The sequence below is a fragment of the Gambusia affinis genome, linkage group LG01 (assembly GCF_019740435.1).
Source record: "Gambusia affinis linkage group LG01, SWU_Gaff_1.0, whole genome shotgun sequence".
Taxonomy (NCBI): Eukaryota; Metazoa; Chordata; class Actinopteri; order Cyprinodontiformes; family Poeciliidae; genus Gambusia; species Gambusia affinis.
Genome location: NC_057868.1, coordinates 7955020 through 8093581, shown reverse-complemented (window position 1 = coordinate 8093581; position 138562 = coordinate 7955020). Strand labels below are relative to the sequence as shown.

General features: G+C 39.7%; 13 protein-coding genes and 1 long non-coding RNA gene across 19 annotated transcripts in view; 6 read left to right on the top strand and 8 right to left on the bottom strand.

Moving 5' to 3' along the window:
- Positions 1-3511, top strand: part of slc25a33 (solute carrier family 25 member 33) — a 9325-nt gene extending 5814 nt beyond the window's left edge. Inside the window, exons 4-7 of the mRNA XM_044122268.1 lie at positions 396-496; positions 716-782; positions 2441-2721; positions 2804-3511. Of these exons, the coding sequence (XP_043978203.1) occupies positions 396-496; positions 716-782; positions 2441-2721; positions 2804-3003 (649 nt within the window). The 3' untranslated portion in view covers positions 3004-3511. The remainder of the gene's footprint in view (positions 1-395; positions 497-715; positions 783-2440; positions 2722-2803) is intronic.
- Positions 3512-6286: 2775 nt separating this feature from the next.
- si:ch211-150o23.3 (deleted in malignant brain tumors 1 protein) lies at positions 6287-12365 on the top strand. Its single transcript, XM_044122242.1, has 8 exons — positions 6287-6732; positions 7422-7475; positions 7553-7861; positions 9068-9376; positions 10237-10551; positions 10617-10766; positions 10851-10913; positions 11840-12365. The coding sequence occupies exons 1-7, from the start codon at positions 6702-6704 to the stop codon at positions 10892-10894; spliced, it is 1212 nt and encodes a 403-aa protein (XP_043978177.1). The 5' UTR covers positions 6287-6701; the 3' UTR covers positions 10895-10913; positions 11840-12365.
- A 5257-nt stretch (positions 12366-17622) lies between these two features.
- On the bottom strand, positions 17623-21847 carry si:dkey-183p4.10 (spore wall protein 2). 3 transcript variants are annotated; one of them, XM_044122218.1, is made up of 8 exons: positions 21796-21847; positions 21436-21651; positions 21175-21214; positions 19463-21091; positions 19317-19383; positions 18842-19223; positions 18015-18134; positions 17661-17934 (listed from the first exon to the last, which is right to left on the bottom strand). In XM_044122218.1, the coding sequence occupies exons 2-8, from the start codon at positions 21436-21438 to the stop codon at positions 17818-17820; spliced, it is 2358 nt and encodes a 785-aa protein (XP_043978153.1). In that variant the 5' UTR covers positions 21439-21651; positions 21796-21847; the 3' UTR covers positions 17661-17817. The 3 variants fall into 3 exon arrangements, with proteins under 3 accessions (XP_043978144.1, XP_043978153.1, XP_043978161.1); XM_044122209.1 differs by lacking the exon at positions 21796-21847 and having other exon boundaries at positions 17623-17934; positions 21436-21699; XM_044122226.1 differs by lacking the exon at positions 21796-21847 and having other exon boundaries at positions 18842-19220; positions 21436-21700.
- Positions 21848-24055: 2208 nt separating this feature from the next.
- On the bottom strand, positions 24056-25848 carry dnase1l1l (deoxyribonuclease I-like 1-like). The gene is made up of 3 exons (XM_044128978.1): positions 25734-25848; positions 24358-24470; positions 24056-24217 (listed from the first exon to the last, which is right to left on the bottom strand). The coding sequence occupies exons 1-3, from the start codon at positions 25846-25848 to the stop codon at positions 24056-24058; spliced, it is 390 nt and encodes a 129-aa protein (XP_043984913.1).
- Positions 25849-25970: 122 nt separating this feature from the next.
- LOC122834106 lies at positions 25971-26449 on the top strand. Its single transcript, XR_006371130.1, has 3 exons — positions 25971-26060; positions 26148-26240; positions 26359-26449. It is a non-coding gene; the product is annotated as an uncharacterized LOC122834106 (long non-coding RNA).
- A 2044-nt stretch (positions 26450-28493) lies between these two features.
- On the bottom strand, positions 28494-36597 carry LOC122834072 (TRAF3-interacting JNK-activating modulator). 2 transcript variants are annotated; one of them, XM_044122189.1, is made up of 14 exons: positions 36450-36597; positions 35592-36041; positions 35393-35498; positions 35194-35299; positions 35066-35093; positions 34626-34655; positions 34390-34485; positions 33719-33790; positions 33402-33542; positions 33148-33285; positions 32897-33032; positions 32659-32804; positions 29704-29820; positions 28494-29546 (listed from the first exon to the last, which is right to left on the bottom strand). In XM_044122189.1, the coding sequence occupies exons 2-14, from the start codon at positions 36006-36008 to the stop codon at positions 29346-29348; spliced, it is 1734 nt and encodes a 577-aa protein (XP_043978124.1). In that variant the 5' UTR covers positions 36009-36041; positions 36450-36597; the 3' UTR covers positions 28494-29345. The 2 variants fall into 2 exon arrangements, with proteins under 2 accessions (XP_043978124.1, XP_043978133.1); XM_044122198.1 differs by having other exon boundaries at positions 28500-29546; positions 33402-33539.
- Positions 36598-38251: 1654 nt separating this feature from the next.
- On the top strand, positions 38252-44184 carry atp5pb (ATP synthase peripheral stalk-membrane subunit b). Of its 2 annotated transcripts, none has more exons than XM_044122142.1 (7): positions 38252-38401; positions 38986-39022; positions 39443-39588; positions 39764-39927; positions 40875-41000; positions 42568-42747; positions 43930-44184. In XM_044122142.1, the coding sequence occupies exons 1-7, from the start codon at positions 38374-38376 to the stop codon at positions 44005-44007; spliced, it is 759 nt and encodes a 252-aa protein (XP_043978077.1). In that variant the 5' UTR covers positions 38252-38373; the 3' UTR covers positions 44008-44184. The 2 variants fall into 2 exon arrangements, with proteins under 2 accessions (XP_043978077.1, XP_043978086.1); XM_044122151.1 differs by having other exon boundaries at positions 38265-38401; positions 38989-39022.
- An 87-nt stretch (positions 44185-44271) lies between these two features.
- Positions 44272-55800, top strand: eps8l3b (EPS8-like 3b). The gene is made up of 20 exons (XM_044122129.1): positions 44272-44585; positions 46078-46192; positions 47000-47112; positions 47196-47260; positions 47346-47504; positions 48564-48713; positions 48841-48926; positions 49008-49117; positions 49995-50104; positions 50208-50340; positions 50421-50491; positions 50587-50661; positions 50742-50887; positions 52386-52581; positions 52938-52978; positions 53101-53194; positions 54385-54501; positions 54580-54668; positions 54769-54901; positions 55421-55800. The coding sequence occupies exons 2-20, from the start codon at positions 46155-46157 to the stop codon at positions 55460-55462; spliced, it is 1968 nt and encodes a 655-aa protein (XP_043978064.1). The 5' UTR covers positions 44272-44585; positions 46078-46154; the 3' UTR covers positions 55463-55800.
- A 37-nt stretch (positions 55801-55837) lies between these two features.
- LOC122834066 (glutathione S-transferase Mu 3-like) lies at positions 55838-62548 on the bottom strand. The gene is made up of 8 exons (XM_044122176.1): positions 62391-62548; positions 58528-58603; positions 58378-58442; positions 58211-58292; positions 58003-58100; positions 57830-57925; positions 56341-56451; positions 55838-56159 (listed from the first exon to the last, which is right to left on the bottom strand). Exons 1-8 carry the CDS (start codon positions 62424-62426, stop codon positions 56064-56066), a joined length of 660 nt encoding a protein of 219 aa, XP_043978111.1. The 5' UTR covers positions 62427-62548; the 3' UTR covers positions 55838-56063.
- Positions 62549-65236: 2688 nt separating this feature from the next.
- LOC122834058 (glutathione S-transferase Mu 1-like) lies at positions 65237-68648 on the bottom strand. Its single transcript, XM_044122162.1, has 8 exons — positions 68491-68648; positions 67380-67455; positions 67227-67291; positions 67055-67136; positions 66832-66929; positions 66643-66738; positions 65791-65901; positions 65237-65578 (listed from the first exon to the last, which is right to left on the bottom strand). The coding sequence occupies exons 1-8, from the start codon at positions 68524-68526 to the stop codon at positions 65480-65482; spliced, it is 663 nt and encodes a 220-aa protein (XP_043978097.1). The 5' UTR covers positions 68527-68648; the 3' UTR covers positions 65237-65479.
- A 91-nt stretch (positions 68649-68739) lies between these two features.
- ampd2b (adenosine monophosphate deaminase 2b) lies at positions 68740-92530 on the bottom strand. Its single transcript, XM_044128965.1, has 14 exons — positions 92110-92530; positions 80280-80376; positions 79321-79512; positions 79106-79195; positions 78771-78900; positions 76025-76219; positions 75814-75945; positions 75537-75700; positions 74942-75068; positions 74679-74842; positions 74344-74464; positions 73974-74147; positions 73220-73330; positions 68740-73118 (listed from the first exon to the last, which is right to left on the bottom strand). The coding sequence occupies exons 1-14, from the start codon at positions 92216-92218 to the stop codon at positions 72903-72905; spliced, it is 2022 nt and encodes a 673-aa protein (XP_043984900.1). The 5' UTR covers positions 92219-92530; the 3' UTR covers positions 68740-72902.
- A 6182-nt stretch (positions 92531-98712) lies between these two features.
- Positions 98713-107620, top strand: gnat2 (guanine nucleotide binding protein (G protein), alpha transducing activity polypeptide 2). Its single transcript, XM_044116558.1, has 9 exons — positions 98713-99056; positions 101481-101523; positions 101790-101931; positions 102048-102205; positions 102306-102434; positions 102705-102834; positions 102917-103070; positions 104925-105140; positions 105429-107620. The coding sequence occupies exons 1-8, from the start codon at positions 98951-98953 to the stop codon at positions 105113-105115; spliced, it is 1053 nt and encodes a 350-aa protein (XP_043972493.1). The 5' UTR covers positions 98713-98950; the 3' UTR covers positions 105116-105140; positions 105429-107620.
- Positions 107621-107736: 116 nt separating this feature from the next.
- Positions 107737-127633, bottom strand: gnai3 (guanine nucleotide binding protein (G protein), alpha inhibiting activity polypeptide 3). 2 transcript variants are annotated; one of them, XM_044116543.1, is made up of 9 exons: positions 127008-127633; positions 116773-116815; positions 116139-116280; positions 115892-116049; positions 114089-114217; positions 112278-112407; positions 110306-110459; positions 109837-110046; positions 107737-108436 (listed from the first exon to the last, which is right to left on the bottom strand). In XM_044116543.1, exons 1-8 carry the CDS (start codon positions 127123-127125, stop codon positions 109856-109858), a joined length of 1065 nt encoding a protein of 354 aa, XP_043972478.1. In that variant the 5' UTR covers positions 127126-127633; the 3' UTR covers positions 107737-108436; positions 109837-109855. The 2 variants fall into 2 exon arrangements, with proteins under 2 accessions (XP_043972478.1, XP_043972485.1); XM_044116550.1 differs by having other exon boundaries at positions 127027-127632.
- Positions 127634-131207: 3574 nt separating this feature from the next.
- Positions 131208-137229, bottom strand: gpr61 (G protein-coupled receptor 61). Its single transcript, XM_044120693.1, has 2 exons — positions 136830-137229; positions 131208-134407 (listed from the first exon to the last, which is right to left on the bottom strand). Exon 2 carries the CDS (start codon positions 134191-134193, stop codon positions 132778-132780), a length of 1416 nt encoding a protein of 471 aa, XP_043976628.1. The 5' UTR covers positions 134194-134407; positions 136830-137229; the 3' UTR covers positions 131208-132777.
- Positions 137230-138562: the final 1333 nt, after the last annotated feature.

Sequence of the window (138562 nt, the reverse complement as noted above, 5' to 3'; positions counted from 1 at the left end):
GGACTTTAACACTGAAAGGGAGTTATGCGTTACTTATAAGCTTCGTCTGTGGTAGAATAGTAGCCACAGCATTATTATGCGCTGCTGCTGTTAAGCTGGCGAGCTTCAACAGATTTCAATGCAGAGCGTCCCAGTGGGCATCTCTGGCTTGGCTGGTGCTTATTCAGCGTGTTCTCGTGCAGTGACAGTCTGTTCCAGAAGCAGAACAGAGAGAACTGGCGCTAGGAAAGAGATTCCTCTAGGCACACCATGAAAACTTCACACAGTCCTGTTCTGCTTTCACATTCGCATTGAGTGGACGAAAGCACTTTTATTGTAAAGCGGTGAGGTAATCTGCAGCTGCTTCCAATTAGAGTCCTTATCAGCATCTCTCGCTCTCTCTCTGTCTCTTTCAGGGCCATTTATTTTGCTGCATATTCAAAATCAAAGGAGCTGTTCAATGGGCTGTTTGTCCCCAACAGTGGACTGGTGCACATGTCCTCAGCTGGTACTGCAGGTGAGCAGCCCGGTGTCTCCAATCAATAAACGAAACAAAAATGTTGTGCATTTTGGTGCCATATAAACTAGTTATTAAACCTGATAACATGAACTATTAATTAACCTAATCATCTCTTAACTTCATTGTCTTTAAATCCCTTTTTGCTTTTCCAACATTATTATGACATGGTTGAATCTTATACTTTAAGATTAAAAGTTAAATGTTAATTGTTTTCAGCTTTTGTTACCAATTCTCTGATGAACCCCATCTGGATGGTCAAGACAAGGATGCAGCTGGAGAAAAAGTATGTTCTGCTCCCTGTTGGTATTTTCTATATTTGTTTATATTCTTAGGCACATAGTGTGAAAAACCTATATTAGGGGGTCGACAGGTGCTAAAGTATAATTGACCTTCAAGTGAAGCCATTTACGGGGGCCTGAGTTCACCGTCCCACTGCTCTGTAGTGCGTGAGGCTGAGCGTGTGACCTGCTTTTATAAATACGCACCACTGACGCACTGTCCTTCATCCAGTTGGCCATATTTACGTTGCCAAGTTTGGAGCAGTAGTAAGGTCACAGAAAACAAGTCTGTTCTTTCCTGTAGCGCAAGCAGGTGAATTTGGAACATTTTTCTAAAAGTAGGTTATATATTTATCACTTCTTAGGAGCATAAATAACTATATGAACAACAGAAGAAGCTGAGTTAGACTGGTTAATAATTGACCAAAATAAGGAAAACATAGAATTGATCTTTCTTCCTTTATGTAGGATAAAGGTGACAAATCACTTAGAGTGAATGTCTTCTGTCCGGGGCTTTTTGCTTGGACTCTGGTCTTTTAAACTAAATTGTCAAGTTCCACTGAAATTTGAAAATAATCTATCTAAAATATTGGACACACCAAACAGAAGCAGAAATACCATAGATGTCCAAAAGCAGCTTAAAGGCTTCATGTCAAGAGTAGAAGAACTGTGAAAAGATTATTTCACTAGATGATTTCAAGTCAGTCTTTGAAGAGAGATATTGGTAGTAAATATTGGATGGTTTCATTTTTTTTTGTATTGAACTTAAATTGGGGAAAAAATATCTTGATAGGTAAAGATGCAGCGACCAGGTTTTTCCCAAGAAGACACCAAAATCCTTTGTATCTGACAGTCGGTTCCAGTTTGACCATTTGGGATTTTATATCTTTTTTTTATTATTATAAGAGCAACATAACAGAACTACCAACTTTTTGTGGAATAAAAAGACAGAATATGACTTCTTAATCCGTTATACATCAAACTCAAAAAGGAAAGAAAAAAAAGCATGTTTGTGCTGTTGGTTATCTGCTTATAGACAAAATATTTAGTTAGTTTTGGTGCTTTTATTGAAAGCAAAACAATCTATCTTTTATGTTTGACCTGCCAGTTGCTACAACCAATGGCACATCTCTAGATTTCTTTTGAGGGACTTTTGTTGTCTTTATTGGGTGGGTTGTTGACAATGAGAAAGATAAATCTTTTACAACAGACCTTTATTATGATGCATATTCAAAATGACCCACTAAATAGAAATGGTTTGGATCTTTGTACCAATCAAAGCACTTTAAACTACAACCACAATTGATAGGCAATGCATTTATTAACCACTTTGTGGATTGGAAACACATGCCTTGCCCTTGTGACAGAGGAGGAAACTGGAGTCTAACCCACAACTTTCAATATTGCGTAGACTACCATACCTTTCCCAGTGAGCCATAGTCAGCCCAATTAATCAATAAAAGCAAGATGATGTGGCCTTTTATTCCCTGAACGTTTGAAAGCCGACCTACTTACAACAACCACAAATTGCTCGTTTTCCTTAAACGTCTATCTTTAATTGGTTGTCATTGCCTGTGGCGTCTTTGACCTCATGGAAAATATGACCATTAAAACGCACACGTGCCCTCTTGTCACTAACAATCCGTATCGGTTTTACTTTTAGAGCCAGAGGAGAGAAGAAGATGAATGCGCTGCAGTGCGCTCGCTACGTTTACAGGACGGAGGGAATACGAGGTTTCTACCGCGGCCTGACTGCGTCCTACGCTGGAATCTCTGAAACCATGATCTGCTTCCTCATCTACGAAACGCTGAAGAAGCACCTCGCCAAGAGCCAGTTTGCCTCGCCAAACGGAGACAACGAGAAAGGAGTATCAGACTTCCTGCGGCTGATGATGGCAGCAGCTTTTTCGAAGGGCTGCGCTTCCTGCATAGCTTACCCACATGGTAAATTTGCTGCATATACAACTCAAACAGAGTCCTGATGCGTTTCTGTTTGTCTAACTGTTTATTTATTGTGTCCAAACAGAGGTCATCAGGACCAGGCTCAGAGAAGAGGGTAGCAAGTACAAGTACTTCTTCCAGACGGGGAGGTTGATAGCTGTGGAAGAAGGCTACGCAGCTTTTTACAGAGGACTCGTTCCGCAGCTAATCAGACAAATCCCCAACACAGCCATTGTCCTGTCCACCTACGAACTCATTGTCCACCTGCTGGGAGATTCCAAGTGACGTCGTGTTTGAAAGCTGGGACTTTCCTCACACACAATGTATTCCAGAGTAATCCCAAGAGACTGAAGGAAACGTAGCATATACATACATGCATACATACTTACTTTTCAAAGTGGTCCTGCACAGAGCGCTGTGAAGAAACGGTAGCAGCTTGTACTGTCATCCAAAGAGTTCGACACATTTAATTCAGAGCTTGTTAGTTTATCAACACAAAGCCTCGGTACTGAAACTGCATACCTGTGGAAGGTCATGTTTGTAGATGACTAGTTTTAAGTTAACTAAATTATTTTTGTTTTGTAATGTTGAAGATATTTGTTTATCACTGTATCATAACGAATGATGTGGGGAGGTTGACGCGATTTGCTAACAATATCATTCAGGAGAAGTTGTAATACTAGAGCTGTTCTTTTAGTCGTAACATGGGCTAAGATTTCTGTTTTACAATGTGTCTGAGGTGGTTTGAGCTGCAAAGAGATTTATCGTATTTTTCCATAAATGCACAACTCTACAGAGGTATGTGTGTTTTCTTCGTGAAGACGTTCATTCTTTGCCAAAAAAAAAAAAATCGAATTGGAGGTTCACTTGATCACTGTGAATTAAAAACTATCACTTTGCATTTAGATGTTTCACGTTAAGATACCATTTAATTTTTTCAAGACCCATAGCCACATAAACCATTTAGAAGACATGAAGGCAGTTGCAGCCAAAATAAATAAATTTAGATTTGAGTCCCTGAAGTCAGCCAAGGCTGTTTTATAGAGAACAAATGGCTTAGTAAACAACCCAACACCCAAGGTGTCATTGTTGGCTCTATTGTTTATATTTTGCCTTGTCTACATCAGTAAGTTCATGGGAAACGGCAGAGGGGAAACAGGACTTCCTGGAGCAGTGTTTTTTTTGTTTTTTATTTGTCATGCCATGTGAAACCCCCATGATGACTCAGCCATGAATCAGCAGAACACGTCCTCTTCCTTCTGTTTTTGGTTGATTTTTAGCTACAGCGTCCGTCTCCTCCAGCCGGTTGGAACCGACTCATGAGCAAGTGGGAGGACTGAGGTAGGAGCTGTCATGAGGAGCCGAGTGAAACTGCCTGTTCACACAGTATGACTGATAGGTCAACCTAAATGAGGGGTTTTCACATTTTTACTAATGTCGCTTAACTTTTTTTATCACCTCTCAAATCTTATATTTTATTAGGTGACACAGAGGTTAGAAAAACATTTGAATAAATGAATCTTCTGCTGCAAAACTTGATTGCATACTGAGGAAGTGATGCACCGGAATGTTGCAGGACATCGGCCCTTGACGTCTGGATTTGAGCAACCCTGTTCTATTGAGTCTGACTGAAAATGTAGTAAAATTAGATCAAATTAATATACAGAGTAATTATCTGTATATAATTATACCACATTAAAAATTAATTTTTAATAACAGCATTGGTGGTAGCCTTTAAAAAAATAGCATTTTTTTCCCCTCAACTTTTTTCTTTTTTTTCTTTTTTTTTTTCTTTAAGATTGATCAGTTTCAGGAACCTCTAATCCATAATTTATGTTTCTCTGGGGTATAAATATGGTGTGACAACCCCTCTCCAGTGGAAATATGCCTAATAATGGGTTGATTGCCATGATACCACAATTAAAAAAGGGATAAATAATTTTTGACAAAACATGAAAACTGTTCTATACACGCATGTCTTCTTAATCTCTCCATGGAACACAAAATGTTCGAAAAAATCTGCTAAATGTATGTAAAGGTGAACAAATACACTAAGTATGTTGATGAGCAGCAGCACTGATCAAAAACAAGGACGCCTTCATGTAAGAGTTTGACTTTTTACATAACAGAGTAGTGAGACGGGTATGCTTATAATAACACATCTCTGGTGGTGTGCCAGGGGCCTAACAACAGTCCTTTATGTGCTTATTCCTCTCAACGGGGCGTTGCAGTTCGAGAATAACAAGTTTGAGCACAACTGAACGGATGCCGAGGTACAAACATGCATTAAGAGAAAGCAGGTTCATCTCCATGGCAGCCGTTAGAAGAACACACCCTGTTTTATCTGGCGGCTTCATGAGAACAAATGGTTCCGTTTTTGTCTGTGCTGAATGATTTGTATGTTTTGATCGTTTTTGCAAGAGATGTCCAAAAATGTACATACACTTTCGAACATTTAGTTACGTTATAAGCAGACGTGACTAAATTAGTGCATTTGAATGGGATTTCAGGTGTTGGACCAGCACAAAGCGGTGAATGATTGTGAAATGAAGGAAATAAAAGATTCCCTAAGTTTTAAAAAGTAAAATATGAAAGATTCAGCATGCAGCTACTAATCTTTTGAGGCATGTCTCCACTTCAGTACACTTTGTAGGCTAATTTAGCTAAATCAATTTGGAAGGAGACTGTCTATGACAATCAGTATTCAGGTCTTGCCACGTTTTCTTAATGCAATCTAAGTCCAGACTTTGACTGGTCCAATCTCATAGCTGAACAAACCGATGTAAACCACTCCTCTGTAGCTGTGTGCTTAGAGGTGAACCTCCCCTCCAATCTCAAATCTTTTTTTAGTCAGACCTAATTTAAGCTCTCCTGCACAGGTCTAAGATGACTTTATTCATTTTATTGACCATATGTTTTCATTTGTGTTGAATTTGCATTTTAATGATTCGTTCCTTTTTTGTGATCCTAAGTGTTATACTCTTATCTTGTAATGGGATTGTGATATGATTGCATGCAAAAGCATCTCAAATGCTCAAATAATACCTGATTTATGACCAGACAGAGACTTAAAGAGGAATAGCAAAACCAACTGAAGTGGATTAGCAGTGGTTTCAAATTGATGATGTTATCAAAATTATGTTACTCTGAAACATGTTCTCTACTTCCTGGTTGCTGAAACATAAGCATGACAGTCATGAGACAGCAGCCGTGTCTTCAGTCAGAGGCTTCTTCACAGTTGTTGCAAATTTGACCGCTACCAGAGATCCTTCCTCACAGCATTGGCAATGATTTTTAAAAAATTCTTAAATGATATTGGTTACAATATTTAAATCAATATTTAAAAACAAGTTTTTAAGTTTAATTGAATTCCAAGTCACCAGCTTTACTATCTTTTCGCAGACTTTATGCAAGTGCTTTGTACTAGTAGGCTACCTGATTTAGTCTTAAGATCCAATAACATTATGTTTCCATATGCAAATTGCTCATATCTTGAAAGGTTACGTCTTATTACATATTTTATGAGAACATTGTTATTTTAATCACTTGGAATTTGAAGCCACGCCTCTTTGCGTGCCGAGCCTCCGGAAGCGGGAGCTAGCAAGCTGCGGCTTCTGCGAGGAGGGAATCATTGTGGTGTGCTTGGCTTGTGCTGACCTCTGTCTGCCGCAGGGAAAAGGGCTCCCTTCGGCTCGGAGCTAACTCAGCTGGAGAAGTGTGAAAGCCACCCGGGTTCACTAGAAAAGTCCTCCAACTCCACTTTAGCGCAGTGTTTAAATGTGAATAAAATCTATTAATTAGCCGGATAATGTCTCCAAGCTTGCTCGCGCTTCGTGTGTATCCGTTGGTCACCGTTGGTTAGCCGTTAGCTCCTCACCCCGCTCTGTCCTTTGTTGCTCGGGTTAGCGGATGTTTCCCAGCATCTGTCAGCGGCTCTGTCACCAGGACAACACCTGGACGTCTAATGGGAGGCTGAGGGAACAATGTTGAGATTCCTCCGTGTCATTTTAACAGGTACAGAACCAGCAATCAGCTAAGCTTGTTGGCTAGTTAGCGCAGTGTCGCTTTTTTTTTCTACGTGATTATGCAACGTAATTACCAGCGAACATTTGAGCTTTGTTGTTAAACAAACCGAGAGGGAGGCTTACGTGCGTGTTTTCTTTTTAAAATGTATTTAATAAATATTTTATTGGTAGATGTTGTCAACCACTAAGTTAGTTAGTACTTAATTAACTCGAGTTTTTGGGAAATTACTGTAGCTGAAATGAAGGATTATTATTTATATGATTATTATTATTGGTATTGTACTGCCAATTTTATTATTATTGTCATTTAAAAAAAAAAATCAAACTTAATTTTATTTCTTGTTTCATCACTCATCTATGATTGTTGTGAAGGACTTGGTCGGTTAAGATTGTTGTAAATGTGGTATTATATAAATAAACTTCCACTTGAGTTCAGGTATTGTTTGATGACATCACAGTTGGTAACCAAGGTAGCCAATTAAATTAAGTCAGAAGATTGACTTATTGAAATGATTAGTGTCAAGTCATTTGCTTTGCATCAATCCTTCATACTGAGTATGCATATGGCAACAGTGGAAAGGAATATCAAAAGTTAACCATGTTAATGTAAATAAATATTTTCTATGGCGTTACAAAGACATGGATCTGTAATTCTGATTACTTTCTCTTCCTTCATAGGCCTGTTGGGTTTTCTGTTCGATGGAGTTGGAGCTTTTGGTGTCGGGACGTATGGTGAGTCTGGGATTACTGCTACGAATCTGCATTTATTGTAGCTCATGTCTCCTAAGTGAATTTTCTCCGGTCCGCAGGTGGGGTGAGAGTAGTGAACGGGGATCACCACTGTTCCGGTAGAGTCGAAGTAAACCTTCACGAGAAGTGGGGGACGATTTGCGACCATGACTGGGATATGCAGGCAGCTAGTGTGGTGTGCTCGGAGCTGGGTTGCGGCTTCGCTGAATCCGCTTCCCGTGGCGGCGAATTTGGCCCGGGCGGTGGACTGATTGCTTTGCGCTCCGTCCATTGCAAAGGGCATGAGTCCAGCTTGATCCACTGTGATGCCTTCATTAACAGGAACTCCTTTTGCACCCATCAGAATGATGCTGGTGTGAAATGCTCAGGTGAGATCTTGATCTGTTGACATAGTGTTGACCTGGTTGCCAGTTACATTTTAGGATTCATATTAAAATCCTTTTATTTGTTTTTAAAGCTCTTAATGGCCTCGCCCCTCCCCATCTGTCTGAGCTGTTACATTCTTACACACCCTCCCGTTCCCTCAGGTCAGCTGGTCAGTTGCTTCTAAAGGTGCCAAAGACAAAGTACAAGCTCAGAGGGGAACATGCTTTTTCCGTGGCAGCTCCCAAGCTATGGAACGATCTTCCTTTGGGCATAAGACAGGCCTCTTCACTCGCTGTTTTTAAGTCCCGTCTTAAGACCCATCTTTTTCTTTGGCTTTTGTCACAATCTGAGAGGTTTCACTTTGTTTTATTGTGTCTGTATGCATTTTATATTCTATCTTTTCTATTTTATAATTGCATTGTATTTTATGATTGTGTATAGCACTTTGGTCCTGTCGGTGTATAAAGTGCTTCATAAACATCTGCAGTTGAAACCAGATGTTTACACATGCTGTGTGAAAAGACTTGTAATCTTGTTTCCCCTCACTGTCGGATAGTAAATCAGACTAAATTTTCCCTGCTTTAGGTTGGTTATGATGACCAAAGTTATTTCTATTTGCCGAACATCAGAAAAAAGGGAGAGTGAATTTATTTTACTTCCTTCAAATTCCGAAGTATACAAACATTTTTATTTTTATTTTGTTGACTTACCCTTTAAGCGACATAAGTTGGGTCTTTTAGAGTTGCAAACCATGCAGAAGCTCCTCACAACAGTTTCCTGGAATATTGGCCCCTTCCTCCTAACAGAGTCTGGTTTGTAAGCTGCCTGGCTCACACACACTTTTTATCTTTGCCAACAAATTTCTTGAGAATGAGATCAGGGTTTTGGGATGCCCATGGCAAACCCCCAACCCCGCAGTACAGTCTGTTATCTTTTTTGCCACTTTCTAACTAATTTTTATGTAGCTTTAGCAGAATTTTCCCCAGAAAACCTGCGAAGCCCGGTGGTCGAGGCGCTAGGGCAGAAATTTGTCCGTGTTTCTGAGCTACGTTTTTCAAAGTTGTCAGGAAATTTGAAAATATCACTTGATAATTATGTGTTATTGGAAGACTAAAACCTAAACACCAACTCTAAAGTCAAACGTAAAAAAAAAAAAAAAATTGGGTTTAATCTGCAATCAGTAATGTATGTTGTTGTTTTTCTCACAGGTACTCTAATGGAGCCCAGGCTCTCTGTGCTGTCACCTCACTATGTGTTTTCTGCTGGGGAGTCTGTTCACTTCTACTGCAACATTCAACCACGTGACCGCGTCAGCAACGTCCACCTGTACAAGCACGGAGTCGAGACGCCGCTGGTCACACAGAGCGCAGACCCGACCCAGATCGGAGTCAGCCTGGTTCTGTCTGATGTGGAAACTTTTCAGCAAGGCAGCTACAGCTGCCAGTACAACATTAACGGCGGTTTCCCTCCCCACCGGATCACATCTCCAACCAGCCATCCTGTTAATATTACTGTGGGTGAGTTTTAATCTCTGTCTTACTTATACAAATATTTTAATCCTCATTTTTGTCTTTTCTATGATGAAAGTTTTTTCCAGTTTATGTTCCAACTGCAAATTTCTTTGCATTTTTAGGATTTTAGGTGATTGGACAAAGTCAGATTTATAACATAGAAGGAAACAATGTACGTTTTCAGACGTTAAAAACTAGAAATCTGACAAAAAGCATACATTTGCAGTGAAACACATTGACAATAACGTCCTTGAATAAAATCTAACGCGGTTATGTTTTGCTTCTGAAGTTGCACAATTAGGAAATGAGGTCAGACTTTGTTAAATTTAATGTCAGTATAAAATACTGATGTTTTCTTAAAGGCAACATCATCTTGTGTTTTATTAAGTTTATATTCTAAGCTGTTCAAAAGTAGTTCAATTTGTTTATCTGTCCACACAAATGAATCTTCTGGCGCAATGTTTAACTCCTAAAAGGAACTCCCGGCTGTTTTGACGCAATCTGATTGGACGACATAGGTTTCAGTTTTGTGCAAGGCTGCCCCCTATGTGTTTATCATGTTTAAAACAACGCTACAGGGCGGATTTGTGTTGTTGTTTGCATTTTCTTTACACAATATGGCGGAGATATTTATTTTTATAAAGACTCAACTGCGTGTGTACAAGGCCTTGGCATGCTAAGCCATTAGCGTTTGTTTTCGTTCAGCTGAGATGAATACTTTTACAGAATATTGTTTGGTATTTTATTGTGCAGTTTAACGCATTGTTTGTACGAGAAGCAATTTACCAGTTTGTAATGCCAACTACTCATATACTCAAAAAAGTTTGTGCCTTATCTGTGATTCATTTTCCTTGTTTTACTGGCAGTTGACCTCTTGACTCCCCATCACTGGTACAACACGTCCTCTGAGGCCCCGACAGGCTCCGTCATCAAAGGCGAGGGTTTTAACATCACCTGCTCCACCCTGCGCCAGTACCCCGGCGCCTCCTTCCAGCTCCGCCTGGTCCGCTCCAACGGCACGGTGCGCCAGTCGCTCCCGGCCGTCTCCCAGTCTGTTACTTTCACCTTCCCCAACGCCCAGAACTCCAACGAGGGATACTACTACTGCCTGTATCGGGTGCAGCTGGGCGGACGCACGTTCGTCTCCAGAGAAAGCCAGCCGCTACCTATAGCCATTAAAGGTAAGGCGGCGATGAATGCAAAAATGGGGAATCTTGAGTTTTGAGAAATGACTGCCCACTTTCAGATCCTGACCCGCTTCTGAGCCCCATGGTGATCAGCTGGCTGGTGTCCGGGGTGACATTCGTCATAGCTGTCATCATTATTTTTACTGTGGCGAAGGTGATGTGTAACAAGGAGAAGAAGCCCTCTGAATTAGAGCGGGAGACCAGAACCTGTGAGTCAACTTCACCATCAAAAGACTAAATATATCTATAAATCCTCGCTTGATTTAGAGTGAAAGATGTTCTTCTCTTCGCAGGTGTGGACAACACATATGTTGCCTTATCAGTCAACAAGCTATGATGGAGTCTGCAGATAACAGGTGCTTGTGCGCAAAATTTAGCATGTTTTAGAAACGTTTACCACTTGGAAATTTGTAAATGTCTGGATTTTACCTCATTATGTTTAAATAAATTAAAATTATTACAACTTATACCTGAAAAATTGAACCTAGAACATGTTAACCACACTACCTGGCTGCTTCATTCTTTCATTTTAACCCAAGCCCTTTAACATGCTGCCGCTTTAAGTTAAACAATTAGCTAATGATAGCCATCAGGCAGCTCTGTGCTGGATAATCCCAAGAGCTGGACTTCATGTGACTGTAGGGGCTGGTCGTTCAGTGTGACCTTTGACATGTGTTCCCATTTTAAACAAGCTGTTGTTCTGATCCTCGCTTCCTGTGATTGTGGTATGAGCAGGAGCTCCATGTTTCTGATTATTTAACTACAGCTCAGCTTCTGCTCCTAATAATCATGAGTTGCAAGGACTACCTTTGAATCTAGTAATAATTTCCTGGTATTTTAATTAAAGGGAGGAAAATATAGGTAAATATATTTAAAAACTGTCATAATATGGTCTTTTATTTGATTTTAACATGGATTCTGCTTAATGAGGACCAAAAACTGTTGACGTATTCTTTGATTTAATGCAGTTTAACTAGTTTAGCTCTTATTGTGTCTCTTATGGAACATAAAATTGAGTGGGGAAAAAAAAAAGTTCAACTTAAACCTAAAGTCATTTGTAAAGAATAATTTTCAAAATGTCTTTAGATGTGAAAGGCGAGTAGAAACGTAACAAAAATAATCACAGCGATAGTTTCAGTAAAAGGTGATTCTAGAAATGATTAATCTAGCTGACAAAATGTGAGCTTGTTGAACAAATACGAATACATTTTCAGAGCAGTTGGTAATTATTATTTTTTGCTTATTAAATGACGTGTTTACATTTCTGTCCTTCTTTTATCAGGTTTAGCGTTTGGACATCCAGAAGGCTCAAATCGTCTTCAAGCAGATCCAACTGCAGAAGAGGCAGACGGCAGCAACTGGATACGTGCTGCTCGCCACCTGCTGGTGACTCCTGGAACCAGTTTACAACCGAGACTTCTATTCAGCACTTCCATTGGGACGCAGTTCGAGACTGCACTGGCTTTTTTACTCTTACTGGAAAACAATGGACAAGATTAACGTTCAGCACCATGTTGTTGTAATATGCAGGCCGGCAGCCATGTTGGAGCAGCAGTAGCATGTGTGTTCCTACGGTCCTGTTAAAGCCATGTGTAAAGTAAGCTCAGAGCTGGAGGCGGTCACTATCTCCGACGTACCTTAAATCTGTGAAATGAGCGAATACGTTTCTGTGTTCTATACAGAGTTCAGCAGCTTTGTTCCAGATAACACTAATAGACTGCTTAATGATTAAATTCCTGCCGTCAGAACAATGATCCTCAAAGGATTATTTATACAATGTAATGTACATAAAGACTAACTCTACTATGCATTTTCATCAGTTTTTTTTTTTCCCAATAATGCACTTGTTTTTGTAAATAGTAGCTGTAGTTGGTTAAAATGCTGAATTTTTGTGTTACGAACTGTTAGGCAATCTAAACATGTTGCTGATGGTACTTTTCTTTAGAGCAAACTGCAAAATAGAAAGCCTTTTTTTTTTTTTTAAGACACCTTGCGGTATGTGGTTCATTTATTTTTGTATGCATTATTTATCTTGACACATTTGTTCCTGAATAAACAACGTGAAACTCTAAAATGCTTACATATGCAAGCTCTTTATTATATTATGAAAACCAATTACAAAACAAATTACAAACTCTGGGTAGATGGACGATGTGGCACAAAAGTGCTGCACATTTGAGCAAAGCATATTGTATTGAGCAATTTTACACTTTGACTTTGGAAATTCTGCATGTACTTATTGAATGCAATTTACAGTTTTATCAGAATTGGTAGTAAAACACAGGCACTTGAATTTAAGTCTGTCCAAAATATTCATGGCTGCGAGCAAAATGGAAGCATCAGTAAATGTTTGACATTATTAAATTTACTGAAAAATGAATTAAATCAAAATTATGTACAATCAACAAAAGTGTGTTATCGTCAAAAGCCTTTGAGTAATATTTGCTCTGCAGCGTTTAAATATGCAGACATTAAACCGGGAACTTCAGCGGTTACTCAGGTGGACGTTTCTGATTTTTTTTTATTACAAAACTGATTTTTTTATTTATTTAAAAAGGAGAGCTGAAATGACAATTTAGATCGCCTAACTACACTTTAAAAACCCAATATTTACCCTATTCTCCCCAAATCCATAAGATTGGTAAAAATATTTCATTACTATGCTCTACCTTTAGACCAAAATGATCAACAAAATAGCAGCAGGAGCTTTGAAGGATCATACAACCCAGCAATTACAGGATCAACAGAGAACCGCCACCACCGTATTTGACAAAAATCTGGTTTGTTCTGCAGTTCGACTCAAAGAGGTGTTGTAGTGAAACTTGGTGAACAAGAATGCATTTTACCCTTGCCTGTAAAGTCATGCAAAAAAAAAAAAGAAAAAGACATTCCTTTTAAATCCAAAGGGTAACGGGGTCTAGCTCACATTTTTTCCCCCACTTTGGTGTCAGTTTTCGCTTAAGAATAATAAAACGGCGCCGCTTGTGGTTTATCATGCAGTTTTCAACTCTTCGGTTTAGATTTAAGTTGTTTTAGAAGAAGTTTAAGGGAGAACCAGAAGGTACAAGCGCTTTTTTTTTTTGTTAGCCACAGCAGCAGCAGGTGCAAACAAATTTTAGCTTAAAAAAAAAAAAAGCACAAATATTGCATCAACCACAAAGACAGCAAAGTCTAAAATCCCCAAAATACATCCATCAACTGTAGATGTAAAATAAAGCATCTCATCCCTCGACATCAAATCAATTAGAATAAAAAAATCACACTATTCCTTTGATAGGCTCGTTGGTCTCCATGTTGGAGATGACCAAGTAGAGGAAGGCTGCCAGAGCCAGGAAGAAGACGAACTGGAGCCACAGGGGGATCAGGCGGGACGATTTCTGTGCCTTTGGTTTCTCTGGTTCCGACTTCATGGACGTCGGTCTGGCGTACGAGTTGCTGCTGTAGGTGGACGGAGTGTCGTACATGCAGGGCCTGAAAACAACAAGTCAGGATGCGGCTGAGAATTCGTCATGCGTTGAATTAAATCTCCAGAGCTGCCGTGAAATTACCTCATAAAAAGCTGGTTCATGACACGGTTAGACTAATTCAGTTTACAATTTAGTTTCTGTGCGCTGATCAGTTAAATGAAGTTAAGTAATTCATAAATGTGAAATCTGGGTTGGAGCTGAGAGTCACAAAAACACAAACTTTGGCAATGAATACAATTTAGAAATGGTTTGCACTTGCAAAATAAAAATCAGTTTTAGTCCAGGAGATAAAGACGCTGAAATGAAGCTGATTCAAATAAAACTTGCGTAAAGAAATGCATCCAAATGGCACAAAGTATAAAATGACTAGACATTTTTTCCTAACATTTTTTTTATCATATCAGAATAACTGAACGGCATTGAAAGAATGCAACTGAGGTTTTGCAGAAGAAGAAAATGCTACATTACAACAACTGAAGTCAGGGTAGGATATTTCACAGATGTACTTACTCATCAACCAAATCCCTTCCTCTGTATTCAGGCCTGGAGCTTGAGTAGCTCGAGTAGGAAGTGCTGCAGAAAGTCATATAAAAGTAGAAGATTCAAAGGGCTTTTGAGAAAAACAAACAAAACAAAAACAATAAATAAATTCCAATTTCAGGAATCGCTGATTCTGACTTACTCATGTCCATATTCCCCCTCTGCCCATTCTCGTCTGGATCTCATATACGACCCCCTATAGCAACAAGACAGACTGGTTTGTAATTGCTAGCCCGATTTAGCGAAGTAAATGCAGTTCAAGAAAGAAAACAGAGAAACTGACCCGTCTCCAGAGGTCTCACTTTTGGTCTGAAAGAAGATGGAAACAAACTGTAAGCACTGAAGTTGAACACAAGTGTTGGTGTGAAGGCAGCACATCTACGCTATAAGCAGCTTCCACTGTTAAGCTACATGCAGAGCTGTTGTTCAGGGTGCTTGGCTCCAATTTTCAAAAATAATCACATCGCTGACTTTTATTTGGGAAAAAATTTTTTTAAAAATTTGTTTGGAAGTGCACATGGCACCTTGTAAATAGGCAGTTCCACAAACACCTCAGCAGAGATACTTACTGGTGTCCTGTAAACATAAGTGACTTCCTCCTCTGTAAGAAAACACAAATATCACGTTTAATGTAAGGTTTTTCCACAAACATGCAGTACAGAAGTATCAGAGACTTCACGGTCTTCAATTTTCTAATGGATAATCATGTAGTAATGCTTAATATATGCTGTAGTTTTTACATTGATAGGTAGGTAGGTATAAACACAACACTTTTGTTTTTGCACCCATTGTGCATGAGCCCAAAGACTTCTTCCATGTACACAAAAGGCCTCGTTCTTTCAAATATGGTTCCCCGATGTGTCTTAATCTGGGTTAGTGAGCTGTAAAGTTCTTGGATATTTGCAGGACCTGGAACATATTTGTTGCATACGCAGATCCAGAGCATGGTGACAAATCTGGCGAGTCTGCTGGTTGTAGAAGAACTGGGATGTTTACAGGGATTGTGTACAGAACCTTGCAAAATGGGATCATCAATTACCATCTCCAACATGAGGTTGTGGATGCATGGTACAACAACTGGATCTTGGTACTGTATCTGTTATTGTAGCAATAAAATGTAACCAACCCATACCATAACCCCACCATCACGATGGGCCACTCCATCAAACCAGCTCCAAAGATCTCTTCCACTGATCATAATAGGCATGTTTCAGATTCCCGACTCTAATAGCTCTCTAAATGGCCAGCCAAAGATTTAAAGAGGAGTGGCAAAAGCAAATGGGGTGGATTAGCAGTTGTTGCCAACAACCTAAAGTGTTTTCTAGGACATGTTGCTATGAAATATCAGTACATTATATTTCCTTTTCGGGGTTAATACAGTAATTTTAATTTAACTGAACTTTTTGAGAGAGATCGTTTTACTCTCAATCGCAATACTGTGTGGATACATTGTGCAACCCTAAAAAGTACCAAGAAAAACCTGCGATAAGAGAATTCAACTTTTACTACGTCAACCTTATGAAGCCAGCGTATAAAACTGAATGAGTCTATAAAGGACTGTTTACCCTCCTCTCTGTAATAGGTTTTATCAGATGATGATTTAGCTTTCTTCCCCTTGGCCATGGCTTCCTTCAGCTTCTTCACGTACAGATTCCTGGTAGTTCCTGAGAACGAACAGACATCACACACAAACCAACGTTAACAATGATGAACAGCCTGCAAATCACACCAAACACTTCACGGGTAGAAACTTCACACAGCCAGACGGACGGACGGACGGACAGGGGGCCCGCCGAGGTCCACTGACGGTGATTCACTCACCAACCACAGGTCCATGTTTGATCCCGTACTCATCCAGCAGATCGCTGATTTCCTGCGGAGACTTGTTATCCAGCGAAGCCATTTCAATCTATTTTATACGGTTTCTGTCTTTGGTTAAAATTGGCTATTTTTTCGAATTTATTGGCGGTTAAGAGTAGTTTAGTTTCTTTTGGCGTCAAAAGGAAACCAAATCGACTCCTCCTACACATGGGAGCTCGATTTCTTTGCCGGCGAGCCGCGGTGAAGTCGTGTGCGTTCGGAGCCCTTATCCCGCCCTTTCGGAGTTGATTTCAGACACAAAACAAACGCTCTCCCAGACAAATTGCGCACAACTTCCGTTTCTCCTGGATTTTTCTTTGTTGGAATTGTTTTCAGTGTCTTACGGAAGCAGCGCCACCACCAGGCAAGTATGAGTATTTTACCCTTTATACCGTAAAACCAGAGAGGCGGTTTGACTGAATTTGATGAGTATTTGTAAGAGGTGAATGGTTGTTTGTCCTGTCTGTCTCTGTGTTGCCCTGCGACAGACTGGCGACCTGTCCAGGGTGAACCCCGCCTCTCGCCCGGAACGTTAGCTGAAGATAAACACCAGTAACCCTCCTGACCCCACGGGTGTTAGAAAATGGATGGATGGATTTTTAAGACTGTAAGGCCATAAAACCAGTATTATATGTAAAATTCTGATTTTACCAATAACCATACTCGACAGACTTTTCTGGAAAAGCGGTAAATTTAACTTTGGCTATAGTTTATCACCTATGACATGTAGCCTATTTAAATTTTTTTTTAATTATTACATTTTACATATACCCCCACACAAAAACCTTTTCATTCAGTGTTTGGTTTAGTTAGATTATTCTCACACAAGAATGCAGTGCAGTGCCAGAAGCAATAGGTGTGGTTACATTGTCTTCAGGTAGAGAGGTTTGATTAGTGAGCTTTTCTTTGCCTCTGTTTGCTCAATGTGTGGCTGGAAACCACAGAGATGCTTGTGTTATGTAAGATTAAATTACTTTTTTTGTTGTTGTTATTTAACAAGAGAAATGTACTGGTATTTTTTACCAGTCTTCTTCCTGACATTCTGTCTTTTAAATGAGGTCTGCTGGCCCAAGCATGTATCCAAACGTTGGAGGACACCGCCCCTCAACCCCTTCTAGTTTGTTTTGAGCTTTTGAATCACATTTGTATTTGGTTTAAAATGTTCAGCTCTGTAAATGAGATTCATAACTTTGGTTAACATTTGAGCATTTTAATTCACAAAATCATTACCACACAATTCATTAAAAAAAACTTTTTTTAGTTGTATTTTACATTTATATATTTCCAAAGTAAAGGTCACTATTGTAAACAAAAAATAGCATTAAAGGTAGAAATGCATATGATACAAAGCTTTTTTTGTCTTCATTCTTTATAACCACAATGAGCTGCAGCTCTAAAAGAAGAAAAACTGTCTGAGCCAGTCGGGTTGGTCTGTGGTCAGGCAGAACATCATCAGCCCCGTCGCCGTCAGCACTCCCAGCGTCACAATCATCTTCAATGTGCCGAAAGACTGGGAGAGCAGAGGACAGTCACTTAGAAAATAAGCTTAAAAGGAAACACTCTGGGTAAAGGCCTTGAGTAAATACACACCTTGCGTGTTGCTGTGCAGGTTTGTGTGTTAACGACGCCCGCCAGGCTCTGATGCTGCTGAACGACTGGGGGATCAAACACAGGTTTTATGTCCAGGTCTTCTTCAGGCTCCCGCGGTTCCTGGTTACGGACAAATCAGTCCAGTTATATATTTATCACCTAATATGGCCTTGCTACATTTGGTCACGTCACAGCCAGAAAGTAAATATGTGGGGATGAGTAGTATAACTGAAAAGTGGAAGAACGACACATTGTGAGTCTGCTAGCAAACAGCTGATTAATGCAGCACTGTAGATGAAACATGACTGGATGTGTGAGATGTCTTATTCATAGACAGTGGATTTTATAGAATACAATAGAAAAATGTTTTGCTTTGGTTGTTTTGGTAAGGATGAATGCAGCTCTATGGATATATTACAGGAGACTGTAAATAGCATTACTGCACAATAATAAATGAATTGCACGTATTTCATTTTGAAAGAGTAGAAATTGAGACATGAAGCAGAAATTGGGTATGTAAATATGCACATGGAAGATTTTTGAGTGAGACAGTTGGAGGAACTGGATATAAGTTTAGATTTTTTATGTTTGATTATTATGAGGTCTTTTTGTTTGTTTTCTTCTTATTTGCTTATTTCAAACATTTATTTCACATGTTTGAAATGAATATAGATTTAATTCCATCTTATATTAAATCCCACTTAAATCTAAGTTTGTGGTTGTAACAGATATTATGAAGCAGTTCAAGGTCTATGAAGGATTTTGCAAGGCGTTGTTTGCTCCGTCCTTCTGTGGTGTGCCGTGTAAGTGAATTAAGATCTTCTTACATCAGATTGTTCTGCATAGCTCGAGTCTTCCTCCGTGTCTTCAAATTGTTCCCCAGAGTTCAGGTCCTCCTCATTTTCTTCAGATTGTTCTGCAGGATTCAGGTCCTCCTCATTTTCTTCAGATTGTTCTGCAGGATTCAGGTCCTCCTCATTTTCTTCAGATTGTTCTGCAGGATTCAGGTCCTCCTCATTTTCTTCAGATTGTTCTGCAGGATTCAGGTCTTCCTCTTTGTCTTCAGATTGTTCTGCAGGATTCAGGTCTTCCTCTTTGTCTTCAGATTGTTCTGCAGGATTCAGGTCTTCCTCTTTGTCATCAGATTGTTCTGCAGAGCTCAGGTCTTCCTCCCTGTCTGAGGAGCTGCTGACTGAGTCTCTGTCACTGCTGAGAAGCAAAGAATCAAGCAGAAACCGTTTTTGTTTCTTCTACCATGCTTTGCTTTACAGTACACTTTAGCACTGACAGAATTTTACCCACCTGTCCGTTTCATAATAATTCACTTGAGATAAGGGGTCTGCACAAAACTGGACTTTTTTCTGCCTCTCTGAAAAACACAAACATTTGGAAACTGATCAGTTGTTTATCACACAAGGAAAGACTGACTCTGTGTTCTGGACACTGACCTTCTCGCTCGTTCTCGTTGTCGCTGTTGTCGTAAAATCTTTTGAAAGCTTCGATTCTCTGCTTCATCTGTTCAAAGTTTCTCCTTTCTTCGTACTCCTCCTCCTCCTCCTCCTCCTCTTCCTCCTCCTTCTGTCCATCATCAGTGAAGTCATTGGGTTCAGTATTGAAGAAGAAGCTGTCGTCGATGGATCCTTGGACAAACTGACTTGCTGGTATCGAGTCTTTCTTCTGCACCACAGAATAGCTGTTGACATCTTGATCCGGACACTGATTTCTCCCTGAATTAGGTGATTCTGTCCCATCTGTGTCCTCTCCACTCAGGAAGAATTCATACAGAAAGGTTTTGGTTTCCAACGCGCCTAACCCTGAGCCGAGGAACTCAGCAGGATCGAATCTGCTGTCGTCAGAGCCGCTGGCACCAAGAGACTTAATGTTCTCCAGGTTTGTGTCGTCTTCAAGGAATCGGGTTCTGGACTTATCTGAAAATACATCACTGGATCTTCTCAGCGGCTCTTCATCATCACTGGAGCTGTAGGAGTCGCTCTCGCTTGTCTTCTCTTCATCATCGAAGCTCGTCCCTCTCAACAGAGGCTCTGTTTTCCCTTCAACTTCATCGCCAGCTGCTTCATCCAGGCTCATCATCATCTTCTCAACATTTATTTCTATATCTCTGCTGAACAGGAACTCTTCCTCCTTCCCAGAACCCGCCTCCTCAGACCCGTGGCTCCACACGCTTTCGGTCGCGGCTCTTTCCAAGGCTTCTTCCTCCTTCGGACGAGGCGAGGCGCTCCGCGCAGTGGCAGCATTTCTGCCGTATTCACCAGAGGAAAAGTCTGAGGGGTAATCTGCAAAGCTCTCGCCTGCCTCCTGGTGCTCCTCGCCAGTGAAGTCTGACATTTTCTCTTCGTAAACCTCACCATCCACTGCAGAGATGAGATCCTGCAGATTCTGGAGAGATATGCAGGAGAACTCCAAACCAGAATCTGCTGGATCGACGGTGCCGCGTTCTTCTTTCTCTTCCTCTTCAGTTTTCACGCCTTCGTAGTCGGATTCAGAGGAGTCCGGTTCGACTCCTTGCTCCTCCTCACTCTCAGGACGTTCTACAATGTTCTCATTTCTACATCCGTCCTCCTCTTCATCACTGTGCACCTCTTCTTGCAGCTTGTTACTAACTTGAAGCTCATCAACATCTTCCAGGATCTCAGAGTCTTCATCCTCCAGGATCCCATCCACTGTTTTATAAATTGACTTCAGTGTATCTTCTTCCTCCTCTGGGCCTTCGGCCTCCTCCTCTCCATCTCTTCCAGAGCAGAAATTGCTCCGTTCTTCTTCTCCGTCAGAGCTTGGGCATTCATCGTCCTCTGGGGTTTCACTGCTAAAACGGACCCCGTTAAGCCCCTCTTCATCATTTTTCTCATCAGTCTGCTCTTTGTAAGCGTCCTCATCTGAGTTCAGTGCATCTGCATTGGGGCCCTGCGACCAAGCTGCACCTTCTGCAGATGCTTCCTGAAGCCGAGCCTCGTCGTTCTCTGTCATTGGGTTTTCGTTCTGCTCTTTCTCGCTCGTCTCATCAAAACACAAGCTCTCAAAGTCCAAATCTCCCGTGGAAAACGAGGGAACTGAACCCTCTGCAATCAGAGAAAAAAACCCATCTGAAGTGAAATCCTACAACACAAAAATAATAATATTGCTACAAAAATATGATTTATACCTGAAAATGCATCAGTGAGAAGATCAGCAAAGCCCTCCATCTTAACAAACACAAATCAATGTTAAAGCAGGATTCATATGAAGACTACTTTAAATCTGTTCTAACAGTCAGACTGTCTCTCTAAAAAAAAAAACAAAAAAAACAAAGACAGCTCGAACTCCTCTGCTTTGGCTGCAAGTGACTTCCTGTCGAACAGATCGAGCACAAATTCACACACAGCCACTGAAATATTTAGCTGAAAAGCAACTAAAATGGACTCACCATAAAAGATGAAGACGGAAGAAAATCTTTTTTTGCTTTGTCTGAAAAGTAGAAGTCTTAAGACTCAAGTTGTTTGTGTTTGTCTCTTGCTGCTCTAGCGCACCTTCATGAGCTCATGAAATGATGTCGGCTTTGATGTGGGTTTGGTTTCAGAAGCGCAACACAAACTCCAGCAGACGAAAACGCTTCATGCAGAAACGCCGTTCGCTGGTGCCGCTGTGACGAGGAGCGAGACTGAAAGCACCAAAACTGTTTCTCTTGATTGTTTTATTTAATTTTTTAAAATTAAAAATAAGAAAAACAAAATTACATTTCAAGTTTTAAAAAAAGTCTTGTTAGAGGTGATGCGCTGTGACCTACAGCTCGTTCCTCAGGAGGTAGCGGTGAGTTGGCCTCAGATCAACTTCAACAGGAAAATGGTCGCTCACCTCAAGAGCCTGAAGGGACAAAGTGACACCAATATTATCACACTACATGCAGAGATGAACTAAAATCAGGTATTTCACATGTTTACCTCCTGCTCTGTGAGGTGGAAGTTTTCCTTGAAGTTAAACGCTTGAGCTGAACCAGGAACTACGCCAGAAATAATCTCCCGACCGTGAACAATGATCCTGTGTTTAAAAAAAAGAGGCAACATTGACCATCAGAAAAAGAAACATGGAAACATGCACACCTCTCCCTCTGACCAAGACTGTTGCAGAATGCCTTCATTATGACTTTAATGGGACTAATTCATTGCTTTATTCTACAGATGATAAATGAATTAGCACAGCTGCTTCAAGCCAGAAATACGTTAGCTTGTGACTTTAAACCATTGGTCACAAAAATCCTAAAAAACCCCCCATTTGCTTTCATTGTGTAATGTGCCACGTAATGTGTTTTTTGTAATCAGTGTTTAATCACACGACACTGAGTCTGACTACACTGGTAATGTTTTTATCCAGTGTAGCGTCTTAACATCTAATGTTCTCTAAAGTTCTTGCACAATTTGTTTTGTTCTGCCAAAACCCTCAGTGGGAACAATTCCTGACGTCACCACCTGGTTCTGGACTCAAAAGAGAGGAACCACCAAACATCCAGGTCCTGCGCCAGATGAAAACAGCTGGAGTGTGAGGACCCAGGCGCCAGGTTGAACACATATTCTGCCCTGAATGTCAGTGTCAAATTTATTTCTATAGCACTTTGGTGCAGTTCTAAACCTGTTTTTAAAGTGGCGTGCAAAAATGATAATAAAATAAGTTGATAAAAAGAAAAGGGAAATAATACAAGAAAAAGAGTGAGAAGAGTGATGATAAGTAAACAAAAGAAAAAACATCACACCAGAAGAGCTACAGTATCAGACCTCAATTTTAAATGCCAAAGAATAAAAATGAGTAGTTTTTTTTTTATCCCTCCAGGGGGTCTCTTGTGGGCTCTAGTGTCCCTTATATGAAGGTAGGGAACACATGCGGCAAATATCGCCGGTTCCGGGAGTCGAACCCGCGACAGCCGCGTCGAGGACTCAGACATGGGTGACCCTTTCCCCTACTCCACCTCGGCACGCCGAAAATGAGATTTAAGAAGCGATTTAAAACGATCCCGGCTGTGGGCAGATATAATCTGGAAAGGCAGATGATTCCATAGAACAGGAGCAGCAGCGGAGAAAGCCCGATCTCCTTTTCGCTTTTCTCTCAAGTCGAGTCGGAGGAACATTCAGTAGCAGCTGATAAATTGGATTTTAAAGTTCTGGACACAGAATGAAGCTTCAAAAGATCCTGAAGATAAGGAGTAAAATTAATTGCAGGCTGACTCTTTCTCTTTTCCAAATGTCCTCTAGGAGTTGAACATCAAAAAAGCGAATAATGGCGATGATGACATACATTTTTGCTTGTATGGAAATATCTATTGAGAATGCACAACCAATTAAAATGTACAATTTGTGAACAACTGTACATTCTACTTTTGAGTGAGAAAAAAAAGCAATAAATATTAAACACCCCCTACTTTCTATGCAACAATGCATAAGGTAAAAATTTAATTTCAGCTCTTACATTTGACACAGATACTTAGGCCAGAAATTAGAAGATATATAAAAAAAATGAAATTATTAAAATAAATGTGACAAACTAGTAAAGATTCATACAAATCAGTCCTTCAAGTGACAATATTGACTTTGATCAAACCATATCTTTCTTTGCTCCTTTCTTTTCCCATCAGCGTTTGTGAATTTATTTTGGTACATTAAGCCTGAGCATCAATGTTAGTGAAGCTGATCAAAAGTGTAGCATTAAAACACATGTCTTTTAAAATCTAACAAGCTACCACATATTGCACCCAAGCAAACACAGCTGAGATTGGATATATAGCCTATTCCTTAAACTGAGAAAGAGAGAGGTTGACCTTTTGAAAAGGTCGGCTCTTTGTTTGGTTTTATCTTTTTATAGTTGTGAAGTGTGCAATTAGAAATCACCGCTGAAGAGGAAGCCACACTTCAGACTGATTACCGATGAAACTGAAATGATGAGATTCTCCATGCATGCCAGTAGTAGCGTGGCCAATCTCCAGTGACAGGACAGTTAAAGGCCTCTGGGTGTGTGTGTGTGTGTGTGTGTGTGTGTGTGTGTGTGTGTGTGACGCGGCCTCACCTGTCGTAGGCGCACCGGGTCTTCTCTCTGACCGTCGTGTCCTGCTCGTCTCCAATTAGCCAGTGAAATCTGGGATCGTTCCTGAGGCGCACGGCCTTCCACCCTTTGACGGTGACGTAGCTGCAGGCAGCGTTTAGGTCCCCCAGGATGATCACATTCTGGAAAAGAGGAAGTGAGGCATTACTCATGAAGCGTATGTCTAGAGAAGAGAAACCAGCCCGGATCGAGGTGTTTTGGCTAAAAACGGAACCAAGATGGAGCAAACTGATGCTGATGATAACGGCGAGGTTTCCCCTACCTCAGTTTTCCATTTCTTGTGAATCTGCTTGACAACACCGTACAGCTCATCGATCTCCTGCATGGCTGTTTTTGGACATGTGTGTTGCCCAACAAGGACAAAATCCTTCACCACTAGAAAAGAAACACGTTTAGTAAATGATTTACTTCAGATCTTCAAGATCAGCATGTTTATGTTCAGAAGGCCCCACATCTTTGAAGAGACAAGTCACTTCATTTTGAATTTTGCGTAAATCAATGTGCCTTTTCATCTGAACGTCATTTTAGATGAGTTTTATCTTTATGCCGTACATTATTATATAGCAGGTCTGGGAGCCTTGAGCAACAACTTCCTGATTAAGGAAGGATGGACTATCTTGAACTTTTTCACATTTAGTCAAAATACAAATTAGCTGCAACATATTTTATCAGGATTTTATATAACAAACCAACACAAAAACTCACTCACTGAATAACCGCAGACTGGATCTTTACATGTTTTCAGAGTGATATTACATTACAGCATAAATTATGAATTTCTCATGGCTTTTTAAACTGCATCCCGAATGACCCTGAATATAACTCAAGTCATCTCTGATGATTACAAGGAAACATCTGTGCTTAGCAGGAGTCAAAACCTTCTGAAAACTGTTTTTATCATTCCAGAAGATGTTTGAACAAATTGTTTTTGTCCTGTTGTGGTTTATGTAAACTCTGTGATAAACCATCTGATGACCAGGTAGTCCATACATCAGATATATTTGTACAGCTGCTTTTTGTCATATTACTAGGCTTCATTTCATCAGACAAACCTTAATGAGCAAATACAAGGTGCTGTTTAATAAGGATTAGAGTTAAGCTAACTTGGGTTTCGCACCAGGTTAGTGATCCTAATCACACCAGCAGATTCACCTCTGATTGGCTCCAAAACACACAATATCAAAATCAAGGTTTTAGAGCGATTTGGTGAATCCGACTGCGATAACTGGACGGGCTGTTCATGCTCAGATATAGAACATCTTCGATGTGAAGCCTTGGTGACTAATATTAGTAAATATTGCAATAGTAATAAGGTAATTCTCGCTGTGACCTATAGCATTGTTTTTGTATCAGCTGTGATCATTTCCTGCTGTTTTAGATAAAGCCGGGTTGCTTTGGGAAGCTTTCTGTCCTTTAATGAGTGAAATCAACATGTGAAAACTGCTTTTGTGTGTTAACACATTCTGATGATCTGAAACGTCGACATCAGACTTTTATGGAGCTTTTCTGGACTCAAAAGATGTTTTACAATGAAAAAAAAAAGCAAAAACAGAAGAAACCCACAAGGGGGCAAAAAACGTTTTCTTGACATTGTGTATGTGATGTTTGAGTAGGATCTTGCTTTGCTGTGTTTCTTACATGTAGTGGAGGAGTGAACACGGATGACAAAAGGCTCTCTGGAGAAAACGTCCGTCTCATTGGTTCCCTTTGCCTCCAGTTTAGGATGCTGGAAGCGCTCCTTGACCTTTAGCATATTATTCCTGCAGATGATCATAGAAGAGAGATCTGTGAGCACATTTCTGGTCCAGAAGCTAATTCTAAGAATCAGATCCGGTTCACTGAATTACTTGTAAATGTAGACGTATTGCTCTTTGTAGCTCTTCCTGCCCAGCCGTTCACTTTCCTCAGAGGAATAGGAGTTGGATTTGTCGAATCTGATGACAACAACATCACGATATAATAAATGTACGGACTTTCTCACTTCAGACATCTAATCTTCCAGTTTGTACCTGTTAAGATCCTTGACCAAAGCTTGTATTGCTTCCCCTTTAGAGTCCCGGACCTCCTGAATGAGGCTCAAGTCGCACCGAGAGAGGATCTTGAGGACAAAAGCAAAAGAAGAACACAGGTGGATCTGTCAGACAGGTAGTTTTTCCTCATGTAGTTTGTTTTAAACTCCCAGCAGTGTACCTTCAGCAGAACTCCCATCACCCTCTTGTTGTTTGCCTTGGATTCACCAAAACTCTGAACATTGAAAGCGCAGATTTTCAGAGAAGACGTTGAGGAGCTGAACGCGCACAACCCGACGACGAGCAGCAGCCCGGCGGCCTTCATCTTACAGACGTGAGTCGTTCTGTGAGTCAACGTGGCGTTGACGACGCTGCAGAGCTTCACAGCGAACTCTGCTGACCTTCAGAGAGCGGATGAGCAGCAGACTGATTTCAAGGACCCTTCTCTTCACTGGTGCATTTGGGGAACATACAGGTAAATGTGGCGGTGAGAGACGGGAGGTGGCTGTGCGCTGTGGATGTGCTGCGTCAGTGGATTTTGAGAATGGAGCTTCATCTGGAACAGCTAAAACAACTAGAACACAATAAACAATGGGAGAGGAGCTTTGTCTCTAAAGTTTGAGTGTTATCAGACAATAGATGATGCTGGAGGCTACACCTCTGGGCTTCAGGAACGATTACATGGAAAGAGCTGCAGCATAATGCAGCCACAGTTGGTAATAAAGATACATTTTGTGTTTTAGAATGATTTTACTGCTGCCTAAACAGAGGAAAATAAACAAAAATCATAAATAAACCAGAAGAGTAATTCAAAAAAATCTACATAGACACAACACTGAAGGATAATTGATGCTTCTGCTAAATAAACTGAGTTTATTTCTTGTTTTTAACGAGTAAACTGAGGGATGATAACCCAATTTAAGCAGCTATTTGGAAACATTCAGAAACATTTGCCCACTTACCTTTTTCAAGCCTTAGAAAGCGGAAACATGAACCAAAATCGGGGTCATTTAAAGAGAGAAGTGTGTGTGGTTTTGTTCATCCGTTCTGTGTGTCAGTTCCAGTAAGAACCAGTTCACCACCACTCTTATCTCACTGACACGACAGCATCTTCCTGAATGGACCGTTTGGACGTTTTGTCCTGATGTCAAAATGCTAATGTTGGGGTTTCTAAAGTCGCAATCTTTACCCGATCTTAAGAAATCTGAATACATTTGAAAATATTTGCAAGCAACATTTTTAATGTAGAACATTAATTTATCTAATATGTCAAAAACAACAACAACTGCTTTTCATTTGAATCTCAAGTTTTTGCAACCTGTGCCGGTTTTGTGTGAGGATTTGTTTGCAGTTGGATTTCTAAAAGCTTACAAGAATCTCATTTTTACCTGCTGTGGCGTGACTAATATTAGTCCAAGAGATTTTCTTTCATGAGCAGCGGATGTGTGCAGCTCCTCCAGAGTTACAGGGTTCTTCTTGGCCTCTTCCTCCTGGGCTGTCATGTTAATTTAGATGGACGGCAATGTCTTGTTCTCAGAAAGAAGAAGAAGCTCGATGAGACGCTCAACGTTGTTGACTCACGGCTTGTTTAGAGCAGAAAACTTTCTCTCTGTGTTTCTTGGTTTTCAAGATTTTGTTTCAATAATTATCTCTGGGGATTTCACTAAGAAACAGTTTTAAACACACAGATGGAGCCTACTGTCTGAAATTTGGTTGAAATCGAGTTCATTTAGGGGCGTCAGACTAAAAGCTGCTGAAAATGTCCGACTTTTTACATTTTAATTTATTAGAAACTTTGAAAATCCAGCATCCTTTTTGCTCAACTTCACAATTGAATTTGTGGTTTTTCACATAAAATCTCAATAAAGTACGTTGAAGTTTGTGGTTCCATGGGGAAGGAAAACATTTGCAAAGCACTGCATATATGTGGAATTTAATAATGTAAAATGTTAATATTTCTGCTCTTAAGACAAATTCAGATTGAAATAACCTGCAGTGAGGCAGTTAATTTCACCTTTATGAGAGGTTTTGATTTGACTGAGTGATTGATCAGTTCTTGTATATTTTTTTCCTCCGGTGTTTGGATGTGATTGGTCAGATACTCAGAACCATTTCCTCAACTCCAGCAGCTGCACTCAGAGATTTTAATCTTTAGTCATCATGAGTTTGCCTGATGAATCCCTGCGACTGAAACATTACTCTGCAAAAATTACAGGTTAGGGAGAGTTTTGTTTTATTCCAGGAAAAGTAAAAATAACCCTGAAATGATCTAAACACAACCCGGGCAGATTTAGATTTAATAAGAGTTGCATTCACCCAAGAAGTCTGTTTCTGAAAGGAAATGTGGAAAAACAAGGTGAAAAAAAAGATCAATAAAAGAAAACAAATCTTGTATCTCCATTTTATTAAAACATATTGACAATTATTTATTTTCTTCTGAAAACAGTGAATATATTTCACTGTTTGTTCTTTTTTTTGTGATGATTTATGGTGATGAGCTCCACGTTTTTGGTTGAAAAGCCTCCTTGCCATCACCACAAATTCTCAAGTCAGGACTCTGGCTGGTCTGCTACAAAATGCCAACATTACTAACAGTCAGATGAAACATGTCAGGAAATTAAAAGATCACTTTTTTTTCCATTTTAAGCTGGGCTGCATGCAGAAGTAATGATGTATTTCTACTTCATCTGCTGCAGACCTTTCACAGCTGTGTGGTTCCTCTTTCCTTTTAATGCCCTTTCAAACAATTATTCAAATGAATAACCACAAAAACCAAAAAAACAAACCAACAACAACTGATTTGATTGTTTAAGTTTTACTTTAATAGATCCAGGAGATTTCTAGGTTTGAGAAAAAGGAAGGCAACAGGGTCAGCCTTTCTTCACGTTGTTAATGACAAAATATTTAAATGAATGAATTTAATCTTAATTAAGGCTTTAATTCTGGCCACACAGTCCCTTTACAGTACAAAAGATCATCCCTGTTCTTGCACAAACCTGATGTTTAGACTCAGTTTCTGAAAAGTCGTTGCTGTGTGCTGTAAACAACTTTAAGTCACTTTCAACATTTTATCGTTCTGCACAAACGTACAGTACACCCGCCACATTTTCAACACGTCGCAACAAGCTCATGAGTTCCAAGTCTGAAAACTAACACACGTACATTCATACTAAAAGTTTTAAAACTAAAAATGGAATCTACAACGGTAGGAAACGACAGCCAATTTTAAAACGCCAAACTGTCATATTGGCCTAAAACAGCCAGAGTTTTGAGGAGAGGCCATTTCCATGAGATAGTCTTCTATTCTTGTCTCTATGTCTGTGCACAGGACCTCCACTTGCTCCCTGAAAGGGGGATGCCATGACCACAACATGGCAACCCCTGCCACAGCGAGGAGCAGGAGGAAGAAGAGACAAAACCTCCACCAAGAGTTGCACAGCATCTGAGCAGAGAGAGGCAAAAAGCATCACATAAGACCATTAAAATCAGTTTCTGCCCTGAGGGAACAATGACTTTCTGCTTTTCGGTGAGAAAAAAGAGCTTTGTGAAGAAACACACACACACACACACACGCACGCACACGCACACAGAGGACTGACCGGTCTCCTGCGGCGGTGGCTGAGCTGCCGGAGCTCGTCTCTGCACTGCGACAGTCGAGCCTGGCTGGACTGACACTCCTGCTCCATGGCGTGCAGCTCCGTCTGCAGCTCCTCACACTGCACACACACATGCCATATGGAAGGAGACCATGCAGACTAAATTTAGCCACAGACCACATTTACACTTCAGAATTATAGCTAAAGGAAAATCTGCCAAATGTGCTTTGACTATTTGTAAAATGCTTCACCAAAATGGAACCTGGAAAAATGTTGTTTAAAAATTAAAGATGTGCTGGATGTACATTTACACTTAACTACCAAATAAACTTACTTCTTTTGTTTCTGCTATACAGATGGAAAATGATTTGTCTAAATGATGGGGCCCCTGGCTGAGTTTTAGGTTATATATATATATATATATATATATATATATATATATATATATATCTATATCTATATATATATATATATATATAGATATAGATATATATATATATAGATATATATATTTGTATGTGTTTGTTTTGTTTTAGAGGATGAACAGAAAATGACCGAACAGTAAGTTTTGACAACTTACAACTTTAATAAGCCAGTTGTCACAAACTACAAACAACTCTGAACTCTTTTCTAGAAAGACTAAACCACATGTTGGGGTTGAAACTAGAATATGATGCTTGCATCACAAAATAAAATCACTGAATAGTTATTGTTGCCTGGACTTCAACACAAACTATAAAACAGATTGAGTGCAAGAAATGCAATGCTCAAATATTTTTTACAAAGCAAAGCGAGTAAAACAATATTTATACAAATATCCCCAGCATTTACAAGTCCATATAAGTACAAGTGGAATATATCAAAACTCAAACTTTTCATTGGTTTTAAAGTTCTTGGTAAATAGTGGAGGAAATAAATGTCAAAAAAGTGCTTCTCTGCCAGTCAGACAGAACATGGATATAAACAATATCTTCTGGAAAAAAGAGATCAGGCATACTGTAGTTTTCAGAAAATATCCTGACCCAGGTAAGTCCAAAGTGCTGCCCTCTGAAGGATTTTTTAAAGTTTAGGCATTTGCGTTCAGTTGCGTGCTTCCAGTCACTGAAACCAGTTTCAAAGTTTGACTGAGTATTAGCATTGCTGAAAATGCGGCATGCAAAACAAAATGCAGCTCTGTGGATGGAAAGTAGAGCAGCCACGGTCTTTCGAACTCACCATTTAACATCTTGCTTAAAGTGAGATTTGGAGAAGTGACGCTTTTGATGCTTGTACACCCGTTCTGATGCTTGAAAGCCAACATTCATATTTTGACAGCTCTCCGGTCCTCGCTCTGCCCAGTAAGCTCGCACGGACTCGTCAATTTCCCCCCAATGCGCCGGATCGGTACTGTACGGATCCACAGTCGTCTTTCCATCTGCGGAAGAAGATCCCGCTTCCACCAACTCTGACTCCACAGACGCCAGTCCAGCCACCGACTCAGTCACGGTTAAAGGTTCTGGCGGGATCTTAGTGCCGGTGTTAGCATAGCTAAGGGTTTGAGGAGCGGGGATAATAATGTTTCTGCTTCATCTCCGCTAACAGGTTTAAAAAAGCCTGTCAATTTAGGCATTTTGTTTGTCGCCTCTTTGGCGCGATGCTCTTTTTCTTTTCTCTTCCTTCTTTTCTGCGCTCCGCTGTCATATTTCCTGTTGTCCGCCATTGTAAAATAATATTCCCTTGACGCTCATCCTCCCCAATGCGTAAGATGCGTCAAAAGTGGACCAATAACAAGCAAGCATTCAAGATGGACGTTTGCCAGAACAAATTGGAACATTTTTCATCGGTGCTGTCAAAATCATGGTAGTCATTGATTAAATTCTGACACTATCCATTCACAAAAATATAAAACATCCTTCGGGGCCCCCGAAATGCCGGGGCCCCGGGCTGCAGCCCCGGTAAGCCCCTGCTAAAATCCGGCCCAGGTTCCAACACAGAACGTCCACCAGCAGCAGAGCAGGAAATCCTATTGTGGTTGGTGTGCTGTTTCTTCTTTTCTGATAAAATTCATGCTCCAGGAAAAGCCGCAAGACAAATAGTTTCCCTTGGAACGTAAACAAACCACCTGCACTGCTTTCTGATAGAAAAACATCACCAAAAGATGGAGCTATAGTTCAGGTCCAGATGTTTGTCAAAAGCCTCATTTGTATGAAATCTTTGGATGAACCTTTTTGGTCAAATGGCAAAAATACAAAACCTCCTAATAAAATCTTGACATATTGCTTAAACTACACTAATGCCACTATTAATTTTCAAATGTCAGACTTTCTCATCTGAGAATACTTTGAAACTTTCATGACAATTTCAGAATCCCAAATACAGTTTTAAAAAGAAAAGAAATTTGACATTTCAGTTGTAGGAAAGGATCAAGGGTGTGTTTGTCTAAGAAGAGCATCAGCTTGAAATTGTTCAGATTTTTTTCTTTTTAAGGGGGTAAATAAAAAGTTGTTAAAGACTGCAGCAGGTTTAACACTGGGGATCGTTAAAGACAAATTTATCAAAACAATAAAAACTTGATATAAAGCACAGGAACAATTTTCCCAAGAAATGCCTTTTTATTTTCCTTTGTCATCATTGAACATTTCTTAACATTGCTGAGTCCACAAGCCTAAAATATAGTTTCACCATATCTAAGGTTGAGAAACGTGTGTTTTTCTGTCCAGTGACCAATCGAATCCACCTGGGAGGGATGTGTGCAAAGACCTTTCATCCAGTTCTAGTTTACCGTAATGACCTGATGATGTTGTACCCTGTATGGAGAATTATTTATCCATGTCGATAAATGATTTTTTTTTTTAAAGCCCTGGAATTATTTTTACAGAGTACATAGCCGTAGCATTTCTCGTCTGTTGCTTCGGAAACCACCAGCACACAAACTGTGTGAATGTATTTTAGCTTGCCGTGAACTCTTCCAAAGGTTACCTCCTTCTCCTTAAGCTCCAGTTTCTCCTGAGTGAGTCGGAGCTCCTCTTCCACCTGCGAGTCCCTCCTGACGGTCAGTTTTGGCTCCACATGGCCCGACTCGAGACGCTCCTGAACGAAGAAGCTCTGGGCCTCGTCGCCGCCATCTTTTTGGGGACAGGGAGGATTTCTAAACATCTGCAGGTTGTCGAAAGTGCAAAGATAATTTCTCTGAGCAAACAGGTCTGAAACGTTTTACCTTGAAGGTTCTGGATTTCGTCTCTTAGAGCCTGGTTATCCTCCTCCAGGAGGCAGATGTTGTACTGAAGCTCCTGCTTTTCCTGCCTCAGCGATGCCACCTCCCCCCTCAGCTCGGCCTCTCTGGCTCTGGACAGCTGCACAGCGCGCGCACACACACACACACACACACACACACACACACACACATTCAGGTTTGTATTTATTCATTTGGTTTGCATCCAAAGCTCTAACTCTCCTTGTGCACCATACCTGGACTTCAGTGTGCAGCTGCTGCAGCTGGTCATTGCTGAGGTGGTGATTCTCCCTGAGCTGTCCAGAGCTCAGCATCAGCTCTTTGTAAAGGCTCTGCCACCTCAGTGCCTCTGCTTGCGCCGTAACGAGTGCTTCCTGTGCGCAAAACGTAATGTCCTAAACAAATCCGCTCCGGAACCGAAGGACCAATTAAGTCTGGCTGCCCACTGAGAAAGTGGAGGGGAAAAAGCGAACTTTGATGTGAATTTCACCTGCAGCGTCCCAGCCTGGCAGAGAGCGTCAGCTTTCTCCTGAGTGGCTTTCTGCAGAGCAACCAAGGCCTTCTCCTCATACGTTCCCCTCTGCTTCTCCATCTGTAGCATCAGTTTCTTCACTCCATCTTTAGGAAACTTCTGCAAGGACACAACACTAGATTGCCACGCCTCATAAAATATCACAAAGAGAAAATCTGAGTGGTGTAGAGCAAGAAAATTACATTTTTCACAGAAATCATGAAGAGACAACCTGCTCTGACTTTTTTTTTTTGCATGTTTGGTTTCTGCTTCAGTTTCCATCTGCTGCTGCTTACCTGCCGACAGACTTGCAGCTGCGCCTCCAGAACCTTGATCTTGCTTCTCAGCAGATCCTCACTGCAGCGAGACTGTGTGGGTTAGAGAGGAAACCAGAGACTGTCACGCTTTAAACCTGCAGATGCAAAATTAATGGTTCGTGTAGCAACAGCTGTGACAGCAAGCAAGTTGGTTCATGGACTCATCTAACAGGTGCAGACACACACATAGCGAAATATCACAACGTGTGCTTGCCCTGAAAGACAAAAATTATAACATACCTTTGCTAGACACTAATTTAAAATGTCAATAACTTTTAACTTAACTCACTTAACTTGTTCAACTAATTTTTAAGAAAACCGTTTAGTATTTCCCTCTCATGCATTGCAACCAGAGGAGCCAGAAGAAATGCTCAGGAGGACGCGTTGCACCTATAGCAGTGACAGAGAGCTACACCCTTCCTGTGTAACAGTGACAGCTTGCGCTCGTCCTATAGACGAAAAACGGAAGCAGGAAGTTTGAAACCACAAGCTGCACAGGCCTTCTGTAGCCGCCAAACGCTGCTGCTGCTGCTCGGTACGAGACTGTGACACATTTCACCGTGAAAGACACCAAAACGACCGAAAACAAGAGGACCGTACGAGAAAGAATAATCACATCTAAAACCCCAGAAACAGAAAAAGCATCTTACCGTCCATAGCACATCTGATGAGTTCACGAGGTTTGTGGAGATCTCCGTTAGGACGGCCAGCTTCTTCTTGACTCTCTCCTCTCTCCACAGGGCTTCCTGATTAGAGAGAAAACAAAAATGCACACTGAGCACATTCATATGACCTTTTGGAAGATCTATGTAGACCAAAAGGTCTACATAGATCTGCCTTAAATGAAGATAGAACAAAAAACAGCTGAGGATGTGGTTCCATTTACCTGCAAGTAGTCTGATAATCTCTGAACTTCCTGTTGTGACAGAGAGGAGATATATTTAAAACAATTCAAACTACTTAATAGAAAAAGAAACTTCACTTCACACCTGACAGGAGATTCTCTGTAAGTGGTAGACACTGAAGTCCGACCTTAACCCCCAACTAATCCCAAATTTGCAAATCTTGTGCTAAACAGGCCCCAACTATTCACCAAGGGTGACAGGCAACAATCTAACATAGCAGATGTCATCCAACTTGCACCAATCATGTTTACATACAAAAAACGTGGAAGTGCCTGACAAATAAAGTTACACGTGTCCAAACGTGTCCAAGCACGGCTAAATATGCCCAAACATCACCAAATTCAAACAAACATCATTAAAACGTGACCAAACATGCTCAAAGCATGAACACACATGTAAACAGTCGCGTTTTGAAACTTACTGATTCTTTGACCGTGACGAACCCGGACCTGCGAAGGTAAATATCTCATTACTGAAGATCCACAATGCTCCTCCTTATAATAGATTATTTAAAGATTATATTTCATGGAAAATGTGAACCAAGCTCACTCTGTTTGCACACTGATTTCTTTCTGTATCTTTCTTTCAGTTTGTACAGATGATTTCTGGTGAATCGTTGCGATCTTATTCACTGTTTTGGTGCTTGTGTTCTGAGCTGTAAGAAAGAGGAAACCCAGATATTATTAGTGGAACCAGTCAGACGTAGCCTGCTGGAAAACCGAAGGCAAAATGTTCCTGTTTGTTTTACTTTTTCTCCTGTGTTGGCTGGTTTCTGTGGTGGAGGTAGATGTCTGTTTCCTCGCCTGACCTTTCTCCTCTTTAGTTACCGGTGCTGATTCTGACCACAGCAAAGCCTGAGGGAAAAGAATGGATGAGAGAAGGGCATAAATATTCACATTTAGCCTGAAAGAGCACAAGAGACTAAAACAACCTGAGGAAACATTTACCCATTTGTTGGTGCTTGGACAATCACTTCTGCTCTCTGGTGTCAGAATCATCTCTTGATGCCCATCTGCAGAGGAAAAGCTTTGCGTTTTTGTGACCAGTTTCTCAGATTTGCTCCTTGATCTGTTGAGTCTGTACAGATGTGACTCTGAAAGCGAGGACAGATCCGTGGAGCAGATGATGCACTTTGAGCTCTGAGGCTCCGGACTCAGCGACCTCCGGTTCAAAAACTCCCACTGCCTCTTTTGCTTTAGCTGCTTCTTGATCTGTCTCGTGTCGAGCTCTCTGGTGGGACTTCGACACGAAGTCACGTTGTTGCGTCCCCGTAAATACTCGCGTCTCTCTGCTCGGTAATCGACTTTCCTGTCAAACTCTCTCTCTTGGAGGTGTCGTGTCGCCCTGAAGTCCAGGTGTTCCATGGCAGCTCCTCGGACTCTCACGCAGCCCCAGTGCTAGAGGGAAATTACATCATGACACAGGGCATACAGAAAGTTAACATTTAGCAGTTTGAGAGTAGTGAAGTCAAAGTTATGAGCTGTAAGCTTTATAATCTAAAGATTTATACACTTTTTGTTGTGGACATCGTTTAAAGTGAAAGCCATCATACACTCTAAACAACTTGGACCCATTTTCTCTGTGAAGCATGCAGGATGACCCGAGGTTAGAGGCATCTCTCTCTAAAAAAAAAAAATGCTACTCAGAAAGCTTCTTTAAAATCTATTTCCACAGTTGTCAACAAGGGACTCCTGCATGCCCTGCCAAGAGTTGATTACAGCCGTGCAGGTGCAAGATAATTTAAAGAAAAAAGAGGAAGAAAAAAAAACACAGGATGAACATAAAAGCGTGAAGATGAGGCTCACCTTTTAGGCCACGCCATTCATTGAAGAAACTTCTTCTAGTGAGGCCGAGAAGTCGTCCATTTTCTCCCTCTCCTCTCCGACAGCGCCCGGGTTTTTGTCTGCGTTTCACATGTAGCTGTTTCTGTTGAGCATAATTTTACAGGAAGTGAAGAGAACCACAGCGTCATATGTTCCTCTATCTCAGCAGCCAGTCGCACCACGCTGATGCCACACACGGGTGGGCCCCAAGATTACAGACAGACCCAGACAGGCCAGACCGCCCCCCACTCGCTCCAATGCAGGCCAGCCAACTGGGATAAAACACACCATTTGGACAGAGAGCAGTGCTGTGTGAGCACACGTGTTTTTTTTTTAATAGCTGAAGCTTTTTTCAAGTACGCTCAGATCTGGTGATGACATAGTCAACCTATTGCCCCGTTTGTGGCAACTACAGGCTGACAGTCTGACATTCACTACTTTAACGTTAACTTTAGAACAAACTTTCATACACAGATTTTCCTCTACAGACGTCTGTATTATGCAGCATTGTACATAATATAAAATGTAGTAATACATTTATACTACTTTAAAGATATAGTATGCTGACACATAAAAAAATGATATAAATGTCAAATATCATTTATATTATGATATTATGATGTAATAGCATAACAAAAGAAAAAACCCAAAAAAACAATTCAACTTACTTGCAGGTACTTATACCAGTACAGCATAGTTTTATTTCTACATTTTTATGTTTATTTATTATTTCTTTCTTTTTTTTTTTTGTGGTGTTAGATCTAAGACTCCCACAGGGATTTCTGACTTTTTATCTCCAGCTCCAGAATCCTCATCATTAACATAATTTTGTTTTCTTTTCAGTCATTCAAACCAATGACACTGCACATTTTGCCATTTTTTTCCATGTTTGTCTGGCTTTTTATTTCCTTTAAAGTTTTATTTATTTTTTGTTATACCTCTTACCTTATTACCTCCAGTTTCTACCTTATCTAAGGCACTTTGTCCTGCTTTAGTTGCATGTAAACAGTGTCTGTGTTTTATAATTTGACCCTGTGTGGGTTAAAAATAACAGTAAAGTTAAATTTGTCAACCAAACTCTTGATTTAAAAAAAATTTAATTAAAGTTGCATGACTGGAGAGTATATTTCTTGTGTTTTATTGAGCAATGTTAATTTTGCGCTACTGATTTTTGGTTGTGACTTGTTTATGTCAATTAAATTTACACTGAAGTGAATAAATGCATAAAACTGTCGTAAATCAACAGATCCAGACCTAGAGTTACGGACAGAAATCAGACAGTGACTGACAATGTTCAACATGTTTTTTTCTTCTGAAATTAATGTGGATGTTCCTGACAGGTAAAAAATTAATCACAACTTATTAAAACATTAGTAACCAATTATTAATAATTATTTTTTCAAATCGTGAGATTATGATAGGCCTGTTTTTTAAACTGAAAATAAAACGTTTGTTATTGGGTTTCGTCATAATGTCAATTTATATATACTAGTTTTTGGCGTTACACAACTCTTACCTGACTTTGTGTGTCTTGTGTATTTATTCATCTAATAATGTTTTGTTTTAAACCTTCGTGTCAATGGCGCCTATTTTGTCTGACGTTCACAGACCTTGCTCCCACCGCTGTGGTTTAAGACTGAGTAAATCTCTTTTATTTATGCATCGAAACTTTGGAGCGCATTTGTAAATTTTCTTCTCTCAAAAAAAGTCTTGAAGGTGTGTCTTTGCGAACACCGCCATCTGGTGGTTTCTGAATTTGGTGCTTTTAGAAAAAATAAACAAGGCTGTCTCTGTAGTCTCGCGTTGTTTCTCGAGTCTCCGTCATCCTTGTGGCTCTGCAGAAGGGCACGGAGAGGCCGAAACAAGGTGCCCGGCGAAGTACAAATCGGCACTTCACTCTTCAAACATGTTGTCCAGACTCGTTTTTCTCTCAGGTTTGTGATGAGCACGTTTTGTCATTTCACGTCCGTGAATTGTTATTTGATTTTAGACACTCTCCAGTTAGAGAAATTACATTTCAAATGACTATGTGAAGGGTAAACTGTAGGCCGCGCACTGAATGAGACAGGCCAATGCTAACATGCTAATATTGAAGATAATAATATTTGTGCATTTGAAGTTATTGCTGATAATTCATTGAATGCTTTATTGTTTTAATTACCCTAAAATGTAAATAGCGTAATTATTTTAAATCTCCACATTAATTTCCTTTTGGTGTAATAATCTGAAGCTACATTAGCTAACGGTAACTACACGCCAGCTAATGTCATGTTATTAACGTCTCTAGTTTAAGGATTTCAGACTTTAAAGCTCATTTTAAAGCTTATTTCTATTTGTTCACAATCTTTTAATATGAAATTCATCAGATATTCTTCTTGCATTGTTTTATGTTGTGCAGAAAAACCTACAAGTGGCTTCTTTTCGTGCCATTTAATGACATTTTGTCTCTGTTGGGGTAAAACCATTGTTAGCATTAGTTCTGACTTTGCTCTAAATCACATTTTCCCTCTGTTTGCAGCAGGCTCTCTAAAAAGCAGCGGCCCCATTGGAGCTGGGTTTGTATCTTTTAATACTGATCCTTACCTTTTATGTGTTGCCTCAACAATTATCTTAGAAACAGACGTTTGGATTTGAAAGTGTATGGTGATTTAAAAAAAATAGTAGTAATTAAAATCAAAGAGACTTCATTCTAACTATGAATTTTTTAAAGTAAGTTTGAAGAAATTTCACTTTATTTCCTCGAGCATTCCTGACAAAATGAATTCATTTGACGGTGTTTTACTCTGTGTCTTTGTTGCTGAAACCGGTGTTAAATTGGTGATAATTGTCACCAATTGTCGGCCATACAAAATAAAATACAGATGTTTTTGGATCTTATAACTTGATGATGTGTTACAAGCAGGTTGTACAGTAGCTGCAAGAAGTATGAAGCAGACAATATCTGTTAAGGTCACTGATCTTTTTGTCTATCTCAGTCTGGTTCAGGCGTCTCGCTCCCTCCAAACATCCTCCCAGAGTTTGGCCCCCGTACCTCCTTTGCCAGAGCATGGAGGGAAAGTCCGCCATGGCCTCATCCCAGAAGAGCTTTTCCAGCTCCTATATCCTAAAACTGGAGTCACGGGTGAGTGGTGTTGCTACGCCATCTGGACTTTCCTAAAGTAACGTCATCCCCTTTTCTTGCAAAAGGATACAGTGAGGAAAACAAAAGTAATTTCTAAACTGTTTCACAAAAACACTGCAGCTTGGACGTCGTTCTACTAGTTTAACTTATTAAAAATATTTTCGTCTTTCTCCAGGACCATACATGCTAGGCACTGGGCTTCTCGTCTACTTGCTTTCCAAGGAAATCTACATCCTCAACCATGAGACCATAGCCGCCATCTCCATTGGCTCAGTCATCGTCTATGGTGTCAAGAATTTTGGTCCAAGTGTTGCAGCTTTTGCTGACAAACTAAATGAGGTGCCTACATATTTGACTTTTTGCTGATAAGTAATTCCATATGCATTTGTAATGTTGATGCAAACTGGTGTCAGGTTGTATGTACAATAACGTAATAACTTACAGTCAAGAGGGTTTGGTGCCCTTGTTGTTTCAGAGAGTTTCTGCTCCATCCAACCTGGTCTATAGATTTTTTTTTCTCCATCTAATCTGATGAAGACGTGACACAACAGTTTCTACGGTTCTCAGAGAAAACCAGAACAGAATTTTTTAATGTTTTCTGTACATCATAGAGGAGGGTATTTAGACACCTCTGCTTTGGACATGTTTGATTTAAGAGCTCAAAATAAACCATTTAAATTAAGACTGCAAAATATATATTATGTCTATGGTGCAAAGTTGGTGTGCAAGATATCAGTATTGCAAGGAATTGTTTTAAGTTTCACTAAGTCATTCTTTGCTCATCAGAAATCCAGTCAGTCTGTTGGGTTTCGTGCCGCTACATTTAGTTCCCACATCTGACTCAGATGGTGGAGCCCAGCAGATTAAAATCACAGAAGTTTTGAAAGAAGGAAGAAGGCGAGAGGAAAATGTGGATTTATTGGATTGTGATATTTAACAATATATTTTCTAAAATCATACAACAATTTAAGTATCTATCACAGCAAATTTGCTTAAAACGTCGACAGAAAAGTGTGACTGACAAACCGGCCGACCAGGTCATGTCTGCACATTTACAGTTAACAAGTTTCCCCATTTTTGCCAATTCATCAACTTTCTTGATATATTGAGCAACATTTCAGACAAAAAAAAAAAATGGTATCAGCCAAAATCGAAATCGGTAAGTTAGGCTTTAAAAAAAAATCTGTAATCAGAACACTGCAATCGGTGCACCCCTAGTTCACAATGTTCTGAATGTTCTTCTCTCTCAAGCTTGAAAATCTTTTCTTTAATCTTTCTTCTCTCAGGACAAAGTGGCCAAGGCCCAGGAGGTGAAGGACGTGGCCATGTCCAGCCTGACTCAGGCGATTGAGGATGAGAAGAAGGAACAGTGGAGAGCTGAGGGACGGGCGATGCTGTTCGACGCCAAGAGGGTAAGCACCTCGACTTTACCTGCGTTTCCATTGCAAATGTGAGCAAAACGTTGTTATTCCACTAATGTTGAAAAGACAGTTTCCTAATTGTGGCTTTTCCATCAAATAACGTGAATACGTTTGTTTACTCGATACGTCTTAAAAAACACGCCATGCCATCTTCCTCCTACCGTTTTCTGTCTTCTTTGTTTTTTTTTTTCCAGCAGCAGTAACATCTGGCTGTTGATCACAAGCGCTTTGCGAAATGTACATATTTTGATACGGCTGAAAAACCACCAAGCGCAAAAAAACCTTTTATTGAATAACGCAATTTTTTATTATATTTTTATTATTTTTTTTGTTAATTGCCGTTTTCATTAAGCAAATTTGTTTTCGTAATTCTGATTTGCAATGATCAACGGAAGAGCAGCTACTGTCACACTTGTATTTTATGGAAATTAATTCCAAAATAAATACGCAAATACCGTTAAATAATTAATGCACACTAACCCATCATTAAATGTCTCCATGAAACAAACAAACAAACAAAAAAAACCTAAAATAAAAACAACTTTTTAATAGGGTGTTTATTTTGTCACTCAGTTCTATTTATTCAATATTTATATATTTCATTGTTTCATGAAGGTGCTTTATTGAAATGAGGGGTCACAGTTTTCTTTGTGGGACTCGTCTGTAAAATGTGAGATAAAGGAGCTTGAACTGATATAACAGGGCATTGAAAGAGGTCAGGAGGACTTATCTCCATTTAATCAAACGTTCTTCTCAGTCCGCTCAAATCAACCCCGTCGGAGCGATGGCGACCTCCGGAGTTGTCTACGTTTCAAAATAAGAGCCCATGAACAGCAGACCTCCTCTGCTGACGAGGGAAAGCCAGGCCTGCGGCGCAGGGGAAACAAATTCTCCCAGGGAGATCGGCAAATCATCATGGAGTCCTCCAGTTTCCTCCATATTGCCATCTAAGCAAAATGTAAAGTAGCTGAAAAAACAAATGTCAGAATAAAGCACCATTATGAAATAAATAATTGAATAATTACATGAATTAAACCTGAAAATAAGCAATACAGTCTAGGAATAACTAAAACCTTGAGACAAAATAAGCTCCCCATTAAAAGTGTATATTTTTTTTGGTCTAGTTATGATCTTATTTCATGGGGACATGTACTTATTGAATAGAGTAATAGTTGATAACAGTGTTCATCTATTTACGGTTTAATGGGAGCTGTAGGAATTAAAAGGAGATTTTACTGACCTCTTCTGGTTACAAATAAAAACTGCAGCAACATTTTCATTGTGCCTGACCAAAGAAATGAATGTCCACTAGTTTGAGGAGTTCTGAATTTAAAAAAATACTTTTACACAAGTATGTGTATTAAACTAACAAGTCATAAGCTGCATCCAGATGTTGACTCTGCTCTGCAGTGATGAACGTTGCTTCTTAAAAGTAACAACTCTGATTACTGTCAGACTGCACTATACACTCTTTGTCTTACATGTAGATGTTATCCAGAATTATGTCCAAGTTCTGACTCGACATATTCGCCTTTTTGCTGTTCCTCTTCTGCTTCAGAACAACGTGGCCATGCTGTTGGAGACCAACTACAGGGAGAGGCTACACATGGTGACCAACGAGGTAAAGAGGCGCCTGGACTATCAGATTGCCCTTCAGCACCTGAACCGCCGCATGCAGCAGGAACATATGATCAACTGGGTGGAGAAGAACGTCATCAGCAGCATCACTCCTCAGCAGGTCAGTCCTTCCCCCTTTTTTTTGTTTTATGAAAAAGCCATAGCTTAATGAGATCTTGAAGCTTTGCGGTTGTGCAGAGAGGAAAATTATTTAGCGCAATAAAGATAAGTGCCTCTTTATGGCTGAGCTGTTTGTGTGTCATTTATTTAAAGCATTGACTTCGATGCAATATAATGGAATTAAAACATAATCAGCTGCATTTTTAAAAAAAATGGGTTTTGAGTAAATATTAGATGTTTGTTTTTGAAATGCTACAAATTGTTCATGTTGCTTTTATTTGGTTATTTGTTATCAAAAGCACATTTTACACTGATATTTCCGTTGCTGCCTCAATAGGAAGCCAGAGAGTGACACACAAATGTTTTTCTGATTATTTAAGCAATGATTAATTTGTGTGAGATATTTAAGAATGACCAGTTTGCCAAGTTTTGCAGAGGTCTGTCTTTAAACGATGGTGAGGGGGAAAAAAAACATCACTGACAGGATGTTAAAGTTTCCCACATTTTACTCCTCATTTTATTAACTAATTGATAAAAATGTGATTTTACGACATCCTCAGATTAAATTGGGTTATCATATTTAGATTATGTTCTTTTAGTCTTAAACTTCTTGGATAACAACTTAAATTTTTGTCCAACTAACTGATTTTTTTGAGTTATTTACAAGGAAGTCAACCCTGGATATTTACAATGTTGACCCCAAAGTACATCATAAAAATACCGAGATATGAAATTTAATATCTGAACACAGTGAAACGTTTTTTACTTTAGTTTTTATAATCAAAAGGTTAACCAAATACAAACTTTTCCTCACATAATCTGCATTTAATCCAGGAAACTCCCGTTCTGAGAATAGACAACCAGCATTTTGTTACGGTTTGTTGAACATGCAGATCATTAAACGCAACAGGGGAAATGTTCTTCTCAGGTGTCCAGAATGTTGCAGAAACCGCTGAATAAGAAATCATAAAGTCTGGAAAATAACTTTTAAAAAAAGAAGATTTTTTTTTAGGAAAACAAAAACAACCAGGTTTTGTGCAGCTGGTATGTCAAAGTCCACATGTCAAAGTTTATTACAGGACAATGAGGAAAAGATTGGTAAGGTTGCCTGGGGAACGTTTTTTTTTTTATTTTTATTTTTTTAGATTACGTATCTTCATCTTTTATTTTCTTCCTTTTCCAGGAGAAGGAGAGCATTGCCAAGTGCATTGCAGATCTAAAGGTGCTGGCTAAAACCACCCAGGCCAAAGCCGCAGCGTAATCCTCCCTGAAGAAGACTAATCGGACCCTCGGCTCAAAGTTTCTGGATGAGACGTTATGTTTATTTTACAGAGTGAACTATTTCTCTTCAACAGTTGTCTGTGTCAACATTATGGGTGTGTACAGTATTTACACGTCAAGAGACGGTAAAATAAATGGTTCTCTTATTCAACCTAAACTGTGTGCTCTGGGTTTTTGTTTTGTCCAATATTGTGATCAAACATTATTGGTTTGCTGTATTGCCTATTGAGATATAATGGAACCTTCTCGAGCTGCTTTGTTGCATAAATACAGAACAATCCTTGAGACCTAAGATAAATCTGAAGAAGGCTACACCTACCCTTTGGAGTCATAATGAGTCACAGCGTTTCTGTCCTTCAGATGGCAAATCAGGCCGCCCCTCTCGATCCGTCGCTCCCGTCAGAACGCTGCACTTTGATCCTTGAGCTTACAGGCGGAAGTCCAGGACGTTTTCTAGGCGATGGTCTTGAGTTTCAGATGTTTTCTGCCATCAGACGCGTCGGAGGGAAGTTAATTTTGACTGGAGCGATGACTCTGGAGCGGAGCTGATTCTCAGAGGTGAGTCCTGAACGATCTGCCGTGCTTTATATGAGTAGAGGTTGGACAAATGAGTCTTTATTGGTGACGACTTTGGTTCCTATTTTTAAGATTGAAAATGTGTTTACTTTTACAGAAAGTGGCTTGCTGTTCGTAGTGAAACTTACTTTTTGTCTTGCATTAAATCCAGGAGGTAAATGTTAAATTTGGGGCTAAAATACAGAGCTGTAGTTTAATTTTGGTCAAACTTATTCAGCTAAAAAGCTTTAAATTGACATCTTAATATTGAAGCGTAAATCAGTGGTGAACACAACGACCAAACCACAAAGCTGATGCACCACTGTGGTTCTTTCAGCCATGAGATAAAGTCTGCAGAACAGTTTGATTATTACTCCATTTTTTGTTAATTTAAACCCTGAATTTATCACAGGTTCTGTAACTGATTAACTCAGCATTGCCCTGTTAGTGCCAACAGTCTCTGAATTTCATTTTCATGCCTTCTTTTAGGGTACCAAGGACGGTATTGGATAATAATCAGTGCTCGGTTGTAGAAAGCAAACACTTTTTAGTTCTTTGCTGAACAGGCTCACATTGGCAATTAAAATTCCCTGAAGATCTTTATTCAAACTAAAGCAGCATTATTACATTTGAAATATTAATCTGCTCAGGTCAGATCAGAGACGGAAAACATACTGAAGTTAACTGGGTAAGCCAACTACAATGGTCCTTTGTTTCAAATCATTGTTTGGTGTGAGTTTATAGGAATAGCTTGGAAATAAAATCTTTTGAAACTTAATTGACAAAGATATCCATAGCTATGTAAAAACTGTAAAACTAGTTACAACTAAGGACAAAATGGCTACGAAGAATCACCTCAAACTGGTCAAAAGGCTACAAGGGGACATGCATAGACAATAGTGCAAAATGAGTAATGTTTGTATAACCAGCTTCTGTCTTTACCGTTGGATGACATAAACACTTTTATATTGAACTTTTTCAACTAGTGAAAGTCATTAAAAAGTATTTTAAGTTTGTTTGTTTGTCATCCTTCATTATCAGGTCTGCTAAAAGAATAAACTAAACTGCTAAAGAAAAAAACTCAGATTGAGCTTTTTCAACGGCATTTGAGTTCGAGATGTAAACGAAAGAAAAGCCAGATATTCAGAAAGAGACTAATTTAATCTGCAAAGCTTAAAAACTATCTTAAAACTCAGCTTAGGGCTTAAACATTTGGTTGTACTGTGCAAAAAGCCATTTGCAGCTGAGTGAAACTTAGGTTGACTGTGGATGTTGAGCTTCATAAAACTGTAACATCGGCGTAAAAATATAAAAATATGACGGGATGTTAACTATAAGGGGTCCTAATACTGAACCCTGAGGGATACCATTTGCTAAATGAAGTGGATTTGAGATAAAACTATCTGCCTGTCCGCAGAGAAAAGCAGGTGACCAGCTAGAAGATGGTTGTCTGGCGCCGGAGAAAGTCCTGACTTGTTTGTTGTTGTCCTGACAGACGTTCTCTTTATGCTGGTTGGAGTAAATTCCAGATTATCCCCGCCGCCCTGAAGTGTGGACCCCAGTAGATCCATAATGCTTGGAAACAGCCGACCTTTCTCCTACTCCCCGAGGTATGTTTAACAGACAGTCGTGTTTGAATTCACTAATTGTGACTTAAAAGCTCTCCAACTCTTAATAAGTCTCACCCTCGCTGGTAACAGCACCAACTCACATTTCTTTATTCTTTCTTCCCCAGAAGCCAGACTTCCAAAGTCAATATTAATTCAGACTGGACGAAAGTTGGAGTTTTATTTGGACTCTAGATGTCCAGTCTTGACCACGTTCAGAGAAATATATTTTTCAGATGTGAAACGACTCCTGAACTTTGTAAACAAACCAGTGTTGGGTTGTTCTAACTTGCAGTCTGTCTCACAGAAATGTATTGTCCTCACCAATGATGCTGTAGTTTTAGCAGTGTTTTAGCATCACCAATGTTACTTATGAACAACCACTGCTTGAAAAACATTTTATACCTTCGATAAAACTTGTGCGCCTATTTGCTGGATTTAAAAAAAGATTTCTAAATGTACGGCTTTGAGACATTGCTCACTGGGTGTGCTTAGTGTGTTTGTCCAGGAAACGTGTCTCTCCTTAACCTTTGTACTCTCTTCAGTCTGCACAGTGGCGCAATTAACACATACAATAATTGGGCAGAAAAAGAGTAAAAAAGTCAAAACAAATTGATGAAACCTTTGATGAAAACAACTTTGTAGAAAAAAAAGGTCTGGCTCCTTGGCAGTAAAATATAAAGAGACTATCAATGCCTCTTTGTACGTTTTGAAACTGAGCACATTAAGGTTTTTGAATTGGCACAAGCTGTCCAGGTGCCTCAAAAACACCATTTCATCTTTCTGTGTTTTCGTCTTATTATTATTAAGGGGTTACTCTCAGGAGGACTTCCCTCCGAGAGGAGCGTTTCACCAAGATGAGCCCAAAGAATCCCTGCTGCAGAGAGACAGCATGTCCAGACCCAGTGGAAGATCCATCTACAGTATGTCCAGACATCAAATCACACCTCCTTAATTAGGTATAATTATGTTTTCTGGGGGAAAAAAAATATGTCTTTTTCATCAGTGCAGAGGAAAGAGTATGCAGAGACTCTCACCAAAAACCCAGACAGTTTTCAAGTCAGAGTGGAGGTAGGAAATCTGCTCTTGCGTGACGATGTACTTATTATTTTGAATTTAGTCTCAACGTCTCTTCACAAACCCGCTCCTCCCACAGCATCTGTTCATCTGTGAGCTGGACGGCCAGGAGCTGAGGACAGAGGACGACTGTGTGACCAAGCTCAAGGAGCTGGACGGCAAAGGTCGTCTGTGGCCCCAAGAGATGATCTTAGAGATAAAGGGAGCCTATGTCGTGCTCTGTGACATTGAGACCAAGGTTGGTATTGATTATCTAAATAATGACCTGACTAATTTGGCAAACAGAAATGAAATAATTAGGTGAATGCATTCGAGGTAAAAAGATGTAACATGAGGAATATACGGTATATCCACAGTTATTAGTTTTGAAATAACAAATTTTGCTGGATGATAAATTGTCCCAGAACGATAAACGATAATATTGTTGTTTTGAGACAATTTCCAATCTCATAGTAATAGTAATAATGGGATAGAAATGGCAAAAACACACTCTCACAGATAAATAAACTTTAAATTGTAATTAACGTTTAAACAGACATTTTAAATATCCAAAATAAATACAGAAAACAACAAATAAAATGATCGATGAAGTCTGTGTAAACAAAATTATCTTTCAAAAAAAGGATAGATGAGACCAAAGCACCACACTAAAGATTTTTAGCATTCAGTTTTTGGTAAAAAGAAAAGAGAAAAACGATAAACCAAGCAAATGAAAACGACCGAGTTTCTTTTAATTTATCATGCAATTAACTGATTTATTGTTTATTGTGACAGGCCTATTTGAAAATCAGTTCAGATCAAGTCTCTTCTGTATATTGATGGTGAGGATTGACACAGACTGGGTTCTGTTCAGGTAGAAGATCATCTTTGCATAAACACTATTGAGTTAAACCTGGGATAATCTGGTGCTGCTAATCCACCAGATTAATTTATAAACGTCAGGTTTGACCAATCTTTATAAAAGCAGAACTTTTGTGAGTTTCTGAGAAAATAAACCAGCAGCGACCTCGGAAAACCAACTGTTGCCTCCCGGCTGCATGCGGTTATGAGGCTTGATTTTCAAACAATCTGAAGTTCAAGACATGCAAATAAACAAAAGGAAATGATTTCAGTATAACAATCTGATTCCTGGAGTTCGTTTATAGGCACCCTGAGCAAAAAGCCACTTGGTCTTGTTCACTTGTTACTGTAATCTATGCAGTATGCCTGAAACTGCTTTAGTAAGCAGAGTATGATGGCTTTATGAGTTTAGAAATATTGTTTGTTGATTAATTTGTAGCGACTCCTGATTTTACAGGCGGAGCTGGATTCAATACCTCTAACGAGCATCGTGAAAACCAGTGCCGTGCTGGAAAGCTGCGCCTACAACTCTCTGCTGGTGGTAACTGTACAGGAAGTCCGCAGGCGCGGCCCCCAGGTCTTCATGTTCCAGTGTGAGGAGACGGGGGTGAGCTTTCACCAGAACCTTTTACTTTGAGCACCAGGACGCTCCAGAAGAAGGAAATATGTGAAACTGCTATCTGTACATGCTGCTGGGGGTGTGATTAATGGCAGGTCTTGTTATTTTACCCCAGGCAGAGATCATTAAGGCTGATCTGGACAAGGCAATGCGGAGAGGAGGCGGTGATATAGAGCCACGCAGAATGACGCCTGACATCAGGTACACGACTGAGTACACATCACATTTATGTGAAGTTGGAGAGATTTGATGTTTAGAAAATAATGCTGGGAATGTCTTCAGTCGCCAGAGTACAACCAGTTTCCGGCGGGAAAGGTTCAGTCCTGTGCAGCAGGAGGAGAATCTGCCGTCTGCAGACTACGTGGCCCCGCAGTGGGACAGCAGACAGCCAGGTACGCTCAAAGCAAGCAGGGTAGATAGTTCACATGTAACCAACAGCTTCGATGTATTTAAAAAGGGTTTTGTTCAGTGAGCTGGAATCCACTTATTTTTATCAGTATAAATGGAGTATTTGTTCGCTGACGCTTTGCTAGAGAACGTTAGCGAACAAAAAGCATCATGAAGAAACACAGCAGTGAAGATTGAAGCATGTTTAGGTATAAATCAGAGATCATTGTTTAGAAAAACAACCGATGGTATCTGTGGGTGAGCTGCACAGATCCACTCCTCGGGTTGGAGAAGCAGTCGACAGATTAGCTATTAATCACGTATTAATCTGAACTTTATGGATAAACAGGAAGAAGACAGCCAGGGATATTCGTCAAATACAATCTAGTTAAACTTTTGGGTCTGCTTTGTGAGGCATAAACACAGAAATTACCCAGAAGTCACCGTCTCCATGGTGAAACATGGTGGTGGCTGCTTGATGCTGTTGTGATGCTTTTCCTCAGCATGTCAGAGCAGCTGGTTGGAGACAATGGGAAGATAACGCTGTAAAAGACCTCTGAAGGTTTTTATAGCCTTTTAGAGGCTGTAAAAGATTTCAGATAGTTTCACTAGATGTAAACATGCAGCCAGAGATGCAATGAAATGGGTTTGATTAATTCCTTTGATTAAGTCCAGGGCTGAGCTAATTGAAGAATCTATGACAAAACTTGGAAAACAAAGTCCATCCAGTCTTGAGTTATTTTACAAAGCTGGTAGAGACAAAAAGCCGCCCACAGTAACCAGCTTCTGTGAGTTAAAATTTACTGTAAAAAGTGTTTCAGCAGCAAACTTGAGTAACCATCAACATTCTCTGTCGTTTTTTTTAATCTCTTATCCATCTAGATTACAGACCTGACTCACGTCCCTATTCTCCACAAGAAGAGATGTCGAATTATTCAGATTTTCAAGACTCAGACATGGCCATGCAGCGAGCGGAGATGGAGAGAAGCACGGTGAGTGCTGCATGATCTGCAGCTCTCTCTTTGCTCCCAAAGAAAAGACCGCCTAACTTCGAGCTTCTGCTGCCTCCATTTATGTTTTCATTCCTTTCATCAGGACATTTTTAACCACATCTTAACTGATGTGGAGATCTTCGGGGGCAGAGTAGCACGAGTTATGAATGCAGCTCCGGAGAAAGAAAACAAGGGCAAGATAAAGCTGTCAAAGAAGAAAAAATCCAAATCAAATGGTAATACTCGACAGAGATCATGTGCATATCATAACACGGCTGGTGGTTAAGTTGATGATGTGACTGTTTTCGTGCCGCAGCATCCTCTCTGCCACACTGGAATGAATATGTCGCATTTCTTCAGAAAATGAAATATGGATTCAATCTGCTGGTACGTACCCGTTTGGTCGCTACAGTTTGGCTGTAAAGTAATCTGTTACTGCAGTGAAAAAAAAACAACAAAAAAACCTTTTCTTGACATCACAGGCCCAGCTGAATGGAGCCCTAAGCAACCCCAGCGCTGATGTATATGTGCATATCTTCTTCTCTTTCCTGGGCAACGTAAGCTCCTCCCGCTCCAGGCATTTCCCCTGTCTGCTCTCAGTTGTGACAGTGCATGCATATTTTTTATTTTTCCGCAGACCGTTCCTCTGTATCCCCAAGATTTACCTCCAACAGTCACCTCTCCCCTGCTGACGGACGAGGCTGTGAGGCTCCTCAATCAAGTTTTGGATCCCCAGGAGAAAGACCTCTGGATGAATCTGGGAGAATGCTGGAGCATTCCCAGGTGGGTCATTTTCTACAGGCACCTGGTTCTTTTTTTTTATTTCATAAAGCTTGTAAAAATTCCTCAGATACTCTCGTAATTTCTTGACCCGCCAAGCCCAAACTGGGCGTAGGCATCCAGCAGCATATAAGTAAATACTGGTCAAAGTTTAAGTTGATTTTCTAATATGAGGAAAAATGGCAGAAAGGTGTGTTTTACTATGAATCATAGCTGGAACAAAAGATTTCAGAGGAGTTGTTTTAGGTGATGCAACTCAAGTCAGTCTCTACTCACAACCTTTGGATTTTATGCAATAAATCAACACAAAGTAGTAGATTATAATGGGAAAGAAAAAAGGTTATAACAAATAAAAATCTGACAAATTTCAGCATTTACATTTAACGCCCCCACCCCACCCCCCATGTTGCCGTGGTTACATCTGCAGGTCTTCATCAGCTCACAAATCTAGACAAATCCATTGTTATTGTCAAAATATCTCAAGCTCAGTTCAATTAGGGAACCATCTGGGAACATAAATCTTAGACTTGTCACTAATTCAAAATTGCGCTTAGGTCTAGAGTTTAACTGGACCATTCAAACACAGAGTGAAAAATCCATTTTATTGTGGCTCTGGCTGTAAGTCTGAAGCTATTGCTTCAGGGTGAACCTCGGTCCAGGATCTGATTTTATTTGCAGCTTTTCTTCCAGGACTACCTTGAATCTGCTCTGACTAGCTTTCCTCTCCCTGCTGAGGAAACGCCTCCCCACAGCATGATGCTTCCTAATAATTGAATTGTTTGATCTGAAATCAATAAATGTAACAAAAAGCAAAAGCATGAAATGTTTTCACTGTGCTGCGGCGTTTCGTATGTGTCCCAGAAGTCTTTAATTTTGCAACAAACTCATCCACTGCACCCTCGAAATACAAACTACCAAATACAATCAACTCATAAAGATAATTATTCAGCTTCTACCTGTTGCTTTGTCTCATCTGTCTGTCTGTCCGTCTATTTATTCTCTGTTGTTTCTGTTCAGCTGGTAGAAAGCCGACTTTCTACCAGCTGAAAGTAGGTAGAAATTGATTTGGTCAAAGCATCTGTTCAGTACATGGTCGGGTTCAGTCACCTGGTGACATCACACTGTAGAGCTGCGTATCATCCACACAGCTATGGTAACTAGTATTATTGTTAAAACCTGAGCTAGCGGGACCATGTAGACATTAAACAGGAGGGGTCCCAGGATTGAACCTTGGGGTTCCCCACATGTGATTTCTGTGGGCTCTGATGAGAAGTTACCTATAGACACAAAGAAGTCCCTGTTCTTAAGAATCAAACCAATCAAGAACTGTTCCAGAGTCCTGCCCAGCTCTCCAGCCGCTTCAAGAACATATCAAGCTCATCAGTGTCAAATGCTGCTATGAAGTCCAACAGAACCAGCACTGTGGTTCTTCTATAGTTGTATTTATGTAGGTGTCAGTTTCTTATTGTCACTTTTCTTTAACCCTTCTTTCTGCTCCCAGGTCTTCCTGGCCGGGCGATGTCGATCCTTACATCCCAGAGTTTTATGACGGCTGGCGGCCTCCTGCACCCCTTCACTCCCCTCCTGATCCTCAGCGGAACCATCCACTGAACAGAAACAACAGCCAGCGCTTTCCGCCCGGACCAGTGAACAATGACCAGAACTACTCGCCCAGAGCTACGGTCCAGCGCTCTGAGGTGGTTCACACTTAACACTTAACATCGTCAAGTGAATGAATGTTAGAAATCATGGGTTCTCAGCAGCTCCAGCAACAGATTAAGTTGTGTGTGTGTGTTTTTTTTTAAAGACATTGTTTACCTCTTAACACAACACTGTAAAGTTCTGGATGTGTTTTCAAACGACAGAAAGGAGTGAAACTTTTAACCTGTTGACAGGAGTTGAAATCATAGCCTGTAGAAAAAAGGCCAGAGCAATCATTTCGATAATTTTCCACTCTTACTACTTAACAAAGCAACACTAGAAGATGTTTGGTTTGAGGAAGCAAGCTGAAGCTCCACAGCTCTTATCATGATGTACCTTGTGTCTTTTACAGCCCAGGTCCAACGGTCCAATGAGATCACCGCCATCTCAATAGTGAGTTTTATCAGCGGTGCCTGTAGAGTCGCACGCAAACTAACATTTCCTTGTTCCTTACTCTGTTCTTCTCAATTATTCTAAAAAACGTCAACAAAATGTTTTGTTTGTTGCGGTTTCAGCCCGACCGAGCCTCCGCTCTACATGCGTGTCGCGTACAACTTCTCAGCAAGGAACATGCAGGAGCTGACCGTCACGCAGGGAGAGGTGGTTCAGGTAAGAGGTCAAACATGATCGCTTAAAGGTATATATTTAGATTTATAGTACACATTACTGGTTTATTATACCTAGCATGGCTATTTGTATTTGTCTCAGTATCTACTGCCTCTAGAAACTCTTGATTACTTTTGAGGAGCTGCAGAGATCCACAGCTTAGGTGGGACAATCAGCCAACAGTGCAATCTGGCCTTTATAATAGATCAGCAAGAAGAAATTGATTGATTCGAGCCGAATAAGTCATTTTTCTGGTTTGCCAGAACCTCCTAGGGAACACAGCCTTAGTTGGGACGATGGTGGTGATGGTAGTAGGAGTTTGTCCTGCAATCAGTGGGTTGCCGGTTTGATTCCAGCTCTGTCTGCCTTGAGCGTGACAGATTGTAGCTTGCCACCATCAGTGTGTGAATATGTGAAAGACCGAATGTAGTGTGAAGGGCTTTGGGGTTCAGGCCATTTACATGTAAAATGCAATGTTTGGCAGAAAAACACTATGCCTGTGTTGACAAATCCATTATACCAAACTTAATCTAATCCGATTGACCTTGAAACTAGATCTCTAATCCCAATATTCCAGGACTGGTGTCCTGCAACTTTTAGATGTGATCCTGGTGGTAAGTCACCTGAATCAAACAGCTGAATCATCTCAGTATGCAGGGACACTTCTGTTAATGACCTGGTTATTTGACTCAGGTGTGTTGAAGCATATCGGTCCCCAAAGCCTGGATTTGAAGACCTATGCTCTAGATGTTCAAATCTGTTTGATACTTTTTCTAACCACCTTTCACTGCAGTTAAATCTGGAAGTTGTTTGGAGTTTCTAACGTTTGGATTTCATGAATAATGCATATTTTCTTCCATATTCTTCCTAGTTGTTCTAAAGTCCTTTGAATTAGGACATTTTCAATCTGATCAGATGCAAAATATGACAACTAATCAGAAGGCAAACCTTTGATCAGAAGTCGATCTGATCAGATCAACTGTTAAAATTTAATCTGAATGTTTCCCTGAATGCTTGGCTTTCTGAGAGCTAGAACAGGTTTGACCATTGACATATTTTTGGTTCATGCTGGAACTGCAGACAACAAAAGGCTTAACAATCTTTGATCTTCAAATGTTAGTCATTTTTCCAGCTTGTTGTTTGTTCTTGCAGAGGTATTTGTAAATTTCATAATCTGCTCCCCTTCTTGACAGGTGGTCCAGAAATCTAGGCCATGGTGGCTTGTCCGAAACTCACGTAACGAGGAGGGCAACGTTCCTCCAAACATTCTGGAGCAAGTTGAGAACAACGAATCCTCGGAAGAGCAGCGGGTGAGCCAAGAGGACGGTGGCGCTACATAGAAACAAAACTAACCGATTTAACGCTCTCTTCTTCACGCTGCTTCACAGTGGGACTCACGGAGCCAGGTTACTCTCGACTACAACTCCACTCCTGCAGAAGTGAAAGCATGGCTTGAGAGCAAAGGCCTCTCTAGAATGTAAGGACCAGGTTTTCACTTTAGGATGGTTATCCAGTAAAAATGAATGATTTATGAAGAATAAACAGGGAATTCTTGGTTGCCAACTTCTCTTGGCCAGCACTGTGTCTAGCCTTGGTGTCCTGACTGGAAGACTGCTTCTGGGAATGAGCAAAGAGGAAATCAGGACGGTGTGCCCGGAAGAAGCTGGAAAAGTCTTCTTCCAGCTTCAAGGTGTTAAGTCACAACTCGCAGTAAGTCGTGTGCACTCTTCTAAAAATTTGTAAGTCATAACAAACTTTTGCTAAGTTGCTGATGCTAATTTTAATTCATTCTGATAACTTGGAAAATGGATAACCATGTAGTTAAATTGGTCAGTCAGTTTGAGATTAAACCTGTACACCCAGAAGGTCCAGGCATACAGGGCACCAAAAAAAAAAAAATAAAAAATCAACTTTCAGGGAGATTATTCTCCTGGAATACATTTAATAATGTTTTACCTTGGAATCAAAATAATCTGGCTAGCAGCACTCTGGACTTTTATTTGTTAAAACCCCATACTACCTGCAACTGCTGTATACTATATATTACTCTCAAATAATTAAGAGTCTCAAAAGGAAGAGATCAGGAGTGTAAAAGGAAAATTGTGTTAACTAGTAGAGAAAAAGTCTAGCTATTATGAGTGACCTTTAAGCAACAATAACCCCCCAGTTCTCTCAGATCACATCTCTGCATGCAGAAAACATCTGTAATGCTTCATTTTTTCCCTGCAGCTCGCCAGTGAGTCGTCACAAATGTACAACAACCGCTACTGACAACAACTACAGCTGTGATGCTTAAACTTCTGGACTTATATGTTCTGGATCCCTCTGAATCTAGAGATCTGTTCTCACTCTAAGGATCTACTGAACTTTATCCAACCTGGCTTGTTTATTTCAGAAAGTTTGGCCTGTTTTTGTATAGAATATAGAAAAAGTAATCAGTCACTTGAAGCAATCTGTTTTTTTTTCCACATGAACTAACCTTTGTATTAGGCTAATCAGCACTATTGCCTCCAATCTAATCATCCATGAATATGTACAAATATGTCTAAAATTGTGTGATACCTTCTACTGCAGTAAGTTATCGTGTGTTTTTTTTAAATGACTTGCATGTGATTTATTGTAGAAAGTTTAATAAATAAAATCAGATTCAAGTGAGATTTAGTTTATTCTGTCAACAAAACATGTTACAAAACTAACAAGTGCTTTGATTGAAATTAAAAGTATTCACCTTCATATCTTTACAAACCAAAAGGATACGAAGGCTTCATGATACAAAAAAAGATGAGAAATTTACTCCTGAATTTACGTTTCTCCAGTAAGTTGCACTTGTGGAAAGCACTTTGTATTATTAAGGCAGAGGTGAGTTGAGTCTTCACTCCTTCTTGTGTCCCCATTTGGCCATCTTGTTGTTGACGGGAGTCTTAATGAACCTGCTGGACTTCATGTAGGCAGCAATCTTCTCTAGAGCCTACAACGACAGGAGAGGAGATAATGAAATGAGCTCCTCTGGCCCCGATTACTGAAGTAATCCGTTATCTCAGGTCTGTGTAATTACTCCACAAATATACTTACTGACGTCACAAAGACAGTTTCTCACAAACCAAAGAATGGCAGCATCTTTGCATCTGCCAGTATCAGAGTTTTCTCACCTCAAAGCGGTCTAAGAAATCTTTGAGGTTTTTGAAGTTGTCCAGGCATGAAGGATGAAACATCCTGTGCTGATCCAGCAGCTCATACATGACGAAGTCCACAAAGGTGATCTAATAGGAATGGAAATTATTACCAAACAGTTTTTAAAGAAGCTATACAATAAACTCAGGCATTCAGTCATATTCAGGAAGTGAATTCTTAATGAATATGCGCCAGATAATTTATCAAACTCTTTGAGCTCTCATCTTAATTTCCACCAGAAACGTAAAACACAAATAATGGGAAGTACGGAGCTCGTTCAATCTGAAGAACCACAAGGTTTGTGGTTCTGGGTAAGTGCAAGATCAGCAAATGTGTAAATTCAGTTGTGAATAAAATACCACATAATTGAATCTTGTTCTAATTGTCAGGATTTCTATGTTTTTTCCAAGTAAATTTCTTTAAGCCCATGTTAAGACATAAAAAAAGTTCACAAAGAATTGGAGGCAGAGACTGGATTTCAGTATGAAACCTGTAATAACCGGACAATGTAAGGAAGAAAGACATTCAAGTACATCTGATAATTCTGAATATTGTGAAAAAGGTCAGTATTTTTATTCATCTTCACAGTAAGAATTTCAATTTCTAAAAGATATTCAAGATATTCTATTTTTTTTTAAAGAAAGGGACAGAGGATATAAGAAAAGAATGAATGGCAAGGTGAGAGGGAGGGCAGAAAGGAAGGAAACAAGCAAGGAAGGACAGATAACTATGAAATGACATGAGAAAAAAAAGGAGCTTGGGTGGGTAAAAATTAGAACAAGGGGATGAAGTACTTGGGGGAAGGAATAAATGACAAGGAAGAAGAGAGGAAAGATACAATTAAGGAAGAAGGAAGAACATCTAGACAGTGGGACAGGGAACAAAGTCTGGAAATACAAATGTATTTTTCCAAACTTATTCAGACCTGAAAAATAATAAAATCACAAAGTATGCATTTTCCATATTGGATATGAACCCTGTACTAAGGCCTTCAATGCATTTTGATGAAGGTTTTGATGTTTTTGGAGCCAAAACAAAATCTTTAACCCGCCAAAGTCCACCCAAACTGGACGCTGAGGAAAAAATGTGCTAAAAATAACAATTACATATTTTCTTTCACTTTTAAATCTGAAATAATTATTTTAATCTGTATTAAGCCTACAGCGCCCTCTGCTGGTATCATTGTGTAACATCTGAAATGAAGCTCAAAGGAACCAAACTGATTCCTCAAACTGTTTAAAATATGAGGGCTAGATTTTTTTCACTGCATGTTTTAAATCCGCTTACCTCGATAATTTGATCTTTATAGAATATACTTAAGAATAAACATACTTAAAAATAACTAATCAGCTGAAAGGTGGCAACAGGAGCAACCAGCAAATTAGATGAATTACTATTGGATCAAACAATGCGCTATAAAGCTTCATTTTTAGCTTTCCGACATTAAATCAAACTGAGACAACTTACCTTATCACCAGCAAACCACTTCCTGTCACTCAGGAAGTCAGAGAACTGCTTCAGCGTACCTGGCAGCGAGCTGAGGTACCCCGGCTTTTTCTTTTCCTGATTTTATGGAGGGAAGGCCGACTTCAGTGGGGGTCCAGATTTAATGTGAAAACATTTCAACAACATCTACTTACTAAGTCGGTGTAGCACATCATCACAAAGCCGTTTCTGAAGTCCATGGCCTGGTTCTCCAGCACGTCCACTCTGACCTTTTCATCCTCTGTCTCTCCACCTGTTATGATCCCAAAGTCCACGAAAAGAACATTTGGCATCAGAAAACTATTAAATTAAAGAAAACAACAACTTGATTTTGCATCATGAATGAAGGAGCCCAATACGTACACAGATTGTGTTTGCGAGCGATGTATCTCATAATGGCGTTGCTCTGCGTTATCTTCCTGTCTCCATCCAACAGGTAGGGCAGCTATGGGGAGGGTCAATCACAAAACCATCATCAACAAAACACTTGAACCCGCTTCACGGTGAGAGCAAAGCTGAATAATTCTTACGTTGGGGAAGTCAATTCCAAGTTTCTCTTTCTCACCAATCCAGCAGCTTTTGTCATAGTCCGGAGCTATGAGAGAGAAATGTGTGATTTATTCAAATCTTCTGGTAAAGTAGTGGATTTTCTTTATCTGTTAACTGAAACAGCGCATCACCTTCACCACAGCTGTAAAACCTTTCATTATATGCAGTACCGGTGTACTCCAGGAGGAGGCGGATGGGCTGGGCGAGCTGCACGGATTCAGAAAATAGGGATAAATTGTTTTATTGTCAGGGTTGGCATCAACACCAAATGCAGACATGGACATACTCCAGAAGACGCACAATTGAATTATCCAGTTTTATATAGACAACAAAAAAAGAAAAACACTCACAGCATTATTTAAGCTTTAAGAAGACTGAGATTTGTCTAGGCTTTATGCAAGGTTTAGATTTCAACTTCTCAGAGGAGGATTATCTGATTTCCCACTTAACCGAGTTTAGTGTGGCAAAGTTACAAATCACATTAAGACAACAGCTTGTGAAAAAGACACTTGACCACTCTCTATGTGCTATAATGTAATTATCTCGCCATTCACCTTCTCAAGTTTAAGTCTCTATTTGTCTCTGTTGGGACACTTAAACACAGTTTTATACGAAAACCCAACATCAGCAGAGCCTCAGCACATTCGCAAACAAATCTACATTTATCAAGGATGAACATAATTGTTGCATTCTTCCGCAGTCATGAAGAGGAAAAAAAGGAGTACACATTTCTTTGCTTTTAAATGACTAATGCTATAAGCTGATTGAGAAGATGTCATTATGTTCTGATCTAGTTGTACAGGTCAAAGTCACATGGCTACACAAAAATTATTTTGCTTTGAGGATGAAGATTGATTGTTTTCTAGCTTGTAAAGGTTTGTAATGCTAATTGTAATATGCAGCAAACAAAAATTTTTTTATTTTACAAAGCATTTGATGCAATGTCAAATCAAAGTCACAATTTAAATGTCTAAAAATTACAAATCACCAAAAACAGTTCAATACCACGTGTACTGAAATACATTTCCTTTAATTACATTATGCTTGTTTTATATTTTACCTAATCCAACTGAAAGTTACTATTTGCTGTCATCAGTAGTCTTTAACAAAACTGCCGTTTTTAAAAAGGCTATTGTTAGAATAATTATGTATTGTTATCATTCTTACATTAGTTGGTTTACTAGTTTGTTTTTCATTCATAGGTTTAGTATTCACACCCCAGAAAGGAAGAGTCTGTTAAACTGTGTGAAAGACAAAACTTGCTTTTTCCCTAGACCTTGAAGTTGCAGCTGCTCTCTAATCTAGGGATACTCCTTAAAGGGCCTGTGTGTTAGTTCCTGTGTTATCTTTCTCTATCTTCTTTGAGTTATTACCTTTCATTCCTGCTCTGTTTTGTAATAAAAAGACTTGTTCTGATGCAGAGAGTCAGAACGCATGGTGAACACCTTGGAGAAGTGGTTTGCTATGTTTTCTCCTTCTGCAGAAGCTTGGTTGAAAACTCATAAACGTTGTCTGTGGTTCTCTTTTTATGTAGGTTTAGAAAACACCTATCAGCTATGCTCTGAAAATTTTAAAATTAACCATTGCATATAAATTGGTTTATTACATCACTAGGACTGTTGTTGCATTGTTTCTACTGCAAAATAGAAACAATGCATCAGGCTAAATGATGAATGGCAGATGAAAAGTGCAAGTCACATGAATCAGCAGTATTAAAATGTGTTTTACTATTCCTTCTTAGGAGTTAATATTCTCTCCAGGAAGCATTATTTTGTAAGTAAAGTGCAAAAGTACAAGCTTACAATCATAAATGAACAAACAGTTCAGGAGTCTCACTTATAAAACATTGCATAGGCAATAAGCTAATGGTGTATTTATACCGGACACATTTGGTACGCTTTAAACAGACCAGAGTTCGTATCCCCCGTTGGTCCAGACTTTCTGTGCAGGTGCGAATAAACTGAAGTGAAACCTGGTGCGAAGCAAACAACCAAGACCCATTTTTTGAGGTGGTCTCGGTCTGCCTCCAACAAAACTCTTGTACAGTTTTGCCTTTGAACTGATTGGTTAGAATCAACTACTGTCTACACTGGCTTCCAAAATACAGCTTTATAAAAAGAAACAATGAAAAAAAAAAAAAAAGGGAACTTCTAGGCTTAAAACTGGGAGCAGCAAACCTGTAAAACAGGCTGTTTCAGTTTTGATTAAGTCTCTTGCTACAGTACACACGTCAGGTTCCCTCCTAATAGTGCAATCATTTTGCACGATTAACGACATGCAAAAATGTAAGAACCTTTTTTTTGCACTGTAATAACATTTTATGGAATGATAAGTGTAACTACAGTCTATCTCGGGCAGCAGGCTGACGAAAGTCACTCATTAGCTGGTTATCAGCTCTGTAAAGGGCGTTCTCATAAATCCACAATTTGTTTAAATTGGAATTAAAATGTAGCTTTAAAACCACAACAAATTAGGCTATATGCAAAAAAAAAAGTGATAGGCTGTTTTGAATTGTGGCTCACTGAGGTAGACTTATTCATCTGCTAAATAAAAAGGTAGCTAAAGTAAAATTTACGTGCTACACTTTATACACGTAGAACTTTTCAACATCTAAAAAAAATAAATAAAAAATTCCACAAGTTAAAGATGTCTAAAAAAAAAAAATCTAAAGAAATTAAGAAAATGCAGTTTTGAAGAGAGTCCAACAATCACAATTCTAGAGGAAGAGAGTTTCAGGACACTGAACAGAATGCTTTGAATCCCTTTGTTAGCATTTAATATGGGGAACCATCAGCAGGCCCTGCTCAGGGGCCTTCCAGAGACACAGGGCTGCAGAAGCCCCGTGACATAATTCAGTGCTTGTCCACAAAGAGTTCTCTAAGATGATAAAATATTCCTATATTACACTCTTAACCAGGAACCAGTGTAGTTGTATAAAGACTGTGTGGGTTATAACCCATATCAGAAAGCACAAAGGAGTTTTACCTGAGTAATGCATTTGAGCAAAATATCACTATAGTAAATGTTCTATTTGAGTTTAGCATTTGTGTGTACTCTTTCCACCATTTTTAAGAACCACACAGAACCGACCTTGAGGTGTTGATAAAGGTACCAAGGTACCAATGTGTAATCACACATTGTAATCACAAATAAAGATTATCTGCCAGATCTTGGACAGAGTTGAGGAATTTTAGTGCTCCTGATTCAACTGTTTCAAGTTACCCATAAACGCCACTAATACTGGTATTCGTCATCCTAATACTAGTATGACTTAGTATTAGGGCCATACAAAGAGTATTTAGTTTTCTTTTTAAGAATAAAAGTAGTAATATTAGGAGAAGTAGTAATTTTGAGCAACAAGACTACGTAAGAGTAGTCTTACCACGCCAAAATAAGAGAAATGTTAAGCATCTTGAGAAATTATACTTTGGAATTAATTTTGCAAATATTGACATACTTATATCTTTTATCACATTAACACCAAATTGTTATCAGAAGCAGGGCTTTTGCTACTGAGTCAGATCTTGTTAACTCGGAGCTTTTTATTTTTTCGACTTTCTTCTGGTAACACTGCGTCTTTGTTCCGATAATATGACTATATTCTCACAGTGTTATAAGGACTTCACTCATAATGTTATGATTTTAATCTCGTATTTAAAGAGAATCTCACCCACAGTCAGACGATCACCCAGATTACACCATGTGAGCAATCCAGTTTGCAGCCTCTAATTAATTCAAACTGTAAAACCGTTACTAGCCTCGCTGATAAGGAATGCACGCGCACAGTCTGCAACATTTTTAGCGGCTAGCTAGCACCTCAATTAACCCCGTTAACTTCGACGACCAGATATAATAGGAGCAGTAGTTAAAGACCAGCAATAGAGGGTGAAAAGAAAGCTGGCTGGGTCTGGTGGGTGTAACCGTCTGCCATTAACAACAGCTTGAAAAGCTGCAAACTGTTCAGTCAAACGACGACCAAACCGACTCAACTTACCCCGCGAATGTCCCAGTAAGCAAGAACCACGGCCATTTTGATTCAACGTTCTGTGGCTTTCTTGTTTTAGAAGAAAGCTGGAGAGGCAAACAAAGCCCAACTGTGTGTGCGGAGAGACCCCGAGGAGCGGAGGGTTTTCACGGGCTGAGAGGAGGAGGAGGAGATAAATAGGTGGGTGGGGTAACAGTCCAGTCCAAACACCGCATTATTGCTCTGAACCTGTTCTGCAGGTTGCATTAACGTCCAGCCTACACGATGTTTGCTTAATATCAAGGAAAAACTTGGTAAATCCACCCAGTAAAATTAATGTATATGACCGACAGCGAGGCTAATGAGCTAAAGTCAAGCAAAGACGTAAGTAAGAACTTTCTATGACAGCCTGATTGAAAGTAAACTGCTGTAAAATGATCCTTCCTACAGGGGTTATATGAAAACAATACGTGTAGAAACACGCACAGACATTTTGTTCATGGGAGGGTTTGATTTGAAAAAGAAAGAAAAGTAAACATCAACCGAACCCATCACACACAAAGGAATTTTAAATCATGGACATTCATCGTGTGACAAGGTTAAAGTTCTGGAAACAGGTATGCTTCTGCAAATTTAATCGTAAGAAGATTAGTGACATGCAAAAATGTAAGAACTATTTTTGCATTTGATTTGAAATGTAAAAGCGCTACTTTGAAACATTTCTGTAACTTTTGTCTGATGTTGCAATAGGAACATCTTGCATTGTGTTTGAACTTCATATATGCTTTAGTTCTTCATGGCCCTGATTCAACATGGTGTCAGAATCTTCTTCCTTGGAGAAATGGCCCATATGGACAGTTTCTGTAGATTTTAGGGCTGCACCTTTCAAACAAGCTCCTCTTTTACTGTATTCCAAAGATGACATGTCAAACTCAAGACCTGGGGGCCATTTCAGGTTCGCCATAGCTTTTTTTGTGGCCCCCCTGGACTCCAAATTACACCAACAAGTCTCCAGTCTTTCACAAATCTGTAAAATTTACATAAAATTAACAGATCTCCACATTTATTTTCTGAATTTACTGCATTTTTGTCTTAACATTGGGCAAAAAGATTGGTCATAAGTGACTGCTGCCTCAGCCTTACTTGATGTCAAGTGATAGTCTGTGATTGATACGGCGATTAATAACAGTCACATTGGGCATAATACATTAGCACAAATATCATAAAAATTCATTACAAATATTTCTAATCTAACACCACAAAATCTTTGATTTTAATAGCAAAAAAAAACTACACAGAAACAATCACAAAATCCTGGATGGACTGACCAGAATGAAAAGATGTTCAATATTATTTAATTTTAAGAAACACTTACTGAATGCTGAAACTAACAACTATTTATTGTTGTTTAGTTTTGAATTAGTTTTTGTATGTTTTTGCTTGTCAAAAGATAACATAGCTACACTCCAATAGAGGTTCACAGTCTGCTATGTATTGTTTTTTTTAACTTTCAGAAAACCTATTATCTATTTGGTCAACATTTCTTTCTGAACTCCCATCTTTCTTTGACCTACATTAGTGCATGCTGAATTGAATACACTCAAACAACAAAGTCTTTGTTTTGCACCTTTGAATCATTCATTTGCACACTCCCACAAAACCCCTCGTGATTATGGAGTGCTGGCTGAAAAAGAGAGGAGCCCTTTTTTTCTTTCTCTTTTTTTATGTAAATCATAAGAGTTTCATTTAAAAAAATATATATTTTCCATTTTTTTTTAAATAATTTTTTATCTACAAGTAGCTTTTAGACTGAAAAAAGCACAGCTTCCAGAAAATACAAAAGGCCTTCAGTACTGACAAAGAACAGTTCTTTGTGGGCAAAGCAGAAAGATTATGACAATAAAACTAAAAGCAAAGTAGGACACTAATTGGGGCTTAACAAGTTGTTAGCTTTCAGTTCTTTAAGCCTTAATTTGCTTTTCAATGTGGTCTAGCTGAGCTGTGCAAGAAGGTAAAAGCCAAAATAATAAATCTACGTGTGTTTTTTTTCTTCAGTTTTACTCAAAAAGGCATGTAATGGAGATGCACTATTCAGTCATCCTGAAATTAGAATCAAACAATTTTCCATTTAGCAATTTTTACTGGCGATGAGGAAATCAAATACAGTACTGACAAATCTTATCTATCCAAGTAATTGTAAACCTAATAGCTAGTCATGCCCACATGACCCACATTTTCCAAAAGGGTCATCTTTTAGATTACTGTCTGACTTTTTTGTGGACCTTAGAATTTTCTTATGCTTTTAATAATGCTTATTAAAAGGAGCTAGCTTTAAATAATCTTTCTGTTTTTTTAATTGGGGAAAAGCAACTTTCTCTAAGGAATCTGTTAGACCTCCGTTTTTTAGGGCCGCAATTGAGGTGGTAGAGGATGGCATATAGCTACAGTTGATATTTTTTTACACTACCAGGGAGCCCCACATCCTGAAGAATAAACCTCATACTTCATGAAACCAGAATTTTGCACAGGCCACCTGGATTGATTTCAAGGCTTTTTATGGGTACAGGATTGTCTAAACCTCCCACCGCCCCCCAAAAAGAAAAGAAAAACTAAAAGCAAGGTGCGTTAGTAAGTTCTCTGACCCCTTTTTCTTAAACCACTTTGAAGCTGGTACTTAGTACTGTGTGTTTTTAACTATGAAAACCAGTTTTAAAGTCTAAACAAGTCTTATTTTTGTACCTCTGTATTATATTTCAAAAGATCTTCAGCTAAATTTATAGTATTTCTATCTATTCATTTAGTCTCTACTCCGTGGTGTTAAGTAAAAATGTAACATCTAGCCTGAATCCCCAAAAAGAAGCAAAACCAGAACAAAGTTCAAAGTAGATACATTTACTTTAATCTGTCCAAAAAGCTGCACATGTAAAAAGAGTTTTAAGCAAACCATTGTTTTCCTAACATTGTAGCATTAGTATGAAAGTAATGAAACTTGATACGTTGATCCACCTGTTGATGACAACTTTTCCCGAGTCGCAAATTAATTGTTGAATCAAATTCTACTTTTTTACTCTCAAACTTTTCTTCATGTCTTCCAGGACTACAGCTGTTGTTTTTCACTTTTACTTCACTTTCTTGAATGACCACTGTGCCATGCGGTTGTTGATGGGTTCCTTGATGTATTTGTCTGACTTTAAGTAGGCAGAAACCCTGTCCAGAGCCTAAAACAAAATACAAAAGGAACAAAGATCACTTTACAGTAAGTCCTGACTCGATCAATTATATTTCATCGTATCTGCTGGAAAGATTGGAGAGAAATAAAACATTGAGAGGAACTTATTTAAGCATTTTGTTCTGTGGAGAACAAAATGAGGGCAATTACCACGGTGGTGGACAGATAATTGTAAATTTAAACTGCAGAGTATTCTCTTACCTCAAAACGGTCCAAGAAAGCTTTGAGGTTCTTGAAATTATCCAAGCAGGGAGGATGGAACATCTTCTGGATATCCAGCATTTCGTACATGATGAAGTCTGCGTAGGTGAGCTAGTTTAAAAGAAAAGATACAACATACTTAAAACGATCATTTGAAGTCAAAGGTAAAGTTGACAGATTATGTAAATAAATCAAAAATAATTCTTTTGATGCAGCGTTAGCGAGTACATTTACATGAGTTAGGTGCCTCGCTTTTTGTGTCAAAAGTGGTGATTTTTGGATGAATCTAGGGTTGCACAATTTTATTTACTTATTTATTTCGAACATGACAGTAGTATAAAATCATGCACAAGAACAAGGAATGCAAAAGACATATTTTTTTGTATTTCAGGAAGACTTAACATAGCAAGAGTATTGTAGAATGTTATTATGATATGGTTTGTATGACAATTAACCCACATTTTCTTGGGTTAAACTCCTTCTGCAGAATCACAATGTCTGTTTTTGCTGAGCTTTCTATGCGTTACTACTAATCTCTGGATCTGCGACCTTCCAAGCAATCTTTTGTAATTGTTAAATTAGAAACTATGATAGGAATTTTTGATTCAATATATTGGACAGATCTGTATTCATCCAGTGTGTCGATGCTTGTGTGTGATAACAGATCGTCCGCTTCTGGATATGTGAAAACTTCAACTTTTTTGACATATCAACTTTAGGATTTGTCATTGTAGCTTCCCAGGGTAAGAACCCTCACAGAATAATAAAAACCAATAAAAGCCTAAATAAAAACCTGATGCAGGCTGTGTTGTAGCTGACTATTAACTCCTTCATGTTTATAAGATAAGTTACCTTGTCACCAGCAAACCACTTCCTCTGTCCCAGGAAGTCAGAGAACAGCTTCAGTGCATCTGGCAGTGCCTTCAAGTAGTCTGGCTTTAGACCTTCCTAATTTCAGAATATATATATATTAGCATTAGAGGACATTAAGACTTATTAAGTAAGACTGACTATTGCAGAGTTGAACAGTTATATACATACAAGGTCAACATAGCACATCCTCACAAAGCTGGCTCTCAAGTCTAAGCACTGCTGCTCCAGCATGTCTATTCTGATCTTCTGCTCCTCCGTGTCTCCACCTGTTTGAGGAGGAAAGTCTTCAGAGCTCACAGGCAACATCTGCAACTTCAACATGTATGTATTTTGTGGGTGAATGAATGGACTCTCTCAAAGAAAACTCCTCTTTGTGACAAATAATACTCACACAAGTTGTTCTTTCGTGCGAGGTATCTCAGGATGGCCATACTCTGTGTGACCTTGTTGTCTCCATCAATCAGGTAGGGCAGCTATTTTGAAATGTAAATATTGTCCTCATTATTAAATACATTTAGTGTATCTCAGAATAAAAGTCAAATAAAAAAGCAAGTCTCCCTTACGTTGGGGAAGTCAAGTCCAAGCTTGAATTTTTCATTAAACCAGCCACTTTTGTCAAAACCTGGGGCTGTCAGAGAACATTGGGAGTTAAATTACCAAACGTAAATAAGTTTTAAATAGTTATATATCTTTAAGCTGAAATAAATGTTAATTACCATCACCAACGACGTAAAACTTTTCCTTGTAGTTGGCCTTGGTGTACTCAAGCATGAGCCGAATGTGTCCGGCAAACTGCAGAGAAGAGAGTTTAAGGTTACACCAATTTACGAGATTTTCACAGGCGTGCAATCAGACGACATGCCGACACACAGTTAACTACATAACCAAAGACACACAAACCAAGATGAAGCTTAATCTCTTCTCTGAAATATTTTTAATTGAGGAAACTAAGACCTTCTGACTCCTTGGTGATGCTTAACCATAACTCTTCAAAATCAACGTTATTTTTATCAACCTAAACATGTAAACCATATAATCTTTCTGAAAGTATTTAAAGCTACTGCAAAGAACAATGAGCTTGTATCTCATTGTGACATATCTGCGGCTTTGTTATGGATAAGCATTTATGGCAGTTATGCAATAAACTTTTCTTGCCTAGATGTCATCTCAGAGAACCAAAAGGCTTCTGATTGGTCTGTTTGCAGAAAACACCGCAGGCTTCACAGGGTTGTCTTTTCTGTGGTAATTATTGATATGCAAAACGGACAGTGATGAGTTTTGCAAGTATAAATAAGCAAATAATTTCAATTGATCTGCTTATGCTATAGTTGTAATCACTGTGTGAAATAAGAAAAATGCTAAGTGTAGTCTTTATTAGAAGTGATAGTTTGGTGCCATTTGATTGGATGAAACACATTTACTATTTTTTTAATCTATAAGATTTATGTTGTCACTGTAGACTGTAAAATAGAAATAGTATCTCTATGACTTTTTCTAGGGATATGTGTAGATTAAAAGCCTTGTGGATTTTAGTCCCATGGAGCAACAAGTGTCCTCTAGAGTTAAATTTCACTTTTGAAAGTCTGTCCAAATTGCGTGGCCATAAAGAAACACCTCTCAGTTAATGTGTCCATAAAAGCATAGTAAAAACAGTCTGTGGAATCTTCTGCTGAAGTAAAGTGATAGCAGCTATTTCAAATGCGCACAGAGACAGACCATCTGGAATGTATTCGCTCTAATTGCTGCTCTGCAATATGCACAATGTGTTAGAGAGCTGCAAAAACATCAACGTTTACCGATACGTTCAAAGCAAAAGTATTTACTTACCCCTCGGACGTCCCAGTAGGCCAATATCATGGTCATCTTGATACCCTGCTTTTTGGAGGGAGTGTGGTTCAGAGGAAAAGTGGCTGCTGGTGGCGCTGCTGCAGAAGGACTGCTTGGCACTGAAAAGGAGAAGAGAAACAAAGTCTTTTATATCCTGTGATCCAACTGGAGGAAGAGGTGGGAGGGGTGGCAGCTGATGGGGAACTGTGTATGTACACAGTGCGAGAGGCTATGTTAAGAAAAGTGCTGACTCATGATTGACCTTGTTTTACTGGCTACTTCTCTGTAAATAATCTCTTCTTGTATTTTTCCAGATCAAGATGACATTCAGGCGTTTGCTAGTCGGTTTGGGGATCTGAAACATGCGTGGATGGGAAAACTAAGTCAGCATTACACAAAACAAAGTGGAGAATCGGTGATAGAGGAGGCATTCAGAGTGGTTAGAGTGAAGATATGACTCTGGGTGCACAGAGACTCCTTCACAAATCATCAGTCTGTTTGAAAAAGACATATTTTCACCCCTTTTAGATTTTCCCAAACTTTATTCTGTGTTAGCCTGGACTGTTGAGTGAAAGACAGAAAATCAAGGTCACACTGGATTGTAGCCCAGACCAGAATTGATAACGTTTATGGCTTTGATAAAACAAGCAAGCTCATGTTAACTCAGCATTTTTTTATCTTTCAAAATTGTGCTGTGTCACAATTTGCTGGCCTAATTTTATACTAAGATGAATCAATCCAAAGAGTATGATGGAACAACGTAAAGCAAATAATTATTCATTTCAGTTTCTAAATGAAAAGGTTTGGATTTACGCAATTGTCAGTTCAACTGTGGTCTGTAATGTTTTTCTGTCCAGTTTATGGTTTTCATTAACAAATTAAACACTTTTTTAAGTGTTGCATTCAGAAGAGTTACATTTTTGGCAAAAGAAATGTTGAATGTATCAAAATATGAAGGGTTGTTACCAGTAGAGCAACATGTCATTATTTCTTTTTCAATTAATTTTGTTCTAAATCACTGCTTAAGATAAAATCTGCCATCCTAAAACGCAATGTTCCTGGAGCATCAGATAAGGCCTTTTTCTTGTTTATTTTACTCTTACTTGCAATGTTATTAATCAAAAATCTACTATGCTGACGTTGCAGCAAGGTGTTTTAATACCAGATAAGAACATTGCATCGATTTCAGAAAAATTTAACAACAGCTAAACAAATAGATATTTGTGAGAGAACTTCGGCAGGCTGGAGTGGCCCGATTTTAAAATAACATTTCCTCAACGATCATTTCAAACCAAGTTGGTTTGCTCGGTGAGGAGGTTTCTCAAGTGTCAACGTCGCTTCCTGCTGAACTACAAGAAACTGAATGTGATTCTACAAAAAAGTATCCTTGAACATACATATTCACACTCTGATTTAAACACTTTACCATAAGGAAAGTGCTTTCAAGTGACAGAACTTTTAACTACATAATCTTTGTGTCCACAATCTAGGGCTCTCGAGATTATTTAAGTGCAATGTTTACGACATGCTGCTTATGCAAGTGGAAATGTGTTCAAAATGATCAAAATGATCAGTGCAAAGAGGAGAAGATAACAGGGGTCATAATGATGGACTGACCAGCTGGCAGAAAAGATGTCTGACCTTGGTTACAGTTTGGTTGCATTGTTTTTATTAACGTGGTTTTATTTGTCTTTCATAAGATAATTTTATTAATCTTTCATCCGTTGGAGGTTGGGTGCATTTAAATAAAACTTAAGCAGAATAAAGCAAGTATTAGTAAACCTTCTCTTCTAGATTTTCAGTTTTATTTATTTGGGCATATGATTTGGGAAAATATTTAAGAAAAATATGTCATCCCACCTCTTTGAGCTCCCAACAAGTTAAACGAATCAACAAACAGAAGCTTAATTTGCTCTATTTACTCACTCAATACAAGCGCTGTTCATATTTTTATTTATTTACTGACCTCAAAGACACATTACAAACTGAATACTAATGTTTAACAGCATAAATTATATTTATTCTTGACAGACACAATAATATTACACAAATGACACATGTACAATTCTCATAAAGGACACATTTAGATTTTAAATAGCCCTAATGATACCAGGATCCATAAGGCAGGAGTTTTAAAATGATTTTGCACTTTATCAATTATCGGTTTATAAATAACTTTTTTTTAAATATCTGGCACTTCTCTATATGTGCAAGGAGTGTAAACTGAAGGAATAGATTATACCAGGTATAATCTATTGACAAGTATTCAGACATGTCTTTGTAAAGAACACATGGTGGCGATCACAGGTCAAACCATCAGCTGATACAGAGTTGTAAAGCTAGTATAATGTTTGACTACAGAAGTGTAGTATCACTCTCCTTTAGGACCAAATATTGACTTGTCCTCATTCTACCTTTATGAATCACTAATAAAATATACGACAAAATGTTGCAGGTAACTAAAGATGGAGATGTTCTCTTTGGTACAACATGATTGAAACTCAATCATCTAACATGTGTCTGTGGTTGTAATTTAATCCTGCTGGCCTCTTCTGCACATATAAAACAGATTTAGTCCTTTTTTAAAATCTGGACATCTTTACGTTTGCAGGACATTTGTGAAAAAAATTCTAATGGTGTTATTGCTTGAATTGTTTATTGTTTTTGACAGCAACTACATTCAACAGAAGTTAACTGTGAATGACGTGCAAGGGCATCAAAGTTAAAATTATTTGTTCATTTGACGTCTGTTCAAGTTTAAGTTAGAGAATTTTAATAAAATCAAGGAAGATGATGTGTGAAGGTGTCTCTGATTTGTTAGCTACGCTGCCACAGTTGCTCATGGGCAACAATTAAAGCATTGCCTCTAATTATAACCTGTTTATATAAAATGTACAGAACACAAAATCTCAGACGAAAAGCCACCAAGTAAGAAACCTAAAGTGCAATAACGCTGCCATCCATGCTGGAGCCTATTCCAACTCCACAATGGGGTAAGCAATGAAGGCAAACAACCATGCAGACGCAGCTTAAGGTGATTTAGCATCACCAATAAGACTTACATGCACGTTTAGGACAAGAGTATTCAGAGAGTACAGAGACCACATGCAAACCACATAGAAAACAAGATTTGTTTTGCCAATTTTAAAAAAAAATGAATTTTACAGATCCAACTCTGACAGAATAACTATCCAACCACAGCTTTTGGATGTAGAGAAAAATGATGTGGTCACTTTGCAGAAAGACCAAAACCCACCTACCAAAAATGAAGATTTCAAAATGGTAATCTGTGAACTATTAAAATTAAAACTTTAAGTCTGACCTGTCCAGGGTGACCCCTCCTGAACCCAAAACGTTCACTGGAGATAGGCACCAGCAGTCCTCCTGACCCCACTATGGTCAAGGGTTTTAGAAAATGACTGGATGAATGGAAAACATTAAGTCCATCTTTATGCTCTAATTGGTGTCCTGCAGTTTCACATTTGTCCACACACTGTTACACGTGCCCAGATGTAATGTGGTACATTTTATGTATATTCCTGCAATAAGTCTTAGAAATATACCACTTTAGTTTTTTTTTTCTCATGCTACAACCTCAAACATGAAATCTGAAAATTGTGACTTGCTATTGTATTTATAGCCCCTTTTACTCGCATACCGTGAAATAAAATCCTTCTGAGCCCAACTAGTTTCTGACATGGTGGCATTGTTTAATTAGTAAACAGTGTCCACCTGTGTGCAATGTAATATTTTATATACATATATATATAATTTTTTTTTTCTAATTGACAAATGGCTCTACTATTACTTTTTCTGTAAGATTTCAAGGATGGTACATCTATCTATTCACTTCTTTAACTCATGTTATTATAGGTTTGATGTAGCTGGAGCAGTGGCTGCAAGACCCAACAACTAATGAAGGACTAACAGAAATAAAATAAAAAAAAAGAACATTGGCAAACCTCCTAAATAGCCCAAAAAGTAACCAAGTAACCTGATCCTAAATGGAGCTCTATATGTTGTTTAAATTATTTTTCTTTTCACAGTCAATCTTGGATCCTGTTTATTATTCATGATATTTTTGAAAATGTGCAAGACTTGGTACAGCAGTTACAGACACTGAACGTACAGTAAATGGTGACAGAATATGTGAACAGTCTATGATACTCTTAGAAGAACTTAGTCAAGAGACATTTTGGGAAAAAAGCATCAGGAACAAAACCGACGACTCCTGGAAACTAAAGGAAGAAAACTGAAGATACACAGGTTCTAATTTCTGATGTTAGCAGCTCGTAATCATCCCATATAGAAGGTTTTCCTTTTCTTTCACAAGTGATATGTTTCTATGCAAACGGGTACAATGTCCAGATGTGGAAACGTGGCCTGTGAGCTGAGCCGTGTGTGCTGCACGTTCACTTCGCTGCCTGCACCGCTCCCATACACAATGCCCCCTCCTCCTCTATGGTCTCCAGCTCATCTGTGCGGATGGCCTGCGTGATCAAATTCAGCTCCTCACACATGGTCTCGTAGCGGTACGCCACACGGATGTCGGGAACGTTGGTGCGCCTGATGTCGTTACTCGCCTGGCCTTCTCTGATGTAGTCTGGGCCGAGCCAGTAGCTCTTCATCTGATGAGGAGAGAGGGAGATCAAACTGTCTGCATACTGACAGTCTGTTTCATAACCGTGAGGCAGGTTAATATGTAATGTGCTATAAAGATGAAAGCTACCTTGTGAGAGAATCCACTCATTAAGACACTGTTCCTGGATAACTCACACATGTCACAGGAGCTCAGTTTCCACACCTGAGCAGCGATGCTGTACTCTTCCATCAATGGCTCCTGCACAAAATAAACGCATGCTTTGATGTCAGTACCAATATAATGTAGAGGCAGTTTCCACCAGCAGGATTTAAATTTAACCAAAGTTTCCAGCTAAATCTATTTACCATATAAAAATGTAAAAAAAAACCAAAACAAAATCCACAAATAAAGCTCTATAAATACAGAGTGCATCTGTATTTATCCAACCTTTACTCTGGTGAAAATAAATAAAATTCACTGCGACAAACTAAGTAAGTGGCCACCTTTCAAAGTAAAAGATAGCAGAATAAAAACTGATAAAAAAAAATATTCTTTTTTTAAATGTATGTTGCAATCATGAAAGAAGAAAAACAAATTAATTAAATGTATGCTATGTGTTTTTAAATCAACTAAATTAGTGTATTAAGCTGTTCAAAGGATTTTTTTTAGGGTGTAATAATTTTTAATCGTAGTACGTTGAAGAACTTTATAGTGTGTAATCATTAAATTATTTTGTCTCGTGGCCCTAATAAATTTATACAAAGATCCAAGATTCAAGCAGGCAGGACAAGCACACCTACTCCTTTTAAGATTATTTTCTTTCAAACTTTTAATGTTCTCGCTGTTAACAGTTCTGTTTAAACTGAAGAGTTCATTTGTGAGTTGGTAAGCGTTGTCTGACCTTGGTAAAGTGAAACTGCAGAGGATCGTCTGTGGAGAGAGAGACCATGAGTCCTCGAGACAGGTACTCTGGCAGAGGGTTGCGGTGGTAGCTGAGGAACAGGCTATTATTGCTAAGAGGAGACATGGCGATGCCAATCTGAGCCAAATAATACAGGTACTGCAACACAGGAGCCTGGAAGAGAAACAGGGCCATCATGTTGTGACATGCCCCAAGAGAATTTTAAAGAAGAAATCAAACCACAAAAGAATAGAAAAGGCCTTGATGTTCTGACCAGTTCCTGAAATGTAATGTTTCTTCACATAATACAATGTGAAGAAACATTACATTTAAGAACTTTTTGTGGTTTGGGGGTGGGGTTGAGTCCCACCTTTCTAAGCAGCAGCCCATGGGAGATGTTCTCCGACAGCATGAACCCGGACACCAGGTGATGGATCGGCCCTGCTTCCCCACAGTGAGGCCGCAGAACAAGGGTGTGGAAGCCGCTCTGCCTGGGATAAAAATACGGTGTAGAAAATATTGGGAACACGGCGAGGAACAAGACTGAACAAACAAACACCCACAGATCTTCTCCAGTGACACGCAATCAAAGAGATGAGAGAGAAAAGCACAGGATCTAAAGAGTTTATTTTCTGAACAGCAGCTTTCAATAATATACATATATATGTTTTAAAATAACATGTACTAAGGCGTAATCTAACTTACCTGCGCAGGTGATTCAACACTGTCATGTTTGCATACATATAGTAGAGGTAGTAGGAATATGGCGGGTTGTCCTCCTCTGTCCAGTTGGCTGGCAGTGGACTGTCCAGGTTGAAGATATGTTGCTCTGGTTTGGATTCATCGTCCACACTGTCAAAGCCAACAACCTGCAGGACAAATAAAGTGCAAATCTGTTAAAAAAAAAACTCTCTGAGGAGGATGTGAAGTTGACGATCAGATTTGGTGGGTCAGTGAAGTGACCGTACATGCTGAAGAAAGAGGTGCAGCTCTGGGTGGCTGCCAGGGTTGATTGTGACCTCAAATAAAGGCCTGAAGATATTCTCAAGCATGTCCTGGAAGTTGGACAGCTGTCTCTTTGTACGGTAGACATCACTGTGAGGGGAGAACATAAACACATTTTAAAAAAAAAATCACTTAGAAATCACTGTTGCACCGATTTAATGAGTCAGATATTTACAAAGACTTCTGGCTGTTTGGAAACCTACAGAAATGTATGTCACGACAGAGAAAATGTGCGGCTCAATGCCGGGAGGGGAGCTATTATTGTTATTGGGATTCGGACTTACGATGGCGATGTTAAAAGCGAAAAACGAGCAAAATTTCCAACTGCCGAAACGCAGAGTGTAACTGACACTGCAGAAAAAAAATAATTAGAATTGGTTAAGCTAAATGAAAAATAGGTACTTTATAGTACAAACCACAGTGTGAAAAGTGTGAAATAAAATGATTTTATAATTATTATTTTTCCATGATGACAGGTCCCCTGACCGCACCTCATTGCTCTTTAGTCCCTCCATAGTTTTGAGTAAAAGTTGGATCTAAGCCAGTAGAGAAACTCACAACAGTCGTGGCACCTGTACGAGCCACCGCACGTTGTCGGAGTAGACCTGGTGTCTGACGGCCCACTTGGCCAGCTTGTCCCACTCGTTTCTGCAGCGGCCGTAGATGGACAGCCGGAGCTCCACGTTCTGGTACTTGCTCTCCTCCAGGTCCGCCATCACTTCCTGAGAAGCAGTGAGAAAAATAGCCACCAGAGGGCGACAGCGCTTTAAAAAAGATACAGTCAGGATTTCATAGGAAGTGGCTAAAGAGGTTCTGCATGCTTTTTAACGAGCACCTTTATAATGTGACCGAAGTACTTCCCCTCGATGTAGTTGTCGGTTTTGATGAAGATCTCCCTCAGGATGGATTCACCGATGGGATTATATTTAGCGTTGAATTTGTCAAACCGATGGAAGGTGTTGCGGTCCTACAGACGGAAAACAGTTTAAACGTTTCGTTGCACCTCGTAGTTCTTGTTTATCCATTTTTAACGCTGTGTTGCTTACGGCATGCATGTCCAGAGTGTCCACACTAAGGTCAAAAGCGGTCAGGTTCATGCTCTCAAACACCTCCATGAGTGTCTGACCTTTGCCTTTCTCCACATGCACAATCTCTTTTGGATATTTTTTCATGGCTCTTTTGATGAAACGAAGAAGATGCTTCTGGTTCATACAAGACGAAGCGTGAATGTGAGTGTCTACCTGCAAAACAAAAAACAGGCAAAATTTTTTTTATTTTTTTTGCCTGTCCCCATCGGCTCTGGGCTATTCACAAGCAGTGATGGCATAGTTACTTTGAAAAAGTAACTTTAATCGGACTACTGATTACTCCTTGAAAAAGTAACTTAGTTATATTACTGACTACTTGACTTGGAAAGTAACTAAGTTACACTAAAAGTAACTTTTTAGTTACTTTCAGCAGCTGCTAACAACAACGCTCCGCCTCCTGTGAAAATCACATTGATCTTTGCCAATTATTAATTGTAAGTTATTTTATAATGGTAACATCAACAAATTGTCCCCACTGATAAGGTTGAACTGAAGAGGAGATTGTAGAAAAAACAGTACAAAAAAAATAAAAAACCTGAGTGATTTGTGTGGTCCACTGTTGTCTGGAAAACTCTAAGAAGGATTTTAAAGCCCCCCCAGGCTCCAGATTCTGCGTTACGGCCCTGCGTTTGGTGTCGCAGCGCACAGAGTTCCTCCTGCAGCTCCACAGCTCAGATGGCTGCACAGATTTGTTACACTTACCGTAATATTAATAATTATAGTGGCGTTAAGTTGCCATTATAATCATTGCCAACTCCGGACACGTTCATTCGTGGCTGTTTTTACGTTTATTGCGCTGTTCATATTGGTCTCGATGTTTGCAGTTTTCTGGAGCGCAACATGAAGCTCGACGTCATTCAGAGGTAATATATTAACTTGACATTAACAAAGACACAGCGGGACGGATCATCCGGGAAATGATGAACAGGGAGAGACTGAGTAAAACTACCTTAATGACGGACAAATTCTGGGATTTATTATGAGTCTCTGCTTATTTACAAGCCCAAATGAACAACTTCACGTTCAAAAACGAGCCCAAAAAGGCGCAACCCGCCGCTCATTAAATTTGCAAGCGACTTTAAAAAAATGAAGCCCAAAGCCGTTTATAATAATCGGACTTGGCGACAGAAACTCAAAATAGTTCCAGTTTTTCCAACAAAATGCGCATCTCCCTCCATTGTTTACATTTCTGTTGCATAGAGACGTCGGTCACTCGACAAGACGAGTAGAGGAAATACGATTAAATTACAAAAGAAGATAGTAACGCACAGTGATTTTGATAAGTAACTGTAGTCTGACTACTGGATTTGAAATAGCAACGCGTTATATTACTCGTTACTGAAAAAAGTGGTCCGACGTCAGTAACGCGTTACAAATTAACGCGTTACTGACATCACTGTTCACAAGTGATTATAACGGAACGAGGTACAAGAAGGTGTAATTTTTACCTTACGAATATTGTAAAAGTCTCTGTGGGGAACCTTTTTCTGTGCTGCAAGCTCCTTCATCTCATTCAGCAGGACGTGCATCTGGAACTTGGAACTGAGATACTGAAGCCGACGATAGCAAAACGACTTTCTGTGGGGAAAGAAGACATTTCACCACACTAATGGGTTTTAAATTGATTTCAAACAATCTGTGCCTTGCAAAAGTAATCATAACCCTGCGGCACGTTATTTTGGCTTATCCTATTAAATCCCAATAAAAGTTTGAGGCCTAGGAAAACTTTTGCAAGTAACATCAACAAATTGTCCCCACTGATAAGGTTGAACTGAAGAGGAGATTGTAGAAAAAACAGTACAAAAAAAATAAAAAACCTGAGTGATTTGTGTGGTCCACTGTTGTCTGGAAAACTCTAAGAAGGATTTTAAAGCCCCCCCAGGCTCCAGATTCTGCGTTACGGCCCTGCGTTTGGTGTCGCAGCGCACAGAGTTCCTCCTGCAGCTCCACAGCTCAGATGGCTGCACAGATTTGTTACACTTACCGTAATATTAATAATTATAGTGGCGTTAAGTTGCCATTATAATCATTGCCAACTCCGGACACGTTCATTCGTGGCTGTTTTTACGTTTATTGCGCTGTTCATATTGGTCTCGATGTTTGCAGTTTTCTGGAGCGCAACATGAAGCTCGACGTCATTCAGAGGTAATATATTAACTTGACATTAACAAAGACACAGCGGGACGGATCATCCGGGAAATGATGAACAGGGAGAGACTGAGTAAAACTACCTTAATGACGGACAAATTCTGGGATTTATTATGAGTCTCTGCTTATTTACAAGCCCAAATGAACAACTTCACGTTCAAAAACGAGCCCAAAAAGGCGCAACCCGCCGCTCATTAAATTTGCAAGCGACTTTAAAAAAATGAAGCCCAAAGCCGTTTATAATAATCGGACTTGGCGACAGAAACTCAAAATAGTTCCAGTTTTTCCAACAAAATGCGCATCTCCCTCCATTGTTTACATTTCTGTTGCATAGAGACGTCGGTCACTCGACAAGACGAGTAGAGGAAATACGATTAAATTACAAAAGAAGATAGTAACGCACAGTGATTTTGATAAGTAACTGTAGTCTGACTACTGGATTTGAAATAGCAACGCGTTATATTAGTCAGTAACGCGTTACAAATTAACGCGTTACTGACATCACTGTTCACAAGTGATTATAACGGAACGAGGTACAAGAAGGTGTAATTTTTACCTTACGAATATTGTAAAAGTCTCTGTGGGGAACCTTTTTCTGTGCTGCAAGCTCCTTCATCTCATTCAGCAGGACGTGCATCTGGAACTTGGAACTGAGATACTGAAGCCGACGATAGCAAAACGACTTTCTGTGGGGAAAGAAGACATTTCACCACACTAATGGGTTTTAAATTGATTTCAAACAATCTGTGCCTTGCAAAAGTAATCATAACCCTGCGGCACGTTATTTTGGCTTATCCTATTAAATCCCAATAAAAGTTTGAGGCCTAGGAAAACTTTTGCAAGGCTGTGTTTTCAACAAAGTAGTCTCCAGTATTAGGAAATAGAACTTACACGGGTCCATTAATAATGAGGGCCATCATGACGTTCATATCAGCGATGTACTCCTTCAGGTCTGGGTACGGCAGGTCAAGCTCTGTGCTCCTGTTTGCGACATCACAGTCAAACAAGTCTGGCTGCTGCCACAGGAACACGTGAGCTGAGTCTAAAAACAGAAAACTCCTCTAACTGAGGATGAAGCACCAAGAGATTTGTCCCCAATATCTTACTTTTCCATAACGTCCCTGCTGGTGTACACGTGCATGACGCCGTTCACCATCTTGCAGCCGTAACCCACATCGGGGGCCGAGCCGGTGGGGTCCCGGTTCTCGTACGGGTGCTTGTCAGAAGCAGGTGGGTGCACCGTGGTATCTGTGAGGGGGCAGAAATTCATGCTCGGTCTGAGCTCAGCAGCCCACACACTGTGGCAGCATGTTCAGGAGGGTGTAACAGATTGTAGAGCTTTAAATCTGTGGGGGTGCCAGGTTGTATTCCACTGAGAGAGTACTACTGCTGTCGCTTAGCATTTTACAGTCTGATCCAGAAAAACTAGAATCACATTTTCACATTCTTTAATGTTAAGTAAATGAAATATGAAACAGAAGAAAGACTAAAAATAAGTCATTTTCTCTCACACAGCTTGTACTTTGCAGTAGCCGGTCTAATTTCTATTTTTGTTTTAGCATCTCGCTCCAGAAAGGTGGTAATTTCTTTAACTGGTCAGCTGGTGGAGTCAAAAATAGCAGAGTTGAACAAAGGGACACATTTGTTGTTCGAAGCGTGCTAAACGAGTTGCTAGGCAGACATGCAAATGACGCTCGTGGTGATGTCTTTAACTAAAAGGACAAAAGCTTTGGCTGCAAGTGAGACTTTTCAAAGAGCTCAACAGTAGCATCTTCTGTTGGACAAAACTAATCCCACTGCTGTGGACATTAGAGATTTTGTCCATGTGTAAAAATGTATGGTATCTGTTTCATTGCTCTGGCTCATCAGCTCTCTTTGAACAATTAGTGACACTGAAGCTTTTTATAATCCTATAAAACCTGGAGCCTAAAAGAACAAGAAGAAGAAGAGGAAGGAAGGAAGATTATTGCTGAAGAAGCTCAGATCTAATTTACACTTCACATAGTGAGCAGTGACTAAAAAATGTCCGCTTGGTGGGTTTTCACAGAGCAGTGGAGCTCAGTGCCTATTCGTGCCTTCGTAGACGATGAACCATTTAGGTGAAGAGCCATCAGAGCAGAGCCCATTATTGCTCTGCAGGACCCCGTCCAACACAGACTCAGCTGTCACGGACAGATGAGGAGGCTTTCAGAACATGAGAATCCTTGTGACAAGGATGGAAGTGAGTGAATGCAGTTAAAAATAAAGGTAAAGGTAATTTTATTTAAATAGCACATGGTCAGCAACAAGGCCATACAAAGTGGTTTATAGAAATTAAAAGGAAATGCAAACAAAATTTCATAAGCAAAAAAAAACCTACGTATTTTATTATTAGGACATAAACAATGAGAGAAGGGTGAGAACTACTCAACTCGGGTGTAGTTTTCAGAAAGGTATCCATCTCTAACTCGAAACTTCCTGTCACTGAAATATTCATCACCATGTTGAATATTTCATTGCATGCATGGCAGAGTATCAGTGGGTCTGATGTCCCTCAGTATTCATAGACCATGTTCAAAAAGAGGTCAGAGAGGATGCACTGCATGTCACAGTCTGACCTCTTGGACAGCATTTGTTGATGACAGCAGCTCAGACACAACACACACATAACCGGACAAGTAAACTTTCTATTAAAGCAGGAGCATCCACCACAATCAAAGCTTTTTTTTAACTATTTTTTTTTGAATTATTAAATTGACTTTTTTTTTCCCCACATTTTTTTTAAACACCTATTGTCTTTATTTAAGTCTGGACCCTTACAGAGTTGCAGAAAAAAAAAAATTGTTAAAAATTAATTGGCCAGCCCTCAACCCACCACACATTTGATCACACTCAGCCTAACACCGTCCAATCAACACGTCCCACTCAACACAGAGAACAAGTTTGCTAGGACCACATGGCTGCAATGTCAAAACATAGACTGTATCTGAAACTCTGAGGAACAATGAGAGGAACACACACATGTCTGCTGCACAGAAAAATAAAACTTAAGAGTTGACGTTTGCAGGAAAACTGTACGCTGAGTAAGCAAGACATCATATGACATGAGACATTTACCATAACTGTTTCTTTGAGCAATTTTAATTTCAAATATTCTGGATAATTGTTGGAAAAAAGTAAGTATATATATGAGTGGTTTATTTCATAATGTTTTTTGAAAGTCGTTTTGATTTGCTGCCCTGTGAGGTTTGGGGCATCACCACAGTTCATTTTTCATTCAAAACTTTCAACTCTAGATTCAAAAATAACCACTGGATTGTTATTTCTGAGAGAGGTGACAACTGCACGTCACAACAAATCTAGCTTTTTGCTGCAAAACCAACCCAGTGTATCACCAAAATAACACCCATACCCAGAGTAAGACATGGTGGTCGCACAATCACTTTTGTCTGATGAAAGGTTTTTGTTGTGTCCGGAGGAAATGAAGGTCAGTTCCACGTATCAATCAGATTGGGTCAAACACATTCAGGTTTCTGCTAGAAAATACATTTTTATAAACACATTGAGTCTAAACATACATCCAAATCAACAAAAGAATAATTTCACCTGAAGTAAAGCAAAGTTTCAGAACAGCTGAGCCAGAAACCAGAACTAAATTCAACAGAGAATTGTTAGGAGACTTGTAGAGACAATAGTATCAAAGAATAGATGTCTAAATCTAAATGCCCATTACTTAACCAAAAGTCAATGTTTGCAGTCTATCAGCCACAGACATCTGTGCAGTGCAGCAGCAACCAAGGATATTATTTCTACTGTCAGTTCAATGGATATTAAGCCGCTCTAATGACACCGGACACTGGTGTGGAGGGCAGGATGCGACAACCACATTGGGATGCAGTAAGGCCAAGCCCAGCCACTGCTTCCAGACCTGCAGCTAAGCCCCTAATGGCTGCTATATTTGGATCAGTGGCGTTTATGGTTATATAATGACTCATCCCCTCACGGACGGGGAGCAAACCGCTCTGAAATTAAATCCGTCAGTGTTTTTCTTGGATGTATTTTGCCCGCACGGATGTTAAATTGACCAGAGTTCTCTTGCAAAATTGTTAAACTGGTTTACAATTGCCTACAGGATCTAAGAGATGCTGGAAAAAAAGACAACACTCACTGCTTGATATCTACTGAGTCAAAATGAGGTTAACTAGGGGTCGCACAACAGAGAGAAAGGCTGAAGATGTTCACTCGCTGGGGGCTCTTTAGTAGAAACATTTGCTCAATAACTTGTTAAAATGAACAGTGAATCTGCCAATCACCTGTTAGGGACTCAGAGCATTTATCCACACAAAGTAAAGTAACTAAATAGAAGGTCAGAAAGGAGATTTAAATTATTTTAACACATTATGGCTGTTTGTGTCAGAAAGAGATGATCTGCTGGAATCTCCAAACAAAACATTCCTTTCAGATTTTTCAGATTTATAGAGAATGGATTAAAAAACCAGAAAATATCTGTTGATACAAAAAGGCTTTGTTGATATCAGGGGTCAGTAACTCTAACAACTTGTTGCAACCAAAGTAATGTGTTTGTGACAAGTTCTGGTCCTGGCCTGTGAGTCTAGTTTTCTGCTGCTGGAATCAGACTGTAGGATGAGAATGTGGCAAAAACATCAAATCGGTCTTGCTTTGTATCAACACTTCAGACTGGTAGCAGTATAATAACATGGGGTGACCCCAGGCTGCACGGTGCTGCAGCTGGGAACACTGGTTTTGACTGAGGTCTTTCTTAGAGTTTGCATATTCTCCAGTGCATGCATGGGTTCTCTTCTGGTACTTTGACCTCTGACCTCTAAAAACATGACTGTTTGTATAATTGCTCTCTCTAAATTGTGGGTTTGTGTCACGTGATGGACTGGCGGCCTGTGCAGGCTGTACCCCGACTGTCGCCCAATGACAGCTGGAGATAGATCCCAGCTCCCCCGCAACCCGGCAAGGACAAGCGGCGGGTTTAGACAATGGACGGACTTCAGGTCCATTACTGTGCCAGTTGAGCATCATTAAATTACACACAGCTAGCCTGAGTGTTTTTCTAGAGTATTTCCATCTCATTATGCCCACAGTGTGCCGTCTTCTAAAGGGTAATTACAGCAACACGTCACAAAGCTCAGATAATCTCACTTTGGGCTCTTGAACATGACAGTGGGTTCCCTGTACAGATCTCAGTGTAACAGAGCGTCTTCTCTGAGCAATGTTTCCAGCAACTTATTGAATCTATCATATAATATATAGGAAATAAAGCAGTTCTGAAAACAAAGTGTACCTAATAAAGTGACCAGTGAGTTCATATGTAATTTTGTGTGAAGCTCAAGATGATTCCTGACTCTTTTGAAAACCAAATGAGATGCAAGAGACAGATAGAGTCACGTGATTCTCAATGTCAAAGGACTAAGAACAAGCCGCGTAGCTTCGAGATCAATATGTTTTATTCCTTTTCCATGTCTGTAAATGTTTACCTTCTAACTCTGGGCCCTTATTCAGAATAAATGTTCAGCATGAATAAAATTCAACATCCCCCCCTTAATCTCTCTGGTTTTACCATCAAACAGGCCGCTGTTCAAACCACCATAGTCTACCTGCACCTGTGGAGATTTTAAATCTACAGTCAGAGCTGTGACTCATCGCCTCGGTGGAAAATATTTCTCAGTAAAACTTACATATTCTCACAGAGGCAAGATTGCTTTGGGATGCCGGAGACTAACAATGCTGTGGAAGAGTTTTATTTGGAAAGCTCCGAGCAGAATCGGATTTATTTCTGATGCTTAGCGAATGTGGGAAAACAAGGCTTTCTGGTAAAAATGTCAGACGAAACGCAAAAACCAAGAGTTTAGAAATCATACATATTACACATGTTGTTTCTACAACAATACGCTTCCAGCTAAGTGTCTCTGGTACTTCTGCATGTAGTTGACTGCTATCTAGAACCAAATAAATCCAACAGGATTTAATGACCATCTGATACACCTTCATATTGTAACTAAGCAGCATTTAAAACCTTTTTCCTTGTGGTTCAACATTCATCTGCGGATCCTGAAACTTGCCTCCGTCTGCAGAGACAGTTTTTATCTCCACGCCCACAGGCCAAAAGTGATATAAAAACAGCCTCTTCTCTTTTTTTCTGCTTTTCATCAGCCTATCCTGTGGAAACTAAAACACACTAACAGCCCAGATACGGTCCAGCATTACAACCCCTCCAAGATCCCACAGCTTCGGCGAGTTGCAGGCATTTATCGATTTGGATTTCTTCTTTCTGCACACTTGCACCATTTTACCCACTCTGCAAATGCACCAGAAAGCAAGTTTGTGGGGCGATCAATCAGCACACTGTCTCCTCGGCCCTCTAAAGACGGCGCTGCTTGGGGCTGTAGCACGAAGCCGTCAGAGGACAGCCAGAAGAGAGGTGATTGGGGAAGAGGGAGAGGAATAAAGGAGGGGGGCATTTTGTGCTGTTTTTTTTTTTTTGTAATGAGGGATGAGGGTAGTGGAGCATACCTGTCTCCTCAAAGCCAGTTTTAACCAGCAGCTAGCAGAGCCAAGGGAGGACAGACAGACAGAGGTAAGGAGGGAAAGAGACGCTGTCCATGCTGGGAGATGGAGCATGTCAAACAGCAAGTGGCCCAGGATGGCGACTGCTGTCCTTTCAGCATGGGCTCAACATGATGGAGGCAAAGGAGGGATGGAGAGAAACAAATGAGAAACACTCCAAGTAAAAAACCCCCCAAAAAACAAAAAACTGCAAACACACTCGTGCCTGTACATCAATGCACACACAGAGTCAAACCGTCAGTCATCTCTGCTGCTATCCATAATCTGTCCCTGTCATACATACACAGAGCAGGTCCGGCGGATCCATGAACTCCCCCTCACAGCCCCCCTCTGCTCTGCCTGCCTCCTGGTCCAGGCCAGCTGTCGCTGCACTAGCCGCCTCTGGAGCTGATCTTCCTCATTTAAAAGCCTCTGACATCTATCTGGACTGTACCACAGGAGGATGAGGAGGCGGGGGGGAGACGAAGGAACATCAGCGGAAAGCACCGTCTCTCCTGGGTTGAACCGGTGGAGCAGCACCCCCCCCTGTTCTCCGCGCAGTCGTGTGAGCTGTGTTTTGCTGAAGGGACCATGTGTTCGGGATGTTTGTGTCATGTGTGTCTGAACCAAACAGTGCTGTCTCAGCTGTAAGGTTTGACATTTCATTGTCCTTTTATTTATTTTTTTTGCTGTTGTTTTCATAAATAGTAGCAGTCTGAGGAGGAAAAATGTGTTCAACATGTGACCAGAACCGAATCTCCTCTCACAAATCTACTTAAAGAGCCGCTTCGTTGTTCCCATTCAGGCTGAAGTGTTGTTTTCTGGAATGACCTTCTCTTTCTTCTACGATGGCATCTTAGGGACATGCTAAAAAAAATTAAATAAAATTAATAGTATTATGAGAATAAACTCATATGAGAATAAAGTCATGATATCACGAGAATAAAGTCGAAATAACACGAGAATGAAGTCGTAGTAATATGGGAATAAAGTTACAATAGTTTGAGAATGAAGTCATAAAATTACGAAAATAAAGTCCAAATAATACAAGGATAAAGGTGTAATAATATGAGAATAAGGTAATATTCTCTAATGACTTTATGAGGCCATAACTCATAAAGTCATATATTCTTGCAATAAATGTGTCTTATATTACAGGAATGTCATAATATTATGACTTAATTCTGGTAATTTTATGACTTTGTTCTTGTAACTTTATTACTTTTATTTTCTTAGAGTGGCTCTAACACTCTATCGTATTGATTATGTGGCCTAAAGTTAAAGTATTGGGTTACTTGTCTTTACACAGACGTGAACATGAATTAAATCTCACTTTTAATCCATATTATTGAACTAGGAATGGATTTATGGGAACTTTAATGTCAGATCAGAAGGTCTGGCTATGAAACTTGGTATGTCAAAATGTTAACAGTTCCTTTTAGTGAAACCAAGGAGCCTTCAAGCCGCCCTGCGCCATGAACCATTATGCACTGAACTTTACACCAGACACAGCGCCTTCAGGTAAGCACTGTTCTCCTGGCTACCACCAAACCCAGACCTTCTCATCGGCTCGTTGGGCTGAAAGGTGTGTTGCATTGCCGCAGGACCTGGGAAGTCAATTCCCTGAAGATCTCTTTAGACAGTTCTTGAGCTAATCTGAACGACACATGAGTTTGGATCCAGGATCTGTGCAGAAAAGTGGCGATGTCAGCATCAGCACCGTATCTCAGCATCGAATAACCCCGCTCTGTGACCGGCCATTTCATGGTTGGTTGCTTTCATTCCCAGTCTCTACCAAAACTGAAAGAGTTGATAGCAAGAAAACTTTCTGGCTGAACATATTGACCAGACTCCATGCAGAAAGACCTCAGGCTGGGATCTGAACCCAGGACTTTCATGCTGCGAGACAACAGTGCTACCAACTAACAGATGAGACTATTATTATTTCATTGTTTGTTTATGTGATGATTCCTGCTTTTTGATTGATTTTAGTCCATTTGATATCGCTGCTTCAGGGGCTCTTGTCGTTTTTCTGTCCAGCTCAGTAAGACACGAGCTGCTGTTCTACTGAAACTCAACTCAACTTTTACCTTCAATTTCTGGAGATCCTCTTACAACAACAGGGAAATCTCCTAAGTAACTCTATGCAACCCCACATGACTGAAAAACAAATCTGTTCTGGAAAGCCCTCCTGATGGGCAGGACAATATGGAGGGTGAAGCCCAATGTGACACTTTTACCCTAAAACGACCCCACCTGGCCAGAGAATCAGAAAATCCATTTTGTCACTTCTTATGCTCGTTACTCAAATACAAATTAGTTTTGAAGAACTCTAATTGATTTTCAGTGAGCATTGAGACGTGGATTTATTCAGAGGCGGCGCTCTCTAATGGTCATGTGAGGTTTTACAGCCAAATGGCTGCATTTATAATGATTCATTGTGATGGATGGACATCTGAATGATGTTCAGCAACCTCAAGAGATAAATTAAACCTGGTTATAAACTTCTGTCTGTCATATTGTCTGCATTTCTCTATTTTTTTAATCTTTAAGCTTCTCATTCAGTTCAGTTAAACTCTAGGTAATTTAGTGTTTATAGGCTAAACTCGCCACATTATGCAAATGATAAGTAGAATTTAGAGTTAAACATTTTCAGCCATTAAAAGGTGTGATCTAATGCCTGTACCTTTCAAACCAGACCTCTTTGAGTGCGAGCAGCAGCTGCCGTCAGGTTTCTGTCGACTTATTGACTGCATCAAAACAGCATCAGGCTCCGGGACAACAGAGAGGCGACCCCACCCTCCCAGACCCCATCTCATGCCAGATGTTGCTCCATCCAAGCAGCGGAAAGGAAACAAAAAGTCAGAGTGTCTGAGCTCAAGTTGTCTGATGAAGGTGTGCCGGTGTTTTGGTCAATCATTAAGAGAAATATGTGTTATTACCTCAGATTAGATTCTTGTTACGGTGACATTACAGTGTTTGCTTGCGACCCGCGCTGTGACATCCGTGTGGGATTGTAACAATGGCAACAAGTGACACAGGCTAAAGAGGCGTGAACAACATGTGAGTGATCAAAGGTCATTCATTGCTTCCTGAATGACCATCCTGAATCAGTGAGCTGATTAAAGGACTTACTTTGGAAATGTTTCACATTTTATCACAGGCCATGAGTTGCTTTTACAAATATGATCAACGTCCTTCTGCATCTTTCTATTAATCTGAGAAGCAGATTAATGGGGGTGATTAGGAAGTGATTGAGAATCAGATTTAGCTATCATCTAAAACTTAGATGACAGCATGTTTGAATGTTCCAGTTAAAGAAAAGACTAAAGTTCAATCAAAAGTCTGTGGCAGGACCTGAAAATTACTGTTCACCGATTATATTCGCCCAGTCTGACTGACTTTAATCTGTTTATCAAAGAAGGACGGATTCAATTCACATTTCTTGATTTTTGAAGCTGTAACTTTTCTACAAACTGTCGACTGGATCTGAAAACGAGTCGACAGCACATTCTATGTATAAAAATATTTTAGAAATATACCTCACTTTATGTTGGTATGAAATCACAGTAAAATAATCTTCAGATCTTGGTTGCATTATGATAATGTGTGAAAAAATTCAGAGGAGTATGAAAACTATTCCAAGAATCTTTAATCTCAAGTTGTGTGTATTTAGAGCTGGATTAAAGAAGCTTTGGAGAATCGTGGTGAAATTTTAATAATGAAATCAGAAAACTTGTAGAAGCATGAGGAGAGTGGAGCATGAAGCGCAGGCAGAGGAACAGGAAATAATTAATGCAAAGAAACTGAACAAAGACTCACAGAAACTACGAACCAAGTGGAAAAAGCTAACACTGAGAGAAATTAATATAAATGAAAAAGAAAAAAAGAAATCACACGGCAACACCTACTAACAATAATGAGCACAGAGAGATGAACAGAATATGGCAAGATCTAAAGATCAAAAGATAATCAGAAATGACACCCAAACACACACCGTAATGTATGATATTGATGTGTTTTTTTTCCACTCTGCTCTTAATGCATTTTCCATTAAACCATTTTGGTCTCAATTAATGTCAGACAGCTGTTATGACTCAAGCAGACAGCTACTGCTGCATTCATTTACAACCATTTGCACACATTTCAGTGCCTCAACAAGTCCACATTGTATCAGCGCGGTGTGGGGGCGAACCGGAGAGTCTCTTATCCCAGAACCACCTTCCTCACACCCAGCGAAGAGATTCATCTATAGCTGCTCTTTGCTGAGCTTCATCCTGCAACGATGTGATAAATACAGACACTATGCTCAAACATGCTGCACAGAATACACCCCAACTCTGAGCTGTTCTGATCCTGCAGCATATTTTCACATTTGCTCCCTTTCAGCTGAACACGTTCACTTGTTAAAGGGGGATAATCCACTTCTGCTTCATGCAGGTGTCATTTATCAAGCATGTTGAAAGACATCATGCGACCTCTATTTAAAATTCAATCGAAAGAGGTTGAAGCAGAAACAAATCCAATAAGCGCTGAGTAATTATTTGACAAGACTGTAGAGTTAACCATCTGATCTTATGCAATCAAATCAGCCTGATTTTGCTGCATTCGTTGTACAGATTGTACAGTTACAATACTGTACAATCTGCCCCTCAACTACACAAGCGCCCTTGCAGAAAAGCATAAAACAAAAGAGATGAGTCACCTAAATGTCATATTTGCTTACTCAGTTGGTTCCCTTTAAGCTTTAACCAAAATCAAACGTGAATGTTGTTTTTCCATGTGCCTCTGCAGACTGTCTTCGGCAAAGTCTCTAACGATGAAGAGGTAAAAGAAATGGGACTTAAAAAAAACCCAGCATCTTTGCAATTATTCCACCCAGCATGAGAGCATTTATTTATAATAATGCTTTTGTTTACGAGCTACTAAAGTGGATAACTGCTGAAAACATCCTGATCTGGGAGCTAATGATTCACTCAGCTTTCCTGCTGCTGGATTAGGTGTCCAATTATTGAACACATTGACTGTAAACTAAAGTCTGAGCATGCCACTGTTGGTTCCCAGTGGAGACAAGAACAGGAAGACATTACTGAGATAACTTAAAATTTAAACAATGCAAGATTTTGAAGAAATATGACTATAACAATTGTCCAAGTCAAGATGGAGGACATGGACTTCAAATTTTATAATATTACACCGCTGTGCCTCCAAAAACACAAGCACTATGAAATAAGACACTCTGCTATCACAATAACATTGTGAAGTGCAACTATACCACGAAGCAGGATGTAATAGCTGTTTTTATTCCTGTTGCCAGAGACTTTATTCTTTGATTCTCTCATAAAACCAACAACAGGAACATAGAGATGTAGAAGTGAACAAACCGCTGTTAAATTGACAGGTTTGATCTAACAAGAGAGATTTTGATTCACCATTTTCAAAGCTTTTCAGCGTGCAAGGATAACGAAATGAAATTAAAAACAGAATTCTATTGAAAGAAAAATGTAAATATGCTATAACCTTGTTGCATAGGTTATAGCATACTTGCTTCAGCTTCAGTTTCAGTTTTTCTTCAGTTCAGATAATCAAATTAACATGAACTGGAAGAAGTAAGATGAGCTCTGCAACGGCCAGAATATAGCTACAAATATCTCCTGGATTTTCCACATGTCTGCACTGAGGGTTGGGGTGTCAAAATAAAAGGTCTTTCTTCCAAAGAAAACATCTGAAACCGGCTCCAAATATGTGTAACATGTGGTGGTCTGATGAAACATTCTGTCCAGGTATTAAAGTAACAAAAAAAAAGAAAAAAAGGTGACATCACCAAGTGGATACCAAAATGAAAGTGACGGTGGCAGCATCATGCTAGTTTCTCTCCAAAAACTGTTGGGTTTTTTTCCCCCCCCACAAGACCCCCAGGATGTCTGATGTAAAACTGAAGAAGATGTCTAAATATGCATTCACATAAACAAAACGCTGATTTTATGGAAGATAAACGAATGTTTTGAATTGGTGCAGAGCTAAATTAGACGATACACATGTGGGGTCGTCTGAATGGGACTGTAAACAAAGGATTCAGTGACATTTCACCAAATCAAAATCTGTCCTGCTGATGGACTCCTCAGAAAGCTGAACATTGAAAATTATTGAAATTATGTTGTATCAGGTGTGCAAATTTATGCAGCCAAGTTCTAATGCCTTTTTACGTTTTTCCATAGAATTATTATTTTTTATTTTATAGATGATTTGTTGTACAGAATATATAATTTTGTGGAAAATGTTTTGAAATGATTTATCATGCTCTAATTATTTTTGTATTAGTGACGTGGCGTTTTGGAACCGTATTGTAAACTTCTGAGAGCTACTGTAGGTTAAACAGCAAAAGTAATATCCAAACCATGACAACATTTGTTCCTAGATTAGTCCAACCATTATTTATGTCCTATAATCTCCTGCATTTAAAAAAATAAGTAAAAATTAAACTTGCACCGATGCAGAAATTATTTTCTGCATTTTCCCTGATGAAAGGAAACCCTAATGTCTGAATGTGGGGCTAAAAGAGACAAATACGATCTGCACAGAGGGACGCTTTCATCTTGTTTCACAGAGTGACCCCTCAGCCTCACGTCACTCTAGAACGTACAAACAAGTTTTGCATTTCAGAGAAAGTGTGGCTGGAGCCGCATATGACGCCTCCTCTTTGTGGTTTGGATAAAAGACTGTGCGTACATCAGAGTGGAGGCTAATCCTCTCTTTCAGCCGAGGACAAAGTCCTGAGGTACCAACATACATATTCTCTCTCTGCAGTTAACCAGTTAAGCAAAAACCAGTCATCAAGTTTCTTCTCTCAAGAAAAAAAAAAAGGACAGGAAGAGTCATTTTGCAAAATGCTTTAAAAACAATATCCCTATTGCAAAGTCATAGTTCAGCCTAAAACATGACAGCTAACAACAAAGGGGTGTTCACCTGAGAAAAACAAGTTACGCAACGGCTAAATTGTTTCAGACTGGTGTGGCTCATTTATGGTGCAGCTGTGAATCCATGAAAGATGAAGCCAGAAAAGATAACAAAGAAAAGAAATGTAATATAAAGACGGTGAACATGGTTTCAGCAATGCCTGAAATCTTCCCCACAAAACAGCCTCTGTTGCAATTTCCTGTAATCAACAGGTTTGCATTTCAACTACTGCCAACCTCTTCCAACTCAGGGGAAAGTAATGCGCACAAAGTGTTTTTATTTGCACAGTCTTACTTTTTCTGTTACTCATCCTGAGAAGCTGTCAGAGCCGAAACATGTGGTTTGATGTTTAACGCAAGACTCTTCTCACCTCCTCCACTCACCTGTGCTGGCCGTGTACTGCAGGCTGCCCCGCTTCTTAAAAGGGGAAAGAGGCTTGCTTTTGACCCCGGAGCCACCGGCTGCGGTCCCGGAGGGCACGTTGGTGGACATGATCCCGGGTCGTGTTGCTCGGCTCGGCTCGGCTCGAAAGAGAGGAGGGAGAGGAGGAGAACTGAATGAGTCAGGCTGAGCTGTGGAGGACGGAGTGATGCTGGGCGAGTGAGGAGAGGAGGAGGAGGAGGACAGACAGGAGAGAGAGAGAGAGAGAAAGAAAGAGAGAGAGAGAGATGTAGCACAGATGCTTTCAGCTTGAGGGAGTCTCACTGCAGTCGATGTGTGAGAAGGGGTTTCCAGACTCACTGGTCCATCAGCATCAGCATCCCTCTGCAGAGAAACAAACTCCGCCCCCTCGCAAAAGACCCCGGCGCCTGAGCTGCAGCGTTGGTGGTGGTGGTGGTGGGTGGGTGATATACGGTCTCACATTTCCCCCCCTGGTCATGCGCAAAAAACACACGCTTACACAGCCACGCACAACAACCACTACAACACACGCACTCACGCACGCTGTTCTGCTGTTGCCATGACAACCACAAATCTGTGCGTACTTTGTAGTGCAGAGTGTTGGCTAGCAAAGTTTCTATTAATAAATTATAAAAGGGGTTGCGTAAAATTTGATAAGTAAGCGTGAACACGGTGAGGCGACATCAACATTCGCCCTGCAAGCACGGAGAGTCAGTGAGACGAGGAAGATAATCTGCAGAGGTGAAGCAGGTAGATCCACGCTCCGCAGCATCAATCCCAACAAGCGCAGGCGCGTCATGTTCATAGTTCAGCACTGACAAAATATGGACTGAACAGAAAGTTCTCAGTAAAACCAATTCACTGTTCAAAAAGGATTTGGGTCTGAAATTGTTTCATCAATTACATCCTCTGGGAGCTTTTGTTGTTTTCTTTCTGCCCGTTTCTTTTTATCTCCCTAGTGGAAAAATTTATATGCTAAGTATGTTAAATTTTAACATACTTGAGCATACTTTAAGTCAGACTAATCATGAGTATAATTCAAGTTCACTAAGGATTAGTTAACAGCTAATTTTGTGCTTAGTGTACTTTAATAGTAGTAAAGTTGTATTAAAGCACAATTTAAAGTGTACTTAATGTTCTTCAATGTACTTTTTTTGGACAACTTAAGTTACACTTTAAGTGTACTTTAAGTATATTGCTTTTTTGTAATATAAACATGCTTGATTAGTATATTTTTAGCGTACTACTTTTGTGATTGAATTACATTTAAAATATACTTAGAATGTATTGTAAGTATATTGGCATTACATATTTTATATATTAGTGGTGTGATTACAGTATGCTACAATTACACTTTTGGTTTATTATAATTGCTAATGAAGTACACTTTTTAGTTACTCAATGTCTTTAATTATTCTGCTTTGCCACTTTCTACATTACATCACCTTTTGTTACTTTTGCTAAAAAAACATCAAACATGTACTTTTACTTTTACCTAATTAAATTTAGTCTTATTTTTCTCTAGTTATTTTTTAATGAACATTTTCATTACTTCCTTATTAATCATTGATTTTAATTCCTAATCCTCCATTTCCGCATAAGTAATGGATTCATGACATAAGACGACAATGAGTGTTTAGCTTGAATTTAGCAGGGCACCTGAAATAACAAAAATACTTTAATAAAAGTTAACAAACATGCAGCGCCTTGATGAGCATTTGAACATGAGCAATTTTTGACTGAAGCTCACTGCCAGCCAAGGGCTTAATGGGGTCAACCATGAATGAATACACTCAGCAGGAGGCTCTGCGTGTGTGTGGTTTCTTATTACTTATTCATGCCAGCAGTGGGAAACATGCGCCCTCTTGTGGCATGAAGAGAAACTGTGACATCTTGTGTAACCCAGCTCCAGGCTGCAGTCGCTTCATGACCTTTACAGTCAAAACTAAGGGAATCGTGTCGTTTTGAAGCTTCATTTGCTCATTTTCATGTACTAACACTGACGTCAGCTTTCAAACAGCAGAATGTATCATTAGAGGATTAGAAAAACAATGGTTGGAGAAATTACAAATTTCCAGACTGTGCACCATGGTCTCAGATTTTCACACCCTCCCCTCACAGATTGACTCTTGCTCTGTCAAAGAGAGCTGTCTATAAATCCATCTGCAGATCTCCAGCTGGATTAGAGTCGATGCTCTGGAGGTGATCAACCCGCCTTAATTCGTCTGTCTTTCCTTAAAGTGTTTTGGTAGTTTTGTCATGATTGTTTCTCCTATAATTTATTGCCATCTCCCTCAGCCTCCTAATGAGGTTATCAATATATTTATGTCTTTATCATGCAGGGAGAATTTGCTTTAGGTGGTTTTGGGTCACCAGCCTGAAACTCAACTCCCATTTGAATACTCTGTAAGTCTTGATAGACTCGTTCCAGTTTGACCAGTTAATTTATCTATTGGTGAAGAATCTATAGATTTCATATCTCTAAGTTGCTCTGAAATCTATTGAGGGGATTTGACTAATTCACCCTCCAGTCCTGGTCATGATTCTTCTTTTCTCTTCTTTTAATTTCTCACAGATATATATGACATTTTGAGAACATATTGATGATTAATACAGCCTGACATTTCTTCTTCTTCTTCTCTGGTTTCTAATATTACACAGTCTTTCACACATTTCAACAACATGTGTGTACAGTAGGAGAAGGAGAGTCGCATTTTCTCCATAATGATGTCCATTCAAAACTTTGAAAGGACACTTTTATATTTGAACATCATACAACGAAGCCCAAAACTATTAATCCCCCTGGCAGACTTGGATTTCTTATTTTTATCCAACCAAAAGTATTTAAAATGGAACATATGGAGAAAAAAGATAAGATAATAAATCAATGAAAAATTTTGGAAAATGTTACATTTACTTTTTTATTTAAACATGGCATGTTGAAAGTGATTAATACCCTTATAAATAATCTAATCGAAACATTTACTTGCATTACAGAAATCAAAAAAATTTCACTAATTGTTGACGCACTTTTTTTATGTCTCCCCTCATATTTTTAACAGTTTAGCTCTAAATCTTAGAGACCTCAACAGAGGGATTGTAAGGCCTCCTTACCATCACCCTAGTCTTTAGCTTCCTCCACAGGTCAGTAAAATAACTCAACCCAATGGAAACTTGAAAAGCTTAAAATGCAAATTTATACAAAGTATAAAACATTTTAAACTGTATCACAGGACTTCTCAGAAAACAGGTTGCTTAGACGTGTAAATATCCAAACAACCTGCTGATGTTGTCTCATCTATTGGTAATCAATACATTAAATGAACATATTGAAAGACTCTTTTCTTTTTTTGCGCTTTTGACTTTTGCTCCAGGGCTGACCCACCTCTTAATGCCTATTAGGCCTCAGAAATACACACTCTGACCTCAGACACACTTCCTCTTGCTCAGCAGCAACGACACATTTATACATGCAGGGCAAACTGAGTGACAGAACCACAGGGTTTATCAGGATCAGGCCAAATGAAATTAAATCATTTCATTTTGTGTTATAAGTGATGTGAATAGAAAATAAGTATTTCTGTTCTACTGCTGCTGCTCAGCGACATTTTGAACTCATGAAGTAAATTATTATCAAGCAAAGTTTTGTCAGCAAATGTTGTTAGAACATTTTCTTTAATTTTCTAATAAAAGACAAGAATTAATGTTCCAACAAATAAATAAGTGATGAAACACAAACGAATAAATGAGGCTTTTAGTTAATGTGTATTTCATAAAGATACAGATAAAACTTATCCGAAAATGTTCATCTAAGCTGTTAATTAACGTCAAGCCATGAAATCGATCATCTAGTGTAACAAATTACCATTATTACTCAAGACATAAACTGTGGTTGTTTAATAGTGCAGCGTGGCAAAGGTCCGAACCGCATGTATCATTGGAGAGACTCATTGGTTTTGGAAAGCTCTGAGACTAAAACCACGTGAGCTCATCGGTGGCAGGCAGCCTGCGGTAGTGGAGCCTTCTGAGGATTTCACACACACCTATTTCTACCAAAGACAAAATCACACTTCGATCTTTCAGGGAGGAAAACTGAATTTCCCTGACACTTCCAGGATCACAGAGGTCTTCGATTTAGTTTCATCATCCGTCCAACGGGGTGGGTTGTTTAAAGGAGGCTCTCATGTTAAACCGCATTGGGATTCCCACGATTAGCAGGAGAATGAGCCTTTTTCATTCATCATCTAGAGAAATCATTAGCAAGCTTCCACCCTGACCAGCTCATCCGCACTAAAGTGGAGCAAAGCTACATTGTCTCTCCCCTTCCTTGGGTCATGATGTAACGTGGTTTGTTCCTGTCACTCAGATGGATCTAAGGCTGTAATCTCGTCAACAGATCAGAGCCGCGGTGGCTGCGCACCGGGCGCGGCCTACTCCGACCACGGCCTAATGGGATTGGCTACCACCACTCGATATGTTACAGCGATTAGCCTGCTTGAAAGCGTTCAGGGATTTAGGTTGCAAGCGCCAGGTTGCATGCAATTAGCGGAACATTAGCGGAAGAATGAAGTGCGCAGCCTTGAGTAATTCAGGAGACAATTGTCGATTGAACCAGATGAGATGAAAGTCAGCATAGAGTCAAGACAGTGCTGCTGGTTCTGCACACATTCTGAGTCTTATTTGAAAAGAAGTATTTTTATGAATTCAAAGTTGCCTCATTGTTGATTTTTATTTGTTTCTCACCATTTTTAACATTCATTTGGAGATGTTCTGGTTTAGTTGCTCCAGTGGCCTGTCCGTGGTTTATGCCGTTTCACGGTGACGTCACTTAACTCTCAGGCTCTCTGCCGGGATGAAAGGTCTACCCAAGTTTTGTCCAACCGGCTCCTCCTACAGAAACCTGCATATGTGCAAACAGTTTGCAAAGCACAAAAAGAGTTTCAGGAACTCGATCAGCTCCGTCCGTAGATTCTCTATTAGACTCAAGACAGGACTTTGACTGGGCCACCGATACACCATTAATATCACATCCAGTCTGAAGAAACATGTTGAAACATGAAAAAAATAATCTGCACCTAAAATGATCAGGAGTAATAATAATAATAATAATAATAATAATAATAATAATAATAATAATAATAATAATAATAATAATACATCATTCAAAAACTCAATCAATCAGATGTTCTGATCAGACTCACTACAATTAATGTTTTTACAAAATACACTTTAGTCTTACTATTACTATATTATTACTCTACTTGTTGCTTACATTTGAGTGTTATTATTTTGAGGTAATACTAGTATTATTTCAGTATAATTTCTGTCCTCCAGCTTCTTTCTACTGAGTCCATTAGGAGAGTCAATGAGCACTATGGAGAAACGACTTATCTTTTTAATATTTAAAAGAACAATCAGCTTTGTTTTTACCTCATAAGCTGTAGTAACATTGGTAAGTATCTACTTTTTTTACCCATTGAATAAATATTTTGAATTAAATGGTTTTTTTTTTTGTGAAATTATGCTGCTGAAAAAGAAAATATTTGTTTGAAATCTTTTTCCACGTTATTTTCAGTGGTGTCAATAAATATAAAGTCAGCATCATTTTCAAACCCTATTCTGTTTTTTATTGTTATTTGCATTATACCCTGTATGAAGCTTGTTTTGCAAACAGAGCTGAAGATGTGTCGGCTGATTCAGTCACACACTTAAAGCAAAGTTTACAGAAACAATCTGCCTTTGATGGATTTAATAATCTCATGTACAGTTTCTCAGTATTCGGCTTCTGACGAGCGGTGACCCAACAGCGCCGAAGACAACGCCCACTTCTCTCCGCCTCCGAACCACACAAGGCGGCTCGCAAGATTCGCCGCTTCGATCCTGCAGGATAATCTGACCGGGTTTAACCTCCACGTCTCCTCCTCAAAACAATTGCACAAATGCAAGTTTTACTCTGGTGCATTTAAATGTGTGAGATGAGATCCCACTGGAGCTGAAGCAGATTGTGTAATATGTGCTCCACGCTTTCAGGTCATGCCGTCGCGGAGACCCCTGTGTACGGCACTGTGCAGCCACGGCTGCCATATTTAGCAGCCACCTCACCACCTGGGATTTAAACCTCTTAGCCGTAAGAAGTTTATAAGATCTTAATGCCGGCCTGCCTCATCCATGTGACGGATGCTGAAGTCAAGAGTGCATCAGGCATGAAATTCAAGTTGGGATGAGAGGAGCAACACTTGTAAACTGAAGATAAAATCTAAATGGAGAACGTTTCTGAAATGCAAACAGTAAATGTCCTGCATCCTTTTCTCTAAAACAAGGAGTAAAAGTTTTCCTCCATGCCTGCGCTTCATATGTGTACAGCCAATAATAGTCACAGGTAGTTCTGAACATGCATTGTATGTTGAGTCACATCAGATCAATGAAAAACAAGCAAATATGGACATCATTGTCTTTCACTGCATCCTGACATGTCCGAGATCCTTTTCTCCTTCTTTTACCTCAATCCCCACCGCCCTCAATAGACTAAATGGATTGAACGGCCAATCAGGAAGAGGCCCCTCCTAAATCCTGGTTTAAAAACAGGGAATTAAGAAGTGAATCTCTACCGGTGAAAGCTGGTGACTTCATTTGAGCCTTTACGACACTCCATCTAATCAAGATACATTTCAGGGAAGCTCAGCCCCTCCTTTCCGAGTTCCTTCCGCTCTAAAATCACCTTTCAGCACAATTAGTGCTGTGATTTGGATTCTCTGCAGGTGCTCACATAGACCCCTCAAAATTTCCTTCCTCGAGGACCTTGAGAGTGCGGAGGAAGAAATCATGGGTGCAGGAGCAAGCGCTGAGGACAAAAAGTCCAAGGAATTGGAAAAACAGCTGCAGGAAGACGCCGATAAGGAGTCTAAAACGGTCAAACTGCTGCTGCTTGGTGAGTCGTTGTATATGAATGGACCTTGTTAGTTGAAGTTGTGCTTTTTGTCTCCAGCTGCAGGTGATGGTAAGCTCTTCAACTGATGGGTATGGGGTTCAGAAGACTCTGAGTACAGATAAAGCTTTTAAAATCAGGGATAACTTCAGAGAAGATGTTTGAGAGAAATCAGAATACTTACACTTTTAGGTTTGAGGACCAAAGTTCAAACTAACCATAGCAAGACATTTGACTAGCAAAGGTTGGAAGATGAAGGTTTCACTCTACTCACTTCTTTCATTTTTAATGTCTCGCATTTTGGATTTCGACCATTTGATTTTGGTTTAAACTTCTTTCCGGATCTTTTTGCAACAACTGAGATGCAGAGATGAAGCTTTAACCCACTCCCACAGTTCAGGATTACACCTCAGATAAAGGAAATCATCAGACAGAGGAAGTGGAAATCATTTGTCTGTAGGGAATCTAATCCACAACCTCAGAGAAAGTAATTATTAAACTTATAGACAGAAGATAAAAACTGATGGTGAAGTATTTTGACATATTTTCACACTGATGCTTGACATTTAAGTATAACTATACTGTATAATTAATGCCCACAGTTTGACTATATTTCAAAGTTTCCTTACAAATTTGGTGATTTTATTGAAATAACAGCCTCTGCTCCCGGCTCACCAGCGGCTGCTGACTTTCTGGTTCTAACAAAAGGACGCAGCTTCTTAAAAGATCACTGACTTTAGTCTAAATGAATCACAGCCCTGCAGTGATACCACAATCCGATTAGCTAACAGGTTTAGTGCAGATCCACTTGCTGAGGTCTTTGTTGATTCTCAACTCACACATGATGTGTAACAAAAATGTTTTAATGGTATTTACATCCGACTGTCATAGTTCTGATTCTAGATTTCAGACTCGGCTATATATTATCCACTGGTTGACATTTCTGGATATGATGTAGAATTGCATGATAATAACCATCAGAAGGAAACTGTAGCTGGTCCCTTTTTTAAAGGTTTTTTGGCAGGAACTCGCTGTTGTCTGTCACTGACAATGACAGCATCAACATATATTCAGCGGAGAGCCCCCTGGTGGTGGGAGAGAAGAACTACAAATTTCAAACCATGTTCAACAGGGTTGCAGAAGATTTAAATATTGAGAATAATCTGCACAAATGTAAACACTGATTATATTTTTAAACATAGTCTTAAGCTCACATGAAAAATGTAAGACCTGTAAAGAAATTCGGACAAAAACATCAAAGACACATTGAAAGTAGCTAAACCTGCTTTAAACCAGTGAACTATAAAGAGTACAAATGAGATTTCTGAGCTTAAGAAGAGTTACATTGATTGTTCATTTCAATAATTTATTTGCTCATTTAATGCACATTGTTGATGAAATTGGCTAAAAAACATGTTCATAAGAATCTATTCAACAGTTCCTGTATGACAAACATATAGAAGCGTAAACCTGTAATCAAAGTATCTCTAAGTAAAACAGAGACTCACAGAAGGCATGATGATGGTGCTAGCTAGCATTTTTTTAAATATATTTTTTGAATGACAAAACGTTTCCCACCCTCCACTCACTAATGACCACTACAGCCAACCTGGGATCTCCTTTAAAAAGGTTTGATGAACCCTTTAAAAGCTCAGCAGTAAGTCTAACAGCTTAGTGTGGCTGAGAAAGGCAGTCATTCCTCACTGTTCTCTGACGCCATAAACTCCTTCTGTTCAGCGGTAGCTTTCATGGAAGTGCAGAGCCTGATCTGCTTGGAAGCTCTTCTTCAGCCAGCACATCCAATTCTGCTGCCTAAATTATGTGATTAACCCACATGCTCATTTGCATGGTCATTGTTCAGATGCAAAACGTGAGACTGAATATTGTTCACTATGCATTGTGGTTTTGCCAATGCACAATGTCTATTGACAGGGTGGGATTTTACCGGAGGATGCAAAATCTTCAGGAACATGAAAGAATGCCGGAGAACCAAATAACTTTGGAGTAAAATTCAACAACATGATGAAAATATTGGCCTTTTTTGGTGTGATTTTGGTCTTAGAGAACTTTATAACCACCCAAACCTTCCTGATTACTCCAAGCTAACTTTGAGCTAGCTCTTCAGCAAGATACATGAGCCTATTTTTAAGTAAATAATTCCTTAACATTGATGATAAAGCACTTGTTCCATTAGCAGACTGTTTCACTTGTAAAATGGGAAAAAAATGTCTTGCTGAGAAGTGAGTTGTAAGTTAGTTTTATCTGTTTTATATTTGCACTGGAAACTGAACCAAAATTACTTTGCAATATTTTGTGCTTTTGCATTGTGCATTGTTTGGATCTTAAATACACACATTTGAATGATGACAGAAAAATGTTTTAAAGAGAAATCCAGATATCCTCGCTGACATTTTCCCTCTTTTCCAGGCGCTGGTGAATCAGGAAAAAGCACCATAGTAAAACAAATGAAGTAAGTATTAAAATCCAATGCTGGAAAATGTCTCTGTTTTTTTCTTTTTTGAGGCGATGAGAGTAAAGAAAATCCACATGGTGGCAGTGTAGACATTAGATCGACCAAATATGAACAGTCGGAGCTCTGGAGCTTGTCATTCAACTTCTGATGTTTTTTTTAAACAACTTTTATTTACCAATGTTCTTTTTATGTTGTTTCAAATAGACGTTCGTCCACCTGAGGCAGAATCAGTGATGAAAAGTTGTTTTTCTGCTCACACGCAGGATTCTCCACCAAGGCGGTTACACGAAAGAGGAGCAAATGGAGTTTAGGGCGATCATCTACGGCAACATCCTGCAGTCTACTCTGGCCATCATCAGAGGCATGGAGATGCTCAGCATTGATTTTGGCGCGCCTTCCGGGCAGGTGGGCTGCGGACGTTTTCTGACGCTCTCGAACTCCAAAGCAGAATTAAAAACAAATAGGCTAAATAAATAACCTTGTTTTCCATGACCTGTGCTTATCGTGCATGAAACTCGTAGGAGGATGCGCAGAAGCTGCAGAACTTGTCAGACTCCATTGAGGAAGGGACAATGCCTCCTGAGCTGTCTGATGTCATCAAGAAGCTGTGGAAAGACTCTGGAGTGCAGGCCGCGTTCGAGAGAGCCGCTGAGTACCAACTGAACGACTCTGCTGGATAGTGAGCAGCTTTAACCACATAAAAACGCCGATCACTGTGTAGATACAAAGGGCATATATGTAAGTCTTGATTGCTTTGCTGTTCGTCCTGACATCTTCAGCTACCTCAGCGAAATGGACCGAATCTCTCTGCCGGACTACATGCCCACCGAGCAGGACGTGCTGCGATCTCGAGTCAAAACAACCGGTATTATCGAAGAGCAGTTCTCCTGCAAAGAGTTGCACTTCAGGTGAGCTTCAACGTTTACATAATGATGGAAAACGAGTTGACTCTTGATTGCACTGTCCACGGAAACATGTTGGCCCAAAGTTGACTTCCTGACCTGGTTTGATGCAGGACAGCCTAAAGTAAATAATTAAACCCGTAGTTAATTTGAACAGATTTCAAAATCCATGCGGCCCGATAGGCAGGTTAGCTTAGAAATGAAAAAAATTAAATCTAAATAAAGGCTCCCATTTTGGCCACTTCAGAGCTTGCTTCAACTTTTTACGCTTTACAGGATGTTTGATGTGGGAGGTCAGAGGTCAGAGAGAAAGAAGTGGATCCACTGTTTTGAGGGTGTGACCTGCATCATCTTCTGTGGAGCCCTCAGTGCTTACGACATGGTGCTTGTAGAAGACGATGAAGTGGTGAGTCTGAATGGCTGCCATGTTGTTTTAAAAAAAGAAACAAAACATGTCGTGATGGTTTCTGTGTCTCTGGTCCTTCCAGAACCGCATGCACGAGTCCCTCCATCTATTCAACAGCATCTGCAACCACAGATTCTTCGCTCTGACCTCCATCGTGCTTTTCCTCAACAAGAAGGATCTCTTCGAGGAGAAGATCAAGAAAGTCCATCTGAGCATCTGCTTCCCTGACTATGACGGTACATTCATCAGATGCCAACTTATTGCGAGAGTTTCACAGGCTGAAAAATACCCTAGTCTTATGTTATTTATACCAAAGAAAAACAAAAATGAAGTGATTCAGCTGCTTTTCCAGGGACTTCACCCAATGTTGGGGGCAATCAGAGGCTACAGTTTGAATGGAAGCAGCTTCTGGGGTATTTTGAAAGACAATTTAAAAATTTGAAAACGTACGTTCTCCATATATTATGTACGTCATATATGTATATTTGTACTTTATGAATATAAAATATGTACAACAATTAAGGGCTTGCATTATCTAGAACTTATGTTGTGGCTTTTTTAATGAGAACATTAGTGAATTGTTTTATCTGGAGATACAATGAAGCTGTAAAATATCCAGTTATGAAACCTCTCTCAGTAAAGTGAAAGACTTTCTTGTATAGCTTTTACAATCAGTGGCTAGAAGTTATTCTTGTTTGTAACATTCAGGCACCTAAAACTCCTAAAACAAATCTTTCTGCACCAAAAGTAGTTGCATTGCCTCCCAAACAGGGCGAGGCTATTTATGAGGGGGAAAAAGCAGCACTGAATTTATCTATGCTCCAACACAAGGCAGAAACCACAGTCACACTTTCTCTGGCATTTTATTAAAAGAAATTTAAACCATAGATACTATAATGGGAAATTATAGATCACAGAAGTCTGTGATTATCTTATCATTTAATTTAGTGGACGAGCACCTCAGCTCCAACAAACCTTGACCAACTCTGAATATCTGCAACTGTGACTCAAATACAGCAACAATGACGCATTGATAACATTATGTAGTCTCGATCTATGCTGCCACTGATAAAGATTCACTCACCTTAGCATGCTGAATGTTTGAAACTGAAATTACAAATGACAACACAGCTGTTACCTACATCCTTTGTTTATCTTGAGTGCACCTATAGGGATGGCCCATCTTTCAATGCAAGATCATCCATCGTCTATAGCAGGGGTGCCCAAACTGGGTCCTTCAGGGCCGGCATCCTGCATGTTTCAGTTCTCTCCCTGATGGTGGTAACAACCTTTTCAGCAAGTCAACGTTCTTCTCAGGCCTTCTAAAGAGCCATCGTTGGATCCAGATGTGTTAAACCAAGGAGAGAACTAAAACATGCAGGATGCCGGCCCTCCAGGACCCACTTTGGGGACCCCTGATCAATAGTCTCTTTTCCTTGCAGCTTTGTGGGGGGCTGGTGCCTATCTCTCCAGCAGTCACTGGGCGAGAGGCGGGGTACGCCCTGGACAGGGCGCCAATGGGCAGTTGTTTATAAATAAAGAGAAAGATTAATAATAACAACATGAGATGTTCATGTCAAGTTAAAAGTAGCGTACCCTGTCATGATGCAGCAGGACACTGGGAATTCCACGCCACTAATCCCAACACAAATGCAGCATTTAAACTGGGTGCGGATCACAGTTGACATATACATCATAAGATTTTCTCTTTTTTTCTCGTCATCAACCCTCATTTCAGTCAATCTCTACGTAGGTTTAGTTGACTAAAATGTAAAGTCAAAGAGGAATGCACTTCCTAAATAATAATAGTAAGTAATGTTGGATGTTAATTATATTATCTTTCACTTCTAACAATTCCTGGGATCTGATTGGGTGCCATTTCTGTCTCTCTCACTCATTTTTACTTTATTTCTTGACAAATATCTTAAAGTCTTAGTGTCCTTCGTGTTCAAATTTGTCATTTAGTGTTTTTCTAGCTTTTGGTCTGGAAGGAAATATGCTAATATAAGAACAAAAAAGGAGTATTAATGAAGACAGGGCAGTGTGGGTTTATGAACTGATGCCTGTATATGTCGAAAAACGTCTTTCAGGCCCCAACACGTATGATGATGCCAGTGGCTACATCAAGACACAATTCGAGGATTTGAACATGAAGAAAGGTCAGAAAGAAATCTACTCCCACATGACCTGTGCCACAGACACGAAGAACGTCGAGATCGTGTTCAACGCCGTGACGGACATCATCATCAAAGAAAACCTTAAAGACTGCGGTTTGTTCTAAGCAGCTCCAGAGTGACGGGAGAGAGGTACGAGATCTTTAAAAACTGCCTTCACATACAGTAACGGGACCCACATGAGGCAGAGCCCTGCAAATTTAATTAAGTCAATATTCTCTGGCCGTAACATGAGAAAACAGAAACTCAAGCAACAAAGGCTGGACCCCTGTGGACTGCTGAGGATGACAAATATAAATAAAAAGTCTGATGCAATCCCCATGACGACTTGTGATAAAGTCTTTGCAACCTCCCAACAATTTGCTTTTATGTTTTCTTAAGCAGCTTTTAAGAACTTTTCTTTGCCTTCTCTCGTTTCAGAACATCTTTTTCAACCGGAGCCCCGCACACATTGTCATTAGGAAAGAAGTGTACCGACGGGGCACAGGGCGTCCTCAGACTGTTGTGTTTTATGTCATCATCTCCACGTCAAGTTGTGGCTGAACGCTCCTAGAGAACATCATCGTCTCCCACGTTACCTTCCTGCAACTCTCTGCATGTCCAGCTGGGTAAAAACTGATACGAAGTCACCATGTGAACGCTGTGGAGCCTCAAGTTCCTACACAACTAAAAGATTAAAGGTTCGAAGATGAAATAGCTGCTTCTATGATTATCGTTGAGTTTTTAAACTTATAAATTGTAAATTATAATTGATCTGAAAGCCAAGCTCTGTGAAAACAATTAAAGCCATCTGGGAAAAGTAAAAAAAAAAAAAAATATTCTGAATAGACAATTTTCTTTGTTTTGTTTTTGAGTGCAATAGTCTCTGAGATCTTGATGTTTAAGCTGAAAAGTTGCTGAGCAGATATCTCTGATGTTCCCAGTGCTTGCAGTTTGTCCAGATTACAAACCCAATTGTGCATGTATCTAACCTACATAGTGTTAATGTACTGAATTCACTTAACATTTTATTGTGATGAATAAATCTGACAACAACAAACATGGTAGATGAACTTTGTACAAAGAATAGACGAGTTATATTTTGAATGATGAGTTATCTGGAAACATGTGAGAGGAAAACACTAGAGAATGGATGCTTTATGAGAAAAGGGAAAATGTTCTTTCTTATGAAATGTAGAGGCTTGAAATAAAAATGCATTAACCTCACGTGTGTGTGGGCGTGTGTGTGTGTGTGTGTGTGTGTCTTTGCTTCAGTTACATCTTCATCCACTGAACAAAGTAGTGGATGATGAGGCCCATCATGGCAGCTTCAGCCTGTTGCTGCTGCTGTCTAATAAATATCCTGTTTTGATGTAAGTGGAAATGGCAGCCAAGTGAAAATCATCACTGATAAACAACCTAAATCAAAGTTTTCCTTTAATTGTAACAGAGCGCAATTCAAAAGTAGAACTAATTTAGTGTCTGTCTAAAAATTCATTTGTACAATGATGAAGAGATTTTGAAGACGTTAGCTTGGTCAAAGTCACATCGGCACGAAGCCCTCTATGGGACATGGGGAAAATCTTTTTCTCTTGCGCTCCCTCACAATATGCTTGCTGTAATATTTGCTGGTCTATTTTGTATACAGTCACAAATGTCAATTAAAACTTTCAAATATATACACATTTAAAGAGCCTCATTGAAAAATTTATTTATTATTAACTCTTTGATTGAAAGTCGATTTATTCACTGCATGTTTATGTCTGTTTGTGTAAAGTTGAGATGAAACTGCAAGTGAAAACGACCCTTTAACCCATTCAGACAACCAGCACAACAGAGACACAATCAAAACTGTCAGATGACTTATTTCCCCGTGATAATAACTCAGAAATAGCCCAAATAGTTTGGATGTATTTTTTCTTCGTTTCCTACTTACAGAAAGTTTCTGTTTATATCATAGGTTTGTGGTGCATTTCTCTCTTACAGAAAAAGATATAAAACTTCAGATATTCCACAACGAGATATTAACATGCATGGAAAAACCTCACGAAAGCCTTATGTAATAGCAGAAAGTACGATGGATGCCGTAAGAAAGGCTTACAGTGTTCAGTTATGCCACTTGAACTAATCAGTATATTATTGCGAGGGAACGCAAAAGAAAAAAAGAAATCCCCATGTCCCCTCTGGGGCTCCGTACATTGGAAATATCTGTTTGAAAAGCTGATTTTATATATATATAAAACCCCCCTCCTTTTTAAGCATCTAAATTAAATTCAAACTCAAACAACTTTCCACCATCATGCCTCATGGTGGATGTGAGCCACTTATGCTGATCTGCTGAGTTGGTTCTCTGAAATCACAGCACTTTTTATTACATCCATGAATCTCTAATGATTGGAGAAGTTGCAGGCTTGATTGGTATTTTAGAGACTTTCTGCTTCTCCACCAGACATGCTTGTCTGTTTCTCGAACACGGCCCAAGATGGAGCTTACCAAGTCGTAAATTTCTGTGGGAACATTTTAAATTGGCTGCTGCTTTACCTTCGTTATCCAGCGGAAGCAGCGAGGGTGCATTTTGTTCTCCAGATAACTGCGCTGACATTTAGGGAAATTTTCTTTTTACCATTTGTCACAGCAGTGGCAAATGGCTAAAGGGTAGAACTATCTCCTTTATATTTTTGAAATGACACCCACTTTTATGTTTTCAGCATAATACCACCTTAAAAAAACAGACACCGACCTTCACTGATTCAATAATATTAGCAACATTTATAGTCCAAATAAAAAGGAAATAAGAATAAACAAGCAGAGTAAAATAAAAATGTCCCTTCAGATTGATTTCATCAGTGATTTGTTTCAAACATATTATTCACTATATTCTGTTCTAGTTTACGTCAAAATAACTAACTGGACTATCGGTGGGGAAATGACCTCATTGGACTCTAGTTATCTACCTTCAAACTCAAACAATTACATCACATATCATATTTAAAAACGGCTCACGTCAAAATCTTTCCTAAATCAAAAGTCAGGAAATTCACATATCCAAAGGTGGGAATATTGAATCTATAAACTGCATCTAATAATTAAAATAGAACTTAACAAAAACAAAAAGTCATCAAAAGCAAAACACAGACATTTAAGACGAGACACAACAGAACTGTGAACCCAACTTTCATAAACCACTGTGAAATGTAGCGATGGATATTCTTTGAAATGATCCATTTTAGTCCTTGTGCAGATTACAAACTGAACGTAAAAGCAACAGAGACATCATGAATGACCAAAAGATATTAAATACAGCTGCACCCGCAGGAATCATCTTTACTGAGGGAAAAGTGGCCAGAGTTTCCCCTCTAGGTCCCGCCTGGCCATGAATGTAGTCTTTAGTTAAAAACTATGCTCCAATTCGTCAAGACCCCTCAGGAGTCCAGATTCCCTCAAATCACCTGCGAATAAAACAAACATAATTACTGACACATCGCTGCTCAGAAACAGAACGACATCATAAACAGCTCATGTCATTCAAACCTCTGCCACATTTAGAGTTAAACTTATTGTCATATAACCAAAAAACAAATGTTTGTGCTGGGAAATGAGAAAAGTAAAGAAGACAGCATAATAACCTAAACCTTTTAACCTTAAGAATCTATTTAAAATCCTTATTGGATACAGCAACCAAACCATATTTATAGTTTCACGCGTAGATTATTTATTTTTGGTGAAGAGCTTCGACTCTTAATCTTAATAAACAGAGAGTTTGTAAGATTCATCTTAGGACTTTATGGGCTGATTCAAAAACATTTTTTATTTTTTAAAAATAGAGATATAGATATTTTTTTTGGACTAATGATAACATGCTTCACGTTTTAATCCCGAAAATAAAAATGACTAAAGCGTAACAGTATCAAAATCCACTAGTGGAGATGTATATTAAATATGATCTGAAATGAGCTGCTGTGATGAAATGAATCAGGACTCACATTCCCACCAATCCTGTACCAAACTAGACACTACAGCAGCAGGTCCACTCAGCAAAATAATCCCAAAATAATCAGTTCTACACTAAACTAACTTTATCTGCCATTAAAAGTACAAAATGTAGCAATAGCAAGTTATACAACAGTCATGCATTTTAAATAAGTGTAATCACATACGGCTCTCATACAGATGTTACACGATGTTTAAACTATTATGCTGCTGTTTAGATGGGAACAGTTAACGCAAACCACAAAGCAGATAATAGTCTAAATGTGTTTGGATAAAAGGTGCTAAAACTGTCATTTTTTTACAATTAATTTGCCAAACAACATCATATTTTCAGGAAAATAAATATGCTAACATTCTGAGTATTTTTACCAGTTGCTTTGTTTGTCATATTTCAGGCTGTTTCTCATTGATACGCAGGAATTTTAAGCGACACGACATGCAAATGTTGGCAAGCATGACCCCTGCGTGCCGCCTGGCGTGAGTCTCTGCACTGACAGCCTCAGATGATGAACGAATGAGGTCTCTGTCTTCTGGCTATCGCAGCTGCAGTTTATGGAAAACTCAGCCAACAGTGTAACCTGAGGGAGCTGCACGAACAGCATGGATTGTTTTTTATTAAGCGCAACTCAAACCAAACTTTGGTCCCGCCACTCAGCAGAAAAATAAATATTTCCTACTGCTGCCTGGCCAGATAGACAGACACCACACATGGACAATGGAAAAGGAAATAACACCTTGAAATCCAAATATTTCCCTGCCCTAGATCAGTGTAGGACTGAACAAGGAGCAATCTGACAACTGAACGAACAGATGGCGTCAAAATGTGAAGAGCAGCACAGCTGAAAGTCAGAACGCTGACCTGGAAGGTGGCAGGAGCTTCAGTAGAGTCCAATCTCTCGCAGGTTGATTTTGATGATGACGTCAGTAACCGCATCAAACACAAACTGCACATTCTTGGTGTCTGTGGCACAAGTGAAGTGGGTGTAGATCTCCTTTGTGTCTTTTCGTTTATTTAGGTCTTCAAACTGGCACTGGATGTAAGCAGCTGCCTCTTCGTAGGAGTTCTCACCTATAGTAAATTAAAAAATATAAATATATGTACCGCTGCATAATGCTGCCCATACCGTCACAGACGATAGATGTTATTTCTTCTGATCTAATAAGGTATTTTCCCTTAACTTTAGGGTATTTTTTGTAATACTGAGGGAATCTTAGAAGTTGAATGAATTTAAAAATGAATTTTCAGATAGATTAAATAAAGGAGCAGTAGCAGAAAATTTGGGTGTATAAAGAAGAAATCTTCAGCAGAACCAAGAGATTTGCCTCACCGGTGTACTCGGGGTAGCAGATAGTGAGCGGACTCTTGGAGATCTTCTCTTCGAACAAGTCCTTCTTGTTGAGGAAGAGGATGATGGAGGTGAGTGTGAACCACTTGTTGTTGCAGATGGAGTCAAACAGCTTCATGCTCTCATGCATCCGGTTCTGTGGGAGACATCTGCAGTGAATTCACCCCAAATAGTCCTTCCTTACGCATGGCTGTTCCACATGTTACAGACTTAGCTCTGATTCTTTTTACGGCCCTTTAAAACCTTACAAGCACAGAGCTGGTCAGTGCCAGCGGGTATGAAAGTCCTCGTATAAGACAGAGAGAACCTCACGGCTGTTCTTGGTTTGCTGAAGCAAAGGCTTTCTGCGGCTCATAATGAAATGCCACATGTTACCCTGTGAGAAAACAAGGCCGTAAAATCAGATCGCACAAAGGAGGCCTCGCCAGTAAACACAACTTTAATAAAAACATACAGCAAGTTGTAGCCTTTCATTATTAAATTTTAGCTCATTCGCTCATCTAAAGAAAGCAGGATAGCCAACAATAAATCTTCTTTCACAATGTGTCTTAACCACTTCAACCAGGTGTTGTAAGCCTTAAGTAACACAAGGAAACACAACGGATGTCTGCGCTGCCTCTCGCAATTATTAGCACAGCTAGTAAAGAAATGTTGATCACTAAACATGTAATTTCAGTGGCGACTGCAAGAGATGCCTATTTTGTTCTCTCCCTTCATCATCTTTTGCAACAAGTGGTGACAAATTAAACATGAGTACTAATCCAGCGCTGGCCGTCAAGTTCCAGCTGTTTACTTTTATTGTTACTGTTGCTGCTGTGAAGGGGAACGTTTGGTAAGTATTTATTATCTTGTAGCATTTTCCTGACTTATGAAGATCAGCACACGCCTGCCGTGCTTTACGACATGGACTCTTGTCTTTTCAGTTTTGAAGAGCGGCTTACAGAAATAGGGCTCTGTGTGTAATGTAGAAACCGAACTTGACTAATTGACAATTCGGTAACACTTTATTTGAAGGGGTGTGCATAAGCCTGACACGACACTGTAATTAACATGAAATAACATGACGTAGTCCCGATGAATCTGTATGACTGTCATTTGGTAAATAATGATTCTTTTAATAAAACCTGCATTATTGAAAGTGTCCAAACATAAATCAATTTACTTTAAATTGTTTTATATATTTTGACCTGGGTGTGGAGTTGGCGCTATTTATGCTACTAAACATTTTAAATGTCAACATTAATTATCAGAAAACAATTATTAAAATGTTCTGCAGGGGAGAGTGGACCAAACATAAACAATGGAGTCCTGGATTCTTTAGCATAAATCTCAGCCTTCTGGTATTCTAAACTATTCAACCACAAAAATCAAACACAAAGATTCCTGAAAGACAGTGTTGGCTGAAAAAAAGATGTTTATGTTTCCTCAGTTGTTTTGTCGATGGATTAACTTGACTTATCCTACTCCGTAGCTGTTAAGTAAAAATAAAATCAGCTCATGTCAGAGTCACCTGGTCCATTTCTTGTTTTGTGTTTTGGTGCTAATCTCAACACACAGTTCAGGGATTTTCTGCAGCAATAAAGAATAAAAACAAAATCCCACAGAGGAACAAATGTGACTTGAAAAAACAGGGAAAACCTCCAAACAGCACCAAAGCTTACTATGAAGTGCAAAAATTGCAGCAGGACTTGGTTTGTCTTCAGGTTGTCTGAATTTGATCCAGCTAAACCATAAATTACATCAAAAAGGCAAAACTAATTGAAAACCAGTGACTTGAATGTGGATGATGTGAGTTTGACGGATTTCCAGTCCTGGCCGGCTTGTTTACGATGCAGCCACAGTTTAATTTTCCACACCGGCACACCTTTTTTAACTTACGACCACAGAATATTGATCGTGTGGCTATAAATCTGATATTCATGGCCACTCTGACAACCACGCATCCATCACCTACCATTTCCTCATCCTCAGCCAAGACAAGGTTGTAGTCACTGAGCGCCACGCAGAAAATGATGGCGGTGACTCCTTCAAAACAGTGGATCCACTTCTTTCTCTCCGAGCGCTGACCGCCTACATCAAACATCCTGCAGAGAGACACACACAAGCGGAGACTTAGTGCATTAACAGATGAGTTTACTCAGATCACTTCTACTGTCGTTTTAATATCAGGTTTACAAGGTTTCATAATCCGGGGCTCAGGCATACAGAGCGTATGCGCAGACGCCATGCAGGCGACCTGACTTTGTAATCTCCTGTCCGTGTGAGCGCTGCGTCCGGCTCCACCTGAGGCGCTCTGCAGGCAAACCGAATCTATCCCAGGCTGACACAGAAACGAAATGAAAGAACACCCTGTCCTGTGACACCAATTCAGTGATTGCACACTTTGAGGTTCTGAGCACCGATGTTATTACAGTTAATGCTTTACCAATATTTCAGAGTACAGAAGCTGGAGGGAAAAATAAAATAATGTAAAGAGGAGGGAACCAATATAATTATTATTAAAGGTGGCATTAGAGCAAAAAAATTCATCAGCATTTATAAGATAAGCCGTGGTTTGCATGTCAAACCAAAGCAACATCAGCCGAATGGGGAAAAAAACACGGACAGAATAGTTTCAAAAGAAAATAATAAAAGTGCCTCACAAAGGTTTTAAACTGTTTCTTTGTCTTGCTGGAACTGCAAACTTAACATATTTCATTGGTATTTCATGAGGTAAACCAACACAAAGTGTTTTGTCTGTTATATTAGACAAAAAATAATGAATAGTCTAAAAAAATCTTTCATAAATAAAATGTCATTGATTTTTTTTGTTCGATCCACCATCCTACAAGTATAAAAAGTAAGGGGCAAGGAGAACATTAATGACAGAAGCAGCCAAGGGGTCCATGGTAACTCTGGAGGAGCTGCAGAGATCCACAGCTCAGGTGTAAGGAATTGTAAAAACGGCCAATATTCGCCATGCAATCCACAAATCTGGGCTTTATGCAAAGTAATTTTTTAACAAAGCGATAAGAAATCACAATACCGGGCAGATGAGATCAAATTCAAACTGTTCTGGTCAACATGCAAACCTCTGTGAGGCAGAAAACTAACTCTACTCATCGCCCTGGAGTCTGGACACAGCATATGGTGGAAACACGGTGGTGGCAGTATCGTGCTGTGGGGCGCTTTTCTTCTGCAGGCACCTGCAGGATGGCCAGAGCTGATGGGAATACGGATGAAGCTAAAAATCTGACTTGTAACAAGGGTTCGCCTTTCAGCAGGAAAAAGATCCTAAATATATGGCCAGAACTACAATGCGAAGTATATTAGAATGGACTAGTCAAAGTCCAGAGCTAAATTAAACTGACAATCTTTGGAAAGTTTGTGTTCTCAGATGCTCTCTGTGGAATTTGACTGAACCTGAGCAACTTAGGCAAAGACAAAAGGACGAGTACGTGCCACATTTCTCAGCGTTGCATCATTCCACTTTCCTCCGTGCGCAACTTTGTGCAAAATTCAACATAAAAAAATAAAAAAAAAATAAAAACTTGTGATACTGTAACAGAAATGTGAAAAAAATTCCAGGGGTGAGACTAGACTTTATGCTTTTATGTCTTGTAAGTACGCAATTTCCACAAAGCAATCAAAATGTATTTGACAAGTAAACTGAAGAACGAACACATCCACCATTTTAAACAAACAGCTGAGTCTGGTCTCTGAGTGTAAGAGGATTCTTTTAAACTCCCTGAAGGCTGAGCTCTGCCATGATTCCTCAATACTAACTTGAAGTACAGATCTTTGAAGGTGAAGTGAGTTTCCACGATCCCTGTGGTCTTCACCCGGGTGCGCAACACATCCTGCTGAGTCGGGATGTAGTTCGGTTTGCAGATCCTGTCCAACGCGTTCAAGTAGCTGAGGGACAAAAAAAGGACATGAAGTAGCAGCAAATATTTATGTTAGTGGAAAACCCAAACTGTGTTTTTTTGTTTGTTGTTTTTTTTTTTCTTCACTGATTAAATGTTTGTTTGTACCTCTTTTCGACATCATGCAAATGAATTTCATTCTCAAGAGGCTTTTAAAGAGTAGAAAAAAAAAAGCCATGCTCGACCGGAAAACATCTCTCAATATATTTAGAGCAAAACATCTCAGGACGCCACAGAGCAATGCTAAATATGGGCTCATATTTTCATGGATGATAAACACTGGCTTCTGGTGGGTTGAGTAAAAACAGACCAACTCCACTGGTTCGTCTTGTCGCAGGGTTTGCTCACAGCGCAAAGAGAGTCATGACAACTCGGGTGTTTGCACAACAAAGAATAAGTCCTTCACCCTGGGTGAGATTTTCACTCAGGATGGGTGTGACATAAAGTAAAACAGACCGGAGACAACAGAGAACTGCATGAGCTGCATCTGTGTTTGATTAGTAATATAAGACAGAGGCTATATTAGGCTCTTTGTTTGCTTTTTCAAGTAAAACACTGTTTCACTCAGTGGTTGACTACAGTAACATGTTTCATTACTGGAGTGGTAAAATACAGCGACTCACAAAAGTCTTCACACCCCTTTTTGTCATGTTGCAGCCACAAATTTTTGAGTATTTTGCAATAATTTAATATGATAAACCAACAAACAGTAGTATATCACATATTTTTCTAAAAATGTCTATGATTTTTTTTTTAACAAATTAAAAATATTGACAGCTCAGAGTGACTTTAGATCTTTTTTAAATCCTTTTTTGCAAAATAGCTCTGGCTCTTTGAGGTCGTATGAAGAGTGTTGATTATTTTCAAGTCTTACCACCACTCGGATTTCTTTCTGGACTTTGACTGGGCCATTCTGCTGCAAGAAAATGCTCTGATCAAACCGTTTCCTTCTGGCTGTAAGTCTAGGGTTGATGTGTCGAGTTAATTTTCAACCAGTGTTTTGCATGTTGGCCAGAACGTTTGCATTCGGTGCCATCTGACCTCTCAGCAGTGGCTTTATTGCTGCGCCAGAAAGGCTGATAGTTGTCTTGATCACAGATTCTGACAGCTCTGATCGCTGTCCCTGCCCATTCTGTCAGTTCCAGTGGAGATCAGTATTTTGGTAGATTTAAAGTTGTGCCACATCCTTTCAAATTTCATATTGAGCAGTGAGCACAAAGTATTACTTTATACCTAAAGTATTAAGTTTGTTCCTCGGTGAACTGCACAGAGTAGCTGTCTGATGGTCGGACTTTATTAAGGGCTATCAGAGTAAAAGGGGTTAAACAAAAAGTTGTATTCACAACCACATATCTTTTTGTTCCATTTCACAATTATACACTACTTTGTGTTGATCTGTCAAATAAAATTAACCAAAGTTTGTGGCTGTAACATCGCAATATGTGGAAACATGCAGTCCAGATAAGAGATAAGATCTACGGATCAGATCAGCTTCACATTAAAGTACCCGCCTATCACCGTCTTTCAAAATTGGGGCCGATGTATCAGCACACCCCTAGTTAGAGACGTCAGGAAGTGTAATTTTTATAACCAACTGAGATGTGTTCAGCTCTTATCTGGAGCTACTTATTAATGCGCAGCGCTCCCACTGCGACGTCCTCACTATGCAGCCGAGTCGTTGAGCTGATACTCTCGAGATCGGTCGAAGCAGGCCCGGACGCCACTGTCGCGCCACAGCTTGCGGATGACGGCGGTCAGCTCCGGAGACATCACTCCTTCCTCCGCCGTGCTCGCCAGGGTGAACAGCTGACGCGCATCGTCCTGTAAAACACGACCAGCAACTGCTGACGCTGCAAAATCCCATCCTGTGTCGACTCAAGCCACAGGTGAGGAGGAGGCTGTCAACTTACCGCCCGGGCTGCATCGCCAAAATCGATCTTCAGCAGCCCCATCGCCCTGATGATGGCCATGATGGACTGGATGGTGTTGCTGTACACCACCACTTTGTACTGCTTGCACTCTTCTTCCGAGTAGCCGTCCTCATGGATGATTCTAAAGCAGAAATGAAATCAGAACAGGCTCTCACATTCCATACGAGACAAACAGCAGGATTAACAGTCTCATATCTAATTACACGTTTGGCAGATCTCATGCCTCGCTGTCATTAGTGCTGAACTTTGAGCTTCAGTGAGCAAACGGCATGCTTAACGTGGGAACTGGCCGACTCTATTCAGGTCCTGCCAGGCAGCAACCAGCCTCTGGGGCCTTTGTTTAACGCGATTTGCAAAAAAAAAAAAAAAAAAAGAAAGAAAGAAAAAGGTGGGGGGGCTTCCTCCTCTCTGCCTGAGTGGCACAAAGTAAAGTTTCCACCATGCTGCTACAAGTTTTCCAGACAGATGAGCTCAACAATGTGGCAACTGAAAGAGCAAGCGAGCCTGTCTTTCATCAATAAATGAGAAATAGAAATAGCAGAAAGGATTCCTGCAGGATGTGTAAAAAGCCGTGGACACCAGCATCCTGACTGTGATAAAAGTTTGGACTTACTTCATCTGCTTGACAATAGTGCTCTTTCCAGATTCCCCGGCACCTGGAAAAACAGGGGAAAGAGGTCAAATGAAGCGTTAATGCTTTGCATCAGTACAGAGTAACACCTCGGGGCTCAGATGGTCTAAGATGTGAAAATAATCTGATGTCATTTAATCAATTATTCTCCATTTTGTGAGTGTAGTGAATTCGTCATTAGTTCATGATGGAGGGAATGGTGATCTGTTATTCATCAGAATAATTTAAAAAATGTCTAAAACAGAACAATGTTTCCTGGATGCAAATTGTCTCTATTCAGCAGAAAGCAGGGTCACTTAACAACAAACAAAACTTATTGTTAAAGCAGGACATTGACAATATATTTTTTGTAAATAATAATTTATTGAGGTATAGACAGTTTCAGAAAAATAATAAAAAATGATTTTTCACTGAAAATTAAACAAGATTTCTGGGTGTTTCTAGTGATAAAATACCAATCACTGTTACTGAGTTAATATTGTTTTAATATACAAGCAGCTAGAAATATTGATATCAATATTGACTTCAACATGATACAGTGTGAAACATGACAAAGTTTTATTTATTTAACTTAGTGCAGATTACTCTAGAATCTGATATATTTATTTTAACAAAATATATGTGGTCACTCTTATTGATAGTCTTATTATTCAATTTGATTGTCGTTGATTATTTTCTATATTTTTAACAAACACTTATAATGAATAAATTGTAATAACATAAACCCTATTAGGAACACAATACCGTCATATACATTTGACTTAAAAGATATATCATAAACAATATGTTCACCTGTAAGTCAAATTAAATTTAGTGCATGTTGATTCTAATTTGTTCAAAGATCTTAGCACTTTGTAATCAATATTTACTAGCACTGTAGCAGCAATTAGAAAAATGTTGTGTCTATTTAAACCCTGAATTTAAATTTAACAAAATTATTATTTTGTACTGAAGATGACAAAAAGTCAGTCCTTTCAAGCATAAATTCAGCAAGTATTTTTCTTGCCCATTTTGTAATATAATAATATAATATAGAATTTTATAATATTTATAATATAATAATTCTTACTAGCCGCAGGGTTTCATGTTTGTTTCGGTCAGTGTCGGTTTTTACCTTGAAACTCTCTCATAGACGCACACGTAGCAGTTTCTTTATTATTTCTGACTGTTTTTCCCTGAGGATGATGAATCATTTACTTAATCTACATCATGACAGCTTGTGTCTGGTGACGCCTGCCTGATGCCAATCCACTCTTTTGTCTTTCAGCCTTTGTTCTCTTTTGGTTTTCTTTTCATAGAGTAAGTTTTATGTACACATAAAAGGACAAAAGTAAAGACAAAAACCTTTGCAAAGCTGAGACAACAAACACAAGGAAATCTGTCTCCACAGAAACAAGTTATATAGAAAAACGGATGCACCGAGACTTTTGCAGAGGAAATCATCAGACGCTGACATGAGATTAACGTCAGCTTTGACAATACTATATCAGGGATCTGTGACGGACGATTAACTGATGACTGAGAGGTCAAACCTTTCCAAAGCCTCCATTACGATGAGTGATATTCTAATGCTGCAGAGCAGGGAAACGATTTCACTCCAACAATTAATTTGTGCAACAATCAGCCAGACAGGAAGCAGCCGCCATGTCTCTGGCTGTCTCCGTGTTTTGTTCCACATATCGCGCTGTGCTGGGCTTCAGGGAGCGGAGCGACCGACCAAAAAACACAAACGACTCAAAGAGTGTGTCAGCAGTTTGAGCCAAACACCAACCTGCCGGCGGGCCCAAACCCAGCTGTGCACATTGATGGACACGCTTTACAGGAAGGCCTCATGCTAGTTCGGCTCCTATTATTCTTGCTATTTTTGTGTAACACTTGTGACTGACGATTTGTCGTGTTACTGGAACAATGAAACTCTGCTGGAAGAAACATGTGGAAGGCGGAACGCCATTTAACTTTAGCTGATTATCTTAAAAATGCAGAATTTGTTTTTCTCTTCTGCATTTCCAACCCTGCCGCTGGCTGTGCTACAGACGTTATTTATTTTTTATTTTTTTAATACAAAGGAAACCTTAAAATAGTTGTTTCAGGAACTCTGCACTGCATCTATTAATATTTATGGGAATGTTCTTATTCTGCATGCCACAAAAAATGACTGGATCCGACAGCTGCTCACAACAGCTTCCCACCAACAAACTAAAACCAGAATAAAAACAGCTGGATTTAAAGCTGGACCCAGTAAAGTCCAAATGCGACCCACGGGTCACTTTCATCCTCCAGATTGATTCTGACTGAGATTACAGAGTGGTACAAATTTCACCCATCAGCACTTGTGGTAAACAGAAGAGGAGACCTCAATTTGTTTTTAATTGAGGCAAAAAAAATTTCACTGGATTTGTAGAATTTCCTCACAGTGGTAAATGTTTTCTTCTTTTTAATTTTGAAACAAAACTCACCGAATACATCCAGCGTGATTTACTCAAAAACAGACGTGGATGGGCCTGAATGCGCTTTAATTTATTTTTTTAAACTTTGCTAAATGCAGCAAGCACAATTGAAGAAATAGTGACCCAAATTGCAAATACAGGACAAATAATAAAATCCTAGGCGAAGAAAATAGGAAATGTGCAAACCCGTTTTTACTATATTAATAATCATTCCCTACAAGAATCAGACTACATTATTCATTTAATTGACGCCTGCAGGATTTGTTTATTGTTCAGCAGGTGAATAAAATTTGTGTTTCATTTTTTTTAGGTTTTTAATTGTTAAAAAATATTTTTTTCTGCTTCAAGTTCTTTCAACTTAATAATTTTGGCTCCGTGATAAAATGTTTGGACACCTCTGGCCTAACATGTTAACTTAGTTCTTAACAGCAAAACTGCAGGCATGTTCAATAAATAAGAATATCACAGAAAATGTTATTTTATTTTGTTTCAAAAACCAACAAAGCCAAGCTGAGCTGAGCAGGAACGTTTACGTTGACTGGCAAATCATTACATTCTGGATTTAACTCTTTAAAACAATCCAACAGGGAAAACAGATAATCGAGGTGCTGAAATGGGACATTTTATCCGCAATTCTGTAATTTCGCTCCTGCAGCAACTACCGAGTTGTGCAATGCCACCATCACCGTGCAACTGACTCTAAACAAAACAACATCAATTGTTGATAACATCTTCCCAAAAACTGGACATTTCCTCTGCTCTGATCCAAAACATGTGCTGGAAATAAAAACCTCTGTTCTCAAGGACTGAGGTTTGCACTCGATTCAGCAGCAAAAACCCCAAACTGTGGGTTGAAAAGAGCAGCTTTGGGTAAAACGAACTCGCTTTGCTTTCACTTCTGAAAGAGGGAATAAGCTGCACCAGTTCTCATTGGGTTAGAGAGCAGTGAAAGCATGTGTACATGAGAAACACTGCGGGTCAAACTCAGACAGCTTAAGACAAACTATTTCCATAAACACATCATCTTAGCTCATCATGGCAGCAGCAGGCCCACGTTTGCTTTGCTTTGTAAATCATCTGAAACTGCATCATGAGTTTTCCAGGCGGTGGAATTAAAAATATTTTTGCCGGTGTTTTCCTAAAGGGAGCAGCTGTGTCAAAACACAAAATAATTGGCTTAGCATTGTCCTGTATGGAAAAGGTGTCAGAACACATTCCTGTCGCCTTCAGCAGCTGGATATTGTCGAGGGGGATCAGGGCTGCATATTGTGTTCAGCTTGCTGCTCAACAGGAATTAAATCCTGGAATTGTTTGGTCGAGCTGACGGCCGCAGAAGAGATTTAAGCCGGTCACAGGCGAAGACAAATTGCGCTGAATCACCTCCTCGGCCCTCACAGCCACCGGTTCCCTCACTCACTGCATTTCTTGGCTGATTCCCAACGCTGGACGTCTGCCAGCTCACAAACCAACTCTGCACAGGCATTCATATCGATGCAAACCCACACAGAAGCAAGACTCCAAACCGAGCCTCTTTTTACAGGAATCTAAACTTTGGTCTTTTCTCATGATTCGCTCTTTGTGGTCAAACAGGAGAACGGTTTCATTGGAAGAGAGTAGGGGCTGTTAAAACGCCGTGGTTTCTATAACGGGCAGCAGCCACATTTTTTCCTTGTTTCCCCCCTCTAGTCCTACTCTGCCAGCACAGATGCAGAGTGATTGGCTGGAAACATCTCTGTGGTTAGTATTTCAGAATAAATGTTTCCAAATAACCAGCCTTTTTAAGTGGGACTGGAACAATGTGGATGTATTCATGTCCCTTAAATGTTTTACCGTTTGTCCCGCTACGACCACAAACTTCAGTGTTTTCATTTGTGATTTTAAGAGGAAGGCCAACATAAAATACATATCGTGGATGAAGTTTCACATGTTTTGTCAACAAATTTTAAAGTGTAGCCTAAACCCAGAGACATAACCACGCTTCCTTACTGATGTGCTTCCTAACAGCAAATGAAACTAATCTTTTCCTTTTTTAGGTAATTGAGAAATACCAAAAATATTCATGTTTTAAAAATGCATATATTTTGTTACTGTTTTGAAATTTATAACTTTACATAAATTGAACAGTCTGGAAAAGCCCAGATGAGATGACGATGCGTTTCACTTTGTGCCCTTCCGATTGGTTAATTCACAACATTTGAGATAATTGTAGCCACATCGGACATCATATAAAAACAACCTGTGAAGAAATCAGGAAGAGAACGGTGGAGTCCTACAAGTCTGGCTCATCCAGGAGGGTGATTTCCATTTAGCCTAAGGCTCCAAGTGTATCTGTTTAAACAATTATGTTCACGTGGGAATATCCAGGCATCGCACTGTTTGGGAAGAGGACAGGTTCTGAATCCCAGAGGTGAATGTGAGATGGGTCAAAATGTGAAAATTAATCCTTAAGCAAAAGAAAAAGACCCTGTGAAGTTTCTGACTGAAGATGGTAAGATCCACAGGAATAAAAACCTCCAGCGTGAACATGGACAGAAAGGCCACTCTGGGAGGAAGAAGCCAGGACTCCAAAAAAACCAAACAAAAAAAACAACTTAAAAGCCAGATTGTAATTTAAAAATCCACCTAAAGAAAATATCCTGACTTTAGGAGAATCTAGTGGAATGAACCTGAAATTTAAGTGTTTCACCATTATGACAGTCGTTCTATTTCGATAAAAAAAAAGGTGGAAGCTTGCAAGCCAGAGAACATCATCAAAAGTTGTGAAGTATGGAGGTACCATAATATTGTTTTGTGGGCATTTTTCTGCACGAGGGGCTGGTGCACTTCAGAAAACAAATAAGAAGAAGAGGAAAGAACATTAGTAAATATCGACACGACATCTCAGCACATCAACCAGGAAGTTGAAGCTTGGGCACAAACGGAGAACGTTTCTACTGGCATCGTGGCATGGCTGCTTTGCACCTGTTCTGTCTGCAGGAACGGACAAAACAAGCTTTGAGAGGGACACACAAGATGTTTCAAACACTTTCAAACTTTAGACAAAAACTTTCACGGCTACAGCTTCATAGCCCACGCAGACTTCTTTAATGCTGCTTAAAGTATCAGTGACAGGTGATGTCCCACGGAGGAATGACATGACGACAGATGCCGGTTGTGTTACCATAGCTACAATCTGATGCAGCAAATTTAATCCTAGTGTTTGAGTTTGTTTTGTTCACAAGCAGCCTACGACTCAGCAAATCATAACCCATGATCTGTGGTTGTTTTTAAGCCTGGTTAATTAAAACGGTAACAGTTTATTTGAAGGGGTGTGCATAAGACTAACATTACACTGTTATGAACATGAAGGAGTCTTTATGAATGTTTACGACTGCTATCATTCGTCAAATAATGGCACTATTATTGCAAAGTTCACTCTTTTAATTGACTTTAATGTAAGTTTCAATGCAACTCTGCATAAAAACAAAATATTTTACAAAAGAATGCTAATTTGACATTTTTAATGCACTTTTAATGCAAATTTGCACTACAAGTGACAATATTTGCCAAAAAACACTTTACGAAAACAGTCGTAAACATTCATGAAGACTCCATGATACGTAAAGTCATGTTTATGACAGTGTAATCTCAGTGTTATGCACATCCCGTCAAATAAAGTGTATCAATTAAAGTTGGCTCCGTCTGTCAGATTTCAACAAATCTATACTGAGACGTTGCTATTGGTACTAATGTACTGGAACGGGAGTCCCCAAGTCAAATTCAAGGCCTTCTGACCGACCCTGCATGACGAGCTGGAGCCACTGCGCTGCGCATCTCTCTGTTGGATATGAGAGGCAGATTTTATTTATGTGGCAATATCAATCAATCAATCAATCAATCAATCAAATTTTATTTGTATAGCACATTTCAGCAGCAAGGTATTTCAAAGGGCTTTACATCAAATCAAACACAAACACAATGCAACACAGAATCAACAATCAAAACAGAACATTAAGTCAGATTCCGTCAATAAATTTTCAATTGATTATTTGCAATAGCAGGAACAAAGCTTTGCCTTTTCGTGACAGTTGAGTTTTTATCAAACGCTACTTGGTTTTGGTGGCCAGGCTTTAAGGGGCAAGTCTTTCTGCTCTGCACACTACTTCAGTTATTTTCTCTCCACGGACAAAAGGAGGAAATAAACGACTTGCTCCGAAGTTTCAGCATATCCACTCGTCTGACAGCTTCAGCCGCTTTTTTTTCTCTCTAAGAGACTTCGGTGAGTCTTTGAGTGCTGTACACGATGCGAGCTATGATGCTAGGGGGTTTAAATGTGTATGGTTGATTTATATATATATCCCTTGTTCATGTGCTGCAGCTAAGGAGATCCACCTGACCAGAGCGGAGATGATGGACAAAAGGTTAAAAGAAGGTTAAATAAATTAATACAAAGTTGATATGGCATAGTTTGAGGCAACATGGTGTCACAAAACAATCGCTGCTGGGTGTCTTCAGGTCAAGTGCGACAGCTCCCCACGGGATAAACCACCCACCCGCTAACTCACCGGAGAAATCCTCGGTAGTCCCGAATGCCAGTCCGCCCCTGAATACCAACTCTGCACAGCCAGAGGTTGAAACATGACAAAATGTGGAGCCATTTAAGGAATATGTATATATATATATATATATATGTTTGTCATGTTTCACCTACAACAGAATCTTTGACGTACAAGAGTGGAGATACAATCTATGAGGGGAACAGTTGACTCAGAGTTGTGGGCTGAAACTCAGAAATGACAGGATGTGTTTTTATGGGGGAAAAAATGCTCCTTGCCGTCAGAGATGGGATCTAGAACGAAAATAGTTGAGGGAGAGCAAGTAAGAAAACCCATTATAGCAACAGCAATGAGTGGAAATAGAGCAAAGGCTGCAGTGGTTGCCATTGGTGATAACAACTGATGTAAAGTTGGATTTCTGCAGAAGGGTAAACTGTAAGGGAAGTGGTATATTCTCCTCTGGTCTCGTCAAAACAAATCAGATTCCCTGCTCGGGAATCGATTAACCCGCTGATTCAGCTTCTGTGTGATTATTACCGACAGGTTCGTCCGTTCCTCAGACAAACCATGTCTGCCTCATTAGATTATCACTAATAAACACATTTCACTGCTGAGAAACACGACTGCAGAGCGGAGACGTTTCTATGCAATTTAAAATGCATTCTGCTGCAGCTGCTCAGGACGTCCTGCAGCATGACCCAACATGTCACATCTGCCCTCAGAATCCTCCATCTAATTACACGTCTGCTACTCCTGGTGACCCTGAGAAGATGTTTGAGTTCAGCACTAATTAGATCATCTGAAAAAATGTTGCACTGACAATGAAGATACTGACAGAGTCCAATAGGATGGGATGCTCTAATCATTTTGGCCGTAAATCATTTTTCTAAAGCTTTGTGAAGTTCATTTTGAATGTGATGCGTTTCAGAAGTGGAACATGAAACCAATAATATTCCACTTTTTTTTTTTTAACATTTTGCTTCCAATAAGCTTTGCTTGCTTGTCATCTTTTATAGTTGCCAATTTTCTGAACGTCTATCATGGATGATTTTGGGTTTTTTTTTTCTTTTAGTTTGGCTGCAAAGGGTTTGGGCGGCTAAAGGTTTGTCACAAGCTGGAAATGCTGAGCGCAGCTGGGAGAGTAATCCTCCTGGCATCTCTATGTGGCCGTCAACCACAGCGACAGGTTTGCTGGGGGAGCAGCAACATATAAGCAGAGAGTTAAGTGAATAAAACAAATAATGACATCAGCTGGTTGAGGATTTTTGAACCAATTTAGGTGATCAAACTGTTTCTGCCAATTTGAAAAATAAAACCTGATTTAACCTGAAAGTAAGACTAAATCTGACTCATTTTCTTCCTCTGCTTTGTTTTGATCTAAACTAAAAAAAGAGAACAGTGGATTCAACTTGAATATATTGCATTAATTGATCACGTATGATCCAATAAAGCTTATCTGAGTTAAGTTATTAAGCTTCTTAAGATGTCAAGTTGAACAAATGTAAATAAAGACAAACTTGATTCAATTACTTCTGACACATTTTTTTTAAGCTAGAGCTCCATTCTCTCTTTTTTTTTCAAAATGTTGCACAAAATCCTGATAAAATACACTTAATGTGACAAAATGTAAAAAAAAACTTTTCAGAGGCACTATGATAAGGTTGTACATGTAACTTATACAACCGGGATATCTTCTTCTTTAGAGTAAAGTCAACTTAATACAATTTTGTTGTGCATACGTAGAGGACGTTTTCCCTGCAGACACACAGAGATTCACCAGGAGGATCTTCTGCCCCAATTAGATGAGGCGCACCAGGTCCTCCGGCTCAAGTCTGGTTTCACATGGAGCTCTTTTAGGATTTAGAAACAGTGGATTGAGCATAGTGGAAGAGAAAGAGTGCAGATCTTATAATGTCTTAATCAAGTTCATGCCATTAATCTACGTTCACTAAGACATGCTGAATAATTCAGGTGCAACGTTAGAACATACAGCATAGAGAGAGCAGCAGAATGACGCTGACAACTTTCCTCCTAAAAGTCTAGAATTTGGGATAACATTATGAAAAGATATGAAGTTTAATTTGACCAACCTGGGCTACTGTATGAGCAAACTGGTGAATTTTAATAGACATGGAAAAAGAAAAATACAGGATGGAAGGATGTTAGAATGTTTTCTTGAAGTTTTCTCATGACGATGATTTTATGCTATTTACTGCAACAAATTAGCTTCTTGGAGTTAATCAAGAAGTTAATTTATTTCAGCTGTCTTAAATGTGAAAAGCATGTGTTTATTTCTGTTAATTCAGAGATTTCTCCTCAAGGATGAAAACTCGAAGTGAAATGGAGCTAAGAGCTTCACCGTGCTTTTCAAGCCTGCTGCTATCCCTCTTGCTTGGTACACCAATTTGTACCAATTATTTTCCTTCCACTAAATCTTCCATTTCAATGCTGAATACAGAATTATGTCAACAGCGGCTTTCTATAGGGAAGTTTTTTGGCCTACCCTCCTTGTGTAGTGTGTCTGTTAGACAGCATGTACTAAAAAAATCCATCTTGTTTTGGTCTAATGTAATAATCTATTTTTCTGAGAAAACTTTTCTGTGTTTTTTTTATTAACTGTCTGCCAGAATCACCAAATTTCATACAAGTAAGCGCAACTCTACTCTATAAAAGTTTCACTTTTCCAACTAAATCGCTAAATAAACGAACTTTCAGATGATGTTCTTGTCTAATGAGATGCAGCTCTGAATGCCAGCTTACATGCAGATCCAGAAACATTTCCTGTTCATTGCAACATTCTTTGGATTGATGAGCCAGCAGTTGTTCAGCTTTTCTGATGACCTGAAGTGAAACAGAGCTGCAGCTGTTGCCAACATCTTCAGTAACAAATGACTGCACTTGTCCTCTTATTTAAGCATGCTATTCTTATTCTTTTCAACAACTCAACCCTGAGAGAAAGCCGCTCGGCCAGCCAAGCGCTTGCAGTTGCTCTTTGACCAACATCTGGCTTCTTTCGGACAGTTTTCTCAGGAAACGATGACTCCCAGCTCCCTAACTGGGAGAGAAAAGGGAGGAGTGTTGGAGTTCCCAGACTGCAAACTAATAAGTGGCGGTGAAGGAATGGAAAATGTAAAAAAAAGTAACCTTACAGATTCAGCATAAAGACATTAAAGCAGTAAAAAAAAAAAAAGAAGAAGAAGAAGAAGAAGAAGAAGCATCAGGTATGGTTTCATACCGAGTAGAAGCAGTTTCACCTCTCTGGATGATTTCTCTCTGTCCTCTCGTATGTTTTTATCAATCATTTTACTCCTCTCCACCGCGGCTTTATCCTCGGCGCTGATCGTGCAGCCCATCTTCTGTTTCTTCTCCACCCCCCACTCCAAAACAACTTTTTCTGCTCCGGATAGTGGCTTCGGACGCCGCCCTGGTCTTCTGCTCCTGGCTCGTTGTGAGCTGAACTTCCCCGGCCGGGAGGAGAAGCGCAGAGAGAGGGAAAGGCGTTGGCACCGAGAGCCGCGTCCAGTTCAACCCTCACTGTGATGCTGCTGAACTCACCAAGCTGCAGCCCTGACGCTCCTGTCCGGACCGAGCTTTTAATAATAATAATAAAAAAATAAAAATAATAATCTCCAAAAATGTATCTGTAGATATGGAGTAAAAATTTCTAATAAAACAAAACCGACTGAATAAGTTATTTAGAGAAACCTCTTCAAATAGGAATCAGATTAAAAAGAAAAAAAATATATATATGTGTATTCACATATCCACTGCAGCAGCGAGTAGATCCAGTTGTTCCAGCTGCAAACTGAGAAAAAGAGTAAAAACAAACAAACAAGATATCCAGCCACTAGCCTTCTGGGAAATGTAGTCGCTTCCACAAGCAGACGGGAAAGAAAATGGTCCAATGAACAAAGTTTTACTGATGCTAAATACGATGATGGGACGCGTGTGTTTCTCTATGTTGTCAGTTTTTATTTAAAAGTTCAGGTTTTTGTTGATGCAATAGCGCCCTCAAGTGACTCAGAACTAAACTGCAGCTTGTGATGCACAACACAGCATTCTAATCATAGACACATTTGCTCATATTTATTGTATACAATAAATATTAATTATTTATGTTGGGCTACCTACTGGCTGAAAGAAAATTATCATATTTGCCAACGCAACTCAAGTCTATTTTTCTTTTATTAGGCTTCTAAATTACAAATAGCCCTAAAACGTTACACAATACTTGCCTAAGATGTGTTATTGTGGGGGCAATTTCAAATTAGGTGGTCCGTGAGTGTTTCTTAAATGTGGCAAGTGGACCTTAGCCTGAAAAAGTTTGAGAAATAGTGCTGTGGATGTAAAAAGCTGGTAGAGAAATACCTCTAAAGGTGCAAAATATTCTGCAAAATGTTTGCTGATAGAAACTGAACAAATGTATGCCACACTTTAACTTTTTTTTCTTTGTAGAACAAACAAACAAAACATGCATCAGCAGTCCTCCACAATTCAATGAAGTCCAACCTTGTATTTGTATGTAGAATCCCAGTGACATATTTTAAAGTTTTCAGTAAACAACGTAAAAATATTCAGAAAATATGAACACTTTTCCAAAGCATGGTGTATATTGTATACCTTCCTTAAAGAAGAAACATTATTTTTGAAAGATAATTACATATATAATTTAAGTGAAGGAACTAGAAGAGTGCTGTGTTTATGTCTTTGAATGCAGAATTATTTTATCAAAATAAGCCACATGTCTTTTCTTTGATCGTCTCCCGCCTCCTGCTCCTGCTGCCGAGCTAACCCTTGCTATGCCTGCACATCACCAAGGCAACAGCTGATTTCCAAGAAGTCAAGATTTGAGAGTAGGTGAGAATTTCTTGTAATTGAGTTAATCTCTGTTCCATCACTGCAGCCAGCCTCCGCACCGAGCCCTGTTGATGGTGTCATGAGTCTGTGTGTGTCATCTCTTCGGAGCCTGTTTCAAGGCGCATGTTTACACCCAAACTCCCCCATTGTGCCCCCGGTGACCTTCAGAAGTGACAGGTTGGAGGCACTTTTATTGAGTGTGGTAGCTGGGAACAAAGGTCAGGCTGTTTGAAGTGTCGCTGCGCTCTGCAGGAGGCGCCCTGCACCACTCGACATGAAGGCTGCGGCTGCAACCGATGGGGAGCAGCAAAGGAGAGGGCATGAAAAATAAACAGATCAGGAAGAAGACAAGGAGTTCTGAGGGAATATGGAGCAGCAGCCACTCAGTAGACACCTGGAAATAATGAAGAAACTATAGGATATAATAGAAATGTTGCTTATTGTCCCGATTCAGGTGTATCAACAGTAGGTTACAGAAATAAATAAGAATAAGAGATCAAGGGAAAGCTTACAATATAGGAAAAATAATACTACATAATTATTAAAAATAATAAATTCAGATTTTAACAATCTTAAACTGACTGTGGATGTTTAAAAAAAATTACTATATGTGTAGAAAGTAGCAACAATTTGCAAGAAATTGAGAATAAATTGAGAAAAAATAACAATATGAATAAGAATTATGATAGTTAAATAAAAAAAATGTAAGGATAGATAATCTTGACATTTCTATGAAGAAGTCGCACTTGAAAGTTTTCAGCTGATCCAAAGTGCTGCAGCAAGCGCAACGTTTAATGAAGCCGGACAAAAAAACCTTTGTGTTTAAGACAATTATAATGAACCTCCACCTTTTTGCAGTTTAGTAGTTCTGGATTCACCTGTTTGCTAATTTTTTCTGTGGAACATCATTGAATTATCTGTGGAAAATAGGCTCATTCAAGAATTAATTTGTAGAGCATATTTAAAATATCTCAAATGACTTGAAATTGTATCGGTTGCAAAATAAACCTCGACCTTGACATCCAGAGTTGATTCAAAAAGACACATTTTGTTTGGATTTTTTTTTTTTGTGATGTTTATGAAAAATACTGGAGATGGAGATGACAGTTTTATATATACAAAAAGAAAAAGTCACCCACAAAGATTTAATGGCTGAAAACTTGGAGCAAACATAGAAAATTGTGTCAGATTGTTGTCTGCTTTCCCGTCATGTTGGTAAAAGTTTGACCCAGCATCCAACCTTTTTCTAAATGCCTCGTTGCATTTATCGTTTTGATAATCTTATTGAACTCCTGGAAGTTTTGGACCTAAACATGTCTGTACCAACAACAAGCGCAACACATGAATTAAAATAATTTCTGTTGTCTTTAATGAGTTCAGCAGATGGAGAATACACACGAGGAATAACAGTCTTTTCAGCTCAGGTACAAAAAAGAGATGCACAAAGGAAAATGAACACATCCGCCTCTTTGGTGTGATACAGAGGACAACACCGCAGTTAAAAAGTAAATAAATTGTCCACCTTCCACCAGGTCAGCAAGCTGCTTCTTTTTCTTCTTCCTTGGAAAAGACAGATGTTTGGCAGCAAGAGAGTTGAAAGCATTTTATCAGCCTGATCAGGGCAGTTTTGCTGATGTTGCTAAACGCTGGTGTTAAAAATCAAGGCATTTATATGATCTTGTAACTAAAAGACAACAGTTTAATAAGTGCTGATAATAAATTAACACACACAAAGTGTGTTAAAGTGAGGAACACAAAAGACTGTAAAAGACTGATTTGTCTTTTATCATGTTCGATGTTGCTCTGTGGCTGTGACTCAGCAAATTTATTCTTTTTTTCTTTTTTTCAAAAATAAACGTTTTAAAATATGTCTGCAACAAAGGCAAACAGCAAGGAAATTAAGAGCTATGTGTTCCCCCTGACAAAAAGATGTTTTTTTTTTTTTTGTTGTTGTTGTTTTGGCTGTTTTCCTTGTGTTCAGAGTCTTGTGATCTCGCCAACTTTCCCGTACGAGACGAGTCCAAAATAGATGAAAACAACACAAAAGGGGCCTTTTCCTTAGAGATGAGCAAATCTGTCGTCTTTGCGACGTCGGTCAGTACTAGTGTGACTTGAACAAACCGTCTGGCTTTCCGCCTGGGAACAGAAAAAGTGTCTCCAGTGTCTTCCATTTGTTGCTAAACGAGGCCAAAGGCAAAGCTTTCCATGTGTGTGAGCGTTGTCACACCTCTGTGCTGTGTGTAGCCACAATAAGCCTGCTTGTTTATTGCACAAACACGGGAGTTCTCACACCGCTCAGGTGTTTACCTGTAAACAGCGCAGACATCACTGGGCGCAATGAGCGCCACGTTTTGTTCCTGCAGTTTGTCGAACATGGCAAGGCTGCTGTTTTCTGACGGAGCCTAAAAACCCCTTTGCACCGAGCGCCGCTGCTGATAAACAAACCGAACCATCCACAATGTTTGTCTTTGAGTGGAAGGAGCTGAAATCACGAGTCTCCCATTTTGGTGAGGAGGTGATAATCACAAGACTAAGAACAGATAAACATGATAATAACATTCTGGAAAATGGCTAAAAATACACTGTCAGCCTGTTTATTATAAATACCAGCCGCAGCAAAAGCTGTGAAACAATCCTGTTCAACACAATACAAGTTACGTTACTTCAACGCATCATTTTTTAAAAGCCTTTGGAACACTGTAGCCTTTATTTCCTTGGTGGTTTGAAGTGAAAACAGAAAATAAGTACATGATGAAAACAGATGATTCAATGCAATACCTTAAGATCTTTAGGAATAGTAGAAAATATCTTTCTTCAAGCCAGTAGTTTTTGAAACACTTTTTTTCTGTACGTTTTAGTGGCTATTTTTCTCAATTAGCTTAAACCCATGACTTTTGAATTGTGGTTCTTGGGCTGCACTTAGCGATTACTTTTTCTTTTTTTTTTTTTTTTTTTTTTACTATAATTTGCAAAGTAAAAGCAAACAAATTGTCTTTATAGTAAGTCCAAGACAACCAGACTACATATGATTTGCTCCATTTACACCCAAAGTCAAAAACTTGGTCTAAGTGGGACTAAACCATGTTAGAAATCAAATCGAAAACCAATTGGATTTGCTAACTGATGTGCTTAGTTAGCCTACTTAGCTAACTACTGTTAGCAACATAAGCTAAAGACAATGTTTTTTCTCTGCATTTTGGGCAAAGACTGCTGCAACAAGGTCTTCAAAAGGGGCAGTGCAGCACTGTTTCTTTTACTCTGTGTATCACAACAAACTCAGATCAGAAACCTCCCGTTTTCTCTCTTACAATTATGATTTATATGAACCTCGTTGTTGACTTTTCCTTCAAACTGGAAAATTCAGTGTCTGTAAAAATGGAGCTTGTATTTAAGCGTCTTCCTTCAGTGAACCTGATTGATTTCTATTTGCAAGTCTTGTCGTGTTGATAGTATGGCGGTAATTTAAAGAAGAAATTGCTTACCAAGGTGATACTTGTTCAAAAAAAAACAGCAACTTGAGAACCACCAGTTTGGAAGATTTATCAATAAATCAATTGGGACTAATTGTAAAGGAGGTTCTCTTTTGTTCTGAATTCAAAACATTTAAATAAAATTATCAAAAGGTAAAAAAAATAAAAACAAATAAACGATATATAAATCCACCTTTTTTGACATGAAAAACAGTGCTTCACTTTGTGCATTAACCCAAGATCACTGTGTTTTTATGGAAAGTGCTAATAGATGTTGAACACTTAATAAATAAATACATTTCTGGAGAACATTAAAGAAGTCATTCAGCACTTAAAACTACTCTATCCCTGATTTATGCTCTTGCATTGTCTCAGAGCCTCTTCATGTTATATAAAGTTCTTCACGTCACTTGAACTGTAACCAAAACATCAAGTGTTATGTGACGCAAAGCAAAAACAGCATGAGACAACATGACTCCCAAAACATGTAACGGGGCAGTCAGCAATGCGCAAAACTGGAATTCTTCAAGGGTTCGTCGGGTTCTGACCCAAAGCCCAAATCTAGAACACATTTTGCAGTGTGCTTGATCTGCTGCAGCATGAATAAGAAACACTGTGAATAAAACTAAACATGTTCATTGGGTTGTTAGACGTTGGAAGAGACAGTACATGAGACAGTTATATCTCTGGCACAGTCTTGCAGCAGTTCTCTGACACACAAAGCTCATTGTTCAGCTGCTGCTGCTGCATGAACTCTGCGGTTTCCTCAAGGATCTGCCCAGGGATGAGGAAGTCAGCTGGCGTGTTCTGCTCAACAGCTGATTCTTGAAGACCTTCAGTTCCTGCCTCCTCCGGGCTCGCTCTGCTGTGAGAGTTGCAGGGCTCCAGATTGCATCCAGTGCCCTGGAGGAACTGTAAAAAGTTCTCCTCAATGGAGGCTTCGCGGCTTGGCAGCTGCTCCCCCTCGACGGGCCCGGCCCTCTTGAAGATGCAAGCCAGGTGGCGACCCAGCTCCTCTCGAATCTGACGGTTCAGGCAGCCGTAGAAAAAGGGGTTGGAGGTGAAGCAGAAATAGCCGATCCACGTGACCACGTCCTCCAGTTGGGTCAGCGAGGCCGGCGCGGTGGAAATGACAGCCGTGTAGAGGTGAAAGGAGAAATACGGCAGCCAGCAGCAGAAGAACTGACCACCGACTGCCACCAAAACCACTGCGGCCTTCCCACCGCTAAAGGTCCTTTGAGGAGTTGTACGTGCGCCGGTGCCTCCAAGGCTTGCTGCCATGGTGGAGTGGCTGCTGACAGAGTCAGAGCGTTGCCTTGACGTGTCCGCCCAGGTGGGGTTGGGACCATGGTGCATGGATGCCACTCGGGCCACCTTAAACATATTGCAGTAGACCACCAAAATGATCAGCATGGGGCACAGAAAATAGATTACAGTAAAGAAAACCATGAAAACAAGACGTGTGGTCCTGCCTCCTGTCCAGTGGAGGGAGCAGTGTCTCTTACTGGGAATGAGGACTTCAGGAGCCGCCACAGTCGGGGACTCCTGAAACAGATATCCTAGCAGGGGCAACATCGACATGACGAGAGCTTTAATCCAGATCCCAACCAGCACCGCTACCACCACCCCGACAGTCATCTTCACCTCATGACGCATGGGGTAGACGATGTAGTAGTACCGCTCCACGTTGATGGCACAGATGGTGAGGATGGCAGCGGTCACTAGACACACACTCAGGCAGAGGTAGCTTCGACACAGGGCCTCATCCTCCAGGATCCGGTCTGACAGCATCCCCAGCGGCATCACCAGCAGCGCCGCCAGCAGGTCCACCAGACAGAGGTGGAACACAAAGGCAAACTTCCTCAGTTGTGGCGTTTTAGTGATGACAATCATCACAGCCAAGTTCCCCACCACTGCCAGGACGTCCATGACGAGCATAGCACACAGCCCCAAGGTCTGATTCAGATCTATCCCGTTATCTGTAGTTCCGATTTGTCTGGTTACGTTGGAGACATTTGGCTGAAAAGAGTTGTGGAATGTGGAGGCGGCAGACGCGTTGTTCCAGGAGGGCCGTGGTCTGATGGTATGCTCCATGAGAGGATGGAATGAAGAGGAGGGAGCTTTTTGAATTTCACGGGTCCATCACCCATCCTCCTCTGTCAAAGGGGGAATCTGAGAAGTTCAGCCTTTGGTGTTGGTCATAGTAACCAGTGAGGATTTGAGTTTGGAGGTCGGCAGACGATGATTCAGACGTAGATGATCTTGTAAATGAAGGAGTTCTCTCTTGATTATCCCTCTCAGCAAAGACCTGAAAGAAAAAGAGTCACTAAGTCATTTACTTCTTCACATGGAATTTATTAGACTTGAAATTAATCTGTCTGTTGGGGGGTGTGCTTCATTGAATGATGTCAGACACTAAAACTGGTTGTGTATCAAGTTTGGAAGATGTCGAATATTATGCACAAATCCTTCTAGCATCAAACTCCAGCTCGTCCAATCTTATTTAACATTCAGACCAGAAGTGCAAAAACATTGATAAGATGTTAAAGAGTTAATCATTTCGAAGCTTTAAGTTGTGCAAAATAGGGTTTTTTTTCCCTCTAAATGCATTGCCCTGTGTTGGCCCAAACCTTTTCTGTCTCTTAAAAGTTATTCATCTCGATGCCGGCTGCACTTATTTACAGACAAGGCCATAATTTATTGGATATTTTGACATCTGCATCCTCAGATGTGTGATTTCAGGGCAGCAAGCCCCCCAGGGAGAAGCTAAAAGCAAAAGGTTGAACCATATGTCCGCATTAAGAGAGCGGAGAAGAAATTATGGACGTCCAAATAAACTGCAAAACTCAGCATTGCAGAGCTCCCTGCTGTCTTAAGTGATGTGAGGAGGAGATCGATGAGCGCTTTCCATATCGCAAAAATCCCGACATGTCTTCCTACCATTAGGAAAACGCCAGAAGACTTTACAGACAATTCTCTTATGAAATCAAACAGGACTCATGCGTGTGGTGGTGGGTCACCCTCAGCAGATTGTTTCAGTGTTTGCCAGTCGAGTAGGCAGTGTTTACTGTCACAACCTCACCTGGACACAACCCCACACAATGTTAAAGCACAGGAATGAGCACCGAAGCTCTGGTACATTTCCATATGCTGCTCACCTGCAGGTGCAAGTTTTCCACTTCATAGGTGTCACAGGCCTCGTCCCCTGCAGGGCTACTCATCTTTTCCTGCCCACGTATACACACAACAAGCGCAACCATCACCTGACAGGTGCGGGCGTAAGACAGTGGGTGGTCTTTTCCTAACAGGTCAAGGGGATCGAGTCACTTATTTAAACTTCCTGTGATGGAGCAGCAACTGTGGATTATTACTCTAAAGTGGGCGGGAGCTGAGGTATGCCCAGGTCTTGGAAAGTTGCACGTTGAAAACTTAAATTTTCCATCTCATCGTTACTACTGTTTACAGAGATGTTAGCAAAAATCCCAAAGTGAATGCAATTTTTTTAGAACGTACGGACCACATTGTGAAGTATGGCTGTCTCTCCGCCACCTGGTGCTTCAACTAGCTGAAAAAAGGCCTCCATGATTTTTTTTTCTTGGTGACAACAAAGACAAAATGGATTGTTCTGATAAATTACCAGTTAAAAAAAATAACAAGTTTCCACCCAAGAAAGTCCTGGGGTGGAAACTAAAGAAGCTCCACTACAAAACCCAACTACAAAAGTGACTGCAGTCTGGCTACCACAGCAGATAGCCTAACTAGTTAACCCTCTGATATAAGCTTTCTTAAGTCCCAGTGATACTCCATAAAAAGGAGAATGGCAAAGAGATCCTCTGCTTTTGCTTAAATCTGTGCATAAAATCAAAATAACTGTAAATAAGTGTTTAAAAAACGTCATTATAACTTGAAAAGTAATACATCATAATATATTAGCAGTGATAGGGAATGTTGTCGCTTTTTTGTGAGTAAAAGCAATTTGATCCTGTTTTACTTTTTTTGTTAGTAATTTTAAATTGTGAGCATTTTACTAAAGGTTTCCAGACCATGAAAATCTAAGACTGCTCCATTCATACTGACATAAAAGCCAAAACATTATCATCACCTTGTTGTAGAAAGAAGCAGTCTAGTTTATAAAAAGGTCTCATTGAGCTATGTGCCATCTGAAAAGCTCAGGAATTTTTAAATGGTCCATTTTATGAGATACAAACCACACAAACAGAACTATTTATTGTGGGAAGGAAACATTTAGCACACTTTAGCGCACTTAATGTAATCAAATCAGAAACAGCAGTGCAATTTCAGTTCAAACTTGGACTCACACACTGGAAAAAAATTCATACAAAGCTACAATCCAAGGCTGTGCTGAGTCCCTCGGACTGCTGACTTGGAAACATATGACCCTATCATATGCACATGACACTGTTTGCTGCAAGCAGGAAAAAAAAGTAGGCTGTTGTTCAACCGAACCTCTCGCTTCACATCTTTCTGACTTTCCTGCAGCGACGCACGAGCAGCAGTAGTGACACGGTGTGGAAAACGAGGTGTTTGCATCTGTAGTTTGTTGTTTCACATGAAGAAGCAGAGATTTGGTGGAACATCATCCTGCCTCATGAGTCATTCTTTCTACCTTCAACCCACCTTCTCGCTCCGCTGAGGGGGGCAGCTGTGGCTGGAGATGTGTGCGTGTGTGTGTGTGTGTGTGTGTGTGTGATGAATAGTCAGTGACATACCTGAGTCTGCAGAGGGCTGCTTCCTCCTGTGAAGGTTCCCAGTCTGCTGAGGCACTGCTGACCTGTTTCGCTTTCTCACCCACACACACAGCAAACACTGATACACACCACGTCACAGGGAGGGAAGGAGGGCGGGGAGGAAAGGAGCCAGGAGGAAGAGGAGGGGGAGGATGAGAGTCCTGAGTCTCCTCCTCACCTGGGCCGTTTCAATTTGCCATGCCTCAGACCGGTCGCATGCTTTCATGTCATTCAGTCACACACATACACACACACGCACCCTCACACACCTCCAGCCTCTCAGTTTTATCTTTGCCTCTCTGAACATCAAGGTGATCCAGAGGCAAGAACAGGAGCAGGAATTAATGATGCCCAAATGGGTGGACATACTCCCCCCACCTCACACACTTTCATACACACACACAGAGACTCTTGGTGTCGTCCAGAGCGACTGCAGAGCTGTGCAGGCGGCGGTGGGCAGGCAGGTTCCCCCGTCCTCCACTGGGTCTTAGTGCCTCTGCACACAGAAATGCATTTCCTTGATTTTCACTCCTTCTGGTCACCGTACAGCAGGTCAATCCAGATCCTGGTAACAGCCAGAGTTACCGTGTGGAACCGTGTTTATTTTTTTTTACATTCATCACCAATTATTGATGTGAGGAGACATCTTACTCTCCAAGAGTTTCTGGAGTTTCTGCAATTTTCCAGTGACGGTTGTATGTATTCAGGTGACAAAGCCACGAAAACCAACCTGGTCCCTGTTAAACCTGTAGTCATATTCAAGAAATCAGAATATTTATGAAAAGCTAATTTATTTCAGTAACTCAATTTACTAACTACAGTATGTGATACAAATTAATTGCACAAAGATTTATATTTTCAAGCCTCATTTTCAGTTACCTGTGATGATTTTCCACTTCTGGGTAATGAAATTCCCGTATTAGAGATTATAATGTTACTCCAGAATAATAAATAAACGTTTTACTACCAAGACGTGGGGTTAATAAAATTAAATTAAAATGTGTCAGGATCCTGGACTTGTTTTTTTTTTTTTTTTTTTTTTTTTTTGTTCCTGTTGTTGTTGTTTCTGGCTCCATTGATTTTATCTAGATTATTCTTGTCAAATTAGGTTGTATAAATATGCAAAATCAGAAAATCTGTAAGAGGCATGTACATCTGTCATGGCGCACATAAAGGATTTATGATGGTGTGTTTTGAGCACTTTTTTTGCGTCTGTTTTTTTTTTATGTAAAATGGTTGCTGTTGTGTCTGTCAGCTCCTTTCATCCATTTATGTTACAGTAGCTACTTTACTGGTAGGCTGTGAAATGAGGATTTACATGGCTGGGATTTTCTGTCACGTCTTCTCTTCACGCCGCGTGCTTCCTGATGGATTGACACGGAGCTCCATAAACCCAGATGAGTTTGTCATTACTTGTTTTCCCTCTAAAAAAATCAATTGGTCATTTAAAAGCATATTAATTTATTGATCCAATTACTCTCTTGTTTGTCTCCAGGAGGTTACCTGATGAGGGCCTTTAGGAGCTAAAGAAAATAGAAAAGAAAAAACTAGCCTCGGATTATGATAGAAAGAAAAACAATCCTATTAGGTTTTGTATGCTCACTGAGTTTAGCTTCTTAATGTTAGAAGAAACTGAAGTGCTTAAGTCGATCTTTACGAATAACAAGTCCGTTGTATGTTAATCTGAGGTATTTTCAAGCTGGGACGTGAGCACA

What these genes read in the sequence shown, in the direction of transcription:
- si:ch211-150o23.3 (XM_044122242.1), top strand. Translation starts at nt 6,702, where the DNA reads ATGTTGAGATTCCTCCGTGTCATTTTAACAG. An exon ending in CCTCCGTGTCATTTTAACAG is followed by an intron (nt 6,733 to 7,421) that starts GTACAGAACCAG and finishes CTTCCTTCATAG; the next exon opens with GCCTGTTGGGTTTTCTGTTC. An exon ending in TGCTGGTGTGAAATGCTCAG is followed by an intron (nt 7,862 to 9,067) that starts GTGAGATCTTGA and finishes TTTTTCTCACAG; the next exon opens with GTACTCTAATGGAGCCCAGG.
- si:dkey-183p4.10 (XM_044122218.1), bottom strand. An exon ending in CAACGAGAACGAGCGAGAAG is followed by an intron (nt 19,384 to 19,462) that starts GTCAGTGTCCAG and finishes TGTGTTTTTCAG; the next exon opens with AGAGGCAGAAAAAAGTCCAG. An exon ending in CCTGCACAGCAACACGCAAG is followed by an intron (nt 17,935 to 18,014) that starts GTGTGTATTTAC and finishes CTGCTCTCCCAG; the next exon opens with TCTTTCGGCACATTGAAGAT.
- dnase1l1l (XM_044128978.1), bottom strand. Translation starts at nt 25,848, where the DNA reads ATGCTAAAGGTCAAGGAGCGCTTCCAGCATCCTAAACTGGAGGCAAAG. An exon ending in TGTTCACTCCTCCACTACAT is followed by an intron (nt 24,471 to 25,733) that starts GTAAGAAACACA and finishes TTTCTTTTCTAG; the next exon opens with TGGTGAAGGATTTTGTCCTT. An exon ending in ACAAGAAATGGAAAACTGAG is followed by an intron (nt 24,218 to 24,357) that starts GTAGGGGAAACC and finishes CCTCTTTTCCAG; the next exon opens with AATGTGATCATCCTGGGGGA.
- LOC122834072 (XM_044122189.1), bottom strand. Translation starts at nt 36,008, where the DNA reads ATGGAACACCTGGACTTCAGGGCGACACGACACCTCCAAGAGAGAGAG. An exon ending in CAGCCAACACAGGAGAAAAA is followed by an intron (nt 35,300 to 35,392) that starts GTAAAACAAACA and finishes TCTTTCTTACAG; the next exon opens with CTCAGAACACAAGCACCAAA. An exon ending in CATCAGATGTGCTATGGACG is followed by an intron (nt 33,791 to 34,389) that starts GTAAGATGCTTT and finishes TAACCCACACAG; the next exon opens with TCTCGCTGCAGTGAGGATCT.
- atp5pb (XM_044122142.1), top strand. Translation starts at nt 38,374, where the DNA reads ATGTTGTCCAGACTCGTTTTTCTCTCAG. An exon ending in AGCGGCCCCATTGGAGCTGG is followed by an intron (nt 39,023 to 39,442) that starts GTTTGTATCTTT and finishes TGTCTATCTCAG; the next exon opens with TCTGGTTCAGGCGTCTCGCT. An exon ending in TCCTAAAACTGGAGTCACGG is followed by an intron (nt 39,589 to 39,763) that starts GTGAGTGGTGTT and finishes GTCTTTCTCCAG; the next exon opens with GACCATACATGCTAGGCACT.
- eps8l3b (XM_044122129.1), top strand. Translation starts at nt 46,155, where the DNA reads ATGCTTGGAAACAGCCGACCTTTCTCCTACTCCCCGAG. An exon ending in CCTTTCTCCTACTCCCCGAG is followed by an intron (nt 46,193 to 46,999) that starts GTATGTTTAACA and finishes ATTATTATTAAG; the next exon opens with GGGTTACTCTCAGGAGGACT. An exon ending in GAATGCTGGAGCATTCCCAG is followed by an intron (nt 50,888 to 52,385) that starts GTGGGTCATTTT and finishes TTCTGCTCCCAG; the next exon opens with GTCTTCCTGGCCGGGCGATG.
- LOC122834066 (XM_044122176.1), bottom strand. Translation starts at nt 62,426, where the DNA reads ATGGCCGTGGTTCTTGCTTACTGGGACATTCGCGGG. An exon ending in TTGGAATTGACTTCCCCAAC is followed by an intron (nt 58,293 to 58,377) that starts GTAAGAATTATT and finishes CCCTCCCCATAG; the next exon opens with CTGCCCTACCTGTTGGATGG. An exon ending in TGATGTGCTACACCGACTTA is followed by an intron (nt 57,926 to 58,002) that starts GTAAGTAGATGT and finishes CCATAAAATCAG; the next exon opens with GAAAAGAAAAAGCCGGGGTA.
- LOC122834058 (XM_044122162.1), bottom strand. Translation starts at nt 68,526, where the DNA reads ATGACCATGATATTGGCCTACTGGGACGTCCGAGGG. An exon ending in GGATGTGCTATGTTGACCTT is followed by an intron (nt 66,739 to 66,831) that starts GTATGTATATAA and finishes TTCTGAAATTAG; the next exon opens with GAAGGTCTAAAGCCAGACTA. An exon ending in CTTTCTTGGACCGTTTTGAG is followed by an intron (nt 65,579 to 65,790) that starts GTAAGAGAATAC and finishes ATTTTGTTTTAG; the next exon opens with GCTCTGGACAGGGTTTCTGC.
- ampd2b (XM_044128965.1), bottom strand. Translation starts at nt 92,218, where the DNA reads ATGTCCACCAACGTGCCCTCCGGGACCGCAGCCGGTGGCTCCGGGGTC. An exon ending in ACACTCTGGACATGCATGCC is followed by an intron (nt 75,946 to 76,024) that starts GTAAGCAACACA and finishes TTCCGTCTGTAG; the next exon opens with GACCGCAACACCTTCCATCG. An exon ending in ACTTCGGTCACATTATAAAG is followed by an intron (nt 75,701 to 75,813) that starts GTGCTCGTTAAA and finishes ACTGCTTCTCAG; the next exon opens with GAAGTGATGGCGGACCTGGA.
- gnat2 (XM_044116558.1), top strand. Translation starts at nt 98,951, where the DNA reads ATGGGTGCAGGAGCAAGCGCTGAGGACAAAAAGTCCAAGGAATTGGAA. An exon ending in CTGAACGACTCTGCTGGATA is followed by an intron (nt 102,206 to 102,305) that starts GTGAGCAGCTTT and finishes TGACATCTTCAG; the next exon opens with CTACCTCAGCGAAATGGACC. An exon ending in TGCAAAGAGTTGCACTTCAG is followed by an intron (nt 102,435 to 102,704) that starts GTGAGCTTCAAC and finishes TACGCTTTACAG; the next exon opens with GATGTTTGATGTGGGAGGTC.
- gnai3 (XM_044116543.1), bottom strand. Translation starts at nt 127,125, where the DNA reads ATGGGCTGCACGATCAGCGCCGAGGATAAAGCCGCGGTGGAGAGGAGT. An exon ending in TGGCTGAGGATGAGGAAATG is followed by an intron (nt 110,460 to 112,277) that starts GTAGGTGATGGA and finishes TGTCTCCCACAG; the next exon opens with AACCGGATGCATGAGAGCAT. An exon ending in CTGCTACCCCGAGTACACCG is followed by an intron (nt 110,047 to 110,305) that starts GTGAGGCAAATC and finishes AATTTACTATAG; the next exon opens with GTGAGAACTCCTACGAAGAG.
- gpr61 (XM_044120693.1), bottom strand. Translation starts at nt 134,193, where the DNA reads ATGGAGCATACCATCAGACCACGGCCCTCCTGGAACAACGCGTCTGCC.